This window comes from Rhinopithecus roxellana, chromosome 13 (assembly GCF_007565055.1).
Source record: "Rhinopithecus roxellana isolate Shanxi Qingling chromosome 13, ASM756505v1, whole genome shotgun sequence".
Classification (NCBI taxonomy): Eukaryota; Metazoa; Chordata; class Mammalia; order Primates; family Cercopithecidae; genus Rhinopithecus; species Rhinopithecus roxellana.
The window spans coordinates 118,331,602-118,451,107 of record NC_044561.1 but is presented as its reverse complement, the minus strand read 5'-3'; the positions used below and the strand labels follow the sequence as shown (position 1 = coordinate 118,451,107).

General features: G+C 38.8%; 1 protein-coding gene across 2 annotated transcripts; it reads right to left on the bottom strand.

Moving 5' to 3' along the window:
* Positions 1-10,634: 10,634 nt before the first annotated feature.
* STK4 (serine/threonine kinase 4) lies at positions 10,635-118,254 on the bottom strand. 2 transcript variants are annotated; one of them, XM_010384254.2, is made up of 11 exons: positions 118,128-118,254; positions 111,907-111,987; positions 105,482-105,610; positions 102,020-102,134; positions 96,672-96,836; positions 88,414-88,581; positions 86,337-86,474; positions 83,122-83,250; positions 82,290-82,476; positions 64,304-64,461; positions 10,635-15,577 (listed from the first exon to the last, which is right to left on the bottom strand). In XM_010384254.2, exons 1-11 carry the CDS (start codon positions 118,160-118,162, stop codon positions 15,419-15,421), a joined length of 1,464 nt encoding a protein of 487 aa, XP_010382556.1. In that variant the 5' UTR covers positions 118,163-118,254; the 3' UTR covers positions 10,635-15,418. The 2 variants fall into 2 exon arrangements, with proteins under 2 accessions (XP_010382556.1, XP_030770081.1); XM_030914221.1 differs by lacking the exon at positions 118,128-118,254 and adding an exon at positions 114,267-114,497.
* Between the last annotated feature and the right edge of the window lie 1,252 nt (positions 118,255-119,506).

Sequence of the window (119,506 nt, the reverse complement as noted above, 5' to 3'; positions counted from 1 at the left end):
GATGTCCTATAGTTAGGCCTTCATTCACCACCAAAGCCCAATAGCAAGCCAGGATCTGACAGCAGTAGAACCAACAAAATCCAGATAGCATTGTACTTCTTTTGTGGTGACAGAAGTACTACACATATGTCTAGGGTACTGGACACTCTAAGAAACTTCACTGAGATGCACTGTATTTATCTCCCACCTTGCAAAAGGTGTGTCTTACCTACAGAACTGAAGTGTCTGCTTCTTTGTGCTCTCCAGGCCCTGTTAATGTGATTTAGTCAACTGATTTAGCAAAATTAGTTTGCTATCTTTTAGAATAGGGATATTTGGGGAATCAAGGTCTTTCGGGTACAGAGCTGGCGAACAGAGGTATGCCTGAGTTAGAACAGTAAATGAAAACTCTTATCCCTTCTAGGTAATAGCAAAATGCTTCCAGTGGTTTCTGTTCCTCAGAGTAGAGAGTGAAACCAGTAGATGCATGACTCCAGGGACTGTAATCATGAGCATTTATCTAACACAATGGTTAAAAATGGAATTATCACCTGACTAAAATAATCCACTGTCATTTTCCAAGACCCATCTAATTTTGCACCTATCAGACAGAGGAAATTAATGGTGTTTTGATTGGAGTCATCAGCCTGCAAGGTCTTTGGTAGAAACACTAATCTTTGCAGCCTCCCCTAAAGATATGTTACTATCGTTGACTTTTCTATTTTGAAACAGTTGTTCAGTTGGATTCTATTGGCCTTTTATATCACAATGGCCCTCACTTCATGGGTCAGAGAGCCAAAATGGGGATATTTTCCAACTATCTCTCTGAAACTGCTGATATAGAATAGTTTTGGAATTCCTCTGGGCCTCCAGTAGCATGGACAAAAGCCAAAACACGATTTTTCACATGAGATGGACCTACAGTGGTACTCTTAAACCCAAGAACCTGGTATTAGCAAGAAGTCTTCATCACGGTTCCCTGAATGTGGTATTTCCCTTTCCCCAGTATCCAGTTACCTTGGGAAATCGCCACAGATCCTTTTGGAGAAGGCAAGAGAAATAGTTATATGACACTCATGTAGAATAGCAGAGTCCTTCCTCAAAGGCAAGTAGCATATCCTTCAATCAAAGGGCTTTAGATCATTAAACGCAAGCCCAGTGTTAGGTGATGATCTGTAACTATCATAGTGGCTCAAGTCGTGACATTTTTTTATTTTTTATTTTTGCCAGAACTGCAGAGTGTTTTTGGTTTTTGTCTTGCTTTGTTTTGTTTCTTATGTTTCGCTGGTTAAACAAATCAAGTAAGACTTTAGTGGGCTGCCTTTAACTTTTTAGGGCCCTACACTGTGGCAGTCTGCCATGGTTACTACTTGAGACAGTCACTACTACAGTTACTACTGTTACTGCCTGAGACGTCATTACAAGACTGAATGAAGGGAGGAACATAAAAATGAAAACTTAAGACAAAAGAAACTGTTTTAAAGGAAGGGGCCATGGGAAGAAGAAGAGAGCTCCCTGCTTCTAGTAAGCAAAGGCAGCCCCCGAGCTTCCATAGCCCCTTCTATTTATTGGGTAACAAGAGAAGGGAGGAGGAGGTAATGACTGGTCAGCTGCTTAACTGATCACAGGTTCATATTGTTACTAACAGGCTTCAGATGTACCTATTCACAAGAAACACTATGCTTGGGGCGTGACTGCCCTCAGCATTCCTTCTGGGTGGCAGATGCAGTTTGTCAGTTTGCCAACATTCTGCATTTATAAGGAACAGTTTACTGGTTACTCATATAGCCTCCAGTAGTATACTGAGTTGATCACGACCCTCATTCTTTCGGCCTGTAACACTACACCATGAGTTCTTGCCTCATACAGAGCCTACTGAATATTACAATGATCATTCCCACTTCATTTCCGAGGACGAAGTGCCAACGCCTGGCCTCCCACATCTTTGCATTCTTCTTCCTCTCTGAATCAGGCAAACTATTTCAAATTACAGCCTCTCCACCCAGCATTCCTGACTTTCCTCAAAGCAAGGGTAAAGTGTGAGGGCTACAGTTAGAGGTATTTGTGGGAATGAGGCACAAAATAGATGCAATTCAGCATCCTGTCTTCAGAAATCTTTGAATCCCTTCCTCTACATGATGCCAAGGGATTTGGGGCCCTTAAGTTCCATTTCGCATGGGCCAGCATTTGTTTTAAGTTTGCATTTTGTTAAGAGCCTTGCCAGCTCCTGGAGCTAGCACAGAGAATGCCAAATAATCCCTGGTAAGTGAATCCATATCAAGAAGATCAGCCTGAGCCAAAATTACATTCCCCCTTCCTTGACAAAACACCACAAAAATCCATTTCCACAGGTATTTCCCCAAATTTTTGATGGTGTCAGTTAACAAGTTTCTACAATTCTGTACAGGTCCAGGATTTTTACCTACTGTGTCTACTTGTCATGCTCTAGGCCAAACTGATCCCCACCTTCCAGCTAAGTACCCTTGAGGGATGGGGCAAGCAGGAAATTGTGAGCTTTCTCCTGTAAGAAAAGGTGTGAACTGTTTGCACCCGGTGTTTTAGAACTGTTTGCACCCAGTGTTTTTAGAGAGCTTTTGATTTTCTCCCCCATCTCTCATACGATTATTCCACTTGTCATAGTCCCGCACCCTATTAATGCCTAACTTCACAAAGTGCAGCAGGGCTGTGAATTCAGCCACCTGCATAATCAATTGCCAACTTTGGTATTTGCAGAACTCAGCCCTACTGCAAGTCATAAGAGTCTTTTACTGTAGTCATAGAAATACTGTCTGTTCATTCTGTATGGAAAAAAAAAAAAGGCATTGGGGCTTCCTTTGTTGACTCTCCCTTTCTTTATATTATTCTGTACAGTTAGAAACAAAATGCTCTATCACACAGCCTGAACATTCCTCACTTCCTTAAAATTAACTGTGACACGTGTTATCCCTTCTCTGAGAGCTTCATCCTCAGTGCTCAGATGCTATGAAGTAATGTAAGACATAGGTCTTTACCATTGCAGACCACTGCTGGCTTCCCAGACTAGAGCATGAACAACAACCTCATTGTATTTTGCCCCATCACAGCTCACTAATTTTGAATATCCCACATTTCCTAGAGGATATGGTGTCTACAACTCAACTCTAGTTCCAATTTCTGTATCAGTTAAGAATCTTTGGTTGCAAACAACAGAATCCAACACTGGAAAACTTAAGCCAAAAAATGACTGCACTGGAAAGGTACTGGATAGGATCAAAGTCAAATTAAACAATGAGGCTTTGAGAAAGATAGCAATTTGAGCAACATAGGGATTGAGGTAGGTAAAACTCATAAATCACCTCTTTGGGGTACTGAAATTAAAAGAGCTTAGTGACAACTGCCTCCATTGTATAAATCACTCTGCTCATGCTAAAAAATTCCCTGAAGATTGAGTCTAACTAGACTGGTTTGGGTCATATGCTCATCACATGATTTGGGGGCGAGATGGGAGCAACCATCACAGACAGTCCCACCAGGACATAGATGGCAGAGGGGTAACTCCCTGAAGGAAAATGGGGGTCATTTCATTAAAATGAGGGGAAAGGATCCAGGGGAGATAAAACCAACTGATATCTTTTACAATACCACTGAGTGAGAATGGCAGCCACGTGGCTTGGTTTCAGCAACAATGAAATCAAGAATGAGAGACAGAGAAACAGAGGGAGAGATTGATTTCTGCATCACATGGTAGATAACAGGGTTACCAACATCTCCCAGTGTGGTATCTTGTAGCGCCTCCACCAGAGAACTTCCCATTTCTAGTCTGAAAAATCTCTGCTTGGCCCATAGATTGGTCACCTTGGGAAGGCAACTGGATCACTCAACTGTGGTGGAGAGGCTGGGTCATGTGAACCTATGGCTGGAGTAGGAGTCAAGCAGTTCCCAGAACAGGGAGCACAGGACAGATCTCAGTAATCCCTTGCAGTCTAGCTCTCTTGGTCTTCAGTTTCAACTTCCGTAAAATGGAGGGATAACATCCAGAGATGTTAAGAAGCAACTGGGGGCACGTGGGACAGCACATCTGGGCTCTGAGATGTGATGTGCTTGTTGTTAATGATAAACTGTCTAATAGTTTCCCCCTCTTTGCAGTGACCTCAAGGTGGCGACTTCCTTTGTGAGACATAATATTCCTTAGGGATTATCAGATTTAAGATCTGCCCCCTCTCCAGCCCCAGTTTACAGATCAGAAAAGAGAGCCAGAAGTCCAAGGTCACACAAGAAGCAAATCCCATTCCTGAGTCCCTTTGAGTGAGAAGAGCTGTTCAGCTCAAATAAGGGCCAAGCAGGGTGTTTACACTGGGACATCGGAGTGGAAGAGACTCCAGGTGACTCATACAGTACTTTTTGAAGCCCCCAAGAATGAAGATAGCCTAGCAAATAATAGTCATCCTCCACATATCCTTGTCACTATAATCTGCAAAGTGGTTTCACATACATTATCTCACATACTTCTCACAACAACCCCACAAGACAACAGCAACAATAATAAAATAGTAGTATCACCACTGAACACATGAAAAAACCAAGATCCATGGTCAGACAGTTAAAAAAGCAGCAGATCAGGGATTCAAACTCAGGCTTTTTAATACCAGATTGTACTCACTCAGCACCACTTTCCACTATTATCACTTTGGTAAACTTAACTTCCCAGGCACCACTGAAGGAAGTAGCTTTGAAGTGTGGGTCCTATAATAAGTTTCTTCTATCTGAAGGCAGCCCTGAGGTGCTGGCTGGGATGGTCCTCACTACCAGACCTCATACTTCAGGCCAGTCTGGCCCTGCCGGTGTGGAAAGAATTCTCCAGGAAGTTAGTAAGTTGAGAAGATAATCTTGTAAGACAGGAGTCTTTGAGAAGGGGAGGGTGGGGCACAGGGGAGTATCTTTCAGAATCCTGTCTGCTAGAAAGGAGAGAAGGACAAGGGCAGTTATAGGCTGGTATTTAACCTTGTTCAAAAGGGCAGGGTTCAGAACCCTCAGGAAATTCATTCATTCAAGAGAAAGAATTGTACACACCTTGGTTTTTGAAGTCACATCTGGGTTCAAATATTGGCCCTGCCACTCATCAGTTGTGTGACCTTAGATTGGACCTGTTGACCTCTAAGGGGTATTGTATCAGGACCAACCTCCAACTGGTATCCAACCCCCACCCCACCTCCCCGCCGTCTTTTCCTACCTACCTAGATAAATAAGGAATCTTTCAGGTACAAGTGAAAGAGACCCAACAAAGTGACTTAAGTACAGGTGGATCCAGAGGTTCCACTGAAGTCATCATGACATTTTTCCCTGCTTCTATCTCTGCTCTGTGTTTCTGTGTTGGCTTCAGACAGTAAGTTATTTAAAATATTTGAATAAAATGGGAGAATATGAGGGATGCCATGCGGTGCAGAGGAAAGAATGTGGTTAAGGCCAGAAAGAATTGAGCTTGAATCTTTGCTACTTATGAGGTGTTTGATCTTGGTTGGGTTTCTTTGTCTCTCTGAGCCTGTTTCTTCACTTACCTTAGTTTAATAACATCCACACCTCAGAATGTTATGGTCAAGTTCAAGTAAGATAATATATATGAAAATGCCTGGCACAGGGTTAAATATTAAAGAAGCAAAAAAAAAAAAAAAAATGCAAAGGAAGGAAATAGAGCTCAGCAGCCTCTACCAGGGCTCTTGTTTTCCTCTGGAGGGCAAAGCAATTCCAAGCAGAGGGCACTGGGAAAGGAAGGGGTTTGCTTATCTAAGAGACTCACTCTTACACTTGAGGCCTTGGCGTCTCGGAGTGAACACTGGAGTCAAGAAGCCTAAGTTTGAATCCAGACTTGACACTGCCAAGCCTTGGGCCTCTGTTGGATCATTCATCAGAACAAGATGCTGGCTGGGATAAATACTCATGGGCTAAGAGTAACCATCCCTTACATCTGCATAGGCCTAGGTAGTTTCCAAGGGGCCTTCCCATCCATGATCTTGGAAGCTTCTAAAACAGCCCAGTGGAGTTAGAAGACAAAAAGGTTTGTTTGTTTATTCAAGTATAAAATACATATGGGGAAAAAAAAAACAGATCCTAAGGGTTCACACTGATAAATTTTCTCAACATGAACACACTTGTGAAACAAGCACTCAAATAAAGAATTAGAACTTGAGTAGCATTGTAGTCCCTCCTCACACTCGCATCCAGTCACTACCCCACAACCAACAAAGGTAAACGGTGCCCTGACTTTTAACATCATAGAGTAGGTTTCCTTGGTTCTGAACTGTATATAAATAGAATTGCACAGTATGTACTACTTTGTGTCTGGCTTTTATACGGTGGCAAAATACATACGGAATTTACCATTTTAACCATTTTTAAAAGTAAAGTTCTGTGGCATTAAGTACACTCACATTGTTGTGTAAGAACATCTATCTCCAGAGCTTTTTCATCTTCCTCAACTGAAACTCTGTGCCCATTAAACACTAACTCCCCATCCCTCTCTCCCTCCCTCTGCCAACCGCCATTCTACTTGGTCTCTATGAAGAGACCTTGCTACTCTAAGGACCTTATGTAAGTGCACTCATGTATTTGTCCTTTTGTGACTGGTTTATTTCACTTAGCATAATATTCTCAAGGTTCATCCATGTTGTAGCATGTGTCAGAATTTCCTCCTCCTTAAGGCTGAATAATATTCCATTGTATGTGTAGGCCCTATTTTGCTTATTCATTCATCCATCGATGGATATGTCTAGCTTCATTTAAATATTTGAAAGATACAGCCATATTGCTGCACATAGTGAGAGACTGAATGTACAAATGGACAATCCCAGAATATATATAAAAATAGAACTTTGACCCACAACCTGCAGTAACCTGCCCAGGAAACCAACCCCATATCTACAATAAATAGCCCAGGTTGCCAGCCTGCTATGTCAGACTTGCAGGAAGCCAGATTGCTATCTCCAGTGGCAATCCAGGAAGCTAAACAATAACTTCTGTAACCATCAAGTCAAAATGGTCAGGACTTGATTAATAACTGACAGCTTCCCCAATTTTTGTCCCCACTTCCAACTTAGGATCAAACAGAGAAACCAAATATGCACCCCTAAATCAATCACATAGGATGTCCTGCTTCTAGTTAGCCCTCCTACAGCTTTCCCAGGCCAACAGCTTCCAACAGGGGATCCCTGAAGCCTTCCTTTTTTTCTACTGTAGAGCTTTCCCATTCCTTTACCTGCCTTTGAGTTTCTGCCAAAATGCAGGTAACAGTGGCTGACTTCTTTGCTGTAGCAAGCTCACAATACCCTTTTGCTTATTTCCACAGTAGCTATAGGTAGCTCATTTTCATTATTGTATAGTATTCCACTATGCAAATCTACGTAATTTATTTATGCTGCCACTGGGCATCTGGATGGTTTCTGGTATGGCAAAATTATAAATGCCATTATGAATATTCTAGTACATGTCTTGTGGTAAAAACGCATACATTTCTGTTGAGAAAATAGCTAGGGAAGGAATTGCTAAGTCACGGGTATATTCACCAGTACTCAAGAGTTCCAGTTGCTCCACATCCTCACCAGTACCTGGCATTTCTATTTCTTCCATTTTAGTTATTATCGTGCATACATGGTAGTCATGCATTAAGGTTTTAATCTGTATAGTTGTCCCTTGGTATCTGCAGTGAATTGGTTCCAGGAACTCTGATGGATACCAAAATCTGCATGCAGATGCTTAAGTCCTTGATATGAAATGTCCTAGTATTTGCATATAACCTATGCACATCCTTCTGTATAATTTAAATCATTTCTAGATTATTTATAATACCTAATACAATGCTATGCAAAATACATAATGTAAATGTTATGCAAATTACTGTTATCCTGTATTGTTTAAGGAATAATAAGAAGAAAAACAGATACAATTTTTTTTTTTTTTTGAGACGGAGGCTTGCTCTGTCACCCAGGCTGGAGTGCAGTGGCACAATCTCGGCTCACTGCAACCTCTGCCTCCTGGGTTCAAGCAATTCTCCTGCCTCAGCCTCCCAAGTAGCTGGGATTACAGGCACGCCACCACACCCAGCTAATTTTTGTATTTTTAGTAGAGACAGGGTCGCACCATGTTGGTCAAGGTGGCCTTGAACTCCTGACCTCAAATGATCCAGCAGTCTCAGCCTCCCAAAGTGCTGGGATTACAGGCGTGAGCCACTGTGCTGGGCCATTTTTCTTTTCCTAGTATTTTTGATCTGTGATTGGTTGATGTAGAATCCATGGATACGGAGGGCTGGCTGTATTTTCCTGATGACTGAAGTTGAGCACTATTTCGTGAAGGCATAGTTTCAAAATGCATAAATCATGCCAGTTCCTTGCTTAAAACCCTTTGACGGCTCTCCATCTCATCAGCAGTAACACCCAAACCCCTTCCCATGGACCATAAGGCCCTGAACATTCTTGCCTTCACCCACCTTGTACATGCTGTTCCAGCCAGAGAAGAATCCTTCCATTCTTCCAACAAGCCAAACTTTTGTTCTTATCTCAGGGTCTTTGTTCTTGCTGTTCCCTCAGCCTAGCTGGCTCCTTCTTGTCATGCAGGTCTCATTATAAACATTGTTTCTCGGCCGGGCACGGTGGCTCACGCCCGTAATCCCAGCACTTTCGGAGGCCGAGGTGGGCAGATCACGAGGTCAGGAGATCAAGACCATCCTGGCTAACACGGCGAAACCCCGTCTCTGCTAAAAATACAAAAAATTAGCTGGGTGTGGTGGCAGACGCCTGTAAACCCAGCTACTCAGGAGGCTGAGGCAGGAGAATAGCATGAACCCGAGAGGTGGAGCTTGCAGTGAGCCGAGATCACGCCACTGCACTCCAGCCTGGGCGACAGAGCAAGACTCCGTCTCAAAATAATAATAGTAATAATAAAATAAATAAATAAACATCGTTTCTCCAGAAGCATTATCATTCTATATAAAGCCATCTCTCCCTACACATACACACACACACACACACACACACACACACATGCACACGTTACTTTCAATCCCATTACCCTGTTCTTTTCTTTTTGATGTACTTCATCATTCTCTGAAATTACCATGTGTTTACATGTTATATAGAATTTCTGTGAAAACAACAGCTACAGATCTAAACTAATCTTGAACAAGTGACTCAAAAATCACAATCATCACTGCCATTGACGACGTGGTTTTCTGAAATGGAGAACAACTCTTAGTAAAGGTCCAAACAAAACAAACTACAAGTGACTCTCCATTCTTCACAGTTCATTCTTAAAAACAAAAACAAAAACAAAAAAAAAACACACACAGTAAAACCATATAAAAAGTACTTTGTGTTTACATGTAAATGAACTTTGGTTTAGTATCACATGTTTATAAACAAAATTTTCACCAAAATCAATAATCAGTGGAACATCTGAATGTTGTGCTGGACACTGGACAGATGTTTGTTATGCAGGACTGTCCCAGAATGCATTGCAGAGCATCTAGCAAACCTGCCCCTGCCCATTAAATGCTGGTAGGGCTCCTCAATTGCTGTCACCACAAAAACACTCTCCTCCATTTCCAAAACACCCCCTGGTGGGCAGTACTGCACACTGTAAAAGTCCGTCTGTCTATAGAAAGGGTACACTATCATGTACCTAAGAGTGTGTGTGAGGAAACAAATGAAGTCATCTAAATGGCTCTGCATTGTGCCTGGCAGATAATAAGTACTTAATAAATATAAACTTATTTCATCCCTCCTTCTTTCTTTCATCTGGCCACAGGTTCTCAGTGTGACCAATAAGGAACATCTGTCATCAACCCTGGCCACAGGAAGGAAGGTACACTAAATATTTCAAGGAGTGAGGTGAGTAAATTAGGGAACGATAAACACAATCACCCCACTCCAAGAAAGGCCCACAGAATAACATGACAGTTATTCACACAGACTGTGGAACTATTCTATTAAATACTGTATAGCAGTTTGACTCAAGAGAACTACACTTACTTTTCAATGTAACTCTATTCCCTCTCTGCTGTGGGGTCAAATTTTAAGACTGAAAAAAAAAACCCAGGGTCGGGCTGGAGAACTATTCCTGGATAAGAACGGGCCATAACAGGGCAGGAACCTGCTGCTCCACCTCTGAATGCTGGGCCACGTCTGGCCTGGCTTCATGCAGCAGGTGGGAATGAAGGATTCCAAGGTGATCGACATCTCACACTAGAGGCTTTACACAGGCGGGTTCTTCTGTCCAGGATGCCTTCTCCCCCTCACTTCCTACTCTTTATTAACCTAGCCATCTCTTCTTCATTTTTAAAGTTTCAAGGTATATTGTCTCCTCTAGAAGAGTTTCCTTGGACATCCCCACAGAACCGTCACTCCCTCTTCTGTGTATCCACAGGCCCTGTAACTTCTTCTACCATGGTATGTTCAATGTTGTGTGTTTTTGTGCTTGGTTAACTCCCCAAATGCTCTGCAAGAACTGTGTCTGGTTCATCTTTATATTCCTGACAAGTGGCTCAGTACCCTGACACACAACAGAAGCCCAACAAAAGTTTACCTACCTCTCTCCCCAGCTTTGGATCTTAGAATAAACACACCAGAGTCGATGTCACAAAGATTGTTCACAGCACCATTATCCAGGCTATATATGGAGGTTCTCATTAATAAGGGTTTGTGGTCCAAAGGACAGTTTATTTAAAACAAAGGTGATGAGGTATAGGAAGAAGAAAGGAAGGAGAACAACAATTCTAACATAAAAACACAGGAAGCATCTCAAACTTAAAAAAAAAAGGAGTGGGGACAATGGAGGAAGCTACGTCTCATACTTATACAAACTGCTGACCTCAATTGATTACTTACATCCAAACCTTACAAAATAGCATTTCAAGTCAGCACTTAAGCCAGTGTTATTAGATTTTCTTACAAAAAGTTAAAGCTACAAACTTCACATTTTAAACTGTACATAGCAACAGCATTTAAGCTTTTTTTTTTTTTTTCCAAGTTGGTCCGAGTGCAAGCTGGTAAAAGAATTTTTTTCCAAACACAAACAAGAACATGTATTCCAAAGACAATGAATATAATACTGATGAAAACATAAACATAGTGCTTAATAAAAGATGGGGTGAGGTGGAGATGTAGATTGGGCAGGAACAAATTTCTAGTAAATAAGGAGCTGCAATCTTTAGAGGCAACATGGTATGCCAGAAAGGACACTGGAATAAGAATCAGAAGACCTGGATTTGAATCCTGGCTCTGCCATATTCTAGCCACATGACCTTAAGCAATAGACTTTACCTCTCCGAGCCTCAATTTTCACATCTGTAAAATGAGGATAATAATACCTATATCTCCCAGCACTATTAAGTTTCTGTAGATATAGGGCTATTCAGATTATCTACTTCTTCTTTTTTTTTTTTTGAGACAGGGTCTCATTCTATCATGCAGGCTGGAGTGCAGTGGTGAGACCATGGCTCACTGCAGCCTCGACCTCCCTGGGCTCAGGTGATCCTCCCACCTCAGCCTCCTGACCAGCTGGGACTACCAGTGTGTGCCACCGAGCCCAACTAATTTTTTTTTTTTTTGTAGAGATGGGATTTTGCCATGTTGCTCAGGCTGGTATCTATTTCTTCTTGAATGAATTTTGGTACTTTTTATTTTTCAAGGAATTTGTCTATTTTGTTGAAGTTGTTAAATTTATTAGCAAAAAATTATTCATAATATTCTATTGGCTTTTTAATACCCATAGGATGTATCATGATGTCACTTCTCTCATTCCTGATATTGAAAAGACTTACTGAGTTTTAAATGGTATAAATTTCTGGCATCTGGCAGGTGCTAAATGTTTCCTGGATCGATATCTATAGTCTCAAGGAGTTAAGGCTACAATTCTCAAGTTGCTTCAGATGACTGGCTCTATTTATCAATACGTCTATTGATCCACTCATCCACTCATCCATGCATCCTCCCACCCTTCCTCTTCCCCGTCAAACATTCATCCATCCAATTGGTGGCTAGGGGAAAAGGACAAAAAAGAAAAAAAAAAGGAAATTCAAAATTTCTGCTTCAAAATTACTGATGGAGCAATTAAGATATTCTTAAAGAATTCTGAGATTTTTGGCCGGGCACGGCGGCTCATGCCTGTAATCCCAGCACTTTGGGAGGCCAAGGCAGGTGGATCACAAGGTCAGGAGTTCAAGACCCACCTGGCTAATATAGTGAAACCCCGTCTCTACTAAAAATACAAAAATTAGCCAGGCGTGATGGAGCAGCGCCTGTAGTCCCAGCTACTTGGGAGGCTGAGGCAGGAGAATTGCTTGAACCCGGGAGACGGAGGTTGCAGTGAGCTGAGATGGCACCATTGCACTCCAGCCTGGGCGACAGAGCAAGACTCCATGCCAAAAAAAGAAAAAAAAAAAAAAAAACGGATTCTGAGATTTTTTTTTTTTTTAAGACAGAATCAGGTCATTGTTCTTGAAAGCAGAGGACAAACGAGGACCTCAAATTTCCCTGGAAGCTCGAGTTGCAAATGCTCAAGCAATGACTGAAGCCCAAGGCTCAAGGAAAGCAAGCTGATATATCTCAAATTTAGTATTTAACAACAACAACAACAAACTAGGACTTGCTCCTTTGCCTTTCTGTCACTAGAAAACAAATATACCTTGTCAGGAAATTTCTCTGATCCAAAACAAATTGACTTCTGGCCAAAAGGCTCCATCAAGCTGGTAAGCAATAGACTTTGTTGGATCAGCAAGCGGGGTGCACACATGCCTGAAACAAAACAAACTCCAGATCAAAGTTCATGACCCAAGAATGGTTATGGGGAAACTGAACTTTCTTTTATTTGGATCTAGCTTAGGAAGGGAGAAAATGGGCTTTCTCCTCCTGTCTGGCCAAGTGCAAAGTTCTTTGTTTAAAAAAGAAAGAGAGGCCAGGAGCGGTGGCTCATGCCTATAATCCCAGCACTGTGGGAGGCCAAGGCGGGTGGATTACCTGAGGTCAGGAGCCTGACTGACATGGTGAAACCCCATCTCTACTACAAATACAAAAAAAAAAAAAAAAACTAGGCATGGTGACAAATGCTGTAATCCCAGCTACTCAGGAGGCTGAGGCAGGAGAATTGCTTGAACCCAGGAGGCGGAGGTTACAGTGAGCCGAGATCGTGCCATTGTACTCCAGCCTGGGCGACAAGAGTGAAAATCCGTCTCAAAAAATAAAAAGAGAACAGAGAGAGAGACAGAACTATTAATTCGCACAGCAAATGGTGCAGGGGTATGCATCGTGGATGCTTTGGTTTTTAAGACTTACTTGGCTATCAGACTTAACTAATTCAGCTGTCTTTCCAACCTAAAAATGCCAGTTAGAGTTAGTCTATGCAAGAAAAGGTGGTCACTTTATTTTAAATAGGCTTGGGACTCTCCTTTTTTGTGTAAATATTGCTCCCCTATAGTGATGCTATGAGTCCTGATTCTATCATTTACTAGCTGCATGACCTTGGGAAGGAATCACTCTCTGAACTTATTTCTTCATCTACAAAATGGAGATAAAGTAGTTAAGTCATAGGGTTATCATGAAGTTTAGAGCCTACCCAGCTCAGTGCCTGATATATAATAGGTGCTCAACAAATGGTAGCTGCCATTTATTATTCCAGCAAGATCCTCAAATTGTCCTCTGTTTTCAGTATCTGCCACATAGCTATTTCAGTGGCCAAGCCCTGAAGACTAACAACTGCCTCTTGCATTTTTTAAAAACTTGCTTTAATTGCAAATAACAGAACCTGGCCACAGAAGAGGGACATTCCCTGCCTTTCCATTGATTCCCAGGTTTCAGGAGCAAAAGCAATTATGGAGTCAAATTACAGTATCCTGAGGTGCAAGCCAGTCATGGCTCCCCATCTGAAGGAAAGAGGTAAAGTTGCAGGAAGATGGCTCTATGCTGTCTTTTGCAAAGCCCTCTGATCTGCTTTAGGCCCGAAACCTGCCTCCATGGGTGCTTGTCTGCTATATCTGGCAGATGTTGCGGAGCTCAAGGACTTGCTGAAACTGAATGATCTGGCTCATCTAGGCAATCTTTTTACAGCCAGATCATTCCTACTGAAGAGACAAGGCAAGAGCAAGTTTCTGTCAGCAAGGTTCCCTGGAATAATTAACCAAGACTGACACAGGTCTCTTCCCCCAAAGAAGGGGCTGCATGGTTCGGTGGCCTGGGAGTGAGGACCCTGAATTCTAGTCCGAGCTTTTATGCTAACTTGCTTTGTGATTTTTGCCATTCCCCTCTACACCTCAGTTTTGTGATCATCCGTACAAGAGGGTCAGACCAGATGATCTCTATAGTCCCTTCCAGCTCTAACATTCTGTGTGTTCAGGTTGAGCCTCCTGGAGAACAAATCTTAGTCTAATATTCATTTATCCTTTCCAGGCTGCTTAGCAGTGAAAGAGAAAAGAAAAGAGTCACATATTTGAATGTGAGTCACAAAAGCAATCCCTTCTACCCCTGTGTGTAAGGAATGTGGAGCAAAATGCCACGTGTATGATTTTTACATGAACAATGAGAGCTTTGAAAATGCTTTTCCTTTATGGACTGAACACAGCCCTGTGTTTGCTGAGAGTTCCTGGTAGACCTATCCCCTCAGTGGATCATGTCTCCTCTTAAGGCACTGGGCAGTTTCTGTGCTGTGACTTTAGGCAGTTGAGAGAGTGGAGATGGATGAAAGGCATTGAAAGAGCAAAGGCCAATTTGCAAAGAGGGTACCAGGCTTCTCCTGGGACTCAAAGAGTAAACACAAACTCTCAAAGGTTTCCCTTGGACATCACCAATAGCTCCAGAAGCCAGTGATGACCACACAAGGCTGAAACCATGGTAAAAGAACCGTCCCAAACCTAATTTTTAAATGCAGCCCTGCAAAGTGGGAGGTTGGCTCCTGGGATTCAGTGACCCCCTAACAGCCTCCCGGTGTCCTCTGCCCTCATGTTCCACAGTACCATAATCTTACAGAAGAGGCAAACTGTTTAAAACTGTACCTGTACAGAGATGCCACCACACTGAGTGGGGAATCTATTTATAATTTATATATATATATATGCATATTTATATATATTTTAAAAGTCTTCCAGAAAGAACAATTGAAAGCTATTGGGAGAAGAAAAACAGACAATGCAAAACTTTCCCAGCTATCACTCAACTAGGAGTCTCTGTTCCTGGGGTTTAAAACTCTGAGTTAAAAGCGCCAATATAAATCCTTTGAAATAATATACCTGACCAATGTACATACACACATCAAGATGGCACGCTGGCTGTCAAGAGAGCCCTTCCCACTGGCGCACATTCCTGAGTTCACAAAGGTGCTGTGGAGAGACGACAGAGTAGAAGTGCTGGCTAACAAATGTGAGGCAAGCCATCCAGAATTCACCCAAAGCCTGGGTGGAGCTGGGGCCCTCACAGCCTGGCCTTGCTCAAAAGTTTTGCTGCCGTCTCTTCTTAGCCTCAATGGCATCCAGGATGGGCTGCCGCTTGGACTGGTACTTCTGCCGGATCTCTTCAATCTCCTGCTCCATCATGGGGTCCAGGGCCAAGAGCCTCTTCTGAAGGTCCTCCACTGTCCAACTCTTAAGCTAGAAGAGAAGTGGAAAGTATAGTCACGACAAAGCTTACATCGGTGGCAGAACAGTGGAGAACCCCAGCCCTCCCAGGCACCCAGAGGGAAAGGAGACAGGAGGAAGACACTGTGGTCAGATCACAGGTTGGGTGGTGGTGGTTGGAAAGTCACAATTCATTCCAAAGAAAGGCATACCTTGAAGCTTGTCTGAGATAATGTATCCCCGGCAGAGTTCTAAGTGCTAACCGCTTTGATTTAATGTGCCTTGACCAAGAACTTAGTGAATAATACTCTTACTTCCCCTATCTTTTAAATTAATTAAATATAGATTCACTGTTACAGCATTAACGGTAACTTGCTGTATGTGAAAATAATGATTGCCTCCCCGTTTCTGTTCTGTCCACAAGATGAGCATCTATCTGGACAGCACCTTTCCCACTTTCAGGATACACCATGGAAGATAGATGCTGACGAGGCGCAGATGCCATCCCCTAACCTTGCCTTCCCACACCCCCAATGTCTTGGCACTGCCATATTATCATCACCAGCATTTACTTGAGGCTACTATATGCCAGGTAACAATCTAAGCCCCTTGGGAATACAGATGCAACCCCTGGCAGGGATTGGGGGTAAGGGTGGGTAGTTGGAAAAACCTCAAATTCCTGAGATTAATTTCTATCATCTAGAGGGAAAAAAGGAGCTGATATATAAATTAATAATAATGGCTGGCATTTAGTGCTTTGTATGCATCAGACACTGAGTGCTTTACATATATGGATTCTTTTAATCCTCACAGCAACCCATGCTACGAGGACATTATTATCCAAATGTTACAGATGAACAGCCCAAGGAGGAGGGTAGCTAAGTAACCTGCCCAATGTCTCCCAACTAGTAAGTGGCAGAGTCCAGACTCAAATCTGGCCAGGCGCGGTGGCTCAAGCCTGTAATCCCAGCACTTTGGGAGGCCGAGACGGGTGGATCACGAGGTCAGGAGATCGAGACCATGCTGGCTACCACGGTGAAACCCCGTCTCTGCTAAAAAAATACAAAAAACTAGCCGGGCGAGGTGGCAAGTGCCTATAGTCCCAGCTACTCGGGAGGCTAAGGCAGGAGAATGGCGTAAACCTGGGAAGCGGAGCTTGCAGTGAGCTGAGATCCGGCCACTACACTCCAGCCTGGGCGACAGAGCGAGACTCCGTCTCAATAAAAAAAAAAAAAAAAAAAAAAAAAAAAAAAAAGGCTCAAATCCAGGCAGCGTGGCTCTAGAGTCCATGCTCTTAACCAGTGTTGCAGAAGAGCCGACTAGCAAAGCACAGGTTTTAGAACTAACTCAACCTTTGTTTAAAACATGGTTCTGCCTGTTGCAGATGCCATGAGACTCTGTCAAGTTACCAATCTCTCCAGGCCTTCCCCATCTACAGAAGTGGGATGGCAGTGCCTCATCACATGTATTATAAGAAATGAAATCACGGCTGTAAGGTTCTCAGCACAGTACCTGGTGCACTGTGTGTGTAAAGACAGCAATGGGTGTTACAAGCCTCTCTCTTCATAAAAGCCCAGGGGTGCACCAGTGTTCAACCTGTGTCTGCAGCTGTGGGGCAAGGGGTTCTGCTGCCATGTGTGTGGAGTGTTCAATGATTCCAAGCCGGGCCAGTCTTGGCTGTCAGGGGTGGGAATGAATGCTGACATTATCCACAGTGGGTGGTGATACTTTATTCTGTGTGCTCACAACCAGTTTAATAGGTACAGTGTTTCAAGAACTCAAAGTCTTACAAGAGGTCTGTTGTGCCCACATTTAGAAAATCATGATCCTTGGCCCCTTCCTGAGGTCTCCACAGGAAAGTAGTATAGGAGCTGGGTGAAGGGCCCTCTGTCTGTCTACCCTTCCTTGAGTGGGTGGAGTGAGAGCAAGTGTGAAGTGCTACAGTGGCCTCCCTAGAAATGGCCTGTCACCACAGGAATTTTCCGTGGCCTGCTTCAGGGAGGGTGTCTGAGAAGTGAGAAAACCCTAATAGTTCAAGACGAAAGGTTCTTTGTAATGTGAGTATGGAAGACTTGAGAGTGTGGGTAAATGCTGGAAAGTTGGGCTGAAAAAAAAAAATGCATCTTTCCAGCCTGTGGTTTTATACTACCTTAGAGGTTGGTGTTCTTGGCCCAAGGACACCCCGAATAGCAATGCTTGCCTAATCTTTGGCATTTTCAATTCCTTCTGCAAAGAGAGAATTCCCCAAGCCTAATACTGAATGTAACTGGTAGTTAAGAATGTAATCCTTGGGATCACAGGTCCTAAATCCACACTGGCTATGTAACCTTAAACAGTAATTTCACGTCCGGAGCCTCGGTTTCCCCCTTTGGAAAACAGACAATACTAGTTCGTTCCTCTACCCTGGGGCTGTACTAAGACTTACATGAGACAATGGTCTGATGGTCTTAGCTCTGAACTTCATATGGTATGTGTTGGGCAGATAAATATTCCATAAGTGGAAGTTATCACTGTTGTTATTGTTGCTATTCTTATTCATATATTATTGTTGTATATATGATTGGTCTCTAATTAACCTTAAATAAAGAAGCTGTTTCTGTAACCTCTAATTCAAGCTAGAATCAAATGTGAAAAAGAAAATATTCTACTCTATTCTGTGCTAATGCCTAAGGGCTGGTACATAATACCTGTTAACTTACGTACAGTTTAACAAAATATTTTTCACCCATCTATTTATAAATACTCATTGAACACCTACTATGGGTCAGGTGCTGTTCAAGGCACATAGGTTACTCTAGTGAAAACAAACAAACAAAAATCAGAGCCCTTGTGAAGCTTACATTTTAGTGAAGCGAGGAAAATAGCAATAAACACAGTAAATTAGTAAATTATTATCATACTAGAACGTGCTCTGGAAAAAAAGAAAATAAAAAATAGCGTGAAAGAAGGGGAGCTGGGAATTAGGAGGGTAGACTTGCTTTTCATCTAGCCACTAGGATGAAGAGTAAATTGCAAAATGAAGAAATGTACGTTAGTGAAGCTGCACTGACTTTGCAACTTGTTCTGCAACTTTGGGCAAGCCCCTTCTCCTCCTTAGACCTTAATTTCCCCATTTGTAAGAGAGGGCTAACTAGATGATCTCAGAAGTCTTTCCAGACTCAATGTTTCTCAGTGTATGACCTATGGATCACCTGTATCAGAATCACTTGCGAAAAATACAGATTCCTGAGCCACAACCCAAAGCTACTTAATCAGACTCCCTGGGAGGGGAAGCACAGGATTTTACATTTGGAAGAAGGTACTCACACTAGGCATGGTGGCTCATGCCTGAATCCCAGCACTCTCAGAGACTTAGGTGGGAGGACTGCTTGAGCCCAGGAACTCCAGACCAGCCTGGGCAACATAGTGAGATCCCATCTCTATGGGGGAAAAAAAATTAGCCAGGTGTAGTGGTGCACACCTATAGTCCCAGCTACTTAGGAGGCTGAGATGGGAGGATTGCTTGAGCCCACTCCGAGGCTGCAGTGAGCTGTGACTGAGCCGCTGCACTCCAGTCTGGGCAACAGAGCAAGACCTTGTCTCAAAAATAAATAGATAACAATAAAAATAAACAAAAATAAAGAAGCTATACAGGTATTTCTTATAAATCCTCAAGTTTGATAAACATGATTCTGTATCTTCCTTATTTTTCTGTTAGTAAAATTCTCAGAAAGTATTGCTGCCTGTCTCTGGTCTAAACCTTCTCCTAGGTTTCCGATTTCCAGGCAGCTTTGTTGCCCTTGATTCTAATCTGGGGGCGACAAGTACCCTTGCTTTATCTCAGCCACCTTCAGACTAATTTATGGCTGTCCTAAGAACTCTGGGGCTTAAGTTACATCTGACCTATTAGAACACAGCCAGCCAGGCACTGCTGATGACTCAGTCATATCATCCAGATATGGATTTTTCCAAAAAACAAGTTCAGACAATAGTTTCATGGCGCCAAGTGTAACCTTCCTGGTCCTTGGTGGCATAAATATATTTCAAATGGATATCTTGCAGTAAAATAACTGTGGTGCTACAGTTTTGCTACAGCCAGAATCTTGAAGCAGCAAATTCTCAATCCAGCCAGAAGTCTTTCCAGACTCAATGTTTCTCAGTGTATGACCTATGGATCACCTGTATCAGAATCATTTGCTAAAAATACAGATTCCTGAGCCCCAACCCAAAAACAGCTCAAGCAGCTGGATATTTCAGTCCCTGATTATCTTGTGAAAATCTGTGATATGGTTTGGCTGTGTCCCCACCCAAATCTCATCTTGAATTATAGCTCCCACAATTCCAACATGTTATGGGAGGGACCCGGTGGGAGGTAATTAAATAGCATGGTCAGGTCTTTCCCATGCTATTCTAATGATAGTAAGTCTGATGAGATCTGATAGTTGTCTTTTTTTTTTTTTTGAGACGGAGTCTGGCTGGGTCCCCCAGGCGAGTGCAGTCGCAAGATCTCGGCTCACTACAACCTCTGCCTCCTGGGTTCAAGTGATTCTCCTGCCTCAGCCTCCCAAGTAGCTGGGATTACAGGCGCCTGCAACTGCGCCCGGCTAATTTTTGTATTTTTAAGAGAGAGGGTTTCGCCATGTTGGCCAGGCTGGTCTCAAACTCCTGACCTCAGGTGATCTGCCCACCTCAGCCTCCCAAAGTGCTGGGATTACAGGTGTGAGCCACCGCGCTAATAGAATCTGCAGCTTAACACATCCAAAGCAAAACTCTTGAGTCACATCCCTTCCTCATCACAAAATCTTGTCTCCTTACTCCCCAGTCTTCCCCATCTCAGGAGTGGTATCACCATCCTTCCATTTGCTCAAAATCATCCCCGATCCTTCCTTTTCCCTCACCCCCGCCTCCTGCCTTTAGCAGTCCTATCAATTTTGTCCCTGAAACATTGGTATAACTCAAACCCAACCACTTTTTTCCACCTCCATCTACCTTGGTCCAGGCTATCATCATCTCACAGCAACAAACATAATCAAAAATACAGAAATGAATCTAATCACATCAGCCTTAAGTTTCTTTCCTATTGCACTGAGAATAAAATCCAACTCATCAGTGGCTATAAGGGCCTCATATGGCTGGCCCCTGCCTCCCCTCCGACTTTATAACCTATTACTCTCTCCTTTGCTCAGGACCCTACAGCTACACTTTATTTTAGATCCTCAAACAGGACATACTTTTTCCAGCCTTGGTGGCCTACAGAGTTAATGAATCTTCTGCCTGCATGGTTCAGGCCCTGTTCTTCCTTATCCTACAGGTTTTAGTTTAGATGTCAACTCCTCAGAAGATGCAGGCAAGCCTTTTCTTACCATCTGATCTAGAAAGGCTGCCTCCTCTCCACTATCCTCTATCTCAGCCTCTTGTTTTCTTCAAAACAATCATGTACCTTGTAATTATTTTTATTTATTTTATTTTACTTGTCTCTCTTACTAGGATGTAAGTTCTGTAAGGGATTGACCTTGTCTTGTTTACTACGCTAAACACAATACTGGTTGAAGAAATGAATAAATTATCCTTCATTTCTAGTCAAATAAGAACAAAAGCCACTGAAATGAATGAAGCCAGCTTATACAGGGCATCATCATGTGCAGCAAGGTTCTGGATGGGTGCTGAGAAGAGTCAGTGTAGAATGAGAAGTGAGTTCTGCCCTCAAGGAGCTTTTAAACTAAAAGTAATTCCCCTCAACATTCTTTTGAAATCAAAGGAAATCTCTGTTCACTTAAAGAAAATGGCTGTGTTTTGTACTGTCTGATAAGAAGCAGGACTCCAGTCCCGGCTCAGTTATCTCTAAAGGCATGTCCATTTAAACTGTTTATTCAAACAAAAAGAACTTCTGTTATAAGAAATACACTTCGGAAGAATGAGATCATCAAAAGAATAAGAGACAGGATCCCGCTGGACAAGACAAAGTAAAGGCCAGCTCTACAGCCACAGACTTGCTACTGAAGGTGGGTTTTGCTGAAGAGATCAGACCAAGTACAAGGATTTCTGAGTCTCTTTCTGGGAGAGATCACAATGGAAGAAAAAACTAAAATAAGCCTCTTTAATCATGGTTATTTAGAAATTCCTTGCCATAATAAGGGTAAGCAACACATCAGGCTTGGGTAAAGGAAGAAGACGGGCTCTGAGCCTGACAGTACTAATGTCTTATGGGCACTCACACACTCACTATTATCTAACACCTAGACTTCCCTCCCATCACCTTTACCCAGTGTAATGAGGTCTGATGTCTGCCAAAGGATGTCTGAACATGTAAAAGCAACAACATTTGTGCTGATGAGATTTCTCTTAAAATATGTGATCTTTGGAAATGTGTTGTATCTTAAAGTAGACATATTTTTAAAGTTCAGCCTCACTCTGTTAGCAGGATACAAATGCTGTCTTACTGTTGGATTCTACACATAGATATGGAAGAAGTACGTTAATTACTTCACTATTTGCATCTGTTAGGTGCTGAACTCAGCATTTTATCTGCACTATTTTATTTAATCCATCTGTAAGGTAGGTATCATCATTATCCTCCTTTTAGAGATGAGGTTCACTGAGGATAAGAGTGGGAAAATAATTTAACCGAAGTAATACAAGGAATTAGGAGAGACAACAAGCAATTGGAAGAAACCTGAAGAGTTTCTGGAAATGGGGGTGTGTTTGTGAAAAATGTGGAAGACTGGAAGAATTATGAATTTAGCTGACATCAGATACATCAGATGGCCCTCACATTCAGAAATGCCACTAGTGGTAATGGATGACTTTAGGCAAGTTACTTGTCCTCTCTGAGATTCCGTTTTCTCATCTGTGAAAATGGGTATGCTGTCTACTGTGCTCCTTTTGTTCACATAGAAATGCCAAGTACCTACTACACACATGGTGCTGCTGCAGGTGCTGAATATGATTCAAATCAAAGCAACCAACTTCACTGGCAGCTACACTAGGCCAGGAACACTGCTGGGCAACATGAATATAAAGGGCAATATACCTGTCAGAGAAGCAGCTCAGGTTAGGGGCAAGAGCACTGGTGTTAAGTCAGATGGACCAGGTTCCATACGAGTTCTGCCCTTGGTAGTTGGGTGCCTTTGCATAAATCATCTAATATGTGCCTCAATTTTCTCATTTTTCAATGGAGGACATTATTTATTCTACAAGGGCGGTTGTGAGGTTTGGAGGTATTTGTAAAGTATATAACATAATGTCATGCATCCACCAGAAAGAAAGTGGGTGAGTGAGGGCTACCACTTTATATCCTTTTTTGGAAAAGGGAGGAAGTATGTACTATAAATAATAGCTGCTGTTGCTCTAAGATGAGCTCACAACACGGTACAGGACACATACCACATACACAGAGGCAGCTCTAGTGAACTCTATATGAGAAAGCCTAAATCATATTCATCCAGTTTATTTCCTCTGGGCCAGGTCACAGGAAAGTCCTGATTCCCAGCATCACTATGAATAATGAAGGCTGATGGGAACTGATTTCTTCTCAAATCACCTTAGCAACTCTGAAATTCTGACTCATACCATTTTTCAAAGTCGGCTGCATAATTGGCCCAGAGACCTACTGGGAAGCTCCAGCTGATATTTCATCACAGAGATAATTCATAGGAATTACACTGACAATTAGCCCATCTTGAATCAGCAGAGTCAAGCTACACTAAACACATGAGAATGTATAGTAGAGCTTCCTCTTCCCTTGTCAACCAGTCCCACAGGGAACACAAATGGGTCTGGCCCATATCCAAAGTACAGGGTTTAGGCCTATTTCAAAGTTCTATTCCTCTGCCACTACAAACTCCCACCTCAAAAGTCTATTGTCCCTAAAAGCGATCAAAGAGAGAATTGCCAGAGCTTTTAAGGACAAGCTTCAATTCCATATATATCATATATAAACACTCACAATTCTTCCTCCAGTGTCACAAACAGGATTTCTCAAACACATCATCCCTTCCGGATGGGCGAGTCAGGCTGATCCCGTCTCAGGTGATGTTTTATTGTGACCAAGAATGAGGAAAGAACACACCTTTGGAATTTAGCAAGATGACAGGGAAGCTTGATAGAAGCTAAAAAGTTGAATGAAGCAACCAACATACCATCCCATACCTCAACACCGGCCACTAGAAAGTCCAGAAAAGTGCAACAACAACAAAAATGTACAAAGGCAGTCAAAAGGCATCTAGAGCACTAATTTAGTACCGAGGATACTAACTCTTTCTTGATGTGAAAATGTTACTATTTAGGAATGGATTCTAGTTTAGGGAGAGGTGACTCTAATAAGATGAGATTCTCAGGTAATGTAGTAATCTCTCATCAGATGACAGAAAGCCAAGCAGAAAAATCAAAGAAGATGACAATCAAATCATAACTTTTGCGATTAAGTAAGTACCACACCATTCGTTTCAAAAGACCTTGCTCCTTAAATGAGCCTTATGGGAATTTTAATAAGAGACTTTCTCTGACTCAAATTATGGTCATGGCAAATTATTCTTCCATCAGTCCCCTATAAAGTCTTCCTAATTCTTCTCCAATAAGGAGGGAAAGCAGCAAAATCATGATGAGTTAACAATTGCCTCAATCTCATTTTAGGTTTATAATTAATCAACACTTGTAATTCTCATTATCAGAATTCCAAACAAAGAAAACTTGACCACATATATAAAAAATATTCACCAAGAAGACTGGAATGAAATGCAGATCATAAGCCTGGATGAATCAAAGAAATATGGCCTCAAGTAGGCATGGTGATGTAATGACAAGACCTCTGACATGGATCTCTTAGAAGACTGGGTTCAAATAACCCAAAGACTTTGTCCACAGAGCCTAGAGAGAAGACTCAGTACATTGTGTGTGTACACATGCATATGTATAAAGAATACGATTTAATAAATGGCAAACACAAAAAACAAGTTTTCTTCTTTAAGTAACATTTTATAAAATATGAAGTACTTGCATACCGTTAGTTTTTTGTGATACAGTAGTCCCCCTATCCACAAGGGATACATTCCAGTGGATGTCCAAAACCACAGATGTATATATTTTGGTACTATCTAGCTAGATGTGCGTGTGTGTGTGTGCAGATATATGTGTGTGTATACATGTGTATATAATGTGTGTGTGTGTGTATATATATACACATACACAATTTTTTTCCTATACATATATACCTATGATAAAGTTTAATTTTTAAATTAGGCATGGTAAGACAAGGAAGCACTTTACAGCTTCTCTTTGGCAAATCCAAATTGCCAGCATCACAACTCTTATGCTTTGGGGCCATTATTAAGTAAAATAAGGGTTACTCATATAAACTAGAGGAAATAGAGAAAGAAGAGCAAACCAACCCCAAAGCTAACAAAAATAAATAACCAAAATCAAAGCTGAACTGAAGGAAACTGAGATGTGAAAAAACATGCAAAAGATCACTGAATCCAGCCGTTGGTTTTCTGAAAATAAATAAATAAATAAATAAATAATAAGATAGATGGACCACTAGCTAGACTAATAAAAAAAGAGAGAAGATCCAAATAAACAAAATCAGAAATGACAAAGAGGACATTACCACTGACCCCACAGAAATACAAAAAACTCCCAGAACCTATTATGAACACCTCTATACACACAAGCTACAAAACGTAGAACCAGGACCAGATGGATACACAGCAGAATTCCATCAGATGTGTAAGGAAGAGATGGTACCAATCCTACTGAAACTATTCCAAAAAATTGAGGAGGAGGGACTCCTCCCTAATCTATTCTATGAGGCATCCATCTATGTCTATCATCCAGACACCAAAACCTGACAGAGATACAACAACAACAGCAGGAAAAAAAAGGAAAAAAAAAACAAGCACTTCAGGCCATTTTTCTCGAGGAACATAGATGCAAAAATCCTCAACAAAATACTAGCAAATCTAATTCAGTGGCACATAAAAAGGTTAATCCACCACTATCAAGTGGTGGATGCAAGATTGGTTCAACATACACAAATCAATAAATGTGATTCATCATACAAACAGAACTAAAAACAAAAACCACATGATTATCTCACATGCAGAAAAGGCTTCTGATGCAATTCAACATCCCTTCATGTTAAAAAAAAAAAAAAAAAAAAAAACCCTCAACAAACTAGTAACTGAAGAAACATACTTCAAAATAGTAAGACCCATTTACTAAAAACCCACAGCCAACATCATACGAAATGGGCAAAAGTTGGAAGCATTCCCTCTGAAAACCAGAACAAGTCAAGGATGCCCTTTCTCACCACTCGTATTCAACAAAGTACTGGAAGTTCTCCCAGAGCAATGAGACAAGAGAAAGAAAGAAAAGACATCCAAACAGGAAGAAGGGAAGTAAAACTGTTTGCAGAAAATACAATTCTATACATAGAAAACCCTACAGACTCTGCCCAAAAGCTCCTTGGTCTGATAAACCACTTCAGCAAAGTTTCAGTACATAAAATCAATATACAAAAATATAGTAAGTAGCATTCTTATACACCAACATCCAAACTGAGAACCAAATCAATAATGCAATCCCATTCACTATAGCCAATAAAATAAAATACCATGAAAATGAAAGATATGTGAATAGAATACAGCTAACCAGGGAAGTGAAAGATCTCTACTTAAAGAATTATAAAACAGTGCTCAAAGAAATCAAAGATGATGCCAACAAATGAAAAAACATTCCATGCTCATCGATGGGAAGAATCATTGTTAACATGGCTATACTGCCCAAAGCAATTTACAGATTCAATGCTATTCCTATCAAATTACTAATGAAATAGAAAAAACAGTTTAAAAATTCATAAGGAATTTTTAAAAAGCCCAAAAATCCAAGGTAATCCTAAGCAAAAAGAACAAAGCTGCAGGTTTGAAGTTGGCTTAACCCAATTCAAACTATGCTACAAGGCTACAGTAACCAAACCAGCATGGCACTGGTACGAGGACAGACATACAGATTAATGGGACAGAACAGAGAGCCTAGAAATGAGGCTGCATACCTACAACCAACTGATCATTGACAAAGCTGACAAAAGCAATGGGGAAAGGACTCCCTATTCAATAAATGGTCCTGGGATAACTGGCTAGTCACATGCAGAAGATTAAAACTGGACCCCTTCCTTATACCATATACAAAAATCAAGTCAAGATAAATTAAAGACTTAAATGTAAAATCTAAAACTATAAAAACCATGGAAGATAACCTAGGAAATACCACTCTGGACATAGGACCTGGCAAAGATTTCATGATTAAGACACCAAAAGCAACTGCAACAAAAACGAAAATCAACAAATGAGACCAAATTAAACTAAAGAGCTTCTGCACAGCAAGAGAAACTATCAAGGGAGTAAACAGACAACTTACAGAATGGGAGAAAATATTTGCAAACTATGCATCCAACAGAGATCTAATATCCAGAATCTATAAGGAACTTAAACGAATTTACAAGCAAAAAACAAACCTTCCTGTTAAAAAGTGGGCAGAGGACATAAACAGACACTTTCCAAAAGAATGTGGCCAACAAACATATTAAAAAGTGCTCAACATCATTAATTATTAGAGAAATGCAAATCAAAACCACAATGAGCCCAGGTGCAGTGACTCACACCTGTAATCACAACACTTTGGGAGGCTGAGGAGGGCAGATCACTTGAGCCTACGAGTTTGAGACCAACCTGGGAAACATGGTGAAACCCCATCTCTACAAAAAAATACAAAAACAATTAACCAGGTGTAGTGGCATATTCCTGTAGTCCCAGCTACTCTGGAGGCTGAGGTGGGTGGATCAATTGAGCTCGAGAGGTCGAGGCTGCAGTGAGCCATGATCACACCTCTAGCCTGAGTGACAGAGGCAAGACTCTGTGTCCCCCACCCCCCCCCAAAAAAAACCCACAGTGAGATTATCGTCTCACATCAGTCAGAATATTTTGCTATTACTAAAAAGTCAAAAAATAACATGCTGGTGAGGTTGTGGAGAAAAGGGAATGCTTACACATTACTGGTGAGAATGTAAATTAGTTCAGCTATTGCAGAAAGCAGTGTGGTGATTCCTCAAAGAACTTAAAACAGAATTACCATTTGGCCCAGCAATCCCATTACTGGGTATATGCCTAAAGGAATATAAATCATTCTACACCATGAAGGCACGTGCACAATTATGTTCATCACAGCACTATTCACAATAGCAAAGACAGGGAATTAACCTAAATGCTCATCAATGGTAGACTGGATAAAGAAAATATGGTCCGTATACAACATGGAATGCTATGAAGCCATAAAAAAGAACAAGATCATGTCCTCTGCAGCAACATGGATGGAGCTGGAGACCATTATCTTAAGCAAACTAACACAGGAACAGAAAAACAAATACTGAGGCCAGGCACAGTGGCTCACGCCTGTAATCCCAGCACTTTGGGATGTCAAGGTGGGAGCATCGTTTTTTTTTTTTTTTTTGAGACGGAGTCTTGCTCTGTCACCCAGGCTGGAGTGCAGTGGCTGGATCTCAGCTCACTGCAAGCTCCGCCTCCCGGGTTTAAGCCATTCTCCTGCCTCAGCCTCCAGAGTAGCTGGGGCTACAGGCGCCCGCCACCTCGCCCGGCTAGTTTTTTGTATTTTTTAGTAGAGACGGGGTTTCACCGTGTTAGCCAGGAGGGTCTCGATCTCCTGACCTCGTGATCCGCCCGTCTCGGCCTCCCAAAGTGCTGGGATTACAGGCTTGAGCCACCGCACCCGGCCAGGGTCAGGAATTCAAGACCAGGCCAACATGGTGAAACCCTGTTTCTACTAAAATTACAAAAATTAGCTGGGTGTGGTGGCACATGCCTGTAATCCCAGCTACTTAGGAGGCTGAGGCAGGAGAATTGCTTGAATTCAAGAGATGGGGGTTGCAGTGAGCCGAGATCACACCACTGCACGCCAGCGTGAGCGACACACAGAGCAAGACTCCATCTCAAAAAAAAAAAAAAAAAAAAGAAAAGAAAAAAATACTGCATGTTCTCACTTATCTAAACAACAAACACATATGAGTACATACAGGAGAACAACAGACACTGAGGATTACTGGAGGGTGGAAAGTGGGAGAAGGGAAAAGATCAACAAATCACCTATTGGGTACTATGCTAATTACTTGGGGATGAAATAATCTGTACATCAACCCTCACAGACATGCAGTTTACCTATGTAAAAAACTGCACATGTGGCCGGGCGCGGTGGCTCAAGCCTGTAATCCCAGCACTTTGGGAGGCCGAGACGGGCGGATCACGAGGTCAGGAGATCGAGACCCTCCTGGCTAACACGGTGAAACCCCGTCTCTACTAAAAGCTACAAAAAACTAGCCGGGCGAGGTGGCAGCCGCCTGTAGTCCCAGCTACTCGGGAGGCTGAGGCAGGAGAATGGCATGAACCCGGGAGGCGGAGCTTGCAATGAGCTGAGATCCGGCCACAGCACTCCAGCCTGGGTGACAGAGCAAGACTTTGTCTCAAAAAAAAAAAAAAAAAAAAACTGCACATGTATCCCTGAACCTAAAATAAAAGCAAATAAATAAATAAATAAATAAATTTCCATACTAAAAATAAAAGGGTTACTTAAACACAAGCACCATAATACCAATACCACAACAGTCTTTATGATAACCAAGATGTCTACTAAGTGACTAATGGGTGCAACAGAGTGGATATGCTGAACAGAGCAATGATTCATGTCCCAGGCAGGATGGAGCAGGATGGCACAAGGTTTCATCACACTACTCAGGATGACGCATGATTTAAAACTCATGAACTATTTCTGGAATTTCCTATTTCATATTTGATGGTTGTGGATAACTGAAGCCATGGAAAGCAAAACCGTAGTTAAGGTTTGGGAGCTACTGTAATTAAAAACCATTCTTAAATTTACAGGACAAAATTCTTAAAGTAGTATTTTGCATGCTTAGAATTTGTTCCAACACTATTCTGGCATGAGCTTTTACAACTTACTCTGGAATTCACAAGGCACCTGTTTTGTTTTGTTTTTGTTCTGTGAGTTTTATAATAGCCTTTGGCCAAAGGTAATATAATTTTGACCAAACACAGATTTTTTTTCCCTGCCATCTTGACCTTGACTCTCCACAGCAAGAACCCATCAGAAACTTTCCTATCCTCCAAGGTTTACTTGCTGATATCTAGCATTACATCTTTTTAAAAATGCAGCCAGTACCCACTCTGTGTCAGAACCGATGTAGGGATAGAGGAGTATGGGTAAGAGTGAATATGGGACAAAAAAAGTATATGGCATGCTCCCTTCACACTAGTTATGGAGAGAAAAGAGGTAGGAAGTCACGAAAACAAGCTAGGGTCTGGGGTATTAGTGAGTGCTAATGATCACTAACATTAATTAGAGATACTTTTAATTGAGCTCTATGTGCTGGGCATTGTGCTCAGCACCTTACATGCATTATCTCAACTAATCCTCACAACAGTCCAAGAAATAAGTACTCTTACCTCCCATTTTACAGAGGCAGACACTGGAGGCTTAGAGAGATATAGTATAGGCATTTGCCTCTGGTCGCAGAGGTTGTAAGTGGTTGAATTAGGATAGGAACCTTAGCGTGTCTGGCCAACTGCATGTCAGAGCAACATGTGCTATAGGAATTGACAGATGGAAGAATCCCTGTGGTCAGAGTCTATGGGGAAAAAAAACTTTATCTCATCATACACTAATAGTGCAGAGAAGGGGGGGCGGTCATTTTAATTCAGGTAAAGGTCTGAATTTTAACTTTTAAAAATGAAATGCAAGTTTGGTTATATCAAGTAACACATCTGAGATACAGAGAACTAATAAAATTAGGTTAAATAAACGAAGACTTATGAGCTAATTTGTCAGTAATACTAACAACAACTCCCAATTCCTTCAGGTGCCATGCTTTTTTACACCTCCAAGCTTCTGCTGGATCTAATTCTGTCTTCTGCTTAGGGGGCTGCCCATTCAACGTTCCAGCTCAGCACAAACTCCAACTCCTCTCTCAATCCTGCATCTTTTTCTTTTACTGAAGTAGGACCTATCTGAGAATAAAGACTATATCTAATATATTTTCAGAGAGCAGACCAGCAAAAAATAATTCTTAGTAAATATTTAATAAAGCAATATATCCTTAATCTTTAAGCCTTTATTCGAAAATGATACTGACTTTTTACTGGGTTCTCTCAAGCACCAGTAAGACACTAGGCTTTTCAGCATTGAAAGTATGTAATCAATATACAAGCCTAAGAGGATAATTTAAGTTCATTAAATAAAAGTTATATCAATTACTCAAAATTGACCCATGCATACCAAAATCAAAATGAGCAACTAATTCAGTATCCTAATTGCAATAAAGTTACAAGGAAAAAATGAAAAAAATTCACTCCAGTCCTGATTGCTTATGATTGCTCTTTAAGAAAAATTCTATTTTAAGAGTACATTATATTCCCCCTTGTCTGCAGTTCTGTTACCCACAGTTAACCAAGGTCTGAAAATATTAAATGGAAACTTCCAGAAATAATCAATTCCTAAGTTTTAACTGTGTGCCATTCTGAGAGGCATGATGAAATCCTGCACTGTCCTGCTCTATCCCGCCTGGGACATGAATCCTCCCTTTGTCCAGCATAACCATGCTATACATACTACCCACCCCTCAGCCACTTAGTAGTCACCCTGGTTATCAAATGGACTGTTGCAGAACTGGTATCACAGTACTTGTGTTTAAGGAAACCTCTATTTCACTTAATAATAGACCCAAAATGCAAGAGTAGTGATGCTGGCAATTCACGTATGCTGAAGAGAAACCATGATGTGCTTCCTTTAAGTGAAAAGATGAACATTGTTAGCTAACAAAAAAAAATCATACACTAAGGCTGCTAAGATTACAGTAAGAATGAATCTTCTACCCATGATACTGTGAAGAAGGAAAAAGAAATACATGCTAGTTTTGCTGTCATACCTCAAGGGGCAGAAGTTTCAACCACAGTTGTGTGATAAGCACTTGGTTACGATAGAAAAGGCATTAAATTTGTGTGTGAAAGACATGAAGAGAAACATGTTCTGATTGACGGCAATGGGGTTCAGTACTACCTATGGTGTCAGGTGTCCAGTGGGGGTCTTGGAACATATTCCCCCATTGACAAGGGGGACACTGTAGTTTTAAATTGGTGTATAAATTTCACACTTAAGGAAGCCAATCTGTGAGAGAAACACTTTCAAGAAGTTAGTAAGCACTCATTACACCTCCTAGAATAATTGTAAATGTCTACAGAAGGTAGAGTACAAGAATGCAAGGCTCTTGATGTTTGCAAGCACTAAAGGGAGGCATCAAAAGTAACCTCATTCTTGTAGGAATGTTAATCTTTCAGAAGGTATGAAAACCTAAAACACCAACTGCACTGAGCTGCTGTTTTAATGCAGCTTAATAATTCAGGAAAAGAGCTAGCTAATCACATAAGAAATCCTGCGAGCTATGCCTCTGTATGTTTTCTTGGGCTGGAAATTTCCAAGACAGCAAAAAAGGCCAAGCTTCTTCTCTCTCTTCCTGCCAAATAAAAAAAGCCCAAAGAATCTGAAGCAAAATTTGAAAGCTAAAATGCAAATTGATCTCACTTTATTTAATAGATGCAGTCTTAAAATGCATCTTCAGACTAAACAGGATCCAATTTTAAACACATAGAAGAAAAAAATGCTTACAGAAAACTTGTCAAGAATACAAATAGAAATTCCCTAAGTAAGCTACTTTGCAGGTCGAATTTTTAAAATTGGGGCTTTCTTAAAGTGGAAAAGATTGCAAGTACATAGCACTCAGTTTCTGGAAAGTATATAACATTCTGTAAGCCTTACTGCTGGGTACTCCCATGTAATGAAGGGTGAGAGATTCACAGCCTAAATACCCAAAAAAGAAATATCCTCTCAAGCAATCCTTTGAAAGAAAAAAAAAAAAAATCCGCAACAAAAGCAGACAAGAATTCTGCAAAGCATGTCAGAATCTTTTTATAATGGCCATAAAGTCTTAGGACCTGAACTCTCTACAGTGTCAAAAACATAAATTAGGTCTAGATAGGGGTAGGAGAGAGAGAGAGAGAGAGAGAGAGAGAGAGAGAGAGAGAGAGAGAGAGAGAGAGAGAGAGAGAGAGAGAGAGAGAGTGTGTGTGTGTGTGTGTGTGTGTACGACCTTCAAACTGCTAAATATGAATTTTTATCATTTGCTCATTTTTCTGGTTAAAGACTCTAAAAAAGATGGGTTTAATCCTTATTCTATAAAAGCATTAGTTTGTATATAGCTTAAATATTTTAGGATAGTTCTTTATTCTTTTCGGCAACTGTTTAATTGGTATAATCAAATGTGAATTAATTTATGCCATGGTAATACTTCTCAAATGTGTATAAATTCCTAAACCAGAAAAAAATTTTGTAAAGACCATGTGTCCTAGTTTTTCATTTTGAAAGGTTTAAACACCATATTCCTAGCAGTAAGCTCGTCTAGGCTCAGAGTTAAAGACACTTAGCTTCTCTGGTATAAAACTCTTCTTTAAAATGTGCTTCCTAAATGTTTTCTATAATGAGCAAACATCTTGAAGAAAGAAAGTGCTTCCAATCTGAGGTCTGACTTACAACTTGGAATCTATGATTCCAATGATTGGGAGAGGGGAGAATAGTGACAATATCATGATTAGTATATAACATACAGGTCCCATGGGAAGGTATAGTTCTATTTGTCTATAAACATATCTTTGTTACTTAAAACTATGCAAGTTCTAATTTTCATAAACTCTTTTCCCCTCATGAAGGGTCTGACTGTTAATAGCACAAGCATATCGTTATTACTGCTCTCGACTTGATAGTATTTATTTTTAAAAGAATAGGGAGAGTGTGTTACCTCTGAGATCCAAGTGCACCCTTCTAGATGCACTCGGTGATAAGCATTTCTCTGAAGAATGTGTGCTGTGAAGTTTTCTCAGTAGAGCACCGGGAGGAAGAGGCTGTCCTGAGTGTCCAGCATGAGAGTTGGCAATGTGGCTGTGAGGACCATCGACACTGTGGCCCAGCTACAGCCTAGAACATGGTCTTTCTGTGACCTTGCAGGCTCAGCCTACCCTAACGTTTTGGGAGTTCAGCTGACATGGACACCAAAGCCTCCACACGGCTCTTGTGTTCTAAGTGGGCCCAGACCCCACTACCCACTGAATGGCCAGTAACCTACTGGATGGCCTGCTCTCTGCCAGCACTCCAGAGGGTTAACGAGGGCTTGCCCAGAGACTTTGGATCAGCTCCAGTCTTGTCAAACCAGCAAACTCCTCTGTGATTCCATGGGCTGAATCACATCTTCTCCAATGAGGTCTGAAGCCCTGGCAGTTTGTCCTTCCTTGGATATATGCCCTCAGCCTTAGGGAACCCTACAGAGTTTCTTCATATCTGATAGTTACTCTTTTATCATAGGTAATACGTATTATATTAAACTTCCCCTCTTTAACCTACTGTGTGGTTTCTATCTCCTCTCTGAACCCAGACTGCTACAGGGAGGAAGGGTGCAAGTGAACACACATGAGCTCATGTTTGCCCACTAATGGAAAAACTTCCAAAATGATAAAACCTAAATAAATATTTATATTTGAGAAATGCCAAGATACTTTCCAATCCAGAAGAGTCTGGATGATATTTACAGTCCAAGTGCAGAATTAAAACACTCTCATTTTCTCCCACTGAAAATAAATTAGTGGTGAACAGATGAATTCTGGTAATATTCATATAATGGAAACTACTCAGCAATAAAAAGGAATCAACTCCAGACATATGCAATAAATGAACAAATCTCAAAACAGTATGCTAAGTGAATGAGGCCAAACACAAAAGTCTATATACTGCACAATTCCATGCATCTGACATCCTAGGAAAGACAAAACTTTAGGGACAAAACACAGGGCATAAGGGAACTTGATAGGATATTAGAAATGTTCTATAGCTTGATTATGGTGGTATTTATATAACTGTATATTTCTATTAAAACTTATCCAACTGTACACTTAAAAGGAGCATGTTTTATAGCATATAAATTAAACCTCAACAAACCTGACTTTACAAAAAATATTACATATCAAAAATTGTGGAAGGTAGTTGAAATAATATTTAAAGGAAATTTTACAGCCTTAAATGTATGTTAGAAAAGAAAGATAATTGGGCCGGGCGCGGTGGCTCACACCTGTAATCCCAGCACTTTAGGAGGTCGAGGCAGGCAGATCATGAGGTCAAGAGTTCCAGACCAGCCTGGCCAACATGGTGAAACCCCATCTCTACTAAAAATACAAAAATTAGCCAGGCATGGTGGTGCGCACCTCTAGTCCCAGCTACTCAGGAGGCTGAGACAGGAGAATCGCTTGAACCTGGGAGGCGGAGGTTGTGGCCAGTGAGCCAAGATCACGCCACTGCACTCCATTCTGGGCAACAGTGCAAACGACTCCGTCTCAGGGAAAAGGAAAAGAAAGAAAAAGAAAAGAAAGATAATTAAAAATTAGTAAGCTGAATTGTCCAAGTGAAAAAAAGAAAAATAAACCCATAGAAAGCAGAAAGAAGAAAAAGATGTAAGAACATAAATTAATGAATTTAAAAGTTAACGTGCAGTAGCAAGGATCAACAAAACCAAAAGCTGGTTTGGGCTTAAAAAAAAATTACACTTTGATAAGACTGATCCCCAATCCCCCCAAAAAAGAAGAAACAAATAACAGGAATGAAAAAGCAAGTTATAAATACAGATACTGTAAGTTTTAAAATCTAAAACCTGATGCCAATAAATTTTAAAATGTACATGAAATTAAGATGTCTTGGGAAGTGGCAGAGACCTGCATTAATCTGGAGTGAAACCAAACAAAACTGACCACTAAGAAATCTAGATCACAAGAACAAAGTAGAATGAGCTAGACTGTTAAAAACACATACTCAAAAGACAGAGCCACAGAGGATGAAACCATCTCTGAAAATAGAGACAACCATGATATTTTTGAATATAGGTGTTTTCCCTAAAGGCAGGAAAATAAGAAAAAAAAGTTAATGTCCAACCTCCAGTTCTGACAACACGGCAGAATACCGAGGTCACTCCTGAAACCTCCCCATGTAAGAGAAGCAAGGATATCCAGGGGCCAGAGAAATTGTGTACATGCCCCTCCCCATCCCTTCTTTTGATGCTGATATTACTATTCTTGGTAAATCAAGTGAAAATGAATACCAAAGGTAGTCCTATGGAGAGGAGAAATCACAAGGATAGGTGGGACAGGTTAAGCTTTGCCTGTATTGCCTTGATAAGAGGGCAGGATTCGGGGACCTTGTTGTACAGTGATTACAGGAATAGTAACAATAGCAATAATAAAAGCCAGAATTTTTTAAGCATTAACTATTCATTATTAGCAGCCATACATTAAGTATTTTACATGTATTAATCTCATTTGCTCTTCATTATATCTTACAGCTGTAATTATTAACCCAGTGCTACAGATGGGGAATTTGAGGTTTGAAGAATTATATAATCCATTGAAGTTAACACAGCCCACAAGTGGTTGAAATCAAAATTGAATCAGGTTCTGTCTGACTCTGGAGTCTGTACTTTTTCCTTTTTTAAAAAAAAAAAAAAAAAAAAGATAGGGTCTCCCTCTGTCACCCAGGCTAGAGTGCAGTGGTGCAATCATAGCTTACTGCAGCCTCAAACTCCTGGGCTCAAGTGACCCTCCTGCCTCAGCCTCTTGAGTGGCTAGGACTACAGGTAGGCACCACCATGCCTGGCTAAGTTTTTAATTTTTTGTAGAGACAGGGTCTAGCTATGTTGCTCAGGCTGGTCTCGAACTCCTGGGCTCAAGGGATCTTCCCACTTTGGCCTCTCAAAGTCCTTGGATTACAGGTGTGAGCCCCACACCTGGCCAGGTGTCTGCACTTCTAATGAAATGTCACCCAACATCTACTACTATTGGCTAAGTGCTTTCACACTCATTCTCTCAGCTAAACAGAGAGAGAGAATGAAGCACAGACAGCAGTAAAGCCTGTATGCTGGGCAGTGTTAGCATACAGAGAAGCCATGATTTAGTTACTTGCCTTCGTAACAATGAGCTGGCAAATTTTCCTCAACCCAAGCTACCACAGTACTAAGTAGTTAGGAGAAAGAGATGGTGGCTTTCTCTATCTGCAAAATGGAAAATCCAGATAATCCCAACTAACTTTTGCTAAAGTTCCTGTGAGAAGTAATCAAAATTTCATGGATAGAAGTTCCCTGGGGACAAATTTTGGCCAAAAAACAAAGCAAAACAAAACAAAACAAAACAAAAAAACCCTACTATCTTTACACAGAGCTTTGAGCAATGATATGAACTACTTCCAACTTGTGGAATTCCCTCTTCTCAGAAATGACTGGAGGTAGTCAAGCAAATGTGAGATGATGCCTCTTGTTGGAAATATAGCAAGAGCTGGAAAATATATTCTTTAAGACCCTTTTCAATCCTGAAAGTTTATCATTCTCTGATACAGTGTTGGAACAGCTGATTGAGAGAGACAATGGCTTCTAGGAATTTAAGACATCCCCATTTGTCACCTGTGCTTACAGTGAAGCCACATAGAAATAACCTTGGAACAGCCCTTCCTAGGGGTTAAGGTGCTATGATACTTATTGCAGTTCTTAGGATCCATTTCTGAGCCAGTCTGGACTCATCTCTTTTTCTCTCCATGTAGTTGAGATTAAAATCATCCTGTAGTTTAATATCAGAAAATAAATGGCCACGAGAATGAACGTTAAAGAAGAAGCCTGCCAAGCAGCCATAGATCAAGCAGTCTCCAAACCAAACAAAGGAAATGAAAAACGGTCTCAGGCTCACACAGGCTGATACTGTTTTAAGCAGCCTCTTGGGGTCACAAACCACAGGCATTTAAGTCCTGCTCTCAAAGCCATTTCAATAACTGAGTTAAAAACCAAGCTCAAATCTGCTAGCACGATCCACCAGCAGAACCAGGCTACTGTGGTTCTGAGACAAAGATGACATTCATTTGCCACGTGGTTTCTCAGAAAGCGTATCTACACAGCAGGTTTCCCTGGCAATTTTGGATACATATGTCTTTTTCAGACTGCTGTTCTTGGCTAGTTTTCTGAAAGAAAGGAGCACAAAATCTCATTATATTCCAAAGCACAAATAAATTCAGTCTCAACATACTTTAAACCAAGCTTTACAGGAAAAATAAGAAGTTGAAACAAAAATAGTGTACCCCGTCAAGAACAATTTAGGATAGTCTTCTCAACAGAAACTGCTCGGCATGACTACTTCAGTAAAAGGCCATTAACAGGCAGTGGTGTTGACCTTGGCTAACTCCTGGGCATTCACACGGCACTGCCGGGTCAGAAACCTAAACACCAATCATAGTCTCCATTCATCTTTCTTCTAGCACAGAAGAAAAGAAACTCATCAGAAAAAGGTTAAAAAGCAGAGCATGGAGATTGTCCAGAAAGGGTGGTGGCAAGAGTCCGAGAGCTCAGGTGCTAATGGTTAAAACCCCAGCTTAATTCACACACTCAACAGGCAAAAAAACAAAAACAAACAAAAAGACTCAACCCCCAAACCTCCTGTTGACAAGAAAAAACCCTGGCTTAATACATTAGAATGACCTGAAAACAACCCAACTCCAACCAAAAAAGCACCAAATGTTAAATGCCAAGTAAAAAGAGAATGATTAAATCAACCAAAAGAATATAATGTGATAGGCTATTATGTAACCTTTAAAAATGATTTCACAAGTGTTTTTAATGATATGAGAAAATGTTTAAGGTATGTTAAGTGAAGAAAAATCAAGATTTATTATGCATGTAGAATGATCTCAGTTGTGTAAAATAATATTAAGTATAAAAAACTGGAAGGAAATGTTAAAATGTAATTATTATTGCTGAGGGAGTGGAACAGTTGTAAGAGACATTTTCTTCTTTAAGCTTTTCTTCAGTCTCTAAACTTTCTATAATGAGAGCATTTTTTTTTTTTACAACTAGAAGGTTAAAAAAATAGTAACATTGTAGAAGAGCAAACCAACACCAAAAAAGAAGAAAATAATAACATGTATTAAGTGCTTATTGCAGGCCAGCAATAGGGACCATTGTCCTAAAGGTGCTTTACATGCATTACAGTTTTAGTATCCCTTATCCAAGATGCCTGGGACCAGAAGTGTTTTGGATTTTGGATTTTCGGATTTGGGATTATGCAACCTGTATCTCATTTGATACTCACAACAGCCCTATGAGAGAGGTATGACTTTACCATGCTTGACAGATAAGACAATCAAGGGTTAGACGGGTGACATAACAGGTGGAGCAGATAGGCTATGAGCCCTAACGAAGTAACTCCAGTGGTTTTAACCACTATATGCCTCTCAACCACAAGAGCATAATCTGTCTCCCTGCCTTCAAGCCTGACCTAAACATAAGCCTCAAAGACAAAATCTACTTTAAAAGGCACTATAACAATTTAGGATAATGTGACTGCCAAGGTACTAAGATACTCAGATAAATATTCAAAAGAGGAACTAAAACACCTCTAATGAAGCTACAAAGATAGTCTATGTGATAGAGAAATGCATTGCTGCAGTTGAAAACATACCAGCACAACAAATCAACCCACAGCTAAATCCCACTGTACAAGAGAAGCTAGTAATAACTGTCAACCACTTACTGAACTACCATGAAAAAAGGAAAGCACGAAAAGATACAATAACAATGAGCTAGACAGAAAGGATTTGAATTTGTCTCCCAAAAAGCCCCTCAGCAACAAGAGGCCTGGACCATCAGAGGCTGATGAAGAGAAAGAAATTAAAGAGAAAAATAAAAAGCATTGTACTTGATGCCAAATTATATAAAGTACAACCAGCACAGAAGGACCCCCTTACTTTTCTTTCAGTCTAGCACTAAAGGCCTTTTGGTTAGAAATAATCAATTTTGCTTGGCAAAAAAAGGATCAAGACATAGAAGTACTTTGGATCAAATTCTGTAGAATCAGCCTATTGGAGACGCATTAAGGTTAATGCCAAAACCAATATGGTGTTCTGTTCACAGTTTCTTTCTAGAGGTTTTAAAACCCGAAAAACATTAAAACTCATTTGAAGTGGAAACTTTCTATCTGTGAAAACAAGTCACTTTTAGATACTATAAGCTATTAAGATTTGGTAATTCTAAATTATGTATTTTTTTAAATCCTTGGTTGTTAGAAAAATATAAAGCTCAATTGCTGCCTTACTCTTAACACCAAGACAAATACCTGATAAATATTGAGAAAGAAAATCATAATAAACATTCTAAAACAAAGTAGGGGTTAATATTTTTGTAATCTTAGAATGTGAAAAACTTTTTCAAACATGACATAAAATTCCAGAAACCACAAAAAAAAGCTAATAAATAAAAATATATAAAAATTTAAATGTCTGAAGTTAGATACCTTATACAAAGCTTTAAAATATATTCTAGGAGAATTTCTTTACCACATATATGAAAAGGCTCATAACCTGACTTGACAACTGAAGAAGTCTTTAAAATCAATAAAGAAAATAAGAATTACATGGAAAATTTGGTAAATAACATAAAGTGACAATTCACATACCAAAAACGATGGGGAAATTTAACAATATATATCAAAATTTCAAATTTATAAACAGGTTGACCCAATAATTCTACTGCAGGAATTAATTCTAAGGATACACCATGCAAAGATGTTCTTATTAAAGCAATATTTATTAATATTAAAAAGCTGAATGCTACCTAAATGACTGTGAACTGTAGACTGGTTAAATCAGAGATCACAAACACAAATGTTTTTAGAGACTGGCAAAGACAACAGAAATAAGCTCAACAGGCCGTCATAAAACAACAACCAGGAAGTGGTGGGATCTGTGAAGAGCTGGAGAACTCAGACCCATTCAGTAGTTCAAAGTATAAAAATCACAAGTGCCACAGGCCAAACTGGTCCCCCCTTCCCCAGTCCCCACACACCCCTAGGGCGAGATGTGTAATCTATAGCCAAGGGACAGCACTGCTGCCTGTTCTCTCTGCAACGAGCCTAGGAAGATCCTCTTACTCTGAATGCTCGTCTGTTCTATCATATTTGAGTAGATACAAAAGAGCTCACTGATGTGGCCAAACAGATTCTCAGGATTAACAAAACCTTAAAGGTCATCTAGTCTAACTTGAAGCTTTCCTTGAGGCTGTAGTCTTTCAGACATGTTTAGGCCCAGGTGAACAGTGTAGACAGGGGAGGGGAAGGAAGTGGAGAGTGATGGAGTACAAAGCCAGAAGTCAGGGAATGAGGACTACACTTGGCTTTCCTGTGGGATTTTCATTTTCTACAATAACAAAATTGAGATGGGAGAAGTGGTGAGAATTTTTAAAAAGCTGAAATCCTGTGCATCACATATTTTCTATATCACCGGACGTAAAACTCTATTAACCGAATACCAGGAACTCAAGCGCTATTCTAATATGAAGTGCTGAATTCATAGTACCATTGTTAAACATCCCTTTAGCAATGAACTCTGGGCAGCTGTTACCCTCACTGACCAAGCTGGCATACGGAAGAGTTCCGCAGATAATGTGACAGATTGTATATGGTATTTTTACCACAAGATCTTAATTCATCCCAGGAACTGTTTTAAAAGAATAGTTGTAGTTTATAATTGCAGTCTCAGTAGCACTTCCAAAAGTGGAAAACCTCCACTTGAAATTGGAATAGAACGTTTCTTCCCAACGTGTGAAAATAACTTTATGCTTGGTCCTGCCATATCTGGGAATAAGAACAGTTGGGAGGGGGTAGAAAATTTTCTGACTTTACCTCATTTTTAATAACACTACATTAAGATTTATTACACTAGATGCATCCATGTCTAAAGGCTACAAAATCCTAGAACAGTTTTTGCTGTGTATTTTCTCCTAAGTAAAGGGCAAATGGAAGTGACCAGTGGGTCTATAAAGTAGATTCAAGTTTGCCCTCCCTCCAGCTGCTGGCCACCCTCTGATTCAATGCTCTGTGTAATGTGAACTCTGCTAGACGAAAGGGTGCACTCAGCAGCTGATGGATCCTATCAGCTCTCTCTGTCTCTCTCTGTCTCTTTCACACATACACACAAACAGTTACTTGAGCTATTTTACATTAACAAATGTACCATCAGGATAAAACTGTTTAAAAAAAAAAAATCTATGTGGGAACTTCCAGGACTTATAGCCTCCAGGCAGGCATAGAAGGGAAGCAACGAGAGAAAACACAAAAGGTCTGTCAATGTTTCCGTCAGTATCCTTGATATTTAAACCCTAGGAACAAGAAAGTCATACAGAATTAAGCTCACCCTAGGAACAAGAAAGTCATAACACAATTAAGCTCATCTTAGGTATAAAATAAATATCACAGCTGGGTGCAGTGGCTCACGTGTGTAATTTCAGCTCTTCGGGAGGCCTAGCCAGATGGATCACCTGAGGTCAAGAGTTCGAGACCAGCCTGGCCAACATGGCAAAACCCCGTCTCTACTAAAAATACAAAAATTAGCCGGGTGTGGTGGCAGGCACCTGTAGTCCCAGCTACTCGGGAGGCTAAGGCAGGAGAATCGCTTGAAACTGGGAGGTGGAGGTTGCAGTGAGCCAAGATCGCGCCACTGCACTCCAGCCTGGGCAACAGAACAAGACTCCGTCTCCAAAAAAAAAAAAAAAAATCACAAAGCAAACTATGTGTGAACTAGCAGGGCCTCCAATAAAAGTGTAAAATGAGTGTGGGTCTTCCTCTTACTTTCCTTTTTTGGGGGCAGCCCACCTCGGTATCTTTCCCTTTTCTGGTAGTTCATCCACATCTCCCACCCTAAGTGTTACACGTGAAAATTTACTGAATGCCTACTCTGTGTCAGATACTCTGCTAAGCACTGTAACAGCATTTTTAAATTTAATCTTCTCAATAACTCAGAGGTAAAAATGATTAGTGTCTTCATTCTAGGTTGGGTGACAAGCCTAGAGTTACTAGTCTCATAAATAATGAAACCAGCAATGAATCCAAGTCTATCTGCTCTTGGTCGGTATTTTAGACTGCCTTTGATACTCATATTGGTGTCCTGGGTGTCCTAAGCATTTCTCTGCTTTTAAAAGAACAGGAAAAGAACCTTATATATACTGAGCATCTTTTATACACTTTACAAAAGCTCTTTATTTTAGGCTCATATGACCCCTATGAGAGAGACGCATTCCCAGAAAGGTTAGGTGGCTTACTTAAGGACATAAAGCTAGTTACAGTCAGAGCTGAGACCTGATTCCCAATCCACTGCTCTCCTTCACTATAAATAAGCCGTCACTCTAAAAGGAACCCACGTATTAATAATAGAGTAGGAATGACAGGCACTTTGCTAAATGCTTTATGCTTTATCCAATTCGATCAAGGGAATTCCCAACACTGTATTTCCAATCAATGTTTTTACTACAGTTTTACCAAAGAAGCAGGGAAGAAATCTAAATTCCACATCTATGAAATTATAGTCCAATTAATATATTCCTATACACATAAATGAATGGATATTACAAAAAGAAAATCTGAAGAGATTTAAAAAGTTTTCCAAAGAGTGCACAATGGGCTCAAATAACATTATCAAATAATACATTCGGAGTACCTGCATGCTGTGGCAATTCGCTAAGGGCTGCACACGTTAAGAGAAAGAAAAGATGTAGCATCTGAATTAGATAAATGTTCACCATCAGCACATATATAACCATTCTCATGCAAACAAGTGTGTGTTCTTCTGAGAAAAATAATGGTCTGTCATTTATTAATCACGTGCCAAGGGTGGGACAGGTCACCTAGCATCTCTGGTCACCTAGTATCTCAAAGCACTTATTTATCATTGGAAATAAAATTCTACCAAAATTCTGAAAGTAAACTTAGTTCAAATAACCCATGCAAAACATGTACAGGGACCTAATACACAATAAGCATTAAATAACTGCTATTTTCATCATTTCCTTCTCAAATTCCACAATGTAGTCTTAAGAGACCAAGTGTCTCTGCCAATAAAATTTAAAATTAGACAAGATAATGAGCAACCAATATGAAGATTACTAAAAATATTCATTATCTAACACTGGAGTAAGAAAAGCAAATTAGGCCGGACGTGGTGGCTCACACCTGGAATCCCAGCACTTTGGGAGGCTGAGGCAGGTGGATTACCTGAGGTTAGGAGTTCGTGACTAGCCTGGCCAACATGGTAAAACCTCATCTCTACTAAAAATATAAAACTTAGCCAGGCATGGTGGCATGCGCCTGTAATCCCAGCTACTCAGGAGGCTGAGGCAGGAGAATCATTTGAACCCGGGAGGTAGAGGTTGCACTAAGCCGAGATTGGGCCACTGTACTCCAGCCTGGGCAACAGAGCAAGACTCCTTCTCAAAAAAACTAAAATAAAATAAATGACATTTTCTGACAACAGCAAAATTGACAACAGCAAAAAATACTGTACAACCCATAATTAGAAAGAAAATAAGAACAGCAAAAGAAAGTACAAATTAAATTGCTCCAATAAGAATTGTTTGCATAAACAATTAATGAAAAACAAAGTTTGTCAATCTGCATTGTGTTCTCAATAAGCATGAAAAAAACACTCTGAGTTAAGAATAAATACTCCTCTAACGTCACGAAATTCCCAGGAAGATACAATAAACCCGAAATCATTCTTCCTGGTTACTGTAGTCCCTATCACATGTCATTTGAAAGAAGATTCTTTTTCCTGGTTTATAACATTGGTTATTTAATATGTAAGCATAGTTTTTGTTTTTGTTTTTTTTTCATGTGAGAAAACACACACACGTACGAATGAATGGAGACAGGAAGCCACTTAGGGGTTTGGGTTCCAGACCTGATTCTCGCACAAAGTAGGAAAGATGCCTTTGTAAAATGTCTCTGGGCTCCATTTCCTCAAACTATAAGAGGATAAGAACCCTCACCCTGCTACCTCACAGAAACACTGTAAGCATTGCCAAACAAAAGAACAAAATATGAATGCACCTTTAACTATATTAAATGCTACCTAAATCTAAAGTGATGATAATAATTACTATCATCAACAAATGGAGTCATACCAGATTTCCAGGCTTAACTGCTCCCTTGGCTTCCTCACTTCTGAATTATGTGTCATCATTTGAAGAGCTAATTTTTTTATAATAGTAAAATAAAATGTGAAATAAAAATAAGTGATAATACTTAATACACAATGAACCAAAAATAAACATCAATGGCCTTATAATTCTTGGCTAATAAAATTCTACCAAAATTCTGAAAGTAAACTTAGTTCAAATAACCCAACATACATTTCATTTGATCCTTTCTCCAACCCTGTAGGAAAAGCAGGATAGGTATTATTATGTTTAATTTTTACAGACCACAAACTAAAATTCAAAGAGAAGGGTGACTCACCCAAGGTTCCAGCTAAAGCCTGGGCCATTCACCCTTCTTCTGATGTAATACAATGTTCATTCTACTGGTCTGTGTTACAAGGTTTCCCTATTTTCAAAGAAACTCACTTCACACAATGTCAGATTTCTAAAGTGATTCAGTAATTTTTTCTTTTTCTTTTCTTTTTTTTTTTTTGAGACAAGATCTTGCTCTGTTGCCCTAACACGAGTACAGTGGCACAATCACAGCTCACTGCAAACCTTATACTCTCGGGTTCAAGCAAGCCTCCTACCTCAACCACCTGAGTAGTTGGGACCACAGGCACATGCCACCCTGCCTGGCTAACTTTTTAAAATGTGCTTTTATTTTTTTGTAGAGGTGGGGTCTCACTATGTTGCCCAGACTGGCCTTGAACTCCTGGGCTCAAGTGATACTCCAACCTCAGCCTTCTAAAAAGCTGGAATTATAGGCATGAGCCACTGGTTCAATAATTTTATCATTCACCTGGCCTGGTTCAGTAATTTTATCATTCATTTTACATAGCCAGCAAGCTCTACCTTAAGCAAATGCCACATGGGAGACTACACTCAAGAAGTGAAAGGGTGGCATCTATTGGTAGAAGTGTGTTATTGTAAGGGAAGTAGTTTCAGAGCTTCAAGATTTGAAAATTTCCGTTGAACCTCAACAGTTCATTATTTGAGAGGTGGGTAGAAAGAAACACTGTATTATTGTATAGAGACGTAAGGAAAAGAAAGGAAGAAAGCATTAGGAAGTTCTACAACTGATACCTATGACCACTTCCGTAATCAATTTCCAAGCAGTAACAGTTTTAATTCCTTTGTTTCAGAGTAGTTTTAGATCAGTCCCTCTGGGAGCAAGTATTTGTTGGGAATGTATTTCTGGTTTTATAACAGAAGTCAATGGCAAATCACTGGGAGAAAAGTTCAGGTAATGAAATTTACTCCATGGATAATGTTACAAGAAAGGAGGGGAAAGTGGAAGGAGAGAGGAGAAGCTGACATTTATGAAATGACTACAGGTGAAGTATCCCTTAACCAAAATGTTTGGGACCAGAAGTGTTTTAAACTTTGGATTTTGGGGGATTTTCAAATATTTGCATTATACTTACCTGTTGACCACCTCCTTTCCAAAAACATGAAATTTGAAATGCTCCAATGAGCACTTTCTTTGAGTGTTCAAACGTTTCAAATTTTAGAGCATTTCAGGATTCCAGATTCGGGATACTCAATCTGTATTATATTGCAGGCACTTGATGTGCAGTACTCCATTTAACTCTCATACAGACTCAAAATATATTCTATGGGTTCTAGTATTACTTCATTTTACAGATAAGGACAATGAAACTCAGAGAGGAGAGGAAAGTGGCCCACAACTACTCAGCAAATGGTGAAGTCAGGATTTGAACCCTGAAAGCCTGATTCCAATGATCTTAACTACCAAACCTACTGTTTCTTCACTAAAAGAACCATCACTTTGGTACGCTTGGTACCTTTATCAAGCCTTCTAACAAATGTAAAATCTTTGCTGTTGTGAATAGTGCTGTAATGAACAACCTAAATGCCCACCAATGATAGACTGGATAAAGAACATAAGGTTCTTTATACACCATGGAATACTGTGCAGCCATAAAAAGGAACGAGATAATGTCCTTTGCAGGGATCTGGATGGCGCTGGAGGCGATTATCCTAAGCAAACTAACAAGGAACAGAAAACCAAATGCCGTGTGTTCTCACTTATAAGTGGAAGCTGAATGATAAGAACACGTGGACACATGGTGAGGAACAACACACGCTGGGGCCTGTCAGAGGCGGGGGGTTTGGGAGGAGGGAGAGCATCAGGAAAAATAGCTAATGGATGCTGGACTTAACACCTAAGTGATGGCATGATCTGTGCCATAAACCACCATGGCACACATTTACCTATGTAACAAACCTGCACATCCTGCACATGTGCCCCTGAACTTAAAAGTTGGAAATTTTAAAGAAAAGAAAAAAAAAGTAAAACCTAACATTTCAGTCAAAAAATCTGAATGTATAGAACCAATACCCTGAGTTGTGTTTTTTTCTCAGTAGCAGTACAATAAATTACCATCAATCAGCCTTCTCCTCCCTATACTGTCCATTAGAAATCTCAGTAATATCAGCATCAAACTCCAACAGAGAAATGAAGAAAGGAAATGCAACATGCTTTCCATTCCAGCATTACTGGTGCTTAGAGTAGGTGTGTTATCAAAGACAAAAGATGCCAATTGCATTGTATTTCATTTGAGTAGTGGAGGATCCAGATTTGTATTAAGTAAAAGTGGTCCCGTCGGGAGAGAGAAATGACACCAGGAACACACCTTAGATAATGAGAAAAGTTCTGCATCATGTTTTTCCTTTCAAAGGCACTGGGCTACAAAAGCAAGTATCACTTTCAAGAGTTCTAATAGAGACCCTTTCTTTGGATGGAGTGGGAAAACTTGCATAAATCTCCTTAGTCTTCTCAACATTTTGTGTCCCATGAATAAGGATTACTGAATTGTCAAGAGTTGGTAAGCTGAGAAGAAAGACTGAAGAAAATATCTTCAACAGCTCAAAAGAAGAAGAGTGAAAAATGCGTGTCTAAGTGAATGAGATCATAATGCAAAAGGCACGGCTACAGATCCAGGAATAAGAAAAATACATTCATCTCAGCTGAAAACTAAAAACTGTGCTTTCTAGATTAATAGCTAATTTACATTTTAAATTTCAGCCATTGAAACCTTCTTGATGAATAATAAACAACACTGAAGTTACAGTTGTTTTTCTTTTTCTTTTCTAACTTCAAATTATAGAAAAATTAAAGTAACTGAACCAAATCTGGCTTTGGTTGTAATGAGATTCAAACTTTAAAAATTTCAGGTTCTGATTACAGCAATTACGAATTCCAGGCCTCCAGGTTGTTAACACCTGGCAACATTTTAATACCTGGGGCATGCCAACAAACAGTGTTTGCCAGGAGATTGATTACTCACTCTTCCTGTGACATGTGATGTTATGACTAGAGTTTTAGGGGCTGCTTTATACAAACAGCACTAAAATGTGGCAGAGGGAGACTCTGAATAAATCTACTCCTTGCTGTCAAAAAAAAAAAAAAAAGCTAAACACACTTAAAACATGTAACTTGCTTCTCAAAACTGACAAAGCATGAAAAAACCAAAACAATCATAAAAAATTGCATTCCCTATTTATGAATAGGTTTATGAAGCAATCAACTTAAAAACTGTTGCAAACAATCTAAATGTGTATCAACAGAGGACTGGCTGAATAAACTACAATACATCCTCACAATAGAATACTAAGCATAGGAAAAAAGAATGAGGACTATTTCTATGTACGGCTATGGAGTAATTTCTAGGATATATAGTTAACAAAAAACAAACAGAAAAAAGTATGGATAGGACACTCCTGTTATCTCAGAATGGTAGTACAAACATACCGTATTTGTCTGTGCATGCATGCATGTGTCTGTGTATATCTCCCAAACATAAAAGAAGGAGGAAACAGACGAGATAGGAATAGAAACTAAATCTGAACAACTTTGTTTTGTAGACTTGCCCTTGGAACCATATAGTTTATATAACTATAAAGCAAAACAATAAAAAGTAATACGTCAAACAAAAAATAAAATGAAACAAAATACCCATCAGCCAATTGAGTTTGTGGCATAACCACATAGAAATTATTCCAAGTAGCTCTAACATACAATAATTTGATTGTATATCTATATGGGATGTCCCTAAGGACAACAAGCTGCAACACAAATCTTTAACTGTTTTCAGTATTGTTGTTAGAAGTACTGGTATTATTCTTCTGAGGCTCACATTTATTGTGAATTGAAAAACAAATGAGTAATTGTATTAGAATTGCTGGGAAGATATTTGGCATGGCGGGAAGGATTACAGATGTAGGATGAAAGTGGTTAAGGAAAAAACTAGTAGTAGTCAATCTACACTAGAAATGGCAGAAGAATGCATGAGTTTGTAATAAACACATTTCCTGGATTCATCCATTGAAAAGGCTTAGAAAAAAATGACCTAACTGCAATGAGCACAACTTGAACCCAGACTGTGGTCTCTAATTACCATTTCCCATTTAAAAAACCTGAGTTGCTTTAAAAAAAAAAAAAAAAAAGTCTGTTTCCAGGTTTGAAGCAAGATGAGCCTGGAACATCTCACACCTCATCATACTAGAAAGCAAGGATGCTCTCACTAACTACCAGGGAGTATATAAAGCATACTTCAATAAAACACTTAGAAGTAACTACTGGGGTTATATCAAGATGAAACAATTTGAACATAAGAAAGAGTTGAAAGGATTGAAACAGATCAAATATTTTTAAATCCATGAATTTATGATACAAAAAGAATCACTGGTTATATCTTTGGAGAATGTTAGGGAACCAATACATTATTTTGAAAATGTTAATAAAAATTAAAAAATCAAGTGCATATTCTGTCTTTTCTATATACATTGTACCTGAGATTATCTAAATAACAAAATGCTTCTTTACTTCAATTGGTAAATGGAGAAGAAATGATCAAATGTCACCACTTTGTAACCTCTAATGAAATGGCACCCAGACAAAGACCTTTACTGGTTTCTAACAACAGAAAAAGAGAAATGACCATATATCCAGATATTATGAACCTTCTGATGGAAGTACACATACCACCTATGAAATACCCTTGCCAAAAAAAAAACTGAACCTGATTCTGATCAAGTTTCTAGATCAGCAATTCTCAGTCTGGCCTGCAGACCCCTGGAAGATCCCTGACCCACTCTTAGAGGACTCTGTAAGACCAAACTATTTTAATATTAATCTTAAGACACTATTTGACTTTTCTACTGTGTTGACATCTGCACTGGTCATACAAAAGCAGTGGGGGCTAAAACTGTTAGCCTTAGTATAAATAAAAGAGTGGCACCAGTGTTAGCAGTTATTGCATTCTTTACAGTCACTGGCTACAGTTTTTTAAAAACCCTTAAGAATGTCCTTGATGAAGTAGTAAAAAAGGATTAATTTTATTAAAGTTCATGTCTTTTTAATAGTATCTATGATGAAATGGGAAGTCCGCATATAGCACTTCTGTTGTAACTGAAATACAATGGTCATTTTGAAGCAAAGCATTTGTGCAATTGAGCTCCAAGTTCAACCAGCTGCTTTTTTCCACAGAGCACCATTTTTACACACACAAAAAACGACAAATTGTGAGTATTCAGACTTGGGTATCTAGCAGACATTTTCTCAGAAATGAAAAAAGTGAGTCTGTCACTCAAAGGAAAACAACTAAGAGTGTTGTAGCTGATGATAAAATTCAAACCTTCAAATGAAAATTAGTATTCCGGAAAACTTGAATCCACCACTGCGAGCCCGACAACTTCCCTACATTTAGATGCTCTTCTGATGAAACTGGTCATAACTTCAAGGAATGTGGGGGGTTTTTTTATTGCTTAATGAAAAGTGCCAACATTTAGAAGATCCATGTAACTGAATGAACCAACATTTCCCAAATGCCCAATGCGTGATGTTACAAAATCACGTGTGAGTAAAAGTTCCGCTCAAAATTTTAAAACACTAATGAATTTTAATATACACAGTAAGAAATTTTCACGAATTTAGTTTCATGTTCTACATTGCAACTAACCTATAAGAAACCACTACTTGTTGAGTTTTGGTGTCAGATCAAAGAAGACTATCCACAGTTATCTTAAACAGCTATTACAATAGTTCTTTTTCAACTATACCTCTTTTTGCTAGGCTAGACTTTCTTCCTGTACTTCAAACAAAACAATATATTACAACAGACTGAATGCAAAACAGATATGATCATCTATCTGTGTAAGTTAAAAAATCTGAAAATTGTAAACAATGCTATTTTTCTTACTCATTTGTTTTTGTTTTGGGGAAATAGTCATTTTTCATAGAAAAAATACATTACTGTATTATTAGCTTATTTTAAGTAAAATTCTTTAAAAATTTTTCAGTTTTAATTTCTAATTTAGTAAATATTAGTAGATATGACTCCCATGAACAAAAGCCCTTTGGGGTCCTCAATAACGTTTATAAGTATGAAGGGGTCCTGAGGATTGCTGTTCTAGATAAAACTACCAATTTATAAGAAACTCAGGGAACATTAAATAAGACCCCTTAGATGCAATCAGCAATATCCTGAATGAGGGAAACTATATGGGATAATAACTGGGTTTCTCCAACAGTATCTCAAAGTACATGAGCAAGGGTAGCAGAAAGGGAGGGCTTTAAATTAAAAGTGACTTAAGAGACATATCAACCAACTTCCTATAAATCTCATTTGGATCCTAATTCAAACAAGCTAAAATAGCTATATAAATCCAGGAAACTAAACAGTAACAAGGCATTTTTTAGCATTAAGGAAATTTATTACTCCTAATTTGTAAAAGTATGATAAAGGTATTATATTTTTAAAAGGTCATTAATATTTTATAAATACATATGAAATATTTAGAAATGGGATACGCCTGGGATTTGCTTCAAAACAATCAAGCAGTGTGGGTGGTGAATAGTGGAGGTGAAGGATTAAATAAAACAAGAATAGTTGACTTGGTGATTGTTGTAACTGAGTAATGGGACATTAAATTTTACCTTACCATTAAAAGCCAGTAAATGTAAGAATATGCACTAATTTTTAGACTCATTTTGAAATAAATGAAAAATAATTTCAAAGAATGTTTTGGGAGAGTTATTTTTGTCTCTATGAAATGACAGATAAAGTTTCAAATTGTAGATAACTGAGCTCCCAGAAAACATCAAGATGCATTCTTGAGAGTATTGACTTAAGCAGAGGCAAATAAAGCATCTCTTCTATCATATCAATCATGATTTCAAATTATAAATAAGGTAGTAATAATTTTTACCTCTCAGCAAGTGTCTGATTTCTAACATGTACGGCCAAAAGCAAAAAGTACAATTTAATAATAAACGAGTAACTATGTTCTGACAATTCAGTAAAGCTTCTTTGTAAAACCCAAAGAAATCTCAACTTACAATCAGATTTGGAGCTCTGATCTAGGAGAGAATGGTTAAGATAAAGTTTCGTGGAATCATACGTTGTTATCGGCCTCCTGGGAAAAACTCAGGGCTAAAATGTATCCTTCCCTACCACAAAAAGCCATGTGAATGGCTTACAACTATCCAGGGAATCCAAACAATCAATTTTGTTCAGGTTCTGTTACTTTTATCAAATTAATTTTGAATTAACAGTTTGGTGGTTTTATATCCTGATGGACCCATTATCACACAACTTCAGATGGATATTAGCTCTCTGTGCTGCATTAGGACTCTATTTTTAATTTCTCTGATATACCAAGGAAAAATCTAAAAGAGTACTGAATATTTCCAGCAAAAAAGGGTACATTGGGCATTAATTTACTTCACCTGAAGTTCTCTCCTTCTCTCCCTTCCTCACTTTTTGCACACATCCACACTGGTAATGCTCTAGCTCAATTACTCAGTACTTCCTGGCCCCATGCCACACTCTTTAGTATCTCCACAGACACACTTCATCTTTCAAAACACACTTCCAATGACACTTATTGGTGCCTTCCCTGGGGTTCTTGCTCTCTCTTTTGGGCTCCTACAGCCCCTTCTTTATGTACTTTATGGATAGAACTTACCAGAATAGCCTAGAAAAATGCCACACAGTACAGATGGTTAAAAGAACGGGCTTTGGAGCCAAGGTGCTTTGGTTACAATCCTCACTGTATCACTAACTATATAACTGTAGTCAACCACCCCTTTTAGTGTCAGGGTTTTTTTTTTTTTATTGACAAATATAAATTGTACATATTTATTGTATACAACACGATGTTTTGAAATAAAGTAGTCCCTCCATTATCCACAGGGGATACATTCTGAAAACCCCAGTGGATGCCTGAAACTGTGGATGGTACCAAACCCTATATATCAAGCTTTTTCCCATATGTAAATACCTATAAAGATGTTTTATTTATAAAGTTGTTACAGTTAAGAACTTAATAACTAATAATAAAATAGAACAACTACAACAACAATTCGTGGATGGAAGGTTCACATTTGTTCACAATTTCATGGATGGATGATTTGTTCTTACCATAGATCTTAGCAACCTTGGCATATGGTTTTTTCCCCCCTTATTTTTGGTTAAGAACTTTCACCTTTTCTCTTAAAAGAAGCACTTTACATCTTCTCTTTGGCAAGCTGGAATTGCCAGCATCGCTACTCTTGCGCTCTGGGGACATATTAAGCAAAATAAGGGTTTCCTGAACACAAGCACTTGTTATACCTCAACAGGTGATCTGATAACCAAATTGGCTCCTAAGTGACTAGGAGTGGGTACCGCGTACTGCACAGATATGCTGGACAAAGGGATGATTCATGTCCCAGGCCGGATGATGCACAATGGTACAGGATTTCATCATGTTACTCAGAATGGTATGCTACTTAAAACTTAGAAACTGTTTATTTCTAGAATTTTTCATTTAATATTTTCAGACTGCAGTGGGTAACTGAAACCTCATAAAGGGAACCTCATAAGGAGATACTGTATGTACATACATTGTGAAATGGCTCAATTGAGTTAATTTACATGTGTGCTACCTCACATACTTACAATTTCTTTGCAGTGAGAACACTTAAAATCTACTCTCTCAGTGATTTTCAAAATACAATACATTGTTTATTAACTAGTAACCATGTTGTACAATAAATCTCTTGAACTTATTCTTCCTATTAAGCCTCAGTTATTTTTTTACCCCTAAAATGGCAATAACAACATTCCTACCTCATGGGATAGTTCTGAGAACGAGATAACATATGTAATGCCTGGCACATAGTAAATTTTCAATACATGCAAGCTATCATTAGTATAATGTATCAAAATCACTTGATTATTTTCTGCTACCTCATAAACTCTCTAAGGGTAGTGACTACATTTGAGTTTAATTCAATTAGTAGTTGAATGAAATAACGAATGAATTCAGAGACTATGTCTGAGTTTAATTTAAAATGGTGTGCTAACTCTAAGCCGGGCAATTGCTAGGTGTTAGGAATACAAAGACGGGTAAGATAAAGTGAAGGCTGTAAAAGATCTTGCAGTCTTATCGATTCACACATAGTACACACAGAGAACCTCAATAAATATAGATTGAATTAATATGTTGGGGCCAGTTACTATCAACTCTTTCTATAGAAGAAGTCATAAAAAATCTGAAAGCAACTTCATTTGAATAAACAGGAAATTTACTCTAAAACCTAAGGATACTGAAAGCTAATAATCACCAATACTTGCAAAGTTGATAACTGACGGAAAAGTATTGTGGTTCTCTTAATCTGTGTAAGTCCTGGTTAACTTCATTTAGACTAAAACCAGGAAAAATCTCAATAGAAAGTTTAAAAATGTATCTCACTCTATTTATTTAAGGTAAGCAAGTAATATATTAATATAGTAATATATTCTCTCTGTGTGTAAAGACAGCTAAACTAAAGTTCTCTCCACAGGTAATGACTTTCAAGTTATTTTTAGATGCTGTCTTTTTTATCTATGCAGCTGTATATGTGCAGAGTCATAGAAATGGTAGCACGATTTGTGTTTTTTTAATTTACACAAATTTTACATTTGCATTATTTTGTATTTTATCATTATATAATACACTCATATATGCAAACTATGCATCCAACAAAGGTGTATATATTTTTAAAAATTTATATATACTATATATATACACACACACATATACATACATAGGCATGTTTCTCAATCCTACTCTGTAACATTGATTTTTTTTTTTTTTTTAAAGACATGGGGTCTCAATCTGTCACTCAGGGTAGTATACAGTGGTGTAATCCTAGCTCACTGCAGCCTCAAACTCCTGGGCTCAGGAGATCCTCCTGCCTCAGTCTCTCAAGTAGCTGAGACTATAGGCATGTACCACCAAGCCCACCTAATTTTTTTTTTCTTTTTTTGTAAAGATGGGGATCTCACTGTGACACTTAGGCTGATTTCAAATTCCTGGGTTCAAGTGATCCTCCCACCTTAGCCTCCCAAAGTGCTGGGATTACAGGGTGAACCACCACACCTGGCCTATGTTCTATTCTTATGCCAATATCACAATGCTTTCATTACTGTGGTTTTGTGGTATGTTTTAATCTCTGGAAGAATAAGATCAACCTTGTTCTTCTTGTTCAAAAGTATCTTCCACATTTTTATGCAGTTATACTTCCACATGGGAAGTAAATATGGCATAATGTTTAAACATCTATTCATCTAAGTTTTCAAATTTAATAATATAAAATTATAAATAATAATCTCTGTTCACGCTGCCATATTCTGTTTCTAGTAACTCTCTCTCTTGCCTTTCCCCTACTGCAGTTTATTGATACACTCTTCCTTTTTAACTTGATCAAATCTACCAAATATCAGGTCCTTTCAAATATCCTGCTGTTGGTTTTTACCACTTAACTTTCTGGTTTGTTTTCTATTTCATTAAATTCTGCTTTTATCTTTATCCTATTTTTAACTTATTTATAATCTTTCTTGTATTCTAAAAAGAAAATTCATTTAAGGCTATAAATGTTCTTCTAAGTGCCATTGTTTACTGCCTCCCACGGGTTCTGAATTACAGGGATTTGAATTTTGTGTAATTCTTATTATTCATTTCTAAATTGTTTATAATTTATATTTTTATTTTCTCTTTAAAGTAAGATTTAGGAATGTTTTTGTATCTCCAGGTGGGATAAAGTGGCTTTCACTACTTTCTTAATGTTAATTTCTAATTTTATTGCATTATAGTCAGCTAACGTGGCTGAATAATTTCTCTGTTGAGATTTCTTTTTTAACCCTTTCAAACACCGGCTGGGCATGGTGGCTCACACCTGTAATCCCAGCACTTTGAAAGGCTGAGGCGGGTAGATCACCTGAGGTCAGCAGATCGAGACCAGCCTGGCCAACATGGTGAAACCCCATCTCTACTAAAAATACAAAAATTAGCCAGGCGTGGTAGCAGGTGCCTGTAATCTCAGCTATTCGGGAGGCTGAGGCAGAAGAATCACTTGAACCCAGGAGGCAGAGGTTGCAATGAGTTAAGATCACGCCACTGCAGTACTCCAGCCTGGGCAACAGAGCAAGACTCTGTCTCAAAACAAAAAAAAAAAAAGTAGTTACTCAAAGCTGACAAACACAAGCAATGGGGAAAGGACTCCTTATTCAATAAATGATCCTGAGATAACTGGCCAGCCATATGCAAAAGACTGAACCTGGATCCCCCTCCTTAAACCGTATACAAAAATCAACTCAAGATGAATTAAAGACTTAAATGTAAAACCTAAAACTATAAAAACCCTAGAAGATAACCTAGAAAACACCATTCTGGATATAGGGCCTGGCAAAGATTTCATGATGAAGACAACAAAAGCAATTGTAACAGAAATTAAAATCGGCAAATAGGTTCTAATTAAACTAAAGAGCTTCTGAACAGCAAAATAAACTTTCAACAGAGTAAATAGACAACCTACAAAATGGGAGAAAATTTCTGCAAACTATGCATCCAAGAAAGATCTAATATTCAGAATCTATAAGGAACCTAAACAAATTAACAAGTAAAAAGCAAATGACCTCATTAAAAAAGGGGCAAAGGACATGAACAGACACTTCTCAAAATAAGACATACACATGGTCAATAAGCTTGTGAAAAAAAGACTCAACATCACTAACCATTAGAAAAATGCAAATCAAAAACAATGAGATACTATCTCACACCAGTCAGAATGGCTATTATTAGAAAATCAAAAAATAACAGATGCTGGCGAGGTTGCAGAGAAAAGGGATTACTTATACACTGCTGGTGGGAATATAAATTAGTTCAATCATGGTGGAAAGCAGTGTGTCAATTTCTCAAAGAACTTAAAAGAGAATTACCATTCAACCTAGCAATCCCATTATTGAGTATATAACCAAAGGCACAGAAATTGTTCTACCATAAAGACACATGCATGTGTTGTGTTCGCTGCAGCACTATTCACAATAGCAAAAACATGGAATTAACCTAAATGTCCACCAATGACAGACTAGATGAAGAAAATGTGGTACATGTTCACATGGTATACTACACAGCCACAGAAATGAGCAAGATCATGTCCTTTGCAGCAACACAGATGAGCTGGGGGCCATTATCCTAAGCAAACTAACACAAGGACAGAAAACCAAATACAGCGTGTTCTCACTTGCATGTAGGAGCTCAACACTGAGTACACATGGACACAAAGAAGAGAACAACAGAAATCAGGGCTTCCTTGAGGGCAGAGGGTGGGAGGAGGGTGAGGATCGAAAAACTACCTATGGGGTACTATGCTTATTACCTGAGTGATGAAATAATCTGTACACCAAACCCCCATGACACACAATTCACCTGTGTAACAAACCTGCACATGTACCCCTGAACCTAAAATAAAGGTAAAAAAAGAATAAAACATAGTTGTTTTACGAATATTCCATGTTTTTACAGTTTCATATATATTAGAAATTTTGTCTATTTTCTGTTTTATCAATGTTGTTAATTGTGTTAGTTTTTTGTCTAACTGAAATGTCAGTTTTGGAGAGAAGAATATTTAAGTCTTCTTGATTAACTTCTTGAAACTATAATTGCAGTATTCTCATTGCTCCTTGTATTTCTATCAGTTTGGGATAAATATATGTTTCATATAGGTGCATGACTTACATCTTCTAGATAAAGTATACCTTTTAACAGTATAAAACATATCCTTCCCAGGTAACATTCTTTTGTCTTAAATTATATTTCATCTGAATTTTTTTTTTTGGTTTTTTTTTTGGTTTTTTTTTTTTTTTTTGAGATGAAGTCTTGCTGTCTCACCCAGGCTGGAGTGTATTGGCACAATCTCAGCTCACTGCAACCTCCGCCTCCTGGGTTCAAGCAATTCTCCTGCCTCAGCCGCCTGAGTAGCTGGACCACAGGTGCGTGTGCCACCATGCCCAACTAATTTTTTGTGCTTTTAGTAGAGACGGGGTTTCACCACGTTGGCCAGCCTGGTCTCGAATTCCTGACCTCACGTGGTCCGCCTGCCTCAGCCTCCCAAAGTGCTGGGATTACAGGCGTGAGTCACCATGCTCGGCCTCATTTGTTATCGATATTGTTTCACCTACTTTATTTTAGTGAGTATTTGCCTAGTGTATCTTTTTCCATTCCTCTGTTTTAAACTTTTCGGTTGTATTTTCTTTTCGTTACATCACTTATAAACAGCATTTAGCCAGAATTTGACTGTTATTTTTATCCAAACTCTTTCTCTTTTAATAGGAGATTTTAGTGCACTCACATTTACTGTGATTACTGATGCATTTACATTTAAACTGCTATCCCATGTGTCACTCGGCTCCAGCCACAATGGACTCCTTTCCTTCCTTACATACAATCTATGACCTGTCTCACAGTCTCTGTACTTGTTTCCCCTACCTTCCCGTGACTTGCTTCCCCTCTTCACTGATGTCTCAGCTGAATGTCCTGTCTCTCCACAAGGCCTTTTCTTACAATATCTCTTTACTGTGCTTTAAAAAAAAAAAAAAAAAATCGCTATTATTACCTGAACTGATATCTACTAGGGTACTGGCTTAAAGTCTATTTCCTTCACTGTAAACTCCATGAGAACATGGGCCTGGTCTGTTTTGTTCACTACTTTGGCATTTGGTTGGTTGGTTTCGAACTCCCTTCCACCTTGGCCTCCCAAAGTGCTAGATTACAGGTATGAGGCACTGCACCCAGCCCAGGTTATCTTAAACTAAAATATTACAGTGTGCTTTTGGAAAATTCATGAGCCAAACTGGATTTAAGTTTACAGCTTTTGTGGCTTTCTGAATGGCAAAATGGGAAGGTCTGAATTCTCATAAAATATTACATTCTTTTCCAAAAATGTGATCTGCTAACAGAATACAAAATATCAATTTTAGAGACTATTGCATTTTCAAGCACCTTTTATATTTTAATCACTATGTATCTTAAACATTATTAGAAATCTTTGGGGGGGTTTCTAAACTTGGCAAATAGGCAATTCACTTTTAGAAATGGGACAAATATTCAGTTTCAGATGAAAATATGAAGTTTTTGTCAGTATAAAATCCTGCTACTCCTGATTAAATTACTTCCTATTTGCCATTTTGGGCAAAAAGGTCATTGGAAAACAGCAATTCCCTTCATAGAAGGAACAGAATTATCTTTTTTCATAATTAAATACTGTCTGTCTAGAAATCGTAAAGTCTGTGAGAGACTGTGAGGGAGGCTGGGCACCGTGGCTCACGCTGTAATCCCAGCACTTTGGGAGGTCAAGGTGAGTGGATCATAAGGTCAGGTGTTCAAGAGCAGCCTGGCCAAGATAGCGAAACCCTATCTCTACTAAAAATGCAAAAATTAGCTGGGTGTGGTGGCAGGCACCTGTAATCCCACTTACTCAGGAGGCTGAGGCAGAGAAGTGCTTGAACCCGGGAGGGGGAGGTTGCAGTGAGCTGAGATCATCGCGCCATTGCACTCTAGCCTGGGCGACAGAGTGAGACTCCATCTCAAAAAAACAAAAAGCAATTGTAAGGGAAACATGCTAGCAAGTCTGACACATATCCTTCATTAAGCTTTCAGGAGATTATTCAGAACTTTCTTCACTCAAAGGACTAGCTCTTTATTTGCCAGATGTCACTTACAAACATACATTTTCCATATTTTATGTGCTTCTTTGGTACCTCCAATAAGAGTATAGGAAACTCAAAAGGGGAATAACAAGGAAATTTAAAAATCATACAATGTTAATAAAATAGAAATACATCCTTATCTCTGAATTTCTATAGTACCTAATAGAAAAGAAAACAAGAAATGTATATAAAGATATACTACTCTAAAAACCTTTTAGAACAACTTTAATGGGTTAGAGTCACCAGGAGGACAGGTTAAAACACCAGCGGGTGCTGTCCCTAGATATTCCTATTCAATCTGCCTGGGGTAAGGCCTGAAAAACTGCCTTTCTAACAGTCTCTAGGTGATGCTAACACTGCTGGTCTGGGACCACTTTGAGAACCACTGTTCTAGACTATTATTTCAAATGCTTGCTTTGGGATCAAGGCAAAAGCTATGTAATAAGAATATCAACAATGAAGACAGTTTTCATTTGATCTTTGTTGGTAGAGCAGCTCATGTATCTCTCATCTCAATTTTGTTTTATCTCTTAGTTTGACATTTTTTTTGTAAGAGACTTTTATAAGTAAATTATCTTGACACTCTGAAGGTACAAATAGAGTAGAATGTTATATATCAGAATGGGCTGGCTCAAGCACATATAAATCCAAACAATTTAATGCAAGAGTCCCAATATCAAATGCCCCTAAGTGCCAGACAGGTCAGACAGTTAATACGAATGAGTGAAGTAGGCCAAATAGTGTGAAGAATTAGAGAGGTCATACCTAAAGAGGGCAGCTGCCACTCAGCTCCAGACAACCATTAACCAATAATATAGGTCTACTGTAGCCAGATCTTTCACATTTTCAAAATAAGCTGGAGATCCAAAACTTTGTGTAAAATCTCTTAAGTTTTTAACATAAGCAACTAATTTTAAAAATGTAAACACCGTATAGAACACACAAAAAGGTCTGTGAGCTGGATCCTGCCAGTTTATGACCTCAGATTTAGAAGAAAGTCTCAGGAGTAATACAAGTCATGCAATGTGCTAACCTGGTCACTGTGTGCCATGGGCTCACTCCCTCTAGAAGTCATCTACTTCCAAAATAAAAAGTACTTTCTCTAAAGACCTACTAAAGCTCCTCTGTATAAGTAGCTTGCCCACCAAAACAAGTTTCCTGCCAATGATCTTAGTATGAGAAAACTGTGGCAAAGAGAAATAAATTCTTTACATGCTGAAACTACTGATCCAAGAATAATGATTAGAATTAAAGTTGGAAAAAAGGCCTGAATAGACATTTCTCAAAAGAAGACATACAAATGGGCAATAGGTATGTGAAAAAATGCTCAGCATCACTAATCGTGAGGAAAATGCAAATTGAGACCACAATGAAAGAGCCAGTGCAGTGGCTCATATCTGTAATCCTAGCATTCTGGAGGCCCGGGCAGGAGGATTATTTGAGGCCAGGAGTTCCAGATGAGCTGGGGCAACATTTCCAGACCTCATCTTTACAAAAAAATTTAAAAACCAGCCAGGCATGGTGGTCTATACCTGTAGTCCTAGCTACTCAGAAGGCTGAGGTGGGAGGATTACTATAGACCAGGAGTTTGAAACTGTAGTGACCTATGATCGCACCACTGCACTCCAGCCTGGGAGAATAAGCAAGACCCTGTCTCTAAAAAAAAAAAAAAAAAAAGAGAGAGAGAGAGAGATATCATCTCACCCTAGTTAGAATGGCTATTATCAATAAGACAGTAAATAACAAATGCTGGTGAAGATGTGGAGAAAGGGGAATGTTCATACGCCATTGGTGGGAATGTAAAGTAATAAAACCATTATAAAAAACAGTATAGAGGTTCCTCAAAAAAACTAAAATAGATCTACCATATGATCCAGCAATCCTACTGCTGGGCATATATCCAAAAGAAAGGAAATCAATATATCAACAAGATATCTAAACTCTCCTATTTATTGCAACACTATTCACAATAGCCAAGATATGGAATCAACCTAAGTGTCCATCAATGGATAAACGGATAAAGAAGATGTGGTATCCAAACAATGGAATATTATCCAGCCAGAAAAGAGAAAGAAATGTTGTCGCTTCTTTTATTGCAACATGGATATTACTGAAGGTCATTATGTTAGTTACAATAAGCCAGAGACAGAAAGACAAACATCATATGTTCTCACTCATGCGGGAGCTAAAAAAGTGGATCCTATGGAGACAGAGTGAAGAATGATGGTTAGCAGTGGCTGGGAAAGAGGTGAAAGCGAGATGAAGAGAAGTTGGTTAAGGGGTACAAAAATATAGTCAGAGACGGAATAAGTTCTAGTATTCAATAGTACAGGAGGAAAATTATAGTTAATAATTTATTGTATGCGTCAAAATGGCTGAAGAGAAGATTTACAATGTTCTCAACACAAAGAAAAGTGTTTGAGGTAATAGATATCCCAATTACTCTGATTTGATCACTACACATCATGAACAGGTACTCAAATATTACATGTACCCTAAAAATATCATAAACAAGATTTTTAAAAATTAAAAAGGATTAAAGTGACTGGGTTTTCAAAATCTATAACATTTAAAAACAAGGAAATTAGGCTTAGAAGTACTACAGATTTGAGGATTCTCAAACATTTTATCATAATGATGATGTGATTTGGTACCCAGTAGTTAAACATCTTTGCCTGAAGACTGGATAAACTGAGAAATCAGTCCTTATATACATTTTGAAGACAACTATACAGGCAACATGGAATAGATGCACAATAATTCAAATTTCAAAGGTCTAATCTGATTAGCAGTGGCAGCCTGGTGCACTGTGTTAAGAAGGATTCTGAAGCTGAACCCTGATTCAGTGGAAAAGATGGGTGTCAAAGGCCTAGAAGAGGGGAATAATAGCAGATGTGCCCCATATTTGGCCACCTTTGAACAGTACATAAAAACACTGCACCTGTGTTCAGAAACTCTAGTTCTCCTATAATGTATTAATATAGCAACTAGAATAATACCTTCTAAATATAAATAGGATCAAGTCACCCCTCCCAATGGTCTTTCATTCCATTCAAGAGTAAAAGTTAAAGTCCTTTTTATTACATAAAAAGCCCTACATTATCTCGCTCTCCATTATATCTCTGATATCATTTCCTGCTGCACATCCTATTGATGCCATTCCAAAACATACTGTTTCTTTGTTGTTCTGTAAACACACTAGCCAAGTCTCTGCCTCAGGATCTTTGAATCTGCTATTCCTGCTGCCTAAAAATCTCTCCTCTGGATATTCACATAGTTCACATTCTCATCTTCTTACCAGTGAGAACTTCCTTGACTACCCTATTTTTAAAAAACTACACACAACACATACACACACACACACTCTCTCTCTCTCTCCCCCCCCCCACCAACCTCCCTTTTGCTTTATATTTTTTACAATACTTGCTACCATTTGACACACTAAATACTTATTTTCCTTCGCCTAGAATGAAACCTCCATGAGGGATGTGTTTTTGGCTGTTCTGTTAATGACTACATCCCTAGAATAGTGTCAAACACATGACATTCAAAACAACAACAACAACAACAACAACACTGGATAAGTAAGTAAATGAACAAACAAGTAATAAAACAAATGAACCTGGGTTCTATCATGGGTTCAGTGACTAATCAGTTAATTTGCCTCAGATGAGTTATTCTGGTCCTCAAAGGATCCCTACCATTAGTTGTATAAACTATAACATTCCCGCCATTTTATAAAAGTAGAAATTAAGTTATGGAAGAATGGCATCATTTCCTCTAGGTCAGTCAGTAGTATAGTGGAAAGCCAGAACTAGACAGGTCTATCAGAGTCTAAGCTCTTTTATAAACAACAGAATTATGTTACGACAGATGAGGATCAAACTTCAGAATTTAAGAATGTAAAAATAAAAAGTTCCTGAAGAGAAAAATCTTTACTAGTAAGAGTCAAGAAGAAAATGCAGACTCCTTAGCTTACTTATTCCTAAAATTTTTATTGCTCTACTCCTTAAATTCCTATGAACATTAATAAGTGTCTATGGTTGAGGGAAAATGTTCCACAGTAGAGAAAGGAAAACACATCCAGTTTTTCATATGAAATTGGAATAATTATACATTCATCCTCTGAAAAAACTGAGAATAATCCTTTCAGCAGGGTTAAAATTAGGAGAATAGTTAGCAAAACAACAAGGACACCACAAAACAGCGTCAATCACCCTCCAATCTAATTCTTAAACATAAAATCAAAACCCCAAATAAAGTATTAAAGACAGTTGCAATTTCATTTGATGACTGAATACTTCTCTCACCATGAACAATTTCAAATTGGACAAAAAGAAAAAGTGAATATGGATTTTGAAAGCAAAAAAGATGCCACTAATCAGGGACCAGAGAACGGCTCAAACATCAATCAAAACATTGTCCTTCAGCTCAGGAGACACTGTCAGGGATGGTTTAGGAGACTCAAAATGCATAAGAAAATGCTTGGGCACTTTCAGTGAAATGACATAATTGAATGTGTGATATTTCAAATAACTTCCCCCGAAGACATAACCATTTACTTCCAACACTACTTACAAACTCGTAGTCTCCATCTTGTGGTATTTTCCAATCTGAAGAATTTTTCAGTGGACCAGGTACACTCTTGCCAAAGCTATTGATCTGGTTTTCCTTTTCTTTTTGTTCAAAATATTCAAGAAAAGATGGTTTTGCAGGCTGCATGGTCTCATCCCTTCCTGAAAACCAAGAAAAATGAAAAATGAAAAGAAACGCTCTACAATTTTAGATAAGTTTAATAAATAGACCTGTCTCCAGATGGGCTACAATCTCCGGATCAGTGGATATTTCGATTAGATAAAGGACTCCTTCAAAAATCTAGTGAAACTAGAGAAAAATGCACAAATGCTTGCTCAAAAAATTCTCATGGAATTTCAGAGGAGTTAAGATTTCCCCTAAAATACATTCATAAATTTCCCTGGGGTCCCTTTTTCTAGATGGAAAGATTTGGGTGATGCCATAATTCTGATAATCTGCAAATAATACATTTGGAGTCTCCTATAGCAAATAGCCCCTATAATATTTAGAATGAAACAGAAGCAACCAAAAATATTTATTTAGCATCTATCATATACAATATTCTCTACAGGCACTTAAGTAGGAAGAGGGGATGATACAGTAAGGTGACTTTCTTTGATAATCTCATAATCTAACTGGAATAATGAGAAAAATATACATGAAAAAGAAAACATAAATAAATCACAATTAATCCACTCTGAAATATTATATAACTTTAAAAATACTATCTACATACGGCTTACAATAAACTTAAGGGAAAAAATAGGATACAGTATTATATATACAGTAAGATTTTGACTCTACAAAATCATATATAGGAGAAAAAAAAAAAAAACTAGTGGAAAATACCCAAAATGTTAACAGGATTTATCTTTGGTAGCAGCACTATTGGTGATTTTATTTACTTCTTATGAACATTTTTTAAAGAAGATAGTATTGAACAGGTATTAAATAAATAGAACTGATTATAAGAATTATATGTGCCTAGTTCTTGCAGGCTGCGTGGTCAGGGAAGATTGGTAAAAGGCGAGTTAGACTGGGCCTCAAATCATCCTGGAGAAAAGCATCAGCAGTTACACAGCAGCAGTAACCATTAAGACAGCAGAATACAGCAGCTCTTAGTTACTAGTAACAAGAGCAGAAAGAAGGCCGGGCGCGGTGGCTCAAGCCTGTAATCCCAGCACTTTGGGAGGCCGAGACGGGCGGATCACGAGGTCAGGAGATCGAGACCATCCTGGCTAACACGGTGAAACCCCATCTCTACTAAAAAAAACTACAAAAAACTAGCCGGGCGACGTGGCGGCGCCTGTAGTCCCAGCTACCCGGGAGGCTGAGACAGGAGAATGGCGTGAACCCGGGAGGCGGAGCTTGCAGTGAGCTGAGATCCGGCCACAGCACTCCAGCCTGGGTGACAGACCGAGACTCCGTCTCAAAAAAAAAAAAAAAAAAAGAGCAGAAAGAATAATTTTACCTGGCATGATTTAAAAATCAAGCTAGCTGAATGTACCTGCTTCAAAAATCAAGCTAGCTGAATGTACCTGCTTCAAAGGTTGAAGTACTTCAAAGGTTGAAGTATCTTTGTGCCTGTGATTAGTATTCTAATATAGGGAGATACAGGAAGCATTTTTCATTGCTTTCCGTGAACATAGGAGTTTATACGGCCCTTTCCTACAGTAAACAGGAAAAACAACCAGAAGGTTCAGCACCTTAAGAAGTAGATAAGAAGGTATCTAGAAGATAAAGAACAACAGGTGTTTCTCTCCAGGCACCCTTGGTCTATGCAATCTTACTTATTTCATGACACTTCCTAGTCCAGTTTCAGGCCAGCCACCCTACCTCTCAGAACAGTTGTTATTTTTCTCACTATCACCATTGCTAAGATCAACAGCAGCCAATCCCTTATCTGCCCACATCCACACACTGCCAATGGTTTCCTACTACACTGTTTTCTCCTCACTATTTAAGAAACAAATACATTATTCGCTAGGACCAATCAGCGAGTATACGGTGTTTTGTTTTGTGTGCTCTAGGTATGATGTTAGGTACTTTTCATGCTTGTTTTCATTTTTAAATTAAATTTAAGGTTCATATTATATACTTCATAATATAGTTCTGCAGGAACTACAACAAAATAAAACTTGTAAAAATGGTGGTGTTTTGGATTTGCCAATGAGTCGGGAAACTATGTTCTTTTGCTCAGTCCCCTCCTCTCAGACCACCAAAGGAGAAGACTGGCTCAGAGACAACTCTGCAGCAATCTTACACATTTAAAAAAAAAAATTTAAAAAAAACTATTCAGAGAACCCCCTAAAGTGAAGCAACTTCAAAAGTGCTGCAAACTGCTGGCATATATAATACACAGCAAACTTTTATACAAAATATCTCAACCCACTGAACAGAATAGAAAGCTTAGAAACAAAATAAAAACTCCAAATGGCTACCCAAATAATGGGACAGGTATTTGAGAAAAGATTAAATTGAATCTATATTTCATACCTTAAGCCTGGAAAACTCCAAATGGATAAGAAATCTAATTGCAAAAAATGGAAATCTTTAATACTGAAACAAAACATGTGAATGCATTTAAAACCTGGTATGGAAAAGGCTTTCCAACTATGATATAAATCCAGATATACTTTTAAAAATGGGTAAAAACCTTTTATGTGAAGAAAACACCACAAATTTTAAAAAATTAATAATCACACACACAAACCTTATAAGCCAAGACAGAAGACAAATGACAAACAAACACCATCAAAATGTTTTAAAGAATTTTCTTTTTATTTAAAGAAAATTTTAGCCAGGCATGGTGGCTCACGCCTGTAATCCCAACACTTTGGGAAGCCGAGGAGGATCACCTGAGATCAGGAATTCAAGACCAGCCTGTCCAACATGGTGAAACTCCACCTCTACCAAAAATACAAAAATTAGCTGGGCTCGGTGGCAGGAGCCTATAATCCCAGCAACTTGGGAGGCTGAGGCAGGTGCATCACTTGAACCCAGGAGGTGGAGGATGCAGTGAGCCAAGATTGTGCCATTGCACTACAGCCTGGGCAATAGAGTAAGATTCCACCTCAAAAAAAAAAAAAAAAAAAAGAAAAAAGAAAAAGAAAAAAGAAAGAAAGAAAATTTTAAGAATTATTTATATGTTAGGGAGATAAGCTCCCAAGAACTTCTTAAATCAAGGGAAAGACAACAGAAGAAACGAAGAAAACTAGACTAAAGACTTGAAAAGATAATAAACACAAAAAGATATCCAACGGGTCCCTAAACATGAAAAAATTGCTGAGGTTCACTCATAATAGGAGAAATTCAAATTAAAACTACATAGAGGGACCATTTCTTACATTTCAGACTGGCAAAGCTTCAAAAGCTTGAAAACACACTATCTGTTGACAAGGCTGTGGGGGCACAGGCACTCACACATTGCTGACCTGGAATACAAAATGGCATAATCCCTGTGAAGGGGATCTGACACTATCTAAATATCAAAATGTGAAATTGGGAAAGGCACAGCAACTTGTTGCGTTGTATTTGAACTGAGGTATCATGACCTCATGATTTAAAAAAAAAAAAAAAAGGCCTTTCTGAGCTTTCTTCATCAAAAGGCGTTGGAGCAATGACACTCCAGTACAAATAAGCACGTGTCAGTGGCTCAGATATTGGTTTCCAAATACCATTTCCTGCTAAAAGGAACTAGAATTACTTAAGAAAAAAAGTTGATTCCAATCTAAGGCAGGAACATTACAAAATGGACTTGAATCTGGAATTTTTTTTGTGCCAAAAAAAAAAAAAAAAAGGCAAGCAAGTACTCAAAAACTGATGGGGACATATCAAAAGGATACAGGAGCCACCTTGAAGGGCCCTCACCGGTAAATTTTGGGACACTCTGAGCATCAAAAAGAATGCACTCAATAAGAGATCAGAGCAATAATCTAAAAGTGAAGGAGGTTTGGGAGGGAAGGGAGAACTCTTCTTTAGAAAAATTACTATTTACGCTGGGCACAGTGGTTCACACCCTGTAAACCCAGCACTTTGGGAGGCCAAAAGAGGAGCATCCCTTGAGCTAAGGAATTTGAGACCAGCCTGGGCAACATGTTGAGATCTTGAATCTACTAAAAATAAAAAAAATTAGCCAGGTATGGTGGTACATGTCTGTAGTCCCAGTTACTTGGGAGGCTGGGAGGTCAAGTCTGCAGTGAGCCATGATCATGCAACTGCACTCCAGCCTGGGAGACAGAGTGAGACATGGTCTCAAGAAATAAAAAAGAAAAATCATTCTTTGACCACTTTATTGTGGTAACAAAAAAGAGCATCTCCTTTGTAGGAAATATAAACAAAAGAGGATATCTTCTTTCTTAGGAAATACACACTTAAAATTTGAGAGTAAGCTACATATATCACGCACCAACCTCTCTCTTTTCATTATTTCTGTCACTTATGTCTGTTTATCCATCCATCCATTCATCTTTACATATGCACAGATAAATGACTAAATTGAGTTTATCAATAAAAATGGTGACTTCTGGACAGAAATAACAGGTAATTTAAAACTTTTTCTCCAATGGAATTTACAAAAACCATAAGGGCATCATTCTTGTTTAAAAAGTATTATATCCGGCCGGGCGCGGTGGCTCACGCCTGTAATCCCAGCATTTTGGGAGGCCGAGGCGGGCACATCATGAGGTCAGGAGATTGAGACCATCCTGGCTAACATGGTGAAACCCAGTCTCTACTAAAAATGTAAAAAATTAGCCGGGCGTGGCGGCGGACGCCTGTAGTCCCAGCTACTCGAGAGGCTGAGGCAGGAGAATGGTGTGAACCTGGGAGGCGGACCTTGCAGTGAGCCGAGATCGCGCCACTGCACTCCAGCCTGGGCAACTGAGCGAGACTCCTCCTCAAAAAAAAAAAAAAGTATTATATCCAACAATATATTTCTATGGTTCTTCATTAATTCCTTTCAGTTGCAATACAGGTGGACTTAAGAAATTGAATCTTTAAACCAAGGATGATGAAACACTAAAGATAACATTTCTGTGGACTAATTCTAAACCATGTCATAAAAATCAAAGAAATGTCTGTTAAGCGAGAATATAATCATTTGTCTAACTTCTGTCACTGTTGAGATGAAAAAGTGAGAACATCTGCCTTCCTCATATTTGAGTTCTTCTTTCTTACCAAACCACTTAAAAATTTCTAATTTTTGAAGTTAAAACACCAAATGTTCTTTGTCTCTTTCAACAATGAAAATCCACAAATAAGGAAGTCTATCTAAAATATATTTGCTTTTACCTTCTGATATCAATACCAGGGATCTGATTATACCTGACATTTACTAGAATTCAAATTTCCAAAAACTAAAGTGAAATAAAAAGAGAAGTTTTTTATCTAATCACATATTGAGATATAAGCTGCAAGTAAAATGCACATATGTATTAGAAATTTAATTATAGCAAAATGTTTAGTTAAAATGTTACATTTATCGAATTGCCAAAAAGCTAAAGTTGATTTTGGAGACAGAAGAATGGAAAAATCCCTCTCCTCAAGTTTTATGTTATGTATATTTTACCACAATAAAAAAAAAAAAAAATGGAAAGTAAATCCCTATTCTGCAGTTCAAAGATTTAGATTCCAGTTCTGACTATATGATCTTGGTAAAACCACAGGTTCCCAATCTGCAAAAAGAAGACACAGGGCCAGATTATACCTAATGTTCCCTGAAGTTTTGAAAAGTTCCATGATTTTATGACTTGGCAGTAGCATACGAAAACATATTTATACTCAGTTATTAATAACTATTCAAAAGAAGAAGTTCTTATCTCCAGTAGTATTATGATACTGGATGCCTCTAATCTAAAACATGCTACAACTAGATGTGTACAGGCATAAAGCAAAGACCAAAATGAAAAATAGTTGAGACTCAAGAAATATTTTAGTGACAAGAATATCTCTGATTCTTTGGATTTTTTGTTGCTGGTGGTTTAACAGATGGAAGAGGTGACTTAAACTGTAATAAAGATGTCTAGAGATGCAGATGATAATAATATTTTATGGAACTAAAGTGAAAAATTGAATGAACTGACTGATAGGGGAAGCTATTTTAACTGGCAAGAAACAGCAGACATTCAAAAAGTTAGCTGATCCTTGTATTTAGTGATTCCAGAAATTAAATGCCTCCACCATAATGGTTCTTTCCTTATGTGTAAGAGTGCTTCACTGACATGTTAAGTTTATATGAAGAAGACAGCATTCCTATTGTGAATAACACTGTCATTAAATTGCAGCACCTGTCCTAAGTCTGATTTTATAGACTGATAATAACTCTCAGTAAACAGATTTGCATTCCTATCACAATTAGTATCTAAGATAAATTATCTTTTTAAATGGCCACAATTTCCTCCTGGTATCTTCATCCTCGCCTTATGCCCTCTCACAATGACTCTGGGCCTGGTTATCTAACCTGCTTTGGTCTTTGAGACAACAGCAAATGTATAGCAAGAAGAGACTTAAAAATTCTTGTGTAGGCTAGGCATGGTGGCTCATGCTTGTAATCCCACCACTTTGGAGGCCAAGGTGGGAGGACTGCTTGAGCCCAGGAGTTCGAGACCAGCCTCGGCAACATAGCAAGACCTGGTCTCTACAAACAATATTTTTTTTAAAAAAATTAGCTGGGTGTGGTGGCATGCACCTGTGGTCTCAAATATTTGGGAGGTTGAGGCAGGAGGATCACCTGAGCCCAGGAGGTCAAGGCTGCAGTGAACTATGATCGCACAACTGCACTCCAGCCTGGGTAACAGAGCAAGACCCTGTCTCAAAAAAAAAAAAAAAAAAAAAAAACAGTCTTGTACATTTTACCATAATATAAATAAACCTGAGCCTGCTAGATGGTGAAATACTACGTGGAGAGGCCCAAATCAGCCATCCCCAGCTGTTATGGCACCAGCTGACTACAGAGCAGAGCTAACCAGCTCAGACCAGAATTGCCTGCCTGCCTACCTGTGACCAACCTAACTCTAACTGCCAACCTACAGAATCATGAATCAAGTTAAATAAAATGGCTATTTTAAACCACTAAATTTTAGGGTGGTTTATAATGCAGCAAAAGCTAACTGATACAGTTTCAGTATCTCTCTCTCTCACACATAAACATACACACACACGCGCGCGCGCGCATAAACATATACCCCTAAATCTACAAAAACAGTTCTATTATTTGGAAACTTAGGTTCAAATTCAACAAACATTCACTAAATACCTTCTAAATTTCAGGCTTTCTACTAGGTGCTTTTGCATAACGGTCTCATCCAAACTGCACATCCAAACTGCATGACCACCATATAAAGCAGAGGAGGAAAAGCCTTACACTTAATAGGCACCTACCAAGTGCCAGAAAATGTACTATATCACTTAATCCTCAAAGAGTCTTTTGAGATATGTGTTATTATGCCCCTTTTACAAGTGAGAAATTTGCAGATTTCTAAGCTAATAATGGACAAGGATGGGATTTGAATGCCAAATGTCAGGTTTTAAGTTTAGTGAGCTACATCTCATATTGTACAGTCTCTAAAATCAAAATAAAGATTCTTGACATGTTAGGACTGCCATCAAACTAAGTGCAGAAAGAGTGGGGAAATGTAATTTTCCCAGTAACCTTATCTTTGAACTTTTCTTTCAGCACCCTTTAGCTAGATAGATGATCAAGTGTGCTGGACAGCAGCCTGTCAGGTTGAAAAGCATAGAGAATCATTCCAAGCTGATGAAAGGCCATGCTGTCCCCCAGGGCTTCAGCTGGCTGGTGGATTTTCCTGTTTTAACTTGAGCTAGCGTATTTTTCCAGATGTATCCCAAGACATAAAGATGGTCAGCTGAATGATAATACAAGAAACCTAAAGCCATAGAAAGAATGGACTGAAGAGAGAAATCAAGCTTTGAAAATAACTACATCTTGTTCTGATTCCTTTATCTGATGCAGGAAATGCATGAATTCGTATACTAAGACTGGCCTGTTTTTCTTTGTAAGCAGCGTTTGTCAAGCTAAATGAACAATCTCTCTAAGCCTACAGACAAAGCAGTGAATTCATAAGCAACTATATCTTCCATTTATTTTCCTTTGAAAAATGTTAGTAAAAGCAAAAGGAATCAACAACCCAAATGTCCATCAGCTGATGAACAGATAAACTAAATGCAGTATATCCATACAGTGGAATACTATTCAGCAACAAAAAGAAATACTGATACATGCTATAACATGGATAAACCTTAAAAACATTATGCAAAATGAAAGAAGCCATTCTCAAAAGGCCGAATTGTATGATTCCGTTTACATAAAATGTCCAAAATAGGCAAATCTATAGAGACAGAAAGTAGATTAATGGTTGCCTGGGGATGAGAGGAGAATGCGAATTGCTTCTCAGCCTTTTGGCTAAGATCAAGTGAGAGGAGAATGAGAAGTGACTGCTAAAAGGATTAGAGTTTTTTGAGGGGATGATAAAAATGTCTTGAATTCAATAGTGATTAAAGTTGCAACACCTTCTTAATATCCTAAAAAAACACTGAATTCTGTGCTTTAAAATGGCAAATTTTATGACATATAATTATATCTCAATTTAAAAATAGTGGCCAGGCATGGTGGCTCATGCCTGTAATCCCAGCACTTCAGGTGGCCAAGGCACGAGGATGGCTTGAGGCCACGAGTTCAAGACTAGCCTGAGCAACATAGTGAGACCCTGTCTCTACAAAAAAAAAAAAAATGTTTTTAATTAGCCGGGCATAGTGGTGCACACCTGTAGTCCCAACTACTCAGGAGGCTAATGCAGAAGGATCACCTGAGCCCAGTTAAAGACTGTAGTAAGCTATGATCGTGCCAATGCACTTCAGTCTGGGCAACAGACCAAGATCCTGTCTCCAAATAAAAAAAAAAAAAAAGTAGAACTTTAAAAATTAGATGTAGAACTTCAAAAATTAGATTGTGGTGATGGTTGCACAATTCTGTGAATAAACTAAAAACCATTAAACTGTACACTTTAAATGAATAAACTGTATGGTGTGTAAATTATATGTCAGTAACTCAATTTTTTTTAAGCAGCAAGACACCTTTCCTTTACTATTTGCTCTTATTTCTGGATTCATACGAAGTACAACATAATGCCTGGGTAGTCGTAACTGGGAAGAAGCTTGACCAAAGACTGAAGCCCACTGTTCCACTGGAATGACCATCTACTAGACCTTAAACTTCATGACCTTCAATTTCAAACCTTCATTTTCCAGACTGTCACTAAGTAAACCACAATGGTCAATCTACTATTTCCTTAATTCCTACAATGACTCTTTTCTACTTAAATCATAATTAATTTTGTGCAAACCAGAGAACTGGGCAGAGTCTGCCTTTTTTTCTCTGTTCTGTGCATGAATGTTGGCAGGAAAAAAAGAAAACAAAAAACAAAACAGAACAAAAAACTCTGATACTCCTGCAAATCTTTTCCTCTGGCTTGGAATAATATGCCTTAATGTGCAATTCTTATCACAGGGTTTGTTTTTTTCTAACATTTGTTATGAGTGCGTGGTTTTGGGTTTTGTTTTTGTTACCAGGCACCTAAGTGCTTTACATGTATCAGCTCATTCAATTACACTGGTTACTATCCAAGTAACTGTGTATGGCCATAAATATTCCTTTGAATGTCCTTTGAAACCACTAAGAATTGTTGGAATCATAAGTTACAAGGTTCCCTGGAGCCCAGAATAACTCTTCCAGTTAAGCAGTTTTGGTAATTGCCTCTATATGAATTGACTTAATTTCTGGGCAATGGTGCTCTAGCTATTTTAATTCTGGTGAACTGAAATATATCAATTCAAAGAGATCTAAATCCAAAATTCAAAGGGTTACTAACTACAGCAATAGTGGCAGCACATCTAAAAAGATAAAAAAAAGTTCACAGGTGAGAATGGTCCACATCTTGGTTCTTGCAAGAATTTCCTAATTGGTCTCATCTTTTACAGTCTTTTGAAACTCCATTTCATCACTTTCCTAGTCAAAGTGTCTTCAGATACCCTATTAACAAAAGAATCAGGTTCAAACTCCTTACTTTGGAATTCAAAGTCTTCCAAAATCCAGTCAACACCCACATCTGCTTCAGCCAACCTGAATACTGAAAACACATTTCTACCTTTCTGACTTTGCACCTGCCTGTAACATCCTTCCCCAGCCTTCCTGCATATCTGAGTCATTGCCTTCCTTTTCACAAATCCTTTAACGCTTTTCTGTACCACTTACCTAGCATTTGTCTTAGTATATCACTACCTTCATATGTAGAGGCCCTTTCTCCTAAGTTGCGTCATTATCAAATACTATTATTTGAAGCGTCTAGAGTAATGCTCTATACACATAAGAAATTAGAACAATTAGAACAGTATACATGCCATAAGTAATACATAATGATAATGACAAATGTCATTTAATATATGTTACTGAGAGCAGTGAATGCCTTATTTGGTTTTCATAGTCTACACATTAATGACACATAGTGACTATCTAATAAATGCTTCCTGGTTGGCATTAAATATTCATTTTTAACAATAGCTGATTCCAAATTGATATTTCTACAGCATAAACATTTGAAAAGAATCACCTGCTTTTTCTTTATAGATCCACTTAAATTGATATTTAAAAATGTATCTCCATTTTCTTGCTGAATAAAAGAAGGTCAGAACAGCAAGCTTAGAGCACCAGAGAAATAATATATTCCATTAACTGATGAAGAAAGATTTATCTGCCTCTTAGGCTTAAGGATCAAAGTATATCTTTTGTAATTCACTTTCCTTTGCTCTTCATTACCATTATGCTACTGCCCTCTCTTGAAAAATGTATTTCCCCCATGGCTGTTCTTGGCTCTCCTTTTACCAATATAACTATACTAGAGTAGCTATCTTTCAAAACATATAGGCCTTGAGCCCTTCACCCAAGTTACACTGAGATCTGGTACTTTCATATTCTAAATGTGGTCTGGCAGGGTGTTCTGAATGAATTTTCAGGCACCAGGAGTCTGTGCTTTTTGGCTCATTCCAAAAGAATCAAGAATGCTAATGGTTTCCAAAGATAAAAGTGGGCCCAACATCTGGATACAATAAGAAAAACTGCACAAACAATTAGGATTTAGTCTCCACTCTGGCAGGACAACCTTGAATTATTTTTGAAAGTGTGAGAAAAACCTAAGTACCAAGATGTCTGCTCTTCTATTGTAAATCTCACCCACGAGGGAGCTACTGATAAAATGCACAGTGAACCACAGCAGTTATCTTTTGGGGGTGGAAAAAAATCCAGTCGGTAATAAATGCCACTGTATTAAGATAAGAGGCTGAAACTTTACAAAAGAAGGCTCATGTGTATCTAAAGTCTGGCCCTCTTAAAAATCTGTCATCTTGTATTCTGAGCTATTTAACAGATTCTCAAAACATGTATCATCTTATTGCCAAGGAATTTAAAATACATGGACACAGACACACACACCCCCACACACAGAGCCTCCTTCTCTCTTCTCCGCACAATGGTAAAATGTTACTGAAACTGACAAGTGGCCTTCCCTTAGCTCAACCATGTTCATGAAGCCAGCACTCAGGCATTCTTGGGGTGGCACTTACAAAGCACCATTAATACCAAGAGTAAAAACTAAAAGCATAACTATCAAGAGAAAAGGAATTAGGAAGAAGAAAAGTAGCGCTGGTTGAAGAAATGTTTAGGTCCTATGAAAAAAACAGTCATACATTAAAAGACTTATTATAATACCTATGATTTTTGAGCATTTACACACTAAATATTTTACACATACAATCTCATATCATCTTGACAAAACTACAAAATAGGAACTTCGGTGCCCCATTTTTTCAGACCAGGAAACTGGGGTTCAAAAAACAAAGAACTTGACCAAGGTGGCATAGTCTGTAAGACCCTCAGCGAAGTTGCAAGTCAAAGACTCTGATGCTATAAATCAATGTTCACTCCACTACTCCTTTGTCCTTCTCTTGCCCTTACTCAGAGATAGGATTCCAACAAAATCAAATGTTTTCAGCTTTAGTTTTGGGGTGCACAACTGCACTAACGCTGTCTGAAACTCTCATATGATGCTGACTGTGAGTGGCAAGCATACACCAACACAATTCTCTGATGATAGATGTTTAAATCCTGAAGGGATCAGACGTTGGACAGTAAGGCTACTGTGGTAAAAGAAGTGTTAAAATACTTGCAGTACTTTATGTCCTAATTACTGTACTTGTAAATGCCATAATCTGAGTCAGAGAGAATAAGACAGATAACACACAAGGGAGACAATGTTCTAACAACCCCTTTCAAACGGAAGATGGAAAGCAAATAGGCTCTGAGTCAAAAATTTCTATCTTATGCAGCTCTGAAATCAGTATCTGAAGTTTGGTGTTGAAGTAAAATCATCTTGACAACAGCCTAGCCTTTCACCTGATTTCAACATGAGGAAATTCACAGCAACAATAGGTGCCTTCATGAAACTTAGGACATTCTGAGGAACTATAAACACATAATGTTTTTACCACATAATACTATCTCAGTAATTTAACTGAAACATGTTTCTGAGTTGCCCTAACTTAATTATGTCATTATGCTTTAAAATTCTATTTCAAAGAGATTAATGTGGCTGTTGCTCCAGGAGAAAAATTAGAATCTTATGCACTAAGCACAAGTTTTAAAGAGGAATCATCACCTCACGCCCTTCAATTCACTGAATCTATCTGAAGGCTTGGTCAGGGGAAACATTCTTTCAATTAGTAGTCCAAGTTCTGCCTCCCATTAACCTATTAAGCCTGGAGATGAGGAGGGGTGACCAGGGCTATGCATCTCTTGGGAATGTGGTAAGGACAAGAAAACCATGACATTATCGCCAATGAATCCTGAGAGGAAGAACCGCCGCATGTCAAATCTTTAGTGGATGAGTACATGTTATTACAAGCGGCCATCCTTTGGCTTGTCATTTCCTCACAAGGGGCAAAAGCATTTAACTGCTAAACTACAAATCTGTGCAAATCAAGCTACTTCAGTTGCTCCAAAATGTTTTTGTTATCTCTGCCTCTAAAAAAAAATTGTTTTTTTGCTCTCAAACATATAATTGACTTTTTAAATATTTAACAACTTTGTGAAAGCTTGGATTCTTTCTACGTCAAGTATAAAATTAATCCTTTTCATTTTGTTTTATTTTATTTTATTTTGAGACAGAGTTTTGCTCTGTCACCCAGGCTGGAGTGCAGTGGTACGATCTTGGCTCACTGCAACCTCCACCTCCCGGGTTCAAACAATTCTCCTGCCTCAGCTTCCTTAGTAGCTGGGATTACAGGCGCACACCACTACGTCCAGCTAATTTTTTGTATTTTTAGTAGAGATGGGGTTTCGCCATGCTGGTCAGGCTGGTCGTGAGCTCCTGACCTCAAGTGATACACCCACCTCGGCCTCCCAAAGTGCTGAGATTACAGGCATGAGCCACTGCATCCCGGACCCTTTTCATTTTAGCTCTAAATATTAACACCCTATTTCATAATGATCAAACAAAATGGAAGAAATTCTTCTTTTAAAAACAAAATGGTTACTTGAAAATGGATAATGGTGAAACTATTTTTCTGCATATTAAGATAAAAGAAAGAGAAAATATATAACTTAATATAAAACAGAAAATATGTAAAATTTTCCATCATTTTCACAGTATTACCAATTGTATTCAGTGCCACCAATATATTACTTTGGATGACAGATGTTAGTAATACCAAAATTAACAAAACCCACAACCACACAGTGACAATTTTAACAATTTAACAATTTTAACAAATCTCCTTCAGAAGCTAAAAGATCAAGTATCAAAAATTGGTAAAGAATAGACAAATGAAAGACAATTAGCAACTGATTACTAATTATATAGATTCCTGCACCAAACAATTAGAAAATACATTCTTTCTAAGGCACATAAAGCACATTTAACAAAAATTAATAACATGTTAGGCCACAAATGTCTCAAAAAATAACAAAGAATTGATATAACACAGACCACATTCTTCAACCACAATTCTATAAATTAAAATTTTTAAATAAGCAGTTTTTAAAAATCATACACTTGCTATTAAAAAACACTTTTGAATAACTCATGGGTTAAAAAATAAATGTGCATAGCACAAGCACTACACACTGGAAAAAAATACGTACAATATACCACATATGAAAATGTATAGAATACAGCTAAAACAGAACTAAGATAAAAAGTTATAATGTTGATTAAATGTATTAGTAAGCAAGAAAATTAAAAAGCTAATTATTCAAATTTTTAAAAACTACAAAACAACACCAATTAAAGAATTTTTTTTTTTTTAATAAAACCTCTTAAACTAAAAACAGATCAAAACTTATTTAGCCTGTTAAGGAGTATCGACCAAATTCTGCTGCAAAATCAGACTCGATGGTAAAAACTCCAAAAATTTTCTTTAAAGTGAGCAACATGACAAGAAGGTCCACTACCAGCTCTACTATGCAACACTGTATTGGAGGTCTTAATAAGAAAAAAAACCTTAGCCAGGCTTGGTGGTTCACACCTGTAATCCCAGTACTTTGGGAGGTTGAGGAAGGAGGATTACCTATACCCAGGAGTTCCAGACCAGCCTGGGCAACATAGGGAGATCCCATCTCTACCAAAAAAAAAATTAAAAAAAAAGTCACGGGTGTGGTGGCACATGCCTGTGGTCCCAGCTACTCAGGTGTCTGAGGCAGGAGGATTGCTTGGCCCCAGGAATTCAAGGCTGCAGTGAGCTAGGATCGTGCCACTGCATTCCAGAGTGAGACAGTGCCTCAAAAAAAAAAAAAAAAAAAAAAAAATTATATATGAAGATCAAAAGGAAAAACTATAATCATAATTCACAGACAATAAGAGTGCCTCAATTTTTTTAGAAAGGAAATCGCCAGAAAACCTGTTACAAAGAATAAAGCAGTCCATAAATATCTACACTAGTTGTCTATAGAAGAAAAATGTTAGAAACAAAAGTTTTTTAAACTACGTCATTTGTAATAGCAACAAATAAGTATCTAAAAATAAATTTAACGAAAAGCTCTAAAACATCTTTGTGGGTACAATTATAAAATTATCTAAGAATATGAAAGATAGATCAAACAGATCAAAAGATAAATAAACCACGTTCATGCACAGAAAGAATTAACATAGAGATGGCAATTCTGCCTAATTAATCTTTGTATCCAATGCAATTAAGTCAAAAGTCCAGTAGTATTTTATAAAATTTGATATACTGATCCTAAAATTTGTATGGGAGAGGCTGGGTGCAGTGGCTCACGCCTGTAATCCCAGCCCTTTGGGAGGCCAAGGCGGGGGGATCTCGAGGTCAGGAGATTGAGACCATCCTGGCCAACACGGTGAAACCCCATCTCTACTAAAATACAAAACATTAGCCAGGCATGGTGGCATGTGCCTGTAGTCCCAGCTACTCAGGAGGTTGAGGCAGGGGAATCACTTGAACCTAGGAGGCAGAGGTTGCAGTGAGCTGAGATTGCGCCACTGCACTCCAGCCTGGTGATAGAGCAAGACTCCATCTCAAAAAAAAAAAAAAAAAAAATTTATATGGGAGAATAGTGATATAAATTTCAAGAAGTAATCTGTGATGAAAAGAAAAATAAGAAGGGGATGGGAAATCTATTGCAGATAAATGGTCAAAGAAGGACTGAGAAGGTGACAGGACCAAAGACCTGGATAGAGGGAGGAAGCAAGTCTTTTAGATGGAAAAATAAAACAGACTACTAGAGCTCATATTGTAAATAAAAACAAATTCCTGATATATATCAGGAATATATATACTTTTACTGTAATTTACTGTAACATAAGCCTTAGTCCTGGCTCCCAACAACTTGACTTAAAATATATATATATGTATGTGTCTATATATATTTTTTAAGTCAGTTCTACACAAGAACTTTCAAGTCAGTTCTACATAAGAATTATTAGGTTTTTAAAAAATTTATTCAATTATTCAAGTAAGGCCATTTTAGCTGATTACAGTTTCAAAACTATATGCACGGTACCATGTTACAGAAAAAGAACACCAATTGTGTCAAGTCCACTGAGAAATCTGGGAAGGGAGAGAAAAAGTGACTATTTTGAGATGTTTTAGCTGACTTCTTATTTGAACTTTGCCAAGTATAAGGTATCCAATCTCCCAACTAAATAAAATAAAGACATTGCCCTAGTATCATTGTGGTTACTCAAAATACACTTAAAAATGAATAAATAATGGTCTTGTTCTAGCATAAAGCCTACCTTTATATACAGGGCATTTGTTAACTCAAATGGGAACACAATTATAACCCATTAACTTAATACAGAGCTCCCTCTGCTGGCCTGGAAAATGCACAGTGATCCTAACACTGACAAAGACCCTCTCATGTCACTTCAATTTCAATAATGTGTCCTGCTGTTCGGCAAAAAAAAATCTCACCCAAAACACCCTGATGTCATAGCATGTCCTATAAATTAGGACTCTGAAGTCTCCATTACCTTAAGAATCTTTTTTTCCCCTTCCTCCTCTCACTGTTTTTTATGGCCTTAAAAATGAATACTTTTACAAAGCGTTTACTATTTGCTGTTTGGTGAAGTGGGCTGAAATAAGATGGGCAGTGAGTTGATCACTGCTGAAGCTGAGTGATATAGGTCCACAGGGGTCATGATATTATTGTGTAATTGTATGTATGTTTTAAGTTTCCATAATGATAAATTTAAGTAACTCCTAAAACAATAAGGAATTTTTTAAAATCTCAAAATAAGTGGCAAATCTGTAATCCAAAAGTAAGAATTACAAAACCTGCAAAAGACTGTCTGTGAACAAATTTTATTTAATGTTACTCAGACTGTGACTGCTTAGGTTTTTAAATAGTTCTCTTCATGATTATAATAAAAGATGCATGTTTCTCATTAGACATGCTAAAACTATCCAAGTTCAGAAACTGAAAAGAATAAACAACTCATTGAATTCGCATTTGAATTATGAAAATCACATTTGGAAAAAAATTCTTTAAATAAAAATGGGCACAATTTCCCTAACACGTGCATACACAACACATGCTAACAGGTCGGCCTAGTTGTATTGCACAGTGATTATAATCATCTACATAATTAAACCCCTTAAGACAAGCAGACGATTTAGCACTCAGAGTCAATGAAAAGAACTAGAGGTCAGTAACTCATTACTGCAAAATGAACATACTTTTAAAACAGAAGGGGAGGAGAAGGGCAATCTAGTACATGGCATTTAGTTGATAATTTGTATATCACCAAACATGGGATTTCTAGGGTGCCTTAATCTTGAGTTTAGGGGATGAAACATAAAGCATCACGAGCACTGAATGACACAAGAATTTCACTCTAAGATAGGAGCTGAACACAAGGTGTTAGGCCTAGTTACAGGCAAAAAAGGATCAGCCAGATATGGAAAGAAGCAGAGACGAGTTTAAACTAGAAGAAACTGGATAGAACTTTTCAACTTGTCCAGTCATCTTTCACTGACTGACAGCGTTGGTAAACTTGCGTTAGACCCAAACTGTCATGAAAATAAACTGAAGATGTATGTACAGTAAATAACTCAGAATGTCATTACACCTTGATAGGAATTATGCATCAAATAATGCATATGCTTCCAAAGATCAAGGTAAGGAAGGAAAATAATGACAACATGCAATGAGAAAATGGCTGTTCTGGTTCAAAAGCAAAATCCTTTCTCACTGTTGATGCTTTCTTGACTTTGACGCCACAGGTCAGTTTTTCCCCTCCCCAAACCTCCTGCCCCCATTGCAAACCTCCAAGTTTTCTACTCCTTCGGTTGTAACAAAAGAAAGAACTCAAAGCTAAGCCTGCATGAACCATGAGAATCTGTCTTCTCTGAAATATGTATGCTTGGTCTGAGAAGTCAGTGGATTTACTTAGATAAGCCTTACTTTTCATAGTTCCTTCCTCTTCCTCATCCTCTGTATTGATCACCATGGTGCCCAGCTGTGACGGCAACGTGTCATCGTGCTCAATCATGGTATTGGCTCCATCAGTCATGGTGCTGGCTACTCGGACAGTGCCCATCTCATCACCCACTGCTCGAACCATCGTGCCAGAATCCATTTCATCCTCTTCCTGTCAACGGATACAATCTCAAATTGGGGCTAATTTGACAAAAGACTTTGAGTTTTCTGAATAGCTACTACTTAGTGAAAATATTTCGACATTTAACACTTATTCAGGTCCTAAACTCTCCTTCCAGAAATGAAAGCACTGTTACTTAAGCAAAGAAGACAAATTTATCCACGTGATAATAAGCAGTGCATCTAACCCTAAAAGAATTCTTCCTTCACTCTTCTTAATAGAGTTTTGCAACATAGATCTAAGAAACTCATGTGAACATCTTTGGAATCTCAGGGTTTTGAGGAAGTCTATAAATGTAAAAGCTACATGTTAAGTATGGATTCCAGATTCCCTAAAAGGATATGAAAAGCCAAATCCCAGACCTGAGCATTCTCTCTCTAAATAAAAAGTTAAATTGAGTAAAAGATGAGGGGGCAAAAGAGTGAAATTTAAAGGTGTTTTAGGAAGCACTGGGAGAAGAACAAGCACAGATACAGCAACCCTCTAGCATGAGTTGGTCCAGGTTAGGACATAGCTATGCTGGAAGAGTCTCCAGTTCCAAGTTGATCCAATACCTCCTACTCATCTTACCTGGTTTGGCAATCATAAAATAACAAGCATCAATGCCTGAGGCCCACAGCAATGGCTGCCACTCACTGAGTTTTCTTCATCGTCCTGGTCCACTTCCCGCTGCTGGGATTCCTGGCGTTTCAGTTTCACATCCATGGCTTCATTAATTAAGTCTCGCAGTATTGACACTCCTTTGGCACTCTTGACAAATGGGTGCTTAAAGAACAAAGTAGAAAATACTGTGGACAATTTATATGGTGACAGTGCCAAAACAGTACCTAGAACACAGTAGGTACTGGATAACATGTGTTGAATCAATCAACGAATCTGATCTTTCTCTTTGTGCTTTGGACAACAGCTAAATCACACTCCCTTTATAACTCTGAGCAGAGCAAATTCAGTCTTTGCCCATCTTTTTCAGCCTGGCTGAAATGCCTATGCCATTTCTCTCTGTCAAATCTAGCGATTCTCAATAGGGAGTATCATCTCCTGGAGGAAGTTGTGTAAACATGTTGGGAACATGTTATAGCTGTCACAATGTTTGGTGAGCACAAATGGCATGGGACACTACCAATTCTGCAAAGTACCGAACTGTCCTGTACAACAAGGAACTGTGGCAGATTCTGCACATCTTTCAAATGTCTCAGGTTGTGTACACACCTTAGTAGATAATACCAAAAAAATGTTTTCAAGAGATATGCAAAAAGGCCAGTGATTTGGGAGGCGATTTTAGAGATGGGAGCTTAATAGAATAAATAAATTATTTAGAAATCACTGAAAAATCTACTCATCTGACTTTCTATGGTAGCATTTCCAACTACACATTTAGGTAAAAAGGATTTTAGTGCAAAAATGCAGTTGCTACAGAAATACTAAAACTGATCATATATATGTAACAGATTTTGACCCAAATATTATTCAATCACCAAAGATACTTGAAACAAAGGGATATTGTTCAATTTCATTAATAAAAATTGCTTTATAAGTTTTTAATATTAATACCATCATATGTTTTTATTATTTGTATTTGTAGCACGTGGTAAGAAATCTATGCTGTGAAAGTTACACATGGAAATTCTTTTTGGGGAATTGCCTATTGTCTTCCAAACTTACTCCAATATTGTCCCCATTGTTTCTTGGCAATCCATTCTCTGCTCTCCATCACCCATCAAAGGATACAAGTTCCAAGTAAGAACTCCAGAGACGGAAAGTATACCTCAAAATGTGGTCAGATTGCAATACAGGGGATACATTTCCATGACATTTTGTCACTACCCCATCCAGGTAGTAAAAGAATTTGGCCCACTTAGAAATAAGACCCAGCTCATTTGCAATAATATCATATTGCTTTGTTCTTTCCACTTGGAAAAGCTATAAGATCACATCCCACCTTCTGTAATCAGAGACAAATAAATCTGGCCTGTTATTATTTAACATCAGTTTCATGCTAGTGTCCATTCATTCTTTTTACTGTACTTCTTAAATGGCGTAGTTTCTGATTTTCTTTCTTTCTTTCTTTCTTTTTGAGATGGAGTCTTGCTCTGTTGCCCAGGCTAGAGTGCAGTGGCACAATCTCAGCTCACTGTAACCTCTGCCTCCCGGGTTCAAGCGCTTCTCCTGACTCAGCCTCCTGCTGGGATTACAGGCATATGCCACTATGCCCAGCTAATTTTTGTATTTTTTTAGTAGAGATGGGGATTCACCATGTTGGCCACGCTGGTCTCGATCTCCTGACCTCAAGTGATCCACCTGCCTCAGCCTCCCAAAGTGCTGGGATTACAGGCATGAGCCACTGTGCGCGGCTAGTTTCTGATTTTCTTACAGCTCTTAAATCTAAACTCATTCATGATGCCAGGCAAAGGTATCTATTTCATTACGTCTGCAAACTGGGTCAGGCAGAATTATTTGCAAATTGAAAGTCATATTATTTCATTATAAATTATCTTTATTTTTCTCCATCACATCACAGACAATATTGATTCTTTTTAAATTACGGGCATAAAAAGGTTTTATTATATGTGAGTTTCATTCCAAAAAAGTAATGAGAGTTTTTAAATATACACATTGGCTATAAAAAGGGGACACTGGGTCTGAAATGGGTCTGAAATGGCTGCAAATGATTGGCCTAGCCCACTTATAATAGCTGATATTTATCAAGTTCATACCATACTGTCTTCAGTACATGTGAACATTGTTCAAAGTAACACACATTGTATCATTTAATCATCGCAACACATGAGGCAGGTACTGTATCCCCATTTTATAGATCACAAAACTAAAAGAACAGAGAAGTTACTTGCCCAAGATCACAAAGCTAGTAAATTGGGAGCCAGGATTCAAACCTGGGCAATCTGACCAGGATCCAAGCTCCTAATCACTAAGCACACTGTCTGCCACATCCCACCTATCCTTCTAGGGCCAGGCCTAGAAGCTACCTACTCCAGAAAAGCACTTTTTGCATCTCCAGTCCAAAGAGGCCTTCTCCCACCCTGAACTACAACAGTACCCACCACTGATCTTAATTCTTTGTCGGACTCAGGTAGACTTGATGGTACCCCTGCTTTGGAATAAAAAAGCCTCAAGTTCTAATACTGACTGTGCTATTTACCAGCTGAGGGACCCTAAATAAGTAAACCTCCCTAAGCTTCCGTTTTCTTCATCTATAAAACTGAACTAATACCCACCCTTCACAGGGTCTATGTAATGATTAAATGGCACATGTGCAAAGTACGTGGCGCACAGCAGACACTCACTAAATGTCAATTTCCTTTCTCTAATCCCATACTGCCCCGTATTTTCTTGCATTATTGTCTTGTTCGATGATTTAACATTCTTTTCCATGTCTTTTCCACTCAAATAGATTTGAACCTCCGTAGAGGTAGGCAATGTCTTAAACTTCTTTTACTTTGTTTTTTGAGATAGCATCTCACTCTATTGCTCAGGCTGGAATGCAGCAGCGCAATCATGCCTCACTGCAGGCTCAACCTCCTGGGATCAAGAGATTCTCCCACCTCCCACCTCAGCCTTCCAGGTAGCTGGAACTACAGGCATACGCCACCACACCTGGCTAATTTTTTGCATTCTTTTTGTAGAGACATGGTTTCACCATGCTGGCTGGCCTCCAACTCCTGAGGAGCAATATACCTGCCTCAGCCTCCCAAAGTGCTAGGATTACAGGCATGAGCCACTGCACCCAGCCTGCCTTACACTTCTTCACTATCTCCACGTAGGTGACCTCATGGCATCTTTTGGTCAGTGTGTAAACGAAATGGAGCGAGGCGGCATCAGAGGGTGATTCATACCTGCAGGAGCTGAGTGGCTGTGGCTCTCTGCTCAGGACTCTTTACAAGACACTGTTTCACAAAATCTGTAAAGTTATCTGACCACAGCTCTGGTTTTCGGAATGTGGGAGGAGGATTTGTAGGAATCATGAAGATTGCCTGGTTAGAACAAACAAACAAACAAAAAGATCTGGTAAAATAAAAGTAATGCTCCAATAAAAAAAAAAATACATCTAGAATTACATTTGAAGCTTAGTAAATAATTTTTCACTTATCCACTGAGAAGCTCACCCAAATTCCAACAAAAGTCTAAGCATTTGCAAGTACAAAGCCTGATGGTTAAAGAAACTGATATATCTCCCTCTCTCCTCTTCCCTCTCTCATATATGGGTCTTGTTCCCTAAACCTTACAACATCAATCAAGCTTTATTATTATTATTATTTTGGCAACCACAGTACATTGCCTTTCGAAGTAGAAAGGCGAGACAGAAGAGTATCTATATCCTAAAGATAACCCTGGCCCCATGGTTGTCAAGTTTCCCTGCCTCTTAAAAGTTATTACCACCCCCAGATGTCAGCAGCAACTACACAATAAAGTCATTAACCAGAAGTCCCAAAAATCACAATGGGGTCATTAGCTTCCAGACAAACTAAATCAACATATGTGTGAGGGGGAAAAATTAAAAATTGGCCAATTATGTTGCAGTTACATTATACTATTTCCAAAAATAAGCCTATTATTTATTAAATTTCCAATTTTAAAAAAGCTTTGTTTTTTGAAAAGTAAAACACTATACAAATAAGCACCTTAAATTATATTATTTAAATCTAAAATTGTAACTAGTAAATCTCCTCGCTCCTTCTCCCAAAAAAGAGGGAGGACTTATCTCGGGAACATGAATTTTTGTAAGTCTCTTAATAGGAGGATTAATTAATCAGAGAAGAGGAAGACCTGGGGTAGGGAAGGATGGAGAGGACCACAGAGTCCCTGAGGAAGGCAGGGTTGGGGGCAGGTGTTACAACAGTGCTGTGATGAAGGGTTCTGGGACAGTTAAGCCTGGGAACTGCTTAGGGTGTCAGCACTGGAAGAGCTGCACTGGAGATGCATTCTATGGGCCCTTAACATTCTAGAAGGAGATAGAGGTTGGAGAGTACACAGTCTCCAGATGAAGAGAATCTGGGGATCTACAAGCCAGAACTTACAAATTCAAACACCTATAGGGGCCAGGCAGAAGAAAGACAAAAAATGAACAAGGCTGGGTTTCAGTGACATGAGTTCAAAAACAGTTTGCTTTCTTCTTAACACTATTATAAGAAAAACATTAGAGAAATACTGTAATAAGTGGCAGCTGATACTTGGTGACACAACGGGGAATCATGGAGACTGATAAAGTAGAAAGTTCATACTCTGTATAAAGGAGACAACCACTAGTCAGCTCTAGTGAGAATGTTGACATGGTAAAAAGTGGTTGTCCAAACTATTCAAAGTGAATGAGTGAGTGAGTGAGAGTGTGTGTGTGTGAGAGAGAGACAGAGAGAGTGTAGCACAAATCAAACTAAGCATTTCTATGGCCTACGTCCTGCCAGAGGGCTATCAATACACAACCTCTGGAATGGATAGGAGTGGAACACACTTAATGACTACATCTAGAGTCAGTAGAGGTATATCATCTATAGTGACATGAATTACACATAATTCATTTATTGTTTGCAACCTAATCAAGTAAGGCATTGAACTAATTTTTTTTTTTTTTTTTTTTTTTTTTTGAGAGTCTCAATCTCTTGTCCAGGCAGTGTCACGATCTTGGCTCACTGCAACCTCTGCCTCCGGAGTTCAAGCGATTCTCATGCCTCAGCCTCCCAAGCAGCTGGTATTACAGTCACAAGCCACCACACCCAGCTAATTTTTATATTTTTAGTAGAGACAGGGTTTCACCATGTTGGCCAGGCTGGTCTTAAACTCCTGACCTCAGGTGATCCATCCACCTCAGCCTCCCAAAGTGCTGGGATTACAGGTGTGAGCCACAACGCCTGGCTTGAACTTTTTAATGATGATCAGTAACTAACCACGCCACTGGCTTTCTGTCTACTTCCTTACCCTCATTGGATGGATATCAGCATAAGGGGGCTTTCCTTCAGCCATTTCTATGGCAGTTATTCCCAGGGACCAGATGTCTGCTACACAGTTGTATCCAATTTCCTGAATCACTTCTGGAGCCATCCAAAATGGTGTTCCTATCACTGTATTCCGCTTGGCCATGGTATCCTAAAATAGAAAGGGAGAGAGACCGACACTAAGCTTAAAACTACTGAGATGTCCACAGAGGAAGTCTACAGAAAAAAAAAAAAAAAAAGAAGGAAAAAAACATACTGAGAAAAAGAGGCTTTTCCAACAATAAAAAAATGCCTTGTACTTGAAATACATATAAAAACCATACTCTGAGCATGATAAAGCAGGCATAGAAGAAATTCAAATGACAAAGAAACACAAAAAGATTCTCAATTATTAAAACACAAACTAAGATTGACAAAAAATTTTAAATTAATAATGCTGATAATAGCATAGAAAATCAGGCACTGAAATACAATGTTACTGCAGTATAAACTGGTACATTTTAGTACGCAAGTTGGCAATATTTATTCAACTTTTAAATATTCACATCCTTTGATCCAAATCTATTTCTTGAAATCTATCTTATGTTCAAGTGTTCCAAACTATATGCACAAAGATTGTAGAAATGTCTGTAATGGGGGTATGAGGAGGAAAAGGAAACAACTCAAATGACCATCAAAAGATAAGAAGTTAAATATGATAGATAACCATATACTGAAACACCACATTAAAAAGAAAAAAAATGAAGATATATACCTTTTCCTAGCAAGGAAAAAATGCACAACATACATTATTACAAAGCAAAAAAAAGTTGTAAAATTATATATAATATAGCCCTGTTTTTGTAAAAGGAATATATATATAATAATGATGATCATAACAATAATAAAACAATTACCAATAATAAGAAATGTTGTTATATCATAGTACAAAAAATCTGGAGTAATATATACCAAATTATTAATAATAGTTTTATCTAGTAGGCAGAATCACTAAAGGTTTTTACCCTCTATCCTGTATATACATCTGTAATATTCTGAAGGTTTACATGAGCATACATATGCAGTAAAAAAATTAAAAAATTGATATATAAAAAATAATATACAAAATACCTTAGTTTGTGGCCTAAAGAAGAATATGTGGATATAGTACACATTACAGTAAATAACCACTTGCACACTTTCTCAGGATAGCATGGCCCTACTGAAAGAGAACCTCCCTACAGTTCCTATGCTTTAGCAAAAGAAGGAATTTTTCTTTTTTTTTTTTTTTTTTTTGAGAAAGAGTTTTGATCTTTTGCCCAGGCTAGAGTGAAGAGGCGTAATCTCAGCTCACTGCAACCTCCGCCCCGGGGTTCAAGCAACTCTCCAGACTCAGCCTCCTATGTAGCTGGGATTATAGGCACCCACCACCGTGCCCAACTAATTTTTGTATTTTTAGTAGGGACAAGGTCTCACCACGTTGGCCAGGCTGGTCTCGAACTCCTGACCTCAGGTGATCCACCTGCCTTGGCCTCCCAAAGGGGATTACAGGCATGAGCCACCACGCCCAGCAAAAGAAGGATTTTTAAACAGAACTAAATACAAGAAAAGACTTCCAATCATCATCACTGATATTCCTTCTGAAATGCCTGTGACTTAGGTTACGCCAGTCAGAAGCAAATGACAGGTCATTTAAATCAATCTCATTGTCAGTCCTATGTAAAAAATTAACACAGGAACTAACTTACTGCTTAGTCATTTCCTTAGCTCTGAAACTTCAAATTTGCAGGGGTGTTTTCAAATGGTGGCAGTCAAAGTTGTTTTCACTGGATTATTTCAATTAGAAATGATTACTTGCATAGCTAGAAAGTTTTTGAAAATTATTAAGAATAATGATTGTACACTAATCCCACTTAGATTTGTATTATAAAGTTATATTAGCACAATAGCATAGCAATAAAAAACATAAAGTTCGGAAGTTGACTACGGCATATGTGTATATATATATGTGTGTGTGTGTGTAGATATATCATATATATGTGCTATATAAAACCTGTTATATATATATAAGCACACATATACATGTTATATATATATAGCACACACATATGATATGATTTATGATTAAAATGTCATTTAAAATCAGCAAGCAAAGAACAGATTATGAAAAAAAAGCACTGGGAATCTAGTTAGTCATTTGTAGAACTCTACACTTAAATGCCTACCTTTTTTTTTTTTTTTGAGACGGAGTCTCGCTCTATCGCCCGGGCTGGAGTGCAGTGGCCGGTTCTCAGCTCACTGCAAGCTCCGCCTCCCGGTTTATGCCATTCTCCTGCCTCAGCCTCCGAGTAGCTGGGACTACAGGCGCCCGCCACCTCGCCCGGCTAGTTTTTTTTTGTATTTTTTTAGTAGAGACGGGGTTTCACCATGTTAGCCAGGATGGTCTCGATCTCCTGACCTCGTGCTCCGCCCGTCTCGGCCTCCCAAAGTGCTGGGATTACAGGCTTGAGCCACTGCGCCCGGCCTTAAATGCCTACCTTATACTTTCACCAAAATAAGCTCAAATAAGTTGAAATTTTAAACACAAAAAACAAAGCCCAAATAATACTTTAAAAAAGTACATTAGATGGCCAGGCATGGTGGCTAACACCTATAATCCCAGCACTTTGGGAGGCAGAGGAGGGCAGATTGCCTGAGCTCAGGAGTTCGAAATCAGCCTGGGCAACATAGCAAAATCCCATCTCTACTAAAAGTACAAAAAATCAGCTGGGTGTGGTAGCAGGCACCTGTAATCCCAGCTACTCGGGAGGCTGAAGCACGAGAATCGCTTGAACCCGGGAGGCAGAGGTTACAGTGAGCCAAGATTGTGCTATTGTCCTCTAGCCTGGGTGACAGAGCAAGACTGTCACAAAAAAAAAAAAGCACATTAGCCAGACATGATGGTGCATGCCTGTAGTCCTAGCTCCTTGGGAGGCTAAGGTGGGAGGATCACTTGAGCCCAGAAGTTCAAGATTATAGAGAGCTACAATCATGCCACTGCACTCTAGCCTGGGCAACAGAGCAGGTGTGGTGGCTCATACCTCTAATCCCAAACAGGGAGAGCCCATCTCTACAAAAAAATTTAAAACTTTAACTGGGCGAAGTGGCACACACCTGTAGTCCTAGCTACTTGGGAGCCTGAAGCAAGAGGATCGCTTAGGCCCAGGAGTTTAAGACCAAAATGAGCCATGAACATGCCACTGTACTGCAGCCTGGGTGCCAGGGCAAGACCTTGTCTCAAAAAAACAAAATAAAATTATTTTAAAAAACTGTAAACTGTTCTATAATGTTAAGGAGAAAAGGGTTTTTTAAGCATGACATTAAAGACAGAAACCATAAGATAAAAGGTAGATGGATTTTTCTATATAAAATTTGGAAACGTAGTATTTTTTTTAAAAAGTCAGAATCAAAATTAAAAGACAACTAGTAAACTAGAAGATATTTCAGCATATAAAAAAAAGAAGTAACAATTTTAACAAATTTTTTCAGTTTTGGTTTATCTTTTTTAATAGATTTATTTAAAAGATGCAACACTCAGTCAGGCACAATGGCTCAAACCTATAATTCCAGCACTTTGGCATGCCAAGGGGGGCAGATTGCTTGAGCTTAGGAGTTTGAGACCAGCCTGGGCAACATGGTGAAACCATGTCTCTACAAACACTACACCATTAGTGGTGGTGCATGTCTGTAGTCCCAGCTACCCAGGAGGCCAAGGAAGGAGGATCACTTGAGCCTGGTGGTTGAGGCTGCAGTGAGCCGTGATCATGTAACTGCACTCCAGCCTGGGTGACAGAGCAAGAACCTGTCTCCAAAAAAAAAAAGGGGGGGTCCAACATTCAATTAGCAAAACTGACACACACAAAAATGAACATTTACAAACAAATTGTTACAAACGGCCAATAATCAAATGCAAAAATATGTGAATTGCTTTGAGAAATAACAAGGAAGATACAAGTTACTGCCCATTCAGCATTAGCAAATATGAGGGGAAAAGAGCACATTTATATACTGAAGTTGGAAACTGAAATTGTTCACTTCTAGAAGAAATTCAGCACTTATGCGTCAAAAGCACTTTGCCAATATACATTCATCTATTTTCTGACCCTTACATTATCCCTTAGGATAATGTAAAGAAATTATCCTAAGGATTTACTCAAGGAAATGCTGCAAAATTTAGTTGCAGGAATGTTAATCACAGAATTTATGCTTATAGTGGTGGGAAAACTCTAAGCAACCTTAATGGGCGCCCAACGTCCAACTGTAGGGAAAGAGTTCAATAAATCATGCTATATCCATACAATGAAATACCCCTGTTGCCACCAGAAATAATATTACAGTCTTGGGTAAAGATGACAGCTTGAGCAAATACATTTTACTTTCACTCCCTCTCAAAACTCACTCAAAAAGATACTAAAAAGATTGTTTTTTAAGAATAAATCTAGAAGAATAAAAAAACAAAGGGGAAAACAACCATAGCCACAAAATTTTAAAAGCTGGAGAGCAAGTGGCCTAGTAGTAACTAACTGAACAGACTATAAGATGGAATCCTGAGTCAGTTGCCAGGAAAACTAGGAAACAACCTGATTTTAACACCAACCCCTCCAAAAGGCTTAGAAATTGGTGTCATCAAGTAGAGAAAAGAGGGGTGAAAACGAACATCCAAATAGGAAGCCTGGGTTGAAAGAGTTAAGAAGCAGCTAAGCACCCTAAACCCTCCTCTCCCATCAAGCAACTAGTGGGCTTCCCTCTCCCCACCCTGGCATTAGACTGGAGGTATACTCTCTGGGGAGTGAAACCGAGGATCTCTAGACTATAGAGAGTGTGGGTGGTCCTGTGAATCAGGAGCATTAAATGAGCATTAACAGCTAACAATCCCCACCGCCACTACTTCCCAGAAGGCTGCCACCAAGGCCTACAGCCTCTAGAGAAGAGACCTGAGAAAGGCCTAAACTTAGTAGTACTGGAGGTTCCACAACCAAACAGCCAAGTCAGATCATCTTATACTACAGTTTGAGTTTATTTTAGTGAAGGAAAAAAAAATCTCCTTTTTTTTAACAAAACATACGTGCTCACAGTTCATTTAAAAAAAAACAAAGTACAGCAAGGTGCCAGGACACAAGATAATATACAAAAATCAATTGTATGTTACACTAGCAATGAACAATCTGAAAATAAGGCAAATCCATTTAAAATAGCATCAAAGAGTACAAACTACTTAGGAATGAATTTAACCAAATACATGCAAAACTTGTACACTGCAAATTATAAAACACTGCTAAAAGAATTAAAGAAAATCGAAATAAATGGAAAGACAGCTTATGTTCATAGATTGGAAGACAATATTGCCAAAATGACAGTATTTTCAAGCTGATTTAAGATTCAAAACAATGTCTACCAAAATCCCAATGGCCTTTTCTACAGAAATTGACAAGCTGATGCTAAAATTTATGTGGAAATACAAGGGACCCAGAATAGCCAAAACAATCTTGAAATAGAAGGACAAAGTTGGAACACTCACACTTAACCAATTTCAAAACTTACTTCAAACTTACAGTAATCAAGAGAGCATAGAACTGGTGCAAGGACAGACATATAGGTCAATGGAAGAGAACTGAAGGCATAGAAATAAACTCATACATTTCAAGAAAGAAAAAACAGTCTTTTCAACAAATGTTGGAGCAACTACATATCAACATGTAAAAAGAATGAAATTGGATTCCTATCTCACACCATGAAAACTAACTCAAAACAGATTACAGATCTAAACATAAGAGCTAGAACTATTAAACACTTCAGAGAAATCATAGGAGTAAATCTTCATGACCCTGCATTAGGTAATGATTTCTTAGATGTGACACCAGAAGCACAAGTGACAAAAGAAAAAAGAAACTGGACATGACCAAAATTTAAAAATTTTGTATTTCAAAGGACACCTTCAAGATAACCCAGGATGAGAGAAAATATTTGCAAATCACGTACATAAGGGACTTATATCTAAAATATATAAAGAACTTTTAAAATTCAACACTAACAAGGTAAAAACCCAGTTAAAAATAGGCAAAAGATTTAAATAGACATTTTCCAAAGATACACCAATGTCCAATAAGCAGAAGAAACGACAATCAACATCATTAGTCATTAGTAAAATGCAAATCAAGACCACAAAGAGATACTACCTCTTACTCACTAGGATAGTTATAATCAAAAACACAAAAAAGAAAATGTTGGCAAGGATGCAGAGAAGTTGGAATCCTCATACCTCAGCAGGAAACATAAAATAGTGAGCCAATTTGGAAACCAGTTTGGCAGTTCCTTAAAAAATTAAACACGGAGTTACCATGTGACCCAGCAACTCTGTGTATCATATGAAAACAAAGGTTCACATAAAAACCTGTACACAAATTTCATAGTAGCATTATTCCTAACAGCCAAAAAGCAAAACAATCTAAATTTTCAACTAATGAATAAGTAAACAAAATGTGCTACAGCCACGATGGAGTATTACTGAGCAATAAAAAGGAATGAAGAATTGATGCATGTTACAACATGGATGAACTCGAAAACATTAAGTTTTCGAAGACAGAAACAAAAGGGCACATTGTGTATGATTCTATTTATACGAAATATTCAGAATAGGCAAATCTATAGTGACAGAAAGTAGATTAGTGGTTGTCAAGGGCTGGGAGGAAAGTGGGGACTAACAGCTAAAGGGTATAGTTTGAGGGTGATGAAAATGTTCTGGAATTAGACATTGGTAATAGTTGCACAATTTTGTGAATATACTAAACACTAAATTGTACAAATTAAAAGGGGAGAAAAATTCTGCCAAGGCAGGCATTACAGCAATAAGAACACTGTCATTATTGGGTATTCAATCAATTACTAAAATTATTACTAAATGGAATGGATACTCATATATATACACACAAAGAGGTATACCTATATGTATGTGTACATCATATATACATACATACATATGTATATATACATATATGTGTGTACATATATATGTGTGTGTGTGTGTATATATATACTTTATTTATTTTTTTTTTGAGATGCAGTCTCACTCTGTTGCCCAGGCTGGAGTGCAGAGTGCAATGGCACAACCTCCCAGGTTCAGCCTCCCAAGTAGCTGTGATTACAGGCGTGTGCCACCACATGCGGGTAATATTTGTATTTTTACTGGAGATGGGTTTCACCATGTTGACCAGGCTGGTCTCGAACTCCTGACCTCAAGTGATCCTCCTGCCTCAGCCTCCCAAAGCGCTGGGATTACAGGCATGAGCCACTGCACTCGGTCAATATTATATTATATTATAGACCACCAGAGTATGTACTTTTTCAATTTGGTTTCCTTACTAAGATTGTGGTTTAGATAATATTGTCTGGTACTGTTTACTTGTGTTTTAACAACAAAACCTTTTGGAGAGCCCATAAATCATAATATTGAATAAGGTTCTGATTTATTTTAAACATCGAAGCAATTTCTGTGCTGTTACAATACCTGAGACTCCCTAACATGTCCCAGGCAGACTTATAATAAAAAAATAAAAATAATAAAAAAAAACTGTACATAACATCAGTTCTAAACATACACTATACATATTCATTCTACCACCCAAGAAAACCACTTGATATGTAATAGTGTTGCAAATTTTAGAGTATACCGCCCTAGAACTGTTTCTATTTTTCTATATATACTTTCATATATACTTATGTATTTTATACAATCAAATAATTCTGGACTTCCTATTTTGAAAACAAGTTTTTTTTTTTTCTTTTTTCACTTCCACGCACTAGTTAGGCAGAATAATCAAGAGACTGTATCCTGGACTCAAACGAAGAGTGTTTCAGTACAGTAACTGCCAAGTACTACCTGGAAATTGAATGAGATGATGCTATGTCTTAGTCAAGGAAAGCAGTTTGGACTTAATTTTACTTTCTTTTATAAATATGTTGATGTAGTCCACTAGAGTAATCTATCATTTCTTGTTTTATTTTTCATCTTTATAAAAGTTAAACAAAGTTAAGCTATGTGACCTGAACACCAGGAAAAGATCTAAAATAACTTATGGACTAGCTATTTGTAACCTATTGGCAGATTCTGTAATTTCTTACTAATACAATTAAGTCAAGTATTATATTTTTAAAATAGGTAAATAAAAGGAACTGCTTCTCAGGACAGAACTGAAAATTATCAATACAAGTAATATTTTTACTTACTGTAAGTTGACCTGCTACCCCAAAATCTGCAAGTTTTGCGTGTCCTTCTGTATTTAGCAAAATATTTCCTGCCTTGATATCTCGGTGTATTTTTCTCATAAAATGAAGGTATTCAAGTCCCTTAAGAGTTGATTGTAATACTGTAGCTATTTCATCTTCTGTTAACTGAAAAAAGAGTAAGAGTTCGAATTCTATAAGTTTACATCAGCACATTAGAAAAAGGAGAAAAATTCAGATCCAAACACCTTTCTTTAATAGAAACAGATCTTATTCAACCTGTGAACAGCATTTGACTGTTTATACCATAGATACACTGACCACTCCCAAAGCTATATTTCCATACCAGATCTCCCCTCACTCAGATTTATGTATCTGCCTACACAACATCTCCAATTAGAATACCTAGCCAGCATCATAAGCATAACATGTCAAAATCAAATTCTATGTCTACCACCTTACCCCTCTCGCTCGATCCATCCAACCTACTCTACTTCTCCCACAGTCCTCTCTCTCTCAGCAAAAGGAAACTTTATTCTTTCAGTTGCTCTGGTCAAAAACCTTGAAGTCATCCTTGACTTTTCTCTATCTTCGAAATACTGTATATCCAAATACACCCTCTGTAATCACCATGGTCCAAGTCACCATCGTGTCCTGCCTGCACTATTCTTATGATCTCCTGACTGGTTTCTTTGCTTTTGCTCTTGACACTCTAAGATATATTTTCCACACAGAAGCTATAATTAAAATGTAAGCCAGAGTCAAAACCTACCAATGTCTTCCTAACTCACTTAAAATAAAAGTCAGTCCTTACCAAGGCTTTATATGATCTGGCTCCCAGCTACCTCTTTAACTTCATCTTCTACCACTTTCTACCTTGCTCAATCTGTTTCAACAAGGGCTTGCTTCCTTGCTGTTCCTCAAACACTCTAAGCACACTCCCCTTTCTGGGCCTTTTCAACTGCCTATTCTCTTCATCCTGATGTCTATCCAATTTGCTTCCTCAGTTTGCAATCTGCCCAAATATCACCACCTCAGAAAATGGACAGGACTTTCTTACTCCATTTCTAGCTCATTCTCTATTCCCTTAAATTACCTTGTCACTGCAGTATACTACCATCTGACATATTACCCATTATTTATCTATTTATGTGATGTCTTCCCTGCTAGAAACACAAGCTTCTAAAAATGTCTGATTTGTTTACTTTTGTTTCCCTAATACCAATAAAGCCACCTGGCACATAGTAGGCACTGAAAAAAATATCTGTTGAATGATGATAAATAAACAAAAGTTAGAATGCTAGAAACTAGTATAGAATGTCTCATCTGTCCAATATAGACTTTCTGCAGACCCAACACCCATCCTAAACAAACTCAATCTATCACCAAACTGTTACACAGTTCCCCTTCTGACGAACAACTCACACGTGAAAAGGAGTGTGCTCTGGTGCAAAAACTGTAGGATTTGGGATTAGGAAGATGTAGCCTTTACTCCTGGCTCTACTTTCATGTGACTTAAGCAAGTTACTGACGTTCTCTTAGCCTGTTTCCCAATCTATAAAATAGGAATATAACTTTTCTTTAAGAGTGTCATGAAAATCAATTAATATAAGGTGTCATAATTTAACACCTATGATATTATCAATCAATATTTAACAAGCACCATATACTATGCTAATAATATGAAACACAGCCAAGCACAGTGGCACATGCCTGTAATCTCAGCACTTTGGGAGGCCGAGGCAGACAGATTACTTGAGGCCAGGAGTTCAAGACTAGCCTCTAGGCCAAGATGACGAAACCCTATCTCTACTAAAAATACAAAAATCAGCTGCGAGTGGGGGCAGGCGCCTGTAATCCAGCTACTCAGGAGGCTGAAGCAGGAGAATCACTTGAACCTGGGAGGCGGAAGTTGCAGTGAGCTGAGATCGTGTGCACTCCAGCCTGAGTGACACAGCCAGATTCTTTCTCAAAAATAAATAAATAAATAAATAAATAAAGGCTAACTGTTACTAAGTGTTTAATCTATGCTAAGCACTATGTTTGTAATCTCATTTCATCCTTATAACAACTAAATGAGGTGGAAGAACTATTATTATCATCACCATTTTATACATAATGAAGCTGAGGCACAGACAAGTTGAGTCATTTATGCCAAAGGTCACAGAGAAATGATAAAGCTTTCACTAAAGTCCAGGCAAACACTATTGGCAAGGTAGTAGGCTAGAGTCTGGGGTACCTTCTGTAGTGGAAGAGAACAAAGCTCATGACTTGACTTACCACCTCTTTATTCTAACCAGCTAAGCTAATCAGTTAAAGTAGCACTGCCTAATAGAAATATAATGGGAACCACAAATATAATTTTTCATTTTTTAGTAGCCACACTGAAAAAGGAAACAAGCAGGCACCATGGCTGGTGCTGTAATCCCAGCTACTCAAGAGGCCGAGGCACAGTAGTTCCAACATACAGTGACCTATGATCACACCACTGCACTCCAGCCTGGGCAATAGAACAAGACTCTATCTTTAAAAAAAACAAAAGAAGAAGAAGAAGAAGAAAGAATTAATTTTGATAATCTGCTTTACTTAACCATATTTATCCAAAATATTATCACTCCACCATGTCATCAATATGAAAAAATTAAAGACTTTTGTTTACAATATTTTTGGCAATAATTCTTCAAACTCTGGTGTATATATTTACAGCATATCTCAGTTCAGACTAGCCACATTTTAAGCCCTTAATAACCACATGTGGCTAGTGGATATCATGGTGGACAGGGCAAAGTTATAATATCTGGCAAAATAACGTGTAGTAATTAAAAATCAGCACTTAAGCTGGGCACAGTGGCTCATGCCTATAATCCTAGCACTTTGGGAAGCCAAGGCAGGCAGATCACGAGGTCAGGAGATCAAGACAATCCTGGCTAACACGGTGAAACCCCGTCCCTACTAAAAATACACAAAAAATTAGCCAGGCATGGTGGCGGGTACCTGTACTCGGGAGTACAGTTACTCGGGAGGCTGAGGCAGGAGAATGGCATGAACACGGGAGGCACAGCCTGCATTGAGCTGAGATCACACCACTGCACTCCAGCCTGGGCAACAGAGTGAGGAGACTCCGTCTCAAAAAAAAAAAAAAAAAAAAAAAAAAAAAAGCACTTAGAAATTAAGTTAAAATTTACTTAAATATAATAACCTACTATTACAAAGGCAAAAAAAACAACTAAAAGTGCCATCAAAATTAACTTTGGACTGGTTTAAAACACCTGAAATAAATTGACTTAATGTTGCATATAAGAAGCCCTGAAGTCCAATGTTTAATTCAATAAATTATTCCAGTTTTGGAACTTCTTTACATATATCTTATGTTAGGATATTATTCCTAAAGAACTTGCTATTTGATTAAGCAAACACACTAATTCTGAATAATGTAAATTAAGAAGATAGTATATGAATAATCCAAAAGTTATAACTCAGTTTTAAAACACCCTTACCTTATAATTTATGTAGCACCTCACAATTTACAAAGTACTTTTACATATTTAAATTAATTTTCCCAACTTTGCAAATATGTAATATAGGTATTATTATTATTAGTTTTCTTATTAAGACAAACTAAAGGCTAAGATTTTTCCTGCTTCTTCTCTTATCCACACACAATGTACACAGAGGTCAGAGTTATCTTTTTTATTTTTTGAAACAGAGTCTTGCTCTGCTGCCCAGGCTGCAGTGCAGTGGCGCAATCACAGCTCACAGCAGCTTTAACCTCCTGGACTCAAGCAATCCTCCCACTTCAACCCCCAACACACCCCAAAAGTTAGCTGGGACTACAGGCGCATGACACCACACCTGACTAATTTTTTTTTTCTTTTTTCTTTTGTAGAGACGAGGTCTCACTATGTTGCCCAGGCTGGCCTTGAACTCCTAGGCTGAAGCAACCTCCGCCTCAGCCTCCCCAAGTGCTGGGATTACAGGCATGAGGTACCACACCCAGCCCCAGAGTTATCTTTCCAAAACATACATCAGATGGCTCACTCACTTGCTTAGAATCCAGCAATGGTTTCCTATCATACCTGGGATAAAATTCAAACTCATTCCCATGACCTACAATATCCAGTACAATCTAGCCCTGCCCACCTGTCAAACCCCATCTCCTACAGCTTCTCCTTTGCCTATTCCCTTCTAGTCACGGTAGCCCTTCTATCATTCAGACATGCCAAACTCATTCCGGCCTCAAGGTCTTTGCACTGGTTACTGCCCACCTACAATGTTTTCAGGACTCTTAGCTCCTTTTTGTCATTTGAGTCTTCCTGTAAATGTCACCACTTCTGAGTGACCTTCCTCAACTACTTTAAAAATAGCCCACCAAACAGTCTCCACAACTTTACCATCACTTCATCCTCATTCATTTTCTTCATAGTATATATCATTATTATATCTTTTCTATTAATAGTTACCATTAATTTGCTTTTGTTGCCCTATTCCAAAGTGCACTATCATGACAGCAGAGTTGTCATCTGTTTTATTTACTATTAGATTCCTCAGGCCTAAAGCAGTGTTTAAGAAATATTTACTGAATGAATACATAAAGAGATTAAGTAACTGAACCAGAACTAGAACCCACGACTCTTAGGTCTTATACTGGCAACCACAGTAACAGCAAATAATCTTTCATAAGGGGATTATTCTCTGATTAACCCGAAATAGAGGAAGTTAATCTGTGAACATGCTAGGTAGAAGCAGAAACCCAAATCCAAATCCAAATTTAAACATTTAGAATTCATTCTACAACCAAGATTTAACAGTCACTTTTTTCCCAGTAAGAAATAACCAAAGCATGCTAAAAATCACTGGACTAAATTGGTGTCAAAACCGCCACATTGCCAGGCATGGGGGTCACACCTGTAATCCCAGCACTTTGGGAGGCTGAGGTGGGAAAATTGCTTGAGGCCAGGTTGGGAAACATAGTGAGACCCTGTCTCCACAAAAAAAAAAAAAATTAAAAAACAAAACAAAACATGAGCCTGGCATGATGGTACAAGTCTGTAGTCCCAGCTACTCAGGAGCCTGAAGTGAGAGGATCACTAGAGCCCAGGAGGTAGAGCTATGACTGTAGTGAGCTACGACTGTGCCACTACACTCCAGTCCGGGTGACAGGGGACTCTTGTCTCTTAAAAATAAAAAGCTGTCACACTTAGGAGACATAAAAGAATAAAGACAGAAAAGAACCATGGAAAAGGGGAAATGTGACAGTCGTCTCTCTAGTAGGAGAATGCACTGAAAAAGAGGCAGAGAAAAGATGGCATAAGAAACTAGCTCAGCTGCATTGTTCTAGAAGGTAAACCTACCGTTTTATTTCGTAATCGAATGATATCAGATACAGAACCAGCCCCACAGTACTCCATAACGATCCATAAGTCTGTGTTCTTAAAATAACTGCCATAGTATTTGACTACATGAGGGCTAGAGAGAGAGAGACAATACAAATTAATAAAATGGCCTTCAAACATCTCTTAATTCATGCTATTAAGTATATAAAAATTAATTCCTCATCTGGAAAGATCAATTATTCATAGTTAAGGATAAAATGGGCAACCTCCTGATAAGAATGCAAAATTGTATAGCTCTTCTGGAGGGTAATAAATCACAGAAGTATAAAAAATTGGTGGCTCCTTTAACCAGCATTTCTATGTCTACAATTTACCCTCAAAAAAGAATTATAAATGTTCAAAAAGCAACAGTTACCGTCATAGCACTATTGACAAAAGTAGAAATTTAGATAACATCTAAATGTCCATCCAACATTAGGGAATTTATTTAAGAACTAATGATACAGGGCCGGGTGCAGTGGCTCATGCCTGTCATCCCTACACCTTGGGAGGCCGAGGCGGCAGATTGCCTGAGCTCTGGAGTTTGCGACCAGCCTGGGCAAGATGGTGAAACCCCGTCTCTACTAAAATACAAAAACTTAGCCAGGCAGGGCAGCGTGCACCTGTAGTCCCAGCTACTGGGGAGGCTGAGGCAGGAAAATTGTTTGAACCCGGGAGGTGGAGGTTGCAGTGAGCCGAGATGGCGCCACTGCACTCCAGCCTGGGCGACAGAGCAAGGCTCCATCTCAAAAAAAAGAAAGAATGATATAGACATACAATAAAGTATCACGAATCCATGAAAAATGCTATAGAGGAGTATATGAGAAGACATCGTGTTTACAAAAACAAACAAACAAAAAAGCAGGCTACAAAACAGTAATTATTGTAAAATTCCAAAGAGATTTGGAAGAATATGTGTATCAAGGAGTATTTAAGAATGATGATTTTGGCCAGGAAACGATGGCTCACGTCTGTAATCCCAGCACTTTGGGAGGCTAAGGCGGGCTGATCACGAGGTCAGGAGATTGAGACCATCCTGGCTAACACGGTGAAACCCTGTCTCTACTAAAAATACAAAAAATCAGCCAGGCATGGTGGCGGGGCCTGTAGTCCCAGGTACTTGGGAGGCTGAGGCAGGAGAATGGTGTGAACCCAGGAGACGGAGCTTGCAGTGAGTCGAGATCATGCCACTGCACTCCAGCCTGGGCAACAGAGTGAAGAGACTCCATCTCAAAAAAACAAAAAAAAAAAAAGAATGATGATTTCTCCAAAGGGAAAAGTGATTTTCTTTTCATTTGAATTCTTCTAAGAAGTCATATGCACTTTGTAATAAAAACATACACACATTACAACCTATTATAAAGAAAAAATGTTCAGTATCAAACCTGGAATTTTAGGTCTCAAACTGGAAGAGAGACACCTAACAAGAAATTTCAGAGAAAAATCAAATATCCTATTAAAATAAAATAATGTGCCCTCTGAGAACTGCCAGCTTTAACTGGCTAGATGGTTATCATGGCCAAATAAAGTTTCATAACAACTGATGCTAAAACCAAATTGACTTCATTAACTCGGAACTCAGAATTTCCTCTTCAAACCTTGGGAAATATGCCAGTGACAAGGACAGCAAAACATACACACACACACACAGTCACAAGGACAGCAAAACATACACACACACACACATTAAATATTAATGAAAAAAGTGACTAAGGTAAATATCAACACATTTACTCTCCCTGTAATACAATACTGACAGGAGTTAAATACTGCAGGCCATTACTATCAAGTATTTACTACTGAAATATGTTCTCTATAGTCTTGCATTGTTGGCTAGATTCTCCTCTATACATATGTATGTGTGTGTGTATGTATGTGTGTGTGTATATATATATATACTTAGCCTGTCCAATTAGTCTATAAGCTCCGAGAGCACAAGGGCTCTGCTCTGTATTTCACTGTATTCCTTACAGTGCTTAGCACAGGAGAGACTCTTCAAAATATCTCTTCTTTAATTAAAGACATTTCCGTACTCTGTTTGGAACACAGCTCCTACACAGTCTATCGAAAGTGACTAAGTCCCAATTTGTCAAATGGAAAGAACTTCCAAAATGTATCTGAAAAAGCAGCAAATGGAAAACTGCCACCTTCATCTGGTCAATCCAATCAAGAAAAATGGGGATTTTATCTAGTAGACAATAATCACAAAAAAAGAAGGAAAAATAAAAAGGAGGGAGAGAGAAAAGAAAGGACTACATTCCCAAGTCTGTGAGACCAAAAGGCTTCTGGACTAATTTTCTGGTAGGTAGCCCCACCTCAACCCTAATGTAGAAGTTTTGCAAACAGGGGGTACTAAGTTGATCTGCTGACCAAAAAGCCTTCAGAAGAATGAATGCAGCTTCAACTGAGAGAATTTCTCATCCATCTTCAACTAATTAGAACTGGCATTGCCTCATAACTTTGTGTTTGTCTCTAATCTAAATAGTGCTGGGGAAGCCTGCTCTATCAGTGACCAACCCATGCTGTCACAGAATTTCAGAGCAAACCACGTGGTTTTCTGTGGTTGTCTTTTGGTCTGACTTCCTGCTTACAACATTTGACAAATCTTAGTTCCTCAAAAATAAATACTTAAGTACTCTCAGCTAGAATAATTTTTTTAATGTGAAGGAACAGACAGTAGTATATACATAACTACTCTTTTTTTTTATAGATTTACCTGATATTCTAAGGTTTCTAGAACTAAAAAACATTTGAATTATCTGTTCCTAGCTATCTCTGCAGAAATGTTTTCTCAATAGGAAGTAAAAAAGATCACTATCACAAAAAAAAAAAAAAAAAACAAGCACCACCTTCTGCCTCTTTTTCCTAGTGTCTAAAAGGGCTCACTGAAAAAAAGAAAAAAACCAGGCCCGGTGGCTCACTCCTGTAATCCCAGTACTTTGGGATATGGCCAAGGCAGGCGGATCATTTACGGTCAGGAGTTTGAGACCAGCCTGACCAATATGGTGAAACTCTGTCTCTACCAAAAATACAAAATTAGCTGGGCGTAGTGGCACATGCCTGTAGTCCCAGCTACTCGGGAGGCTGAGGCACAAGAATTGCTTGAACCTGGGAGGTGGAGGTTGTAGTGAGCCGAGCTTGCGCCACTGCACCCCAGCCTGGGCGATAGAGTGAGACTTTGTCTCGAAACAAAAAAAAAAAAAAGAAAAACTGAAAAAAAACAAAAAAACAAACGCCATGTATAAACATTATGGAAGTTTAGCTACAAACACAACCATTCTATTTTCATCATATTTTTTTCTGAAAAGAAAATGCAGTGATTCCATCGAATTCTCCCTTCTGCAAAATATCTAAGTAAATGTGTCTCTAGGTGTCAAACTCTAAACAATCACAGCAAATTCAAAACCACATTCTCCCCAAAGGAAGCCCACAGGCCTTTACCTGTCACATTGCTGCATTATAGAGATTTCTTTGATTATCTCCTGCAGGTCTGATTCCACAGGAACTTGCTTAATAGCAACAATCTGACCTGTCTCTTTATGAATAGCTTTGTATACGCTGCCATAGGACCTATATATTTGGGAGAAGAAGAACATTTATAAAGTCAAAGCAAGCCAAGACATAAGAAGTGGTAAAACACAAGCAACTGATAGTTCTAACATATATCCCTAAGGGCCTAATACATATATACTTGCAAAACTAAGATAGCTGAAATACTTTGGGGGAAAAAACTGTCAAGAGAACTACAAGAAAATGGCATCTTGAAAGCTTCACATTCAAAACTGTAAAGAATGTATTATTATGGGATGGTAATATAGTAGCTGCCATGCACTTCACGCCTGCTATCTGCTAGAGACAGTACACCATCTCAATTCAACCTTATAAAAAACGAAGATGAGATGATTATCCCTATTTTACAGGTAAATGTTAAAAGGTTCAAAGGAGTTTATGATTTGCCCAAAGTCACATAAGTTATCAGTCCAGGATTTGAAACCAGTTGTGCTTTCAGTCCAGTATTTGGACCCAGGTGTGTCTGAAAACAAAGCTTACATTCTCTCCACATCTATACTGGGGTACGATATGGAAGTGGCAGTCTTTGTTTTATTGCATTCACTCTAGTACCACAAGAGCTTTCTGTCCTTGCTCCTCTTACTTACAATAATACTTAAAATATTATGGAAACTAATTAAAATCTAAGCCTGTTTAATGTTAGTATCAAGTAAACACAGCACACATACTCTTTGCTTCCTACTCCATCTTCCCTTAACAGCTTAATATCAAAATAAAGTTTATGTATCTAGTCAATTTGGAGGCTACAAGGCCACTAGATTTTGAAAGTAAAGATGCTGGATTTGAGTCCTACCAACACTAAATTTAGCTACATTCACAAACACCTTATTAACCTTGTTGTACCTGAATTTTCTCATCTGTAAAATGACAATAATACAAACTACCTTACAAGATGTGATGGTATCTCATTTGACCATCACAAATGTGATGGTCACTTTATACAGATAACATTTTCATTGGAATCCTGGGCAGCTGTCAGTGAAATAATACTGAGTAAACTATCTTTCATATTTCCCAACACACCTGTATCTTCACACTGTCTTGGTAGAAAAAAAAAAATCAAAATAACAGTGCCACCTACTATGTCAAAGTAGAATACTCTAACTGCCAAACAGATGCTCATGAACTGTTTCAATGTGAAAGTAACACAAAACTTTTTAAGTCTATGTAGAGCACATAAAAAAAAGTCCATTCCATTAGAAGCTGTCATACTTGCAAAACTAGCATAATGATCCTTAAATATGACACCAAATAATTTTTGCCAGAGAGAGCCAACTGTTGAGCATGTGTGAACAACTCAACCACTGTCTCTTCTTCCTTGCTAAAATAACCTAATTTGTTACAGTGATGTGCTTGATCCCAGGAGATATACCATGGTAGTCCAAGCCACTCACAGAATTCCTATTCCCTTCTGCCAGTGATTGAACTAGTGGCAAACATGTCACCCAGTTCTGGCCACTGAAACTTGAAGATAATTCTGCTGAAGGGTTTCTGGGAAAGACTTTCTTCCCTGGTAGGAAACAAGCACACAAGAAGGTCCAATTTCCACCTGCCACTTCCCTTCCTACTTTGGTTACTGCCATGTGAGGAATGATGCTTAAAACTAATGTAGCCATTTGAGACTATGAGAAATACCCAGATGTCAAACCATTGTCAAGCCAATTAACCGCTTCTTGAATCTCACACTCCCAGATGTATTATTTAGTTCTTAATGTCTTTATTGCTTAGTCACTGTTTGTTGGGTATTGTTACTTCCATCCAAAGGCATTCTTGATAAATTAGCTCCTGTATGTCTGAAACTGTATTTATTTCACCTGCACTCTAGAATGATAGTTTGGTTGGATACCAGATTGACAAAGGCTTTCCCACAGCACTGTTGTTGCAGTGTTCCAACATCAATTGTGGCTGAGAAGTCTGCTTTCATCAGATTATCATTTTCCATGGGTAATCTCCCCATAGCTTTTAAGGTTTCCTTTGTCCTTAACAGCCTACTATTGTACTGTAATATAACTAGGAGTTGATCTGGCACTTCATAAGCTTCTTCAATCTGAGGGCTCGTGTCTTTCCTCAAGAGCGAAAAACTCTCAGCATTATTCTTTGATTATTTCCTCTATCACTTCTAGGATCTTCTTCTAGAATTCCTAGCAAAACTGTATCAGACCTCCTCAATCTATGTTGTCTTCCTGGTTTCCAACACTGTATTTCTCCATTCTGCATGTTGTGATGAGTCTCATTTCTATCTTTCAATTCACAAATTCTCCTTTCAGTTTGTCTAGTTTACTGTTTATCCAATTTATTGGGTTTTTAAAACTTCAATTGTTGTAGTTTTCATTGTCCAGATTCCCAACTTTTTATCTGCCTTTGGGCAAATGTGTAATAATCATGTTAATAATCTGATGCTCTTTAAAAATGTTATCTCCTCCTTGATCTTTTTGAAAATTATAATCATAATAAATCCTTTTTGAGATTGCTCCATTATTTCTTTTTCCTTCAGTGTGAATTCTCCCATTCTGCTGATTATCTCATGGCAGATTTCCTTGCATGGATTTCATTTTATCTTGAATGATTTTCCTCTATACCACACTCACTGTCAGATGATTCCATGGTTTTCTCAGTACAGTCGTCTGGGATATACAACTTAAACCAGGTCTTACATTCAGAGTTTGGGGTTTTTGCCCTTCAAGATACCATACTTAAATACAATCCAGGCTCAGTTCCTATTATCGAACCAGTACATCTACATTTTCCCCAGGCCACAGGCAAATGACACTTTCTGGTGGTAGTCAGGCAAATTTATTTCAGCTTTAGTTCATAGATCAAGAGCTGAGTTCCAGCCCCCAACTTCATGCAGGAAGCTCAAATGCAATCTCCTGACAAGGATAAGGCATGCTTTAGTCTCCACTGATTAGATTTCTTTCCTATCCCTTGTCCATAGCTGTCTATATATCTTTATATTTAAAATAATTTTCACTCATTATTCTTATGTATTAGAAAGTTCTCTGCATACACTCACTCAGCAATCTTGACCAGAATACTCTCCATACCTCCCTAAGCATCCTGATAGCAAGGAAAACTCTGATAGCTCATATGAAATTAAGATTCCTGATTCCATACACTGCATTTACAGTAATCTGAAGGGGGGGAGGGGTTAGAAGATTTCAGCAATCATACAAGCAAGTCCCTTAAAACTTGATTCCCTACAACAAAATGAGATGATTCAATGAATTACAACTGACAGCAGAGAATGGAGAAGTACGTGTTTAAGTACGTGTTTACGTACGTACATAGATCCATAGGCAGGGATCTATGTAGAAAAATGGAAATACTACAGTATCTGAGGCCAAATTAACCAGGTACAAGTCTTAATGACAGCACTCATTTTTTATGAAACCATGGGCAAGATGCTTTTGCTATCATTCTACGATAAAAACTTAAATGAGTCAATGTGTACAACTTTAACCAGAAGAAAAAAGGTGCTAGGCTCCACTTGAAAACACTTCCCAAGTGCTCTCCACTCATCCTGGTCTGGAGCTTTGGCTCTACTCTGCCGCAGATCCATATGACCCTCATAACACAGAATGATATTGCAGCTTCCAGAATCCAACAGTTTTTTTAGCCAGAGCTCACTTCACAAGATACAAGTCAGTGAGAATTCACAAACCATTCATTCTCCAGAACAATTTAAGAATAGCATTGGCCAGGCGTCAATCACATCTGTAATTCCAGCACTTTGGGAGGCTGAGGTGGGCAGATCACGAGATCAGGAAATCAAGACCATCCTGGCCAACATGGTGAAACTCCGTCTCTACTAAAATACAAAAAATTAGCCGGGTGTGGTGGCGTGTGCCTGTAGTCCCAGCTACTCAGGAGGCTGAGGCAGGGAAATTGCTTGAACCTGGGAGGCAGAGGTTGCAGTGAGCCAAGATTGTGATATTGCACTCCAGCCTGGTGACAGAGCAAGACTTCATCTCAAAAAACAACAACAACAACAACAAAAAAGCATTGCATCACATGTTTGGAAAAAAAGTATAGTGAAGGTCTTCCTTCAAAATATTTCTAGTTAAATGAGGCTTGCTTAGGTTCATTCAGTCAGAATAACAGAAATCCAAGAAATACCAGAAATCTGTTATTATTTAGAAGAACAATAAGGTGATAGTATAGGAAGAAAGATCTGAAGCTTTGTTTTCTCCCTGGTGATATCTTCATAGGGAAATTTCCACATTCCTTGCAGAAGACATCCACAGATCTAAAACGCAATTTGTCCAGGTGCAATGGCTCACATCTGTAATCCTAGCATTTTGGGATGCTGAGGCAGGAGGATCACTTAAGGTCAAGAGTTCGAGACCAGCCTGGGCAACATATTGAGACCCCATCTCTACAAAAATAAATAAATAAACAAATAAATAAAATACAATTTAAAAAATCATAATTAGCTTATTTTTTGTTCACATTATATTCCTGATATATTCTCTGTCTATAGTCTTCCTTTGACATTCCACAAACTCAATCAGCTCAAACAGAGCTACCTATAAGAACACCTAAAAATACTTTAAGACTTGACATGATGAGATCTCAAAAATGCTTCAGTTGATACATTTAAAATAGAATAGCAATAGTTGCCACTTACTGAACATTTATTATTGTGACAAGCACTATAGTTTACCCTAATTACCTCAGGTAATAACATAACTCTATGAATCGATATATTATTATCCCAACTTTACAGATGAGGATTGTGAGCCTCCAAAATAGTAAGCAATTTGCTCAAGCCTACTTGTCTATTATGACCAATAAACAGTAGAGCAAGGATTTTAACCCAGGTCTGCCTCACATTATAGTAATAAGAGCAAACTGCATTAGAAATGAGAGAAATAAGTTAGTTGCAGAGTCAATTATGCCTATCAGTCTTGACCTTATTCTAAGTATAACTTATGAGCATTGTTAGATTAAAGGTCATGGCCTCGCTGCCTTAGGGAAAACAGCAAGAATGGGAAGCTGAAGCTGAAAATGGCAGGCAACAGATGTAGAGGGACTGTCATTTCCCCATACCTTTAATGATGCCAGTCAACTGGCAGTCTTCAGATTCATCTTGGACTTGTCTTTTCACAGCACAGCTGGTGTGTCATCTTTTACTTCCCTTCTCTGCTTATTTCTTGCTGGATTCCAAAGAGTATTTTTCCAACTTACAAAAAGACGATGACTAATGTTTTTTACAAGGAGGTAAATCATGAAAAACCATTTCATGTAATCCAGGATTGGGTTTAACATTGTAAATCTGTCTCCTAACATAAAAAATACTAAACCCAGAAAATAATCTAATGACATAAAGGAAATGATTTTAAAGAGCATACAGTCTTCAGTCGGTAGTTGTTTTTACAAGTTAGTATGTCAGGTCTTCCCTTGAACCAGAAATACTCCCAAGGGATTAAAAATACAGAGACACACACGCATAACCTGTCTCTGAAAGACACACAAGAAGCCGCTACCCTCAGAGATTCCGGGTGGCTGAGAGACAAAGAGAGGTAGGAGGCAGTTTTGCTTTTTTTTTTTATTGTATGCATTTTAATATTTTTTTAATTTTGAATAATATGATTGTATCACCTAATCAAAAACCAACAAGAAAAACTTAAGAAATTATGTCCTTAACATTTTAATTTCCTGGTCATTACAGGGGAAGGAATAAATACACAGGATTGAATTAAAAGGATATATGAAAGTATAAAAATTACGTAAACTTTATTGTATCATGAAAGTCAATGATGGTCACTGCATATTACTAATATCGTTTCATCAGCATTTTATAAACGCATTAACAAATCTGTGTTTCAAGAAATCCACTGGCTCCTAACCCAGGATTGTGGATCTCCTAAGTAGCTGCAAAGGTGGTGATAGTGCTTGATTTACTATATTTCACAAAGGTGCAAATATTAAAATACTAAATTCCATTGATTTTCATTGAAACAGTTATTGCAAACCAATCAGAAATTATGAACAGCAAATCTTAAAATTTCTTACAGAATTATAATCTAATTAGTGCTATCCGTTAAGTAGATAAAATCATACAAACCACAGATTCTACAAAAGAGAAAATAGATATTCTTCGTGTTAAAAAGACCAGGAATCACTAAATCTGTCTATAATAGTGATGGGAGTAAAGTGAAGAAGAACATCACAAGCCGTAAATTTACGTTCCAACCCACCTAGAGCAATGCTGAAAGGTTCATATCCTTCTGCTTCTTCTGAAGCAGGAAAAAGACTGGGACCCAATGGACTACCTACAGTTTATTTACACTCACCCTTCTCCAAGTTTCTCTAAGACATCAAATACTTCTTCTGGTTGTTTGGTTAAACTATCTTCATCCAACTTTTTCAGCTGCCTGTGAATGAAGAAATATAAACACAAAATACGTTTTATTTGCTAGCAACTAGAACATAAATACATCATTTATTTTATGACTAGCATCCCAGGAACTTCTCTATACAGTCTTTACTAGTTAAGACTTTTTTTAAGAAACAGGGTGTCACTGTTGTCCAGCCTGGGGTGCAGTGGTGCATAGCTCACCGTAACCACAAATTCCTGGGCTCAAGCAATTCTCCTGCCTCAGCCTCCCAAGTAGCCAGGACTACAGGCTTCTGCCACTACGCCTGGCTAATTTTTTTTCTTTTTTAGAGAAATGGAGTCTCGCTATTATGCCTACGCTGGTCTCAAACTCCTGGAGTCAGGCAAGACCTGAGTCAGGTCTCACCTCAGCCTCCCAAACCACTAGGATTATAGGCATGAACCATCCCATCTGGCCTATGGAAAGATGACACTTGCTCTGGGTCACTCTGATAAGCAAGCACATGGAGGGATACCAAGAGTCAATCTTCAGTTCAAGTTGTATAAAGAATTTTCTAACAATTGCCAGGCGCAGTGGCTCATGCCTGTAATCCCAGCACTTTGGGAGGCCAAGGCGGGTAGATCACCTGAGGTCAGGAGTTCGAGACCAGCCTGACCAACATGGAGAAACCCTGTCTCTACTAAAAACACAAAATTAGCCAGGTGTGGTGGCTCATGCCTGTAATCCCAGCTACTCGGGAGGCTGAGGCAGAAGAATCACTTGACGGAGGTTGTGGTGAGCCAAGATCACATCATTGCACTCCAGCCTGGGCAGTAAGAGTGAAACTCCATCTCAAAAAAAAAAAAAAGTTGTGTGAGAACTTTATAACAATAAAAATTGTCCTATATAATAGTTTGGACTGCCTTAAGAGGTCCCTAGGTCCCCTTTGCTGGAAAATGTAAACAGAAAACAAACTGTCATGTGGGCCAGGCATGGTGGCTCACTCCTGTAATCCCAGCTCTTTGGGAGGCCAAGGAAGGTGGACCACTTGAGGTCAGGAGTTCAAGACCAGCCCGGCCAATATGGTGAAACCCTGTCTCTACTAAAAATATAAAAATTAGCCGGGCGTGGTGACACACACCTGTAATCCTAGCCACTCAGAACGCTGAGGCATAAGAATCGCTTGAACCTGGGAGGTAGAGGTTGCAGTGAGCCAAGATTGCGCCACTACACTCCAGCCTGGGTGAAAGAGAGAGACTGTCTCAAAAAAAAAAAAAAAAAATTGTCCTGTGGCTGAAATGCTGTAGATTCAAGCATTCGATGTATCTTTCAAAATCTATTTAAATCTTGAGATTTCATGAATTAAAGTGATATAATTATCTCTTCAGAAAAGGTGTTTAATGTAAGGTAATTATGAATTGAAACACAACTATCAACTGGACTACAGACTAAGGAAGACATAGGAAACCTTTGCTCTTCCATTAGCAAGTTTTTTGTAAGTTTGTCAAAACACATAAATTCTATAGGTATCACAGAAACAGAAAGTGCAAAGTGTACATTTAGACATGACCAAAAGTGAAAAATCACTAGGCAGCTGAGAGTTTCAGATATTCTCACAAAGACCTTCCCATGAGTAGACACATACCTTTGACTAGTCCCAAAATTCAAAGGTACTTGGCTGCTCACAATTTCCAGATAATTCAGATTTCTCTGACTATGCTAGACAATCATAACAAACACGGGAGGTTGTAAATTAACACTTCTTTAAAACTCTGAGATCTCTAAAAATTACTAATGAGCTTAAAGAAGGAACTTGCCAAGGAATATGTGTGTATGTGTGTGTGCATATGTGTGTGCGTGTAGTCTACACAATGGCTTCCTGAAACTACAAAGAACAACAAAGAATAGAGAGCTGAGGAAATGGTGAAATATGGAAGTAGTCACACTGGAGACTTCTTTGTAGGAAAAAAAAAAGGTTTAGACTAGCTGGATAATATCAATTATTACAAGAAAAGACTTAAATACACATACATACATACACACACACACACACAAATGTGTACCTTCCTAAATAAAACAGATTAAAATCATAAGACAAAAAATAAACCAACAAAAACCCTGACCACATCAAGTGTATCTACCAATAAACACTGATCTCAAAAGGACAATCTTACAGAAGTTTATGAATATCAAGGACTATGTACTAGAAAAATGGAGAACTGCTCCAAGTCAAAACTGCCTTAACTTAATATCAACAAAACAAAATGATCACAGTGACCTTTGAAAACCAAAAGGTCCTAAACATTAGATACCAATGACATCATAAAAACGCCTACCTTCAAAATGAAAAGGGATGAAGTGAAACTCCTCTTAAACTTCAGAACTGAAACTTCTATAAACTCAAGTCAGAATGAACATCTCATATGCCAGGGTTTTTCTGGTAAAGTCCTGACTTGTGATTGTATAAACATTGGACAATACCTCATTTCTCAAGTATAATCAAAGTTGTATAAACAGCTTATACAAAGGAAGATCAAATATGTTTCTTTGAAGTGTTGACTCTCTGTGGTTTACAAAATGCAAAAGTCACTATTTCAACTACTTCAGGGACCACAGCATAACAAAGGAAATTGACACTGCCTTGAGAGAGACAGCTGCAAGCTTCTGATAATACTTTGACAGACAAACTTTATAGGACTGCTCAGATACTTCTTTGAAACAACCTAAGTGGTTTTTTGTTTGTTTTTGATCTGGGACTATTAAAAACAACTTGAACTTAAGGCACTATTAACCAAGAAGTGGTCAAAATATATTTGCAAAATGGATTCACAAATGTAATGATGGGAATCACGAATTTCATCAGCAATCTTTGTGAATTATCACAACAAAACAGAATTTCACCTAAAAAGTATTACTGAATTATCAACATCTCTATAAAAAATATTTTGATAAGTAATTCATAACAATATTTTATACCATGATTCTTCACAGAACACTATTACCAAAACAGCCTGACTCTGATAATGCAGTTCTCTTATCTGGGACTTCCCCAGGTTCCAGACAGTTTCAGCACCTGTTCATAAATGAACAAGCCTGGTCAACAGAGCATCCATGGACCAAATACTAGTGGATGCTTCTCTCCTAAGTCAGATGGCCATGTGGATGGCCAGCATCCCAGGAATGCACTCTACACCTTCCACTATGCCACTTTTTTAAATTATTAACTCTTATATGAGACACCAATCTGTCATCACTCAATCACACACACACAAATGTCAAACTCATGAACACAAAGGGCATTTCCTGCACTGGGGTTGTTGGAAACACACGCCACCTGAATTTCTGAAAAGACATCTGTATCTTTCCAAACACAAATAATGGTGTCTATGAAGTAGTCACTTACAGGTTTGACTAATTCTCAAAGCTTTCTCCCATTTCAGAACTCCCATAAAGTTCATATTATGTATAACTATTTCTTTTTCCACCCAGAGTTTGATATGGATTACAACAAATATACATGATAAATGGACAACATTTTTAATAATAAAACTGTGTCCCCAGTTTACCCCAATTCATATGTTGAAGTCCTAACACCCACCACCTCAGAATGTGACTGTATTTGGAGACAAGGTTTTTAAAGAGGTAATTAAGATAAAATGAGGTCATATGGGCATGACTTAATCCAATATGACTGGTGTCCTCGTAAGAGGAGATTAGGACACAGACAGGTATAGAGGGAAGAACATGGAGACACAGGGAGATGGCCATCTACGAGCCAAGCAAAGGCCTCAAAAGAAACAACTCTGACAATGCCTTGATTTCAGATCTCTAGCCTTCAGAACGGTGAGAAAACAAATTTATGTTGTCTAAACCACCCACTCCATATACTTTGTCATGTCCTAATAAACTGATGTAAATGATAATAAAATTGATCTGCTTCAAATTAGGCAGTCTGCTAGTTACAATGAGCAGATAATCACCAGCCACTTAAGAACCCAGTCTTGCAATGCTCTTCTCTTGCACTTTTAATACATTTTTTAAAATCCAAAAGGTACAGGAATGAGCATGCCAAGAAACTTTAATCCTCTGCCCGAGATTATGTAACACAAGGCAAAGAGGGAAACAAAACTCAGATTCCTAATCCTCTTTTCAATTAAATCAAGGCCTCAGAGAAAGAAACCAAGAAGAACGGAACGAACATAGTTCAGAAAGAAACATTAACTAGTGTGCATTTATATTTGGATCACTGTGGTACTATAGCAAATATCTGCTAACATACACAGAGACCTGTGAAACAGGGGTACTTTCAGAAAGGCATCAGAGTGAGGCAGTTAAGAGCATGGCCGGGTGCGGTGGTTCATGCCTGTAATCACAGCACTTTGGGAGGCCGAGGTCAGGGTGGATCACGAGGTCAGAAGATCGAGACCATCCTGGCTAACACGGTGAAACCCTGTCTCTACTAAAAATACAAAAAATTAGCCACGTGTGGTGGCACGCACCTGTGGTCCCAGTTACTTGGGAGGCTGAGGCAGGAGAATCGCTTGAACCTCAGAAGGCGGAGACAGCAGTGAGCCGAGATTGCGCCACTGCACTCCAGACTGGGCGACAGAGTGAGACTCCGTCTCAAAAAAAAAAAAAAAACATGGACTTTGGACTAGACCCCACGGATATTAAAATCCTAGCTCTGCCTCTTGCTATGACTTCTCCCAGCAAATCACTACCCTGTCTGTATCTCAGTTTTATTATCTGTAAAACAGACATACAGGGATATCTACCACCCAGGATTGTTGTGAGGTTCAAATGAGTCAATAAACTGAACCATATGAAGTTACCGTTTTTATGGTTCAAAGATGGTCAAATATCAGCAATTTCATATGTTTCAGCAGGAGACATGGAAAGCACTTAGAACAGTGCCTGGCACCCGCTAAGTGCAATATGAGTGTAATAATCATTACTATTACAGTCTCAGCACACTACGCTAGGGTTAATCCAAAGCCCATCCCAACCACCTATTTGCCTTCTGCAATGTTTGTGCACCTCAAACACCCCCAAGCTCAAACAGCCCCTAAGAGTGCTGTCCAGGCAGTCAATTCCTTCTCTTCACCTCTTGGTTGCCCTGCACTTCCACACCCTAAACACTTCCTTCTTTAGAGCTCATTCTGCTGCAGGAAGTCAGACGTCTCTGTAAAATAGAAGTAACCACACTGCACCTCAGAGAAGCATGACTTCTTCGGTCTCTAGTCCCTACTTTTCTCCAGATGTGGCAGATTGGCAAAAGACCCGGGATGTCCACAAGGGAAATTCAGGAGATGAGATTTTCTAGGATCAGCCACCATTCTGATCTTGACCTAAAGCAATTCCAGGTACCACTAGGATTTGGTGCTGATATTCACAAAACAACTGAGGCCTGAAAAGGGCACAGTCTGGCAGGGTTCAGCGACCCGGAGCAAAGAAGGAAACACGTTTCCCAACTGCTCTGGACCTCAGTCTCCCCATCTCGAAAATAGCCTCTATTTCCTTACCTACCTCCCAATGTCAGGTTCTTAAGAGCTGAGGTGGATGTGAAGACCATTAAGAAGACACTCTGAACATCAGTACTAAAGATGCCATCCTACAGTGGGGACACCACCAACAGCATCCTCTGAAATGCTACTCTCCACCATCCCCTCCCTTGCTAGACCCTCAACCTTTCTTCGCATGCCTTCAGCCTTAGGCGCAAAGCTTTTCCGCTCCACTCCCCACCACCGCAACCCTCAAGTGGGACTTGGGACCCTTGAAAGTCCACCCGGCCTTCCTCTTGGCCAGTTCTCGATCCACTCCCTTAAAGAGATCCCTCACAGATTCTCACCGTGCTTCAGCATTCGCCCCTACCTCCGTGAGTTTCTGCTTGGACAGCGTTCCCCCGAGTGGCCCGGCCTCAGCAGGTACTCTCCCTAACTTGTCCCCACGTTCCTCAGCAGAGTCTCCCCACAGCGAGTGCTCCCTGTAACCGGTCCCAAGTCTAACCCCCTTAGCAGACGCTCCCCTCAGCCGGACCCTCACCCACCAGACGTCCCCCCAACCCCCTCACTCAGCAGGTGCCCCATCAGCTGGGTCGCTTCGCTCCAGGGACTCCCACACAGGTGTCTCCCCTTAGTCAGTTCCCGCCTTTCCTTGCCCGGCCCCCATGCCCGTTCTCTTAGCCAGTGGCCCCTCACCGGCGCGGCGGGTTCCTCAGCTGTACCGTCTCCATGGCGCTGCCGGCAGCCGCCCAGACCCGCTCACTGCTCCATCCTCCCCGCGGACCTCCCTGAGCCCGCCCCGCAGACCCTCCCACACTTCCGCTTTCCGCCCCTACCGGAAACGGAGCGGGGCGCGGGAGCCGGGCGCGGGAGCGGGGCGGAGCCACGGCCCTGATCACGTGGTTCGGGCGTGAGTCATGTGGAGCCGTGAAGCTCGGACCCGGAACCGCCAAGTGGTGAAGGCGCCTCAAGGCGGTGCCCGCTAGTCTCTAGGGTGTCGGCGGCGTAGTCTTCCTGCGATACTGGAGCGCACAAAATACTCAGTCCTGAGGCCGAGAATGCACCTCTACCTCGGTCCTGGGCCCCATTTTACAGACTGAGATGCGTAAAGCGCCTCCTTTAGAGGAACTGACGATTCTTAGCAAACCAAGTTTTGCATGGTTTTGGTGAGGCCGCGCTGCCCCCAGGAGCGCCTGGAGGTGTTTGTGGTTTTCTGCCCCTTACCTGGTTGAATTCTGGTCCCAGCGGGTACCCTGCACAGTTTCTCCTAGGATGTTACAGAGCATCAACGCGCAAATTGCCCCGCTGTCTTTCTTAAAGGCCTCTCCTTTAAGTCAGTTTGCAGACATAAAAATAAGCAACATTAATTAAGCATTTGCCATGTACTTGTCTTCATATATTATTTAATCCCCCATGTCAAGCCTGTAAGTTCATTCCCATTTTTATTTAATGATTTAACACAGTGCCTACACGTTTTCAGTGCTTTACCTCATTTAATACTCCTAACAACCTAGACGGTATTTTTATTCCTATTTCATAAGGCCAGAGAGGTGAAGTATCTAGCCCAAGGTCACATAGCTTAGAGTATAGGTTTGGGGATTTAAATCCAGGTTGGTCTGATCTCAGGGCCTGCACCACCAAACTGGACAGCCATGGATATGCCTCTTTTGGGGCCTGAGAGACAGACCTTTCTCTCCACTCAGCTCCGGCTTCAGCTATTGTACTTCCGAATGCCGCTACCATCAGTGAGTATTAGGAAAATGGCAGATTCTACCCAGCTGACCCATGGGGGAAAGTTATAGGAGAAAACTTAACCAGAGCAATCTCTCGCTGTTTTTAATTGCCTTGCTTTTCCCAAGGATATGCCATCTACAGAACATAACACCTGAGCACCTACCCTTCAGGGCCACCCAGGTATGGCATCCCATGCACCCAAAACGGGATAAAGGAGCCATTCCCTGACATAGGAGGAAAACATTTGCTGAGAAGCTACTGTGTGCCAGACACAATCTTGGACTTTCACTTAATCCTCAAAACAGCCCTATGAAGAAGTAGCTACCATTAACAGATAAGAA

Coding starts and splice junctions, on each gene's coding strand:
- STK4 (XM_010384254.2), bottom strand. CDS start 118,162: ATGGAGACGGTACAGCTGAGGAACCCGCCGCGCCG. Junction 111,988..118,127: donor CTGAGGAACCCGCCGCGCCG/GTGAGGGGCCAC, acceptor CTTCATTCACAG/GCAGCTGAAAAAGTTGGATG. Junction 64,462..82,289: donor AGAGGAAGGAACTATGAAAA/GTAAGGCTTATC, acceptor CTTGGTTTTCAG/GAAGGGATGAGACCATGCAG.